The sequence below is a fragment of the Triturus cristatus genome, chromosome 11 (genome assembly GCF_964204655.1).
Source record: "Triturus cristatus chromosome 11, aTriCri1.1, whole genome shotgun sequence".
NCBI lineage: Eukaryota > Metazoa > Chordata > Amphibia > Caudata > Salamandridae > Triturus > Triturus cristatus.
In genome coordinates this window covers 275,671,082-275,815,260 of record NC_140594.1, presented here as the reverse complement: position 1 = coordinate 275,815,260, position 144,179 = coordinate 275,671,082, and the positions used below count along the sequence as shown (strand labels likewise).

The 144,179-nt window shown below is 45.7% G+C and overlaps 1 protein-coding gene across 1 annotated transcript; it reads left to right on the top strand.

The window, feature by feature from the left end:
• The first annotated feature begins 34,216 nt into the window (after positions 1–34,216).
• Positions 34,217–143,850, top strand: LOC146784016 (telomerase protein component 1-like). Its single transcript, XM_085633843.1, has 15 exons — positions 34,217–34,881; positions 35,249–35,422; positions 73,015–73,199; positions 74,336–74,663; positions 75,570–75,697; positions 80,568–81,162; positions 81,305–81,413; positions 81,775–81,908; positions 110,337–110,528; positions 112,067–112,276; positions 113,058–113,258; positions 136,387–136,608; positions 137,583–137,678; positions 138,003–138,091; positions 140,948–143,850. The coding sequence occupies exons 1-15, from the start codon at positions 34,774–34,776 to the stop codon at positions 141,066–141,068; spliced, it is 2,892 nt and encodes a 963-aa protein (XP_085489969.1). The 5' UTR covers positions 34,217–34,773; the 3' UTR covers positions 141,069–143,850.
• Positions 143,851–144,179: the final 329 nt, after the last annotated feature.

The following is a 144,179-nucleotide window of genomic DNA, read 5'->3' as shown; positions in this document are numbered from 1 at the left end:
GCTACTGGGCCTGATGGCCTACTTCATCCTGCTGGTGGTTCATGCCAGGTGGCATATGCGGGCTCTGCAGTGGGACCTGAAGTTCCAGTGGGCGAAACATCAGGGGAATCTGTCCGATTGCATCCAGATCTCGGAGGGCACTGTACACCAATTGCAGTGGTGGCTCACAAATCAGAATTGGGTCAACGGCAGATCCCTCTCCCTTCCTCAGCCAGAGTTCACAGTGGTGACAGATGCATCACTGCTAGGTTGGGGCGGTCACATGGGGGAGGCGGAGATCAGAGGCCCTTGGTCTCCGACAGAGTCCGGGCTCCACATCAACCTTCTGGAGCTATGGGCGATCCGTCTTGCACTAAAAGCATTCCTTCCCTGTGTCCGGGGAAGAGTAGTGCAGGTGTTCACGGACAACACCACCGCCATGTGGTACTGCAGCAAACAAGGTGGGGTGGGGTCGTGGACCCAATGTCAAGAGGCCCTCCGCCTCTGGACATGGCTGGAACATCAGGGCATATCCCTGGTGGCTCAACACCTGGCAGGTTCTCTGAACGCCAGGAGTGGACGAACTCAGCCGCAGGTGCACGATGGATCATGAATAGCGTCTTCACTTGGAGGTGGTGCAAGGTCTCTTTCAGCAGTCGGGAGAGCCTTTGTTAGATCTATTCACCTCCGAAGAGAACACACAATGTCAGTAATTCTGCGCTTAGGAATTTCCAAGGCGGCACTCGATCGGCGACACTTTTCATTGCGAGTGGAGTTGCGGTCTGTTGTATGCCTTTCCGCCTATACCACTTCTGCCCAGAGTGCTGAAGATGATGATGAAGCGCGACCTGGCCCAAGTCATCATTGTGGCTCCGGATTGGGCACGAAGAGTCTGGTATCCCAAGCTACTGCATCTAGCCATTGATCCTCCGATCCTTCTTCGTCTTCGGGAGGATCTTCTGTCGCAGCAGCAGGGGACTGTCCTCCAGCCGAACCTGTCCAGCCTCCACCTCCTTGCGTGGAGATTGAGCGGCGGCAGTTGACGTCATTCGACTTGCCTCCCGAAGTCTGTGATGTAATCTTGGCAGCCAGGGGTCCCTCCACTAAGACGGTATACGCCTGCCGATGGAACAAATTTGTGGCTTGGTGCGCAGCAAAGGTTGTGGATCCCCTTTCTGCCTCTCTTTCTGAGGTTCTCCTGTTCCTCCTTTCTTTGGCCCAGCAGGGCTCTGCTCTTGGCACTATCATGGGCTATCTCTAGGCCATTTCTGCCTTTCTTAGGTTTCCTGATCAGCCTTCTCTCTTTAAGTCCCCGGTTGTAAATCGTTTCTTGAAAGGCATTACTCATCTCTTTCCTCCTATCCCCTTTGTAATGTCTCAGAGGGACTTGAATTAACCTATTTGATGTGCGCTCCCTTTGAGCCGCTTCACAACTGTCCTCTTAGACTCTTAACTCTTAAGACTTCATTATTGGTGGCCATCACATCTGCCAGAAGAGTGAGTGAGCTCCATGCTCTTTCATCCAAGCCTCCTTTTCTTGCTGTACATCCGGACAGGGTTGTCCTAAGAAGTCATCCATCCTTCCTTCCCAAGGTGCCACCTCCTTTCATATTGGGCAAACCATCACTGTGGCCGCCTTCTTTCTGCCTCCAAATCCTTCTAAAGAGGAAGAGAAGCTCCACCGTCTGGACCCAAAAAGTGCGCTTTGCTTCTATCTGGATCGTACCAAACAGTTCCGGGTGGATGACCAGCTCTTTGTTGGCTACGTAGGTGCCAAGAAAGGTTGGTCCGTACACAAGTGGACCATTTCCAGATGGGTCATTTTCTGTATTAAAGCCTGCTATTCTCTAGCAAAAAAGGAGCCTCCAGTGGGGCTATGTGCCCATTCCACCAGGGCGAGGGCAGCCACTACTGCTTTGGGATGAGGAGTTACTCTGAATGACATTTGCCAGGTAGCTACGTGGGCATCATTGCACACGTTCACTAAACACTACTGCCTGGAAAGCTAAGTACTGAGAGACTGCTTCTTTGGCCGTTCTGTTCTCCAGGACTTCCTGGTTTGAACTTGGTTCGCAGACCCACCTCCGGAGTTGGTATTGCTGGGGAATCTATAAATAACTGTTTCTTTCAGATGAACAAGTTACTTACCTTCCGTAACGATATATCTGTAAGACACATACGTTCGTTATAGATTCCTTACCTGCCCGCCCATCTTCCCCGTTCTGCGAACTGCCTTCTAGGGTTAAGGACATCCTTTCAGGCCCCTAGTTTTGTGCACCAATGGTCAGTGTCTTGCATGGCTCTGCGTTTTTGGCGTGGAAAGTCGTGTACAGAACTGACGTCAGCATGTAAGGGTGGCATCTAAGTAGCTACTGCGACGTCATCCCGGCGACCACAATGCCAATGACGGAGGCGGAGCAGACTGACAACACCTTTCGATGCGCAGAGGTACTGCTGACTAAAAACTTTCCGGATCCAGTCTGACGCCTGGGGGTAATTCTAAGGTAAGGAATCTATAACTAAGCTATGTTTCGTACAGATATATTGTTACCGAAGGTAAGTTACTTGTTCTTTATGTCCTGTTTTGTGACAATTGACGAGTGACAGACCCAACACCACTGACTAAATAGTGACATTTACATGCAATAGGAAACTAGGATTAACAATCAGCCCTGATGAAAACCTGGGGCCCTGTAGGGGCCATGAGGAAGGGCTGATACGTGTTGACATAGTATGAGGTTATCCAAAAGTAACCCTCCCCTTAATTTACCCGAGCAATTTATTCATATTTTAACCATACCAGTAGCACCCAAAATAAAGGAAATCAGGGGAAACCACTAGGTATTTTTAATATTTATATTACCCCTGAAGATTACGAGATCAAAGTGCTCCCTGGACCATGGTTGACCCCTCCCTAGTTTTTAGGGACCAGTGTTCAACCTGATGATGAACCATAACACCAAGAAGGGGTGAGGGTCCAAAATGAAGAAAAAATTACATATTTTTTCGGGGGCAGGAGGACAAAGTTACAATAAACTATTATAAGTAGGATACCTGTTCTCAAGTGAATTCTACATAGGGAGATAGTATCCTGCATTTTCCCTCATGGAAATTTATTTTTCCACTTCCCTCATGGCTGTGTGAAGTTTGGTTGCACGTACAAGAAGAAACATAAGTCCAAGCAGGACTTGGCCACTTCCTGCCACTGTTCAGAGAAGGTGCAAGGGCATCATCATGTCTCAATTTCACTGAGGGGCTAATTCCGTCCTTGTTCTTATGCATCCAGAGTTTCAAGGGACATTGCAGCAGGTCAAATCTTTTAAAATGCCAACCGACTCATCCTTGGCATGCTTCTTGCTCTCACTGGTGCACCTGCGGGCAGTAAGGATTTGCAGGGGCCTTCAATCGGTTTACTGCTGGCAGATCCATCCTCGCAACCATCTGTGCCCCTTAAACATGCTTTGGGTTTTGCACTGGCATCAGTGCTGACTTTGGGTCGAGCAAGCCAGTCCCTCAAACACAGACACCTGCATTAACACCCGCTGGTGGCACAGGTAGAGCCTCAACCCGTTGTGGTCTCTGATTATGTCTCAACCACAGCCACACCCGGATCCTGATGTGGCACAGCTAATACTCAGTTAATCAGATCTCAGATACTATTCCACTGCTTCGTAGCTGCGCAGAGTCAGCCATATGGTGGGGGTGTGGAAAAGTTTGCCCCACCTTATGATGAGGACAGTCAGTACATGGACCTACAAGATGCCAACAGGTTGGACATCTCGCCTGATACTCGGTTGGTCCCCCCTGGACCAGCAATGGAGGAAAGTATGCCTTTGACTACTGTGATACGGAGTTCTGGTGAGGTCCTTGATCCCTACCTTCCTTCTAGGGAGGTAAAAAAAAATGTGCTTATGGAGGTTCTTCACCTCAGTCAACCAAACCTCTCCTGCTCTTCAACAAGGCCCTCACGCACTTGGGCTAAACCATGCTTTGGACCCCTGTCAATTGACAAGTCTCCCGCTGCCATAGACCAGACCCAGATGTCCTGGATTTCTTAACCCAGCATCCAACTCCTCAGAGTTTAACTGTGCAGGCATCCACAAGTAGAGTGAACCGTAACACCTTCCCAACTACTCATCCTGATAGGGAGACCAAACGCATGGAAACGTTAACAAATGTTCTTCTTGTAAGCCTTGACTTGAGGTTGGTCAACACCAATTGCCTCCTGGGATCTTACACCCACATACTATGGGACATGATTGGTGTCAGGCCCAGTTCCTCTGAAGAAATGATCTCACGATGCCCTCCCGGCAGCACTGACTTTGAGCTTTTTATGTTACCATAGCACTTTTGTGGCCAGATTTGGGAGAGGGGGGGCAATTTGGGTGGGTACTGCAGGGAAGGAGACCTGGAAAGAAAAGGGTTAGTCAATAATTTTTAGTTCTACTTTCACAAAGAATTGTTTTTGTTTTACACTACAAAAAGAGGGTTGTTTCCACTAAGAGTGCAAAGCCCAGAATTACAATAAATAATACAAAGTTCTTGATATTCCTGAATCAAAAGCTGTAACAGTTCTGTTCAAGGTTCATTGCGAGTTCCCGAAACAAGTCTGTATATCCAAAAACAAATCTCTTAGGAGTTAGGAATTAGGAGCTAGTTCCTAATGTGTCTCTCATGCTATGGTTGGTTGACATCCCTTCACCAACCCCTAGTGCAGGCCTAAACATGCCTCTCAACTTGCCATTTTACAGGAGTGTTGTTTTTCCCCAATTGCCAAGAAAAATTCCTGAAGAAGATGAGCAGGGACTGAAAGCTCATTTCAAAACCGAACACGAATAGCAAGCACAGCTGAAAGTTAACACAATCTTTAGAAAGAGGTGCCATCACAGAAGGCACTACCCTCAAGCATGTTACAAAAAGTGTATGTGCTGGAAACTGAAAACAACTAATGAGTCGTTGGAGTCAGCGCAAATAAATGAGTTGTCAGGGTCAGCAGGTCATTTGAGCATGTTTCAGAACTGACACGTGCTGCCAAAGGAAAACCGCAAATTATCTGTTGGAGTCAGCACAAACAAATGAGTCTCATACTGAAGCCCATTACTGGCATGAGCGTTAAATCAAACAAAACAATAAAGATATTGGAGTAATACAAGATATCTCCTTGTTTAAGTATTAAAGCATTATTGGTACATACATGATGATGAGATGGACTTTTAATACTTGCGGCAGGGAGTTTGTGACAATCGGTGAGATCTTACCGACAGTCTAAATAGACTTTCAAGCTTTCTGGGCCAAAACTGTTCAAGGAAGCCAGAATGCAACCTGGATGCAACCAAAATAGTCATCTGCTCAGGTCTAGATCCTAAAGATATGGAACTAGCATAGTGCTCTGGTGCCACGTCTGAATTAGATCCGCAGGCTTTTCACTTATCAGGGGACATCCAGGCATCCTTAATGGGCATGCCTATCAATTTTGTTGAAAAGGCAAACTCAGCCCAGAAGCGTTTTAAGGAAATCTGAGTCAAAGCACACCCTGTGGGCCTTTAGGCTCTAGTCTGGCAGTTCCCCTAAAAGTTTTGCCATTTTACAGTTATGCCAGGAGCTTGGTGTATTGACAGCATCAGGCCCCACCTCCTGCACAATAGGCCTTGCAGCCGTTTCGTTGTTGTACCATTGGCCCAACAAACAATGACCTGGCTATCAGGGGCAGCCTATGTCTCAGTCCCCTTCCCCTTTGGCCACAACCTCGAAACCTCTTTAGTGCATTCTTAATGGTGCACAGCCACCTGGTAGGAGGCAGGATAAGCCACTTCATTCAAAGATGCCAAATCATTGCGTCTGAGAAGTGAATGCGTCAAATTGTCCAATGGAGCTATGCCCTGCCATTCCTTTTCGAACCACTGCACCTGCCAACTGCATTTGAGCAGTTGTAAGAGAACCATCTGTCCATCGCACACCAAAGAAGCCATAGACCGTGTACTGGCTTCAGAATGGGCGCTATTCCCTTTGTTTCCTTGTGCTGAAGAAGTATGGAGGCCATTGTCCTTTTCTAGACCTTCACCCCCTCAACATCTTTCCTGCACAAGGACAAATTCGAGATGGTTATGCTGGCCCAGGTTTTATCAACCCTTGATCTCGGAGACTGGATGGTGACATTAGACCAGCAGAACTCCTATTTTTACACATCTGTCCTGCAGGCCTAGAGACACTGCCTGTGGTTCAAGGCAGGCCACAGGCACAATCATTTTGTTGTGCTAGCTATTCAGCTAATCAGTGTCCTTTATGTGTTCCCAAAGGTGATGGCAGTAGTCGCTGATCATCTTTGGAGGTCAGGGTACTAGATTTCCCTTACCTTGACAACTGTTTGCTGAAGGTGGGCTTGCCACATTAAGTCGTGTACTATGTCTAGATGATGGCAAACTTCTTGACATTACAGGGGTTCCCAAACAACATGCCAAAGTTGTATGTTTCCTAAGTAGCCCATTGTCATTTTCCCTATGTTAGCATAATTGTGCACACTGTAGGCCACTTTTGCTTTGCACACGTTACCAATTATCATGTTTCTTTTTGCAGCGTTTTCTTTTTGCATATAGCCAGCACATGTTTTTGTATTTTTTTCTTTCGCTGGGATTTAGTCGTAACAGCTAAGGCAAGGTTAAACAACATCGCTCATTGTTATTCTCTATGGCCAGACACTAGCACCTAGAAATAACAGAGAAATCCATCTGTTTCTTGAGCATGCAGGTTTTGCTATGTAACACAGGGCGTGGGGTTAAAAACACAGACAAGAGCAAAGGTCCAGAGATGAGAGACTGCGCCGCCTGGGATATAGAACAACCGTCTATGTATGCTACGTTATGGGGTCTGCCACTGGGCCCTTAGGTCTATAATTTATAATCACTTAGCTTTTGTAGTGAGGGTGGGTTTAGGAAAATCTGTCAGATAATATGGCATGGCTTTTCAATGTATATGGTCTGCCAATCATGCTAATGCTATTTCTGTCTTGAGTTTCATAGTTGTGGTGGACTTATTGCATATTAGAGCACAACAGTTTCAATAAACATTGTAAACTTCATTTGTGTCTCTTTCCTATTTTATTGTGCACAGGTACGAGTGTGAGAATGAAAGGGGGTGACTTGCTACCGCAATCCCCAAGAGTTCGGGAGTGTTGTATTCTGGGGTGCGTAATCACTTGTCTCTCTGGAAAAGTTGGAAGAGCAAGTGAGGTACTATAAGCTAGTTGGATTCAAGCCCATAGATACTGATGTGGTGTGATGATCCAGTCCATACCTGCTGATGTTCTGTGGTCCCAAGCATAGTTCTGTTCCTGAGCAGAATCCCTGCAACAAAGTCACACGCCCCTTCAGCTGAGCCATCCTGGATAGGGTGCGCTTTCCAGCCTTTCCTCCGGGCAAATGAGTTCTGGACATTCGGGCTATGATTTAGAGTTTCAGTGGCTGTCCAAGTGTCGGTGAGGATCACTCTGAGGCTTCTTGGCCTGCTAGCCATCTGCATACTACTTGCCAACAGTGCTAGATGACAAGTGCGAGCTCTGCAGTGGAATCTGTAGTTTAAGTGGGCCAAGCACCAGGGAAATCTATCAGACTCCATCAAGGTATTGGAGGAGTCTGCAAAGGATCAGCAGTGGTGGTAGCTTGACCACAATTGGACTGGCACCAGACCCCACCCATCTCACTACTCCACCCAGAGCTGATGGTGGTGACAGATGCATCACTACTGGGTTGTGGAGGTCAACTGGGAGAGGAGTTCAGAGGTTTCAATGCTCTGCCAGAGATCTCCCCCCCTCATGAATTTGCTAGAGTTGAGGGTGATTCAGTTGGCAATGGTGACCTTCCTGTCTACCATCAATGGGAGGCCCGTGCTGGTTCTCAGTGGCAATACCACTGCCATGCGGTTCTGCAACAAGGAGGGTGGAGTCCTGGGTCCTGTGCCAGGAGGCCCTATGCCTCAGGAACTGGCTGAATTGTCGGGGTTTTCCCCTGGTGGTACACCACCTTGTAGGATCTTTACACACCAGGGCAGATGAACTCAGCTCCCGATGCCTAGCAGACCATTAATGACAAATGCACCTAGAAGTAGAGGAGGGTGTCTTCCTGCAGTAGGGTGAACCATGACACCGCCGGAAATGCACAATGTCCACCCCTTTGTGAACTGGATTTCCCAGCATGGCCTTCCCTTGGAGACGCATTCCACCTGAAGTAGAGCTCTGGCTCCTTTATGCCTTTTGCCACTACCTCTCCTGCCCTGAGTTCTGAAGAAGAGCAAGAACTACCGGGCCCACGCCATCCTAGTGATTCCGGATTGGGCCAGGATAGTGTGGTACTTTTAACTTCTGAACTTCAGCCTCTGTTCTCCGATCAGGCTGCCACTTTAGGAGGATCTACTTTCACAGCAGCAGGGCAGGATCTTACACTTGGACCTCCTAAACTAAACCTTCATGCATGGAGATGGAGCAGTGACAGTTAATCTCCTTTGGTCTCCCTCCCAAGCTCACTCATTTTGTCCTAGCAGCCTGGTTCGCTCCCACAAAATCTGTGTATGCTGGGCACTGACATAACTTTGTGGCTGGGTCAGTACCTGCCAGTTGGAACCCTTGCATGCCAACCTGTTGGACGTCTTGTCTTTACCCAGTATTAAAGACAAGTAGTAGTTGTCACAGTGGGACTTTAATTGATCCTCACTTTTTCGGGTGTGGCCCTCTTTGAACACATGCACAGTTGTCCATTGCACCTCCTCACCTTAAAAATTGTCTTTTGGTTCCAATTGCATCAGCACGCCATCTTAGTGGTCGTTAAACCCCCTCAGTCCAGCCTCCATATACCTCCTTTTTTCCAAATGCACTGCAGTGTCTCTTGGTTCTTCCGAAACGTCTCCGTTTACCGAGTATAGTCTACGACTAAAATTCTCTTTATTTTCTTGTTCAACAGGTCTGTCTCATTTTCGAAGAAATACAATCTGCAAGTCTACCTGTCGGAGGCCTTGAGGAAGTTCAACTTGTCTATTTTGGGAAGAATTAATCTGATCAAGATGACAGTACTCCCAAAGATCACATTTCTTTTTAAGTGTATCCCCCTTTATTTTGAAAAATCCACGATTGATAAGCTTCAGAGTGAAATTAATTCATTTGTCTAGGCATCTAAATCATCTAGGATTGCATGGAAAAAGCGGAGGCGGAGAAGAGAAAAGGGGGGCCTGGCGCTGCCGGACCTCCAGTTGTATGCCTGGGCCTTCCAACTCTCACACTCAGGCATGTTACTGAGAATGCCCGTGAATACTGGTGCCGGAGGGATGTTCTTGGCTATGCTCAGGGGTGCTAAACTGTCAGAGGAGGGCTTTTTGTTTAAATTCGGAGATCCGAAGTTTAAAAAAAAAGTCAAGCTGAAGGTTCTTCAGGAGGTAGCCAAAACTTGGGCCAAGGTGAGAGGGGCAGTGGGGCTTGATTATTTTTCCAGCTTTGCTCCCCATTGGGATTCCCCTGGTATCCCAGAGTGCCTAAAGGATAGACTGGCAAAACCTTTGAGGGACGTGGGGTTGTCAGTTTAGGGAGACCTCCTCCTTGGAGGCACCCTTATTTCTTGGGAACATCTCCAGGATAGGGTTGGGGGAGGACTCTCCCGGTTTAAACATTATCAACTGGCAAGCTGGGTTCAATCTCGCCCACGAAAAAATGCTGTGGGTAGCGGTAGCATTTTAGAACACCAGCTTGTGACCAAGCCCCCAGGGAGGAAAGAAGTCTCCTTCTGGTATCAAACCTTGTTGGAAGAAGTGGATGGCGAATTCAAGCTAGCCGAGGAACTGTGGGGGGGCCTCTTACCCACACAGGACTGTGCCAAATTATGGCAGAAATCATATAAGATTTTACATGAAGTTGTGAAACCAGCTTGGTTAAAAAGAAACCTCCTGTTTACCATCCATAGGGCCTACTTTACTCCTTACAAATTGACAATAATTTCCAATGGGCCACCGGTTAGTTGTAAAAAATGTGGCCAGGTTTCTGCCTCAGATATACATATGTTCATGGCATGTCCTTCTCTTGCCACTTTCTGGGGGGAGGTCGGTGATTTCCTGACAAGTGTTTTGGGCTACACTATCAATATGGACCTACCCCTAATAATATTTGGCCTTGCAGAAAAAGTTACTGGCCTCGCTGGATTGCTGCTTTTCTACTCTATTCTACTAGCTAGGACGCACATTTGTATAAAATGGAAGGAATCAAGCTCTCCCACCTTTGCAGATTGGCAGTCTTCAGTCTTGGCAGTCTCTAAATTGGACCTGGCCAGACAAGGAAGTGACAAGAAGAAGGCATTTTGGAAGCCTTTGCAACTTAGATGGGTGGCTCAGATGACGAAGTAAAATCGTGGAAATCTCAAGTGGTGTTTTTTTGTTTGTTTGTTTGTTTGTTTTTTCCTCTCTCTGAGTCCTATGATTATACCATTAAACTCTTCGGGCTAAGTCGTGTATTGCCAGGTATCATGGCGGTCTATCGGCGAAAGTCATCTTGCTCTTAGAGCTTGGCAGAAGAGGTATCTCAGTGGTTTCTTTATTGATCCCTAAGGTGTTTCTGGTACCAGTAGTCGGGGCCCTACTTCCAACAGCCTATATTCCTCAGTTCTTGAGAGAGAGTACAGACACCTAGAGAGCGATTTGAAGTAAGATTGATGGTGAATGAGGACAAAAAAAAAAAATCTGCAAGTCTAAACAACTGCATACAGAAGAAGGACTATCTGCCTACGTGAAACGAGGAGACAGGGAGGCCTACCCCTTTAGACTGGAAAGGTGTGAGTTTTTTTTTTTCCCCCTATTTTATTCAAACAAATCAAACAAAAATACAAAACAATCTACCGACTGATAAATAAGACATAATAGGGAACCAAAAATACAATTCTCTCTGAAAATAATCTTCAGGATTATGAGCGAACTGCAAAGAAAAAAGAAACAATAACACAAAAAAGAAGTACATACATTGATATCCAAATATATTCAACAACACCTGTAGCAAGGAGCACAGTGGTGTGGAGACTGCAGCACACCTCGACCGACATGTAGGCCGGCAGCATATTTCCCAATTCCCATAAACCCTATCATGACTGTTGTGACCCTACTGTGGGGGGGGGGGGACTATGCAGCATGCTCTCGAGACTGTGTCTCAATGTAAGTTGTGTATAAGCTCCAGAAGTTCTTTGGGCGATTGTGGGGTGGGAGCAATTCACTATACGCTTCTGTTTGCGTATTGCAATACAACATGTCCCTAGCCCATTGAGACAGGGAGGTAAGGGTGCCGCGGGACCAGTGCATTGCCAGAACACGCTTATCAACCAGGAGGGCCATATCCACCAAGCGTCTGATGGGTTTCAACACTTTTTTGGAATATTGGAGGAGAGCCAGTAGTGGGTCAGGGTGAAGAGCCACCTACATGATAGTGCTCAGTTCTGTAAACATGTGTTGCCAAAAGTTGGCGATCGCAGGGCACAGCCACGCTAGGTGTAAAAAGTCGGCCTCACCTTCCACGCATGTCACAATTGGACGTATCACGTAGACCAAATCTGTGCAAACGCACCGGAGTATGATAGATTCGATTAAGGAATTTGAACTGTATTAGACTGTGCCTACCGTTAAGTGAAATGCGTCTGGTGGCTTCGCCGCAATATTTCCACATGTCGTCATCTATCAAGTTCTAGGTCCGCTTGTCCCTCATGTCTAGCTTTGACATAGTGGTTACGGCGCAACTCTTGCGTTTGTGAGTATATACATGAGACTATCCTCCTAGGGGAGTCAGCACGCAATAAAGAGGTGAAGGACAGGACCTCCGGGGGTTCCAGTAGCTCGTCCCCAAGTAAATCCCGCAGTACACTTCTGGCCCTATAATAGTGGAATGTGGTGAGGGGAGGAGGCGGTGGTTCGCATCAATAAAAGGGCAGCCCAAGGTTTACCTAGTCTCTCATTAAAGAAGTCTCCTATTGTGTCTATCCCCAGAGAGTGTAAAGCCACTACCATGTCAGGTGTGGTGAGGGTTGGGAGCCACTAAAGGGGTGAGTTATTTATAATAACAGAATAGTGGCTCAAGTGGCAAGTCTTAAGTGTGTGTCGTGGACATGATGATGAGCACAGCTAAACCTTTTCTTTTTTGGGTGATCCATCATAAAGGATACTTGCAGCTCACTGTGTAGGATCAATGGTACTAGAGTGGCCTTTAGTTAATTGAACTCTGACTTCTTGTGCACCATGTTTACCTTGACTTTCCAATACTGTTCTTTTTGTTCTCATTCTGCGGACCTTCTCTTCTGGGGAAAAAGTGAAACCTCCATGGTGCTCCTGCTCTGAGGTTCACCCTTGCTCCCAAGGTAGACAATGCCGTAAGAACCCAGTTGCACCATTTGTATCTATTTTCATTTTTTATTAACTTACATTAGAAGAATGTTTGCACTGTGTGTAAGGATTGTTGAGTGTGATGTTTATCTCTCTAAAGTTTTCACTAATGTTTCCTAACCAACCAATGATCAGTCCTCTAACCCTCTTTACCTAATTTATGGGATCTATTGCACTGTTATATCTTTCCACCAATCAACAGATCTCACGTGTGGAGGTATGGGTGTAGTGTGAGGTTACGAAAAATTGCTGATTTGTCCCCACCATCCCAGTTATTTAGGCCAGAAAGGGACATCGTACTGCAGAGAATACATTATAACAATGGTTGGCCAAAGATAGTTTCACATTTCCCCACTATCTATGGAGAATCATTGTATCTGAGGATTCTTCTGTTCAGAAGTAACCTCTGCCATAGACATGATTGCACATGTACTTTATGACTTGTTAAATTGTTGACTTGATTGATGCTGGCCTTTCACTTTCAATTTGATTTTTATTTGTTTTTTTCTTGTAGTTTCATATTGCAGAAGCAGAATCCTTATCTACTGGTCCACTTGCACTAGTCTGAGCAAGAAGAACCTTATTTTATCTGTGATGTCTTCCCAGTTTGGGCTGTTAGGGCCACTAGCAGTTAATCTCTTACGAAAAACCACTGAAACACCAAAATCTACAACATCAAGTATTGAGTAGATGCCAGACAATACCATTATACTTAGATAAGAAGAGGAACTGGAATGGAAGCGGGGGGAGTGGTTGGGTTTGAGGTTGGATAGGGCTTCGAACTATGCATAATACAAATACGTTTTCTGTATTCCATGGGTTTTTATAATCAGTATTACTCCTTAGTGGTGAATGATGACTAGATGCAGAATGTAGGGCAGTACACATATTATTACTACTGCTGACTGATGGGAAGGTGGTTGCTGTGAGGAGAGGTGAAGGTAATCAATTGTTGGTGTTTTGCAACTGTTTGCAGGAAGGTAAACTGGAGGGCAAGCATTGGGGTTGGCTTGGTAAGAGAACTCAGGTCAAGTAGAGAGTAGACTAGAGAGAGGATGATGAGCGTGGAAAATTGGTCAATTTCTTTGTGATAGGCCTGGTTTCCAGCTCAGAGTCTGCTCTGATGGTAGTTTGATGGAGCATCCTGGTTTATGGATGTTATGGTAAAATGTACAACTAACTATACAACTAATAACCATAATAATAGGGAAAAAAAGTTATTTTTACAAAAACTTACTCCACCCATAACATACCCAGTCCTAAACCCTCAAACCCTTTTCTACATCTTAATCTACCCCTTCCTAAACTGTTCCCTCTCGCACTACGTGCAGCAGGCCAACTCCTATCCCTAAATCCCTCAAAACTAAGCTACACTAATCTACTCCTTTCCCAATTGTTCCCATCTACACCACCAGCAACATGTCCACATTTCTCCTTAAATGTACAAAGTATTAAAAAAAAAAATCTTTACTAAACTAAGCTACCCCTTTCCCAACTATTACCACCCACAGTTCCAATAACAGGCGCACCAATCTACTTACTGAAAATGCTCCTCAAAAAATGTCAATGTCTGCTTAATGTCCCCCTGCCCCGCCTTTAAGTCATGTACTATTCTGAGGACCACTATGGTCAGGGGGGAGTAATGGCTGTGTGAGACAAATATGATCCACTCAGCCATCTGTGGTGGCTGGGGCAATGGTGCCTTGCCGTTGGCCCTCCCAGCTGGGTAAAGGAAGAAGGAACCACTGTTGCCTCTTCCTCCACTAACACCACCCAGTTTCAGGCCACCGCAAACACCTCCATTTTACTGGAGGTCCAGCCGAGCTGCTACCTCCCACTAGTACCCGCCCTTCTTGGTGGTACTGGATCTCGTGAATGGGCCTCCGACAGTCTGCAGGGTTTTGTTGTCAAGAAAGAAGAAAAAAAAGAACATGAATTGTTAAACCCAATGCAAGCACATTTGTATAGTAAGTCAAGGACATGTATTGCTGGTTCTTTAGGGCCAGTGGATTTGCTTATGTGATTCTGTCCCTTTGACTTACACATTATTCAAATAATTACTATTGGCAGTTCTTTGCATTAATTTACCACAAGCACCTACATAATTTTAAAAACAGTTTGCTCAAATGGCAGAAAAAGAAACATAGACACATTTAAATAAATTATTTCAGAGGGTGACAAAGTGTTTAAAAAAATGACTGAACCGCAAAGTTATCTACATTGCCAATGAAAACTTTGGTCCTTTAAATTTATGCTGCATAATTTATTTTTCTGATGGATACTTTTGTTATAACCCCTTTCAGAAATGTGATTTAGGGTCTGGGTCTTTGAAGTTTTATGTTGGGGTTCTGCATCTTTTGAAGTACATAGTTCTCCTCACTCTCTTCTTGAAAGGCCATCTGTCATGGCAAAATAGACTACGCAACTGATAGTCTCACAACAAAGGCCAATGGAATTACTAGATTTCACACCCGAATGTCAGCCACAGTCCTATATGCATCAAAAAGTTAATCTCAGGCTCCCAGCCCTACTCTTTACGTTTCCCCCTATAAGCTCAATCTCCCTCCTGAGATGTGTACAGGCCCCTTGTGATATCTGACTGAATCACAGTACAGGAGAAGCCTCGCTCTCCCTCCTCCAGTGTCTCCCACCCAGCTCACAGAAATGCAGCAATAGACATATACGTCTGGTGGGGATTTCTCTACCTCCTCATGTCTTCACCAGGCCGTCCTGGGCTTCCCAAAATGGAAGTCTGGGTTCTCCATGTAATGTACCATTACAGGCTCACTTGCATTCTGTACATGTACACAGCACACATACTATCCAGTACTGTTACCTCCATGTATTGTTCCATCACAGATGCACATGCATTCAGCACACACATTCATTCTGCACACACTGCTTAGTACTGTAGCCTTTCTGTGTTGTTACTTGCAGGCAAACATGCAACCCGCACACACATTCAACAGGCTTGTGCTGCACAACACTACACCATTCATGTACTGTACTTCTAGCAGGTACACATACTCCCTGTACCTGCACTTACCAGGCACACACTGTCTAGCACTACACCGATCATGTACTATACTCCTCACAGGTACACATACACCCAGCACATGCATTCACCATACACGCACTGTACAGTACTGCTCTAACCCTGTACTGTACCCTTTCCAGACAACCATACGACAGGTGCAGAGTAACCACTCTGCACTGCACAGCACTTCACATCTAACTGGTGTAGGTCAAGGAAGAGTTAAGAACACAGCAGTCTAACTTTAAAAAGGTGAGTGAGCATGCAAGCCTCACTCTAGTGACACCGCTTAACAATGGTGGCAGCCACAATGAAGAGGTGGTGAGCGGGTGAAGAGGATGCGGGGGAACACGGGGTGGGGGAGCCAGCGGGGGGAGGTTAATAATAATAAACACTTACCTGGAGCTGCAGCCTGCGTCACGACTTGCCCTTCCTGGTCCCAGCAAACACTGGAGAAGTGTCACGGACTCCCTGTGCAATCCCCGCGCTGCTCTTATACTATGAGAGCAGCACAGGGATTGGCCTGAGCCGGCTGGAAAGACCCTCCACTCAGACCAGGGAGCCTGTGGGGGTTTCTCAAGCCCAGCTGTTCAATGTAGCCAGGCTGGAGAAACCTAAGTGCTCATGTGTGTTTTAGTCAGCCTGAGACGGCCGGCCAAACACGTATGCACACTTAGAGAGTGCACATAGTACTCCTCCTCTTCATGCCCTGCCCCTCCCTGCTCAAGCTGGCTCAGAGCTAGCAAATGAAAAATAAAACAATGCTAGAACATAGTTTTATTTTCCATTTGCTGGCTCTGAGACAGGCAGTGGGGTGACGCTTCTCTGCTGCCGCTTAAAAAGGACCTGTTCACTTCTACTGATCACTACACGGTATCCTGCCACCACCGTGCTTTTGTGGCTTAACTCCTGGTGAAGGCAGTAGCCTCCCAACACTATGAGGGTAGCTCTTTTGGCACCCCTCCGAGTCCAACAAGACAGCAATCTGTGAGACAGGGCTATGAAATGGCGCACATGCATAATCCGTGTTTGCCTAAGACAACAAAAACCAGCATTAGCAATCCGGAGATCAGTACAGTTGGGCACTCAGGGCAGGGGTACTTGTTAATTACCATACAGAGGACTTTCTGTCCCAACAACTCGTAACTGCAGATTCTTCACCTTGTGAATACCCCAGGTGCCAGACTGGGTCTGGAGATTTTTCTCAGCAGTTCCTTTGCTCGCCAGCAGCTGGCATCGTGCGGCTCTCTCCCACCTCCAAAATGACAGACAGAGCTCAGCTTCAGTCAACTGAAGGAGTTTTGCACTCAGTTCGTATATACATCATCAAGAGGAGTTTAACAATCAAATCTTGTATACAATTTATCAATGCATAAATGTATAATGCTGTAAATACAATCTAAAATCCACACATGTTATAACAACAAAAGCTATCACAAATCAAGATAAACAAAAGTACATCAAATTGGAGTTTAGGAGAATTGATTCACTAGTTGGAGACACCCAGTGTTCTTAGTCATGATAAACCCAGAAATGCCCCAAAAATTAGGAAGCGAGTTACTACACAGGATCACAAAAGACAAACATACAAGAGAAAAGGAAAGTATCATTAACAGAACACATTTCTTTTTTAAAGATCCATAAACACACCAAAGAGTTTCATATTGATGCTACTGCCCGTGGAAACCTAGGAGGAGACACTAGGAGAGATTGGTGGTCTCTTATCAAAAGAGATATATCGAACGAATGCAGTAAGAATTGTGTATTTTATACCACTCATAATTTCTCAAGTACCAATATGGACGGCTGCAAATTGTTGGACATCGTTGCTCATAAATTTACCATTATATTTTTTGTGCAATTCAAGTGTCTTATGAGCTGGGGTTTGAGATACATTTTCTAATATGGTCTAGCCAGTGTGGCCAATGATTTGGGTTTGGAGAGGGCTGTCAACCACATTGGTAGACAATATTGTTTATGCACAATGTATATCGCATTCTGGCTTAACATGATTGAAATGACCTAACTGTACATCAATTAAAATTTCTCTTCCTGATGCCTCTGCCTCCTTACTAATGTTCTACATGGACTTACTAATACATCAACTTTATCAAAACTCCTTCAGCTGACCCAAGCTGAGCTCTGTCTGTCAATGTTTGAGAATTTGAGCAATGTTATGGTTGTGGTTTCTGTCTTTTCTCTTATTTGATGGTGTTGCAGCATGCCTTGTGGTATGTTTTAATTTATAAAAATACATCTACATGTGTTGTCTTTTTTCAATACTTGCAGCCCTGATGAAGCCTTGTTAGGTGAAACGTGTTGGCTGCGCTCCTTTTCAAAAGTACAGAATGAAGCTCAAGATTGAATTGGACTAATGAAGAACAACGATTATTAATTTAATGCGATAAACTCATCAATGAACGTGATGTACTAATAATATGTGTTGCCTCTCAAAAATCTTTTGAATGTTTGTAATGTAATTTATGGTCCATGGTCAGCTGACCATTGAGGTGGGCAGCACTTTTCTTCTCATTTATTGTGGTGACTATATCCAGCAGTGCAGCTTTCATTTCTATTCTAAAGCGGAGATTAAGGAGGTAATTCTTGGTTTCAGTGTGCTCTGGTGCAAATTATGTGGCTGCCGGTCCTGTAGCCAAACACTGAGGTATTTGTATGACGTGCCTCGGAGAATTGGTTTCCCCCCCCCCCAACGGCCAGCTGCCCTTCTTAGTTCTTTTCCTGCCAAAAATTACTACCTGTGTTCTTGTAAGATTAATAGCAAAACACACAAGATGATGGACGGAATGTTGCACATTGGCAAAACATTCACCCCCAGTCACAGATCTTGGTTTAATCCATCGTTATTTTGCTCACCATGCCACCCAAGTTCAGACATGGCCATATGCAAATCAGTCGTGACCCTGTGCCTCATGGGAACAGTCCAGCCCGAACTGCCAAGCCATGTCTTCCCTGGACCAGAATCAAGCATCCTATTACCGGTTTTGGGGTTTCACCCCTCTTCAGCCAGGATAGCTTGACTCCAGTGGCGTAGTGAGCACGGGACCCACGTCTGGGCATACCCTTCCCACATAGGGCGAACAGCAAAACCCACAAGATGATGGACGGAATGTTGCACATTGGCAAAACATTCACCCCCAGTCACAGATCTGGGTTTAATCCATCGTTATTTTGCTCACCACGCCACCCCAGTTCAGACATGGCCATATGCAAATCAGTCTTGACCCTGTGCCTCATGGGAACAGTCCAGCCCGAACTGTCAAGCCATGTATTCCCTGGACCGGAATCAAGCATCCTAGGACCGGTTTGTAAGATTAATACCCATTTCATTCTCGATGCAGTAGATGTTTAATTGGTTGAGTAGCCTTTGTAGGCCCATCTTGGTTTGATTCATCAGGACAAATTCCCCCGCACTCGACTCCACCATTCTTACCTGTAAGGGTCGCGGCTGCCGTCAGGTTGCCTGTGAGGAGGCTTAATGCTATGGATCAAGACCTCTTTAGCATGTAAGATAAAAAGGTTAAATATGCTGATATTCTAGGCCCTGATATTAACTTCAGGAAGGGGCCATTTGCTCTAAGACTGTTGAACATCTATAATTGTCTCTCTAGTCTGAATTATGAGTCAGAATCACTATTGCCCTCTGTAAACTTTTTGAAGTTTTGGAGAATTCCAATACTGGAAGTCATCTTGCTATAGTTGGGGACTTTCACGCAATATTTGAACCACAGGATTTTATTCTAAATCTTATGCAAGAGAAAGATGAGGAAGGGGTATTCCAAGGTTGCCGAACACCCCTCTAAAGAGAAGTTCCAGGGTAGGGCTACAGATAGCATCTATGTTGTTATCATATGGATTATGTGTGTGTAACGGGTGCACAATCTCAGATACAGGTGCCAACTATACATTTAAAAGGACAAGTTCTATATGCAGGGCAATCCGTTACCATCAAGGAGGAAACAAGTTTCTACATCGATCGCACCAAGAATCACCAGGTGGACAATCAGCTCTTTGTGGGTGTCTCTCGAGCAAATAAGGAAAGAGCAGTTCAGAAACGGACCATCTCCCAGTGGATTGTTCTTTGCATAAAGATCAATAATGGTCTGACCAATAGACAGCATCCAGAAGGCCAGCAGACTCATTTCACTTGAGACAAAGCTACCGCCATCCTAATGGCACATGGGGGGCCTGTTTTAAATATCTGCCAGGCTGCAACATGGGCATCAGTCCATTTGTTCCTCAAGCACTTTTGCTTGCGTAGCTAGGTCTGGCAGGAAGGGCATTTTGCCTGTTCGGTCCTATAGGATGTCCTAGTCTGAGTCATTCTACAGGTCAACCACGACCTGGGGAGGTACTGCTTTGATATATTTTCCGTAGTTGAGGCATCTGCAGTTATAAGTATCCATCAGAAGAACAAGTTACTGACCTTCAGTAATGCTCTTTCTGATAGAGACTTCTAGCCTCGCTGAACTATTTGATCTGTTAGTGGTGGACAGCCCGAGGAACTCGAGTTGTGCCGGGACAAGTTGTGGGATTGGCTTGAAGTCAATTGACTTTGAGAGCGGAATTGAAAAGTAGATGCTGCCCCTGACCCTTTTCAGGAGAATGTGAGAGGAGGGCCGAGTCTAGCTTAGATTTCTTGTGCTTTTATTTCCACTAACCTGACAACTTTGATATTGACGAAGACCGACCTCTGGAAGGAATTCTGCGACTTCGGAGCTCGAATGAGACCGGGACCAAACTTACAACTTGGACTGTTCTTGTTGCAGAGTCTTCCTGAACTTGGGGATGTAGAATTTCACATTGTGGTCTTGTGTGGCTTTCAAGGTCATCGACGCCCAATCACCGCAGGCCTTAGAGTTGTGACTCAACTCCAGGCAACAAAGGCAAATCTGATGATAATTTATTTACAACTGTCCTTATAGGGTTTGAAGCCTGTCCTTTTGGGAGGTGACATTTCACTTGCACATTGAAAACTTTGGAGTGGTAAGGAACTCAAAGAAAATTTGCGTAGGTTGGTGTAGAAAGAAAGGAACTGACATTGCACGGGAGTGGCACCTACATAGGCCCCACATGCACCTACAAGTTCACAGAGGTACTGATGAAAAGTTTCTGGATTGAGTCTGCCACCTGAAGAATATTCAAAAGGTGAGGAATCTGCAGCTAGATAGAGTCTTACTTATTGCTGTCTATATAGCCTGGCCACTCTGGACTTACCAGAAAGCTTAGCGGTGCAAGCCTCATCTTGCACTAAAGCATAATATGATGCATTTCCTATGGCTTCCCCAGACAGTGGAGGGGGTAAGAAAGTGTTCTCTGCCTGCAGTATGGCTCTTAGGTATACGAATGCTACCTGCCTGCTAACTAGATATAACAATGCCCTATGGGACATGGCAAATATGTTGGTGCTGAGTTTACTGGGCCACCTAAAGGACCACATTGCTGAACTAGTGAGGGATGGACATAATGCCTCAAGCGAAATCATCAAGGTATGCCTGGGCACAGTAGATTTTGTGGGCAATGTCATTGGCTCCTCCGTAGCCCAGAGGAGACCGACATAGCTACGGTCTACAGGATTCTTCAGCAATGTACCGGCAAGTCTCATGGCATGCTTTTGATGGGACTCACCTGTTCACAGACAAGGCTTGCTCGACCTTGGAAACGCTCTAGGATGGAACAGCAAGCACCTGATCTTTGGGACTGCAATCCCTGGTCCGAAGCTACAGCCAATTTTGCACATTTTGTGACTTTTCCAAAGGTTTGCCTCTCACCAGTGTCGGCCTTCCCAGCCTGCCCAGCAGTCAAACCAACTTCTTCAACAGTATGGGGCAGAGGGAATGAAAAGGGCCAACAAACTCAGCAATCCTGTCCCTCCTACTTGTCCTCCTCTGAAGCACCTGGAAAACTGCTTAAGCTTCCCCTCACAGGAGCGTATGCAGCCAGTTGGAGGGAGCTTTCCTTCTTGATGCCTGGAAGGACATACAGTATGACTAATAGTTCTTGCAGATCACAGAAATACCCTGCTCTTGCGACAGGCACCACCCCAGATCCCTCCAAAACTGTTTCTTCAGTTGCAGGATCACATGAGGGTTCTGTAAAAGGACGTGGCGGCCCTGTCGCAGAAATAAATGCCAGAATTTATGCCACAGCAGGAATTTGAATAGGGTACCATTCTTGGTATTTTCTGGTCCCCAAGAAGGATGGGGTCTTTGTCTGATTCTGGACATCAGAATCTTAAACATTTTCCTCTTCAAAGAAACGTTCAAGATGCTGTTTCTGGCTTAGGTTCTTCTGGCACTGGATGTGGAAGACTGGATTGTGTCTGTCAATGTGCAGGACACGTTTTCACATACCAACCCTGCAGTCTCACAGGAGGTACCTGTGGTTCATAGAAGGGTCTCCACACGGCCAGTTTGCAGTCCATTCAAATTGACAGCATCATCTACAGTCTTCACAAAGGTGATGGCGGCAGTAGCGGCTCATTTCAGGAGGTTGGGAAGTCGTGCCACCACAGACAGTGTTTTGCTCCCACCGATCAACAGCATCCCTGCTGTTCAACTTGGGCTTTTCTATCAATGTGCCCAAATCTCACCTAGAGCCCTCTTAGCATCTCCTGATTCAGGGAGCAGTTCTGGATACAACTTCTCTTCTAGCGTTCCCTCATTCAGGTTATGCTTCCAATGTTTCAGGAGGGAGCTTGGATTCCAGTCTTGCTGATCCCATGCCTGCTAGGTCTACTTGCGTCTTGCATGCTCCTAGACAGACAGATATACTCTCACTCTCTCTCTCTCTCTCTCTCTCTCTCTCTCTCTCTCTCTCTCTCTCTCTCTCTCTCTCTCTCTCTCTCTCTCTCTCTCTCTCTCTCTCTCTCTCTCTCTCTCTCTCTCTCTCTCTCCCTCTTCCCCCCCCTCTTCCCCTCCCCCCCATCGCCCCCTCCCCCCATCGCTGCCTCAGTAGGCAGTGGTTCCACCACCAGGGAGATTTTTCAGACACCCTGTCTGTCTTGCAGGTCACTGGAGCAGCTCTGGAATGGTGGTCAGTGTAGGAGAACCTACTACAGGAGATATCTTTTTACCCTCTACCAATCATGGCCACGGTTGTGATGGATACCTCCACTCGAGGGCGTGGGCTCACCTGGAGGAGCTGAAGATCAGAGGTTTTAGTTGCCATAAGAAAGGGTCCTTTACATCAGCCTGCTCAAAGTGAGGGTGATTTGGCTGCACTTTAAGCCTTGCGCCCTTCCATTTGCAGTCAGTCGGTCCAGATCATGACAGACAATATGGCTATGATGTAGTATGTCAACAAATGGGGAGGAGTGGGGTCTCATCTTCTCTTTCGGGAAGCACAGGTCCCTGTATGTCAGCGTCAACAGCCTGAGTCGGTGCTATCTTGCCGATTTCAAGCAGCTTCTGCATCCGGACGTGGAGCAAGACCTCTTTGCCCTTTGGGCATGCCTCAGTTGGACCTGTTTGTCATTCTTGCCAATGCTTATTGCTCACAGTACAGATCTGTGTCCTCCAGGGAGCCTTGGGGGATGTACTTCAGTTGAACTTTCCACTTCACTCTGAGGAGCATATTTAGAACAGAATGGAGAAGCGTGGCATTAAGCAAACATTGCTAATGCCACGCTTCTCCATTTTTAAATCACAGGGATGTGCCGTATTCACAAAAATGCGGCGCACCCCTGCGTTTCCCCTAGCGTTGGTGCTGAGTTCCACTGCCTAGCGCCAAAGCAGGCACCATAGTGCAAGAGTGTCTGTGTTGGGGAAAATTATTGTTTGTGTGCAATAAGATCTCCCTTCCTTCACATAAACAATCATTCATGGCGTTTTGCAACTTCTATGTGTGTTGCTTAATTGAGAAGTTGCAAAACGTCATTTTTTGAGGGGATTGTTTATGTGCAGGAATGGTCACAAGGCAGCACACATGGAAACACCAAAAACGAGGAGAAATAAAGCATTTCTCCTCGTTTCACCTGTTTAAGACCAGATTTTCCCTGGTCTTAATTTTGGCCCTGCCTCCTATTTACGCCACCCTTGTAAATAGGGTGTAGCGTCAAAATGAATGGGTGTTGCGGTGGAACGCCCACCCCAACACCCATTGCCCTCCCCTTTCACGCTAAGTACAGCATGAAAGGGTGCCTCATTTACAAGGCAGCGTTAAGCCACGCTTAAGTGGCTTAACGCTGCCTTGTAAATAAGGCGAAGCCCCTATCGCCACCACAACATCACCAAAAGTGACATTGTGGTGAAGATAGGCACATATAAATATGCCCCTGAGTTTTCTCCCATACCCTTGATTCTTTGGTTCTAAGGAAGATTCGCCAAGACCATGCCCAAGCCATCTTCATTGCCCCACATTGGCCAAGAATGATGTTGTATGCAGACCTTCTGCACCTCTTCCTATGTCGTCTGGTTTGTCTACCTCTCAGGGCGTACCCCCTTTCCCAGTCTGCGGGTCAGTACCTGCACCCTAACCTCCAGGGAATCCATCTTCCTACCTGGAGGCTGAGCAGGGGCAATACAAAAGCTCCTTTTGTCTGTCGGTGGTGGATATCATTCTGTCTGCACACCAGGTCTCCACTAAGACAATGTTTTTTAGAAAGTGGAACACATTTGTTACTTACAGTGCTGATAACAAAGTTGATCCTTTGAAGCCTATCCCTCTAAAATGCTTCAATTTGTACTCTTCTTGGCTCAGAAGAGTTATGTGGTGGGTACTGTTAAGGGATACATAGCAGCGTTGTTGGCATTTCTTTGCCTTCCAGACCAGACTTTCCCGTTTAAATCACCCATTGTCATGAGGTTCCTAAAAGGTCTGAGTAATTTGTTCCCACCTGTACAATCTGTCATGATACAAGGGGATAGGAACTAAGCATTTATGTTTTTAATGGGCTCTTCTTTTGAGCTTGTTCACAGGTGTCAGCTACAGTTATTGATGATAACTGCTTTTCTGGTGGCTATTTCTTCAGCAAGGGGTGTCTGTGAATTACAGGCACTGAGTGTCTGTCCCTCATTCACATGTGTTTTCCTCAACAAGTGGGTTCTTTGAACCAGAGCTACTTTCCTGTCAAAGGAGGTGACCGCTTTCCATTTGGATCAATCCATCACTCTTCCTTCCTTTTATACACCACCACATCTGTCAAAGGAAGAGGAGACGTGTCACAAACTGGAGCTGTTAGAAGGTGGTTCTGACACTATGGGCCGCCCGGATTTTTTGCTTTTTGAGCACCTAATTGTTGAGCTTTTACTGTGGGGGAGCCTCATACGTTGGGACTCACCCACAGTGAACTCAGGATGTAAGACTGCATGGGGATTTTACTGGTGTTCCCCTGGCTTGACCAGGCCACTGCGCTGCAGCTGGAGTAAGGGACACCGGGCTGGTTACATGCAGACACATGTGTACATGCGTGTGCACACGTGTACGAGCTGCGCAGGGGAGATTCCTAGCGTGCGCAGTCCAGGAGCAGCTACAAAGTGAATGGTGTGGCAGGACTTATGCAGTATTGGGTGGTGATATGGAATAGGCTTTATACGCTGGAAAGAAACATGCCAGGGAAAGTCAGTGTGTTTACTGTGTTTTCACTTCATTATTTCCCTAAGGGAATGTGGGGCCCATGGCTAAATTAACTTCCACAAGGCCTACAGTTTCCAGACATGCACTAAAGTCCATTGTATTGGAGGTGAAAAGAAGTATTCTGCAGAGTCCAAAGTCATATTTGTACTGCTTTTGGGTCATCCAGAACTGTCATATTTCTGTGAGCCAGCCAGGACCAGACCCAGGCTGAGGGCTGACCTCAGCTGGATGGATTGATAACCTTTCTTCTACAAGCTAGGGCCTCCTCTCCATGAAGAGAAGATGGGAGGGGATACAGGTTCATCAATTAGCAGCTGTCACTGGGTGCCAGGCACCAGGCTGCACCAAGGAGGGAAGGCAGCGTGGGGGATGAGGCTTCAGACATGTGGCCAGAAACCCTGGAGGACACCATTTTGAGCAAGCTCAGAGGCTGGACAAGAAGGAGGGAGCAGGGGCAGGGACGTGATGTGTCGCTGTTTGATAGGACCAACAGAGACTTCCTGCCAGCCCCCTACTCAACTTTTAAAAAGTGCTTGCACAGGAAGAGAAGGTCTCTCTGGGGTGTGTGCTCGGCTGAGGCTGAAGGTGCTGGAGCCTGGCGCAATGGGCAGTTGGAAGGAGAGACCCCCTGACTGCCCCCAGGTCCCTATCAGCACCAGAAGAAGAGCCCAGGACTGGTGCACAGAAGCAGGGGTCTCTGCACAGGGAGAAGAAAGGACCAGGAGAGCCTGCCAAAAGGCTGGCGCAGGGAGCCAGTGAAGACAGCACACTGCTGAATCTACGCTCTCAGAGTCCCAGAGGGCAGAGGAGAGTGTTCCCTGTGGCGGGGGCAAGTAAAGAGGAGCATGAAGCGCCCCATAATGCGTCGCCAGGCATTTGGAAATCTGCAGTTTTGGTGCTTTGTGGCCCCCAGAGGAGGGGGGTCACCCTCAGTTGTGAAAAGGTGCTGGGGGAGCTGCTGGAGAGGCCCAGTCTCCCCCCCCCCCCCCCTCCAGCACGAGGAAATCTGCCATTTTGGTGCCTGGTGGCCCCCAGAGGAGGGGGTCACCCTCACGTGTGAAAAGGGGTGCAGGGGGGCTGCAGGAGCACCGCAGTCTCCCCCAGCATAAAGAAGAACAGTCCACCCCTAAGTTTCACGGGGCATCTGAAAGAATAACCTCTCAAGGGCTCAGCCAGCCTTTAACACCTTCTAGGCTGGAACTTATGTTCTACAGCTGAGGGTGTACTATGAAGTGCATCACGGAGTGAAGGGCTGAGTTGGGGGATGTCTGGAGAAGGGCATCCCCTGGAGGTGAAGTGGTGTAATTGCACCGAAATGCATTTACTATTGGTTATTTCTTTTTAGGTGGACTGAAAGTCACATGTGTAAAGTGAAGTACCTGTGTAAGGCGATGTTAAGCTAAATGGAGTTATGTTGCTGGACCTTCCTGCTAGGGGGTCTGGCTGTATTTACGTAATCCCATGCTTTTACCTGTGATTCCTTTTAAAGTGAAGAGGCTAACTGCAGGAGAAGTGTAGTTGCCAGGAGTACTTCTTTTGAAGGGACTGTAAGGCACATGTGTAAGGAGATGTCATAAGCCAAGTGGGGTTATGTTGCCAGACAGTCCTGCTAGGGTGTCTGGCTGTAGATGCGTAATCCTGTGATTTCATCTGTGATGCCTTTAGGGGCTGTAATTGCCATGCATTCAAATGATCAACCAAGGTGATGAGTACTGTCATTCTAAAGTGTGCGTAAACATGGATTCTTGCTGCTGCCCTTAGGTGAAGACCCCAGACTGCTAGCCCTTAAGATATAGAGGTGCATACTGTATGGTCAGTAGGAGATGCTCAGTCAGGGTCATGTGTCACCAAGGCAGGTTTACCCCTTTTTAGGTCTCGCCTGAGACAGTGCTTTAGCGCTGCTCTCGCGAGAGCTTTTGTAAATGGGGGATCTGGAAGTTCAAACGAGTGCTTTCAGGCCTCCAAATACAGTGCATGTGCGCCGTGCGCGCGCACCATTTGGCAGCCTGCACACCGTTTGCTTTCACTTTCGCGGCCGCACGGCCGCTTTGATGTGTGATCGCGATCGCGATCACTTTCACACAGTGCATGTGCGCCGGGCGCGCGCACCATTTGGCAGCCTGCGTGTACATTTCGCGGGCGCTTTGATGTTCTCAGTGAGCCGCGCGGCCACTGCGAACATCAAAGCGCCCGCGAAATGTACACGCCATTTGCCACCCCCTCCCTTATACCACTTCCTGCTTGTTCTTCAACGAGCCCGTGTACGTCTAACGCTGCCATGGCTCTGGCAAAAGGCAAGAGGGTGTTCGTCGTGGGAGTTGGAATGACAAAGGTACCTTTTCATCCACGCATAGCTACCAAGTTTTCACTTTGCTAACGTGTGACGTTTACATGTTTTCAGTGTACTAATGTGTGGCACTTAAATGCATAACACGAGACGCTTTGAGTGAGAATCTCACGTAATGATATAAATATCGGAAATTACCCCCTTTACCAATTTTTCGGAGGCAACTTGGATACGATTGTAATGTTCCTGAAGTGTTTATGGCAGGCCTTTTACATGCATTTTTTTTATCATGCTTTTGGCAGTTTCGGTACTAAAATGTACTTCCAGCTGTGTATTCTAGCACTGACCGAGTTAATGATTTCGGAGCAGTAATGTGAGTGACATATCCTGTCCAAAATAAACATGCACACACTCAGCAAATGACTGCCCATCATAATGGGCCCTGACATTTGCACATGTACAGCATTCCCCATGGAACTTTCAATTGCTCAGAGTATCTTAGGTTCCACAGGTTTACAAAAAACGTTAAGGAAGTAAAGGAGTCTTGTTTTGTCTCTGGATGTGGCAGGCCTAGGATTTGATTTAGAACTGAAACAAGCATTTGCAATGCAATAGGTCTCGCAGTTACACGAGTTAAAGCTATTGGCATTGTAAATGACAATGCCAATAGGGTTTGTTATTTGCAATGTCAATAGCTCAAACTCACGTAAATGCGAGACCTAATGCATTGCAAATGCTTGTTAATGCTTGTTGAGGTAATGGGGTGGGTCGCCACTGGGATGGTGCCAGTGCGCAGGGCCCTCGCTCCAGGTTATGTTCAACTATCTGCATTGGGGGCAAGTTGATGTGCATACATGGGAGTGGTGGTACTAGACCCCACCCCCCCTTTGCGGGAGGGGTGGAGATGTTATGCAAAGTCACAAAGTAATTCCAACAGCTTATGTATATTTGTACATTGGTGCATAGTATTGAGTAGTGTGTGTGTTTAATAAATGTACTCTTACTTTTATAAAGCAAAGTACAGACTGGACAATCAATTATTGAGTGTTATTTTTGTGCACCCGCAAATGGCGATTACTAGCCCACACCACCTCCTTTGAGTAAGCCTCAGACTGCTCTGCAACGCTACCCTCTGAGAGTCAGGCGCTACAATTGGGTGTTTGGTTCCCAGTGAAGGACAAATGTAGTCATGTTATTTGTGCAGGCCTCACAGATACTGCCTCGTTTTCCAACAGGAGCTTAATGGAATGGCCAGCTATTACATAGGAAAAACAACAGTTGATGGACAGAATGCAGAACAATGTCACACATTCACCCCAGTACAGAGATCTGGGCCTAAATCCATTGTTTTGCTCACCATGCCGTTCCAGTTTGAACCCAGCCATATGCAAATCAGGCTTGACCCTGTGCCTCGTGGGAACTGTCCAGCCCGAACTGCCAAGCCAGGTCCTCCCTGGACTGGAACCAAGCATCCTAGGACCGGTTTCGGGGTTTCACCCCTCTTCAGCCAGGATAGCTTGATTCCAGTGGCATGGAGAGCATGGGACTCGCGTCTGAGCATACCCGTCCCACTCGGGGTGGCAAATGCAAAAACAACAGTTGATGGACAGAATGCAGAACAATGTCATACATTCACCCCAGTACAGAGATCTGGGCCTAAATCCATCGTTTTTTTGCTCACCATGCCATTCCAGTTTGGACCCAGCCATATGCAAATCAGTCTTGACCCTGTGCCTCATGGGAACAGTCCAGCCCGAACTGCCAAGCCAGGTCCTCCCTGAACTGGAAACAAGCATCCTAGGACCGGTTTCGGGGTTTCACCCCTCTTCAGCCAGGATAGCTTGATTCCAGTGGCATGGAGAGCATGGGACTCGCGTCTGAGCATACCCGTCCCACTCGGGGTGGCAAATGCAAAAACAACAGTTGATGGACAGAATGCAGTACAATGTCATACATTCACCTCAGTATAGAGATCTGGGCCTAAATCCATCGTTTTTTTACTCACCATGCCATTGCAGTTTGAACCCAGCCATATTGGCAAGAGGTGTGGCGCAGCGACCAGGGTGACTGATGCCAGACGCTGGGGACCACGGTTCGATCACCGGCGGCAGGTCAGCCCAGCACCATGTGACTCTGGGCAATAGCTCGCTTAATCTTTCCGACGGCCCCCAGCGCCGGGATGCCGACAGGTAGCTGTGCTCTTTACAAATACTGGATTTTTATTTACATATGCAAATCAGTCTTGACCCTGTGCCTCATGGGAACAGTCCAGCCCGAACTGCCAAGCCAAGTCCTCCCTGGACTGGCAGTATTACATAGCCCATTCTAAGGAGATTAGGTATAAAGTCCAGCTCCTCATAGATTACAAATGTAGCATGAGAGGCAGAGCATTCGAGGAGATTACTGTGTCTTGAAGCATCGTCTAGTGCATCAAGATGTGCTACACTCTTGTGCATAAAGAATCAATGAAGGGTATAAAAGCTCACTCCACCATGTCAAAATCTTCAACCTCAGCCTTGGCAAAGGAAGTCCCTGTGGCTGAGATTTTTAGAACACCAGCTTGGGCATCCCTCCACTCCTTTACTAAGCATTATTGCTTAGACACAGAGGTGGGAAGGGACGGCCATTTTAAACGCTCAGTTCCCCAAGATTCCTTCAGATCCACGACCTGTTTGGGTACTACTTATGAATCTAGTCCATAGTCAGCAGACAGAGGGTGCCCTGCTTGTTGTAGTAGCACATGGTGGCACAATCAAGGAATGCATCAATGCAGAAATGTGTTTGACCTCATGGCCACAGGTTCAAATCCCTGTGGGTCTACTCAGCTTTTTGTCCTCCCAAGGTTGGCACAATGTGTACCATTGAGTTGGGTAACAATAAGCATCTGTTCTTTCAGTGCCAAGATACCCTTTAGGGTGTACATGTGCTTTGCAAATACACATTGTTATGGTTGTGTTGTCAATCATCATCTGGACTGACCTGTTCTTGATGGAAGGCAGAAAACCCCAGAGAGCCAGACGAATGAAGTGCAGCTCAAAAAAAAGATGTGATGGTACTGCTCCGCCAGACACCAAAGGTCTTCGATATCCAGATGACATCCCCATCCTTGAGTAGATTTATCCATCACCACCGTGCCCTCTGAAAGAGAAAGTGTGAACATTGTGCAGCACGTCAGATTGGCTTCCATCATCCAACACTGACGGTCACAGGCCGCTTAGTCAGGGATGCCTCTCTTATCAGTGAAGATGCATGAATGGTGGAGAGATGCACACCTGTGTATTCAATGTTTATACTTAAGAACAACATGTTCAAAACTATAAAGGCATGCTCGCTTGCTTCGCGCTCCGCCCAATTGCACCACAATGTAGAAACAACACACGGGAACCACATCCGGTCCCCAAACAAACTGCACAGCCTTGACCATTACCAAATTAATCCAATAAATCAAGTTTCTTTGTAATCTTCAAATTTTTCAAATGTTCTCATTGCTTTTCGCTTCTTTTTATCCATGTTTTTGTCGATTTATTTTACTCATTTCCAAGCTTATACGATGTTATTCATAAAAACACAGGAGAATTACGCGTTTCCTCATGTCACAACTTTATTAAAAACCCAATGCATTTATCAGTGAGGCATCTCCAGTGTTGAGGCCACTGCAAACACAGGCTTCATTTAAACACCTTCTTGTGCGGAAGAGTGTGAGGGACTAAGAAAATGAATGATGCCAGTCGACCAAGAAGCTGGGGCAATGGCTCTTTTCTAAAACTGAAATTTTACAGACTCCCTGCACTGGGGTAAAAGCCTTCAGATCAAGCACATCTAGGATTGGCCCAATAAAAGGTAGCCTCTGAGATGGAAGAAGATGGTTCTCAGTGTTGAAGGAAAATCCCCGGGTGGACAACAAGGAGACAGTTGTCTGCCGGTGGTCCTAAACTAGCTGAGGTGAGCCAGTCTTCAAGAGCTGGTTGTTGAAGTCCAGTAATAAGTATATCCAATCTATGAATATGTGCAGAAACCACAGACAAGAGGTTCATGAATATCAGAGGGGCAGACATCAGGCCAAGGGCAGGATGGTGAATTAGCATAAGAAGATACCATCCAGTCTTTGGAGTGTAAGGCCAGCAGAACTTGTGCAAGGGTCATTATCCTGAACCTTTCTTTTTTGATGAGCAAATTCAGTACCCTGAAATCCAAGATTGCTTTCAGGCCTTCATCGTTTTTGAGGACAAAGAAGTCCTAGGAACAGCATCCCAAACCTTTCTCTGCCTTGAGCTTGGCTTTGACCATACACTTGGCAAGTAACGATACTTCTCTGGAAAGAATAGCGGAATGTTTCTACCGACATCTCTCCAAAAACTAGAGCATTGTGGGAGGGTTCACTCGTGAAGGGAAAAATATGACCTTGCTGAATATGAAGGACTCATCACATGAGCACCAGCGGGACATTCAATCCTGAGTACTGCCCCAGTGGCCTTCAGTGGTTGTTTGAGGAAGCATTAAAGAGGTTTGGCGGCAGTGGTGGGATAAGAGGAGGACTGTAGATGTTCCTCTTTTTTCTGAGCACTTAGAGGCAGGGATGAGGGCGTCATGAGAATGCACTGCAACAAAACTATATTGAAATTGTATTAATTTCAGAGGTCTATGATGACCCTTCTGAATGGGGAGTCGGTGGGATCGATGAAGAATCTGCAGGTAAATCGAGTATACAGCAGAAAGATTGTTACCGAGGGGAAGTAACGTTTTCTTCTGATGGATACTTACACCTGCAGATTTATTACATTTCAACTGACGTGGCATGGTGCGCGAAAAGGGATGGATTGTGATGTGGCCTGAGCGATTGCCAGAGGCTGAGACTCACATGGATGGAATCCGAGGTTAGAGCATCGATTAGAAAGAGAGTTACTGAAGACAAGTAGCATCTGTCTCGGTTTTCTTGTGGTGTTGCAGATTTCATATGCAGTGGAGACAGTGGTGGGCTCAGCTGGGCGCAGTTACAAATCACATGAAACCTCAAACTGGTCTCATCTGTGAACCCTGGCTCCAGTGAAAGCGAAGGCTGGACAAGAACGCTTGGAAGAGTGATTAAAATATTTGAATAAACAAAGACGATGCTCACATTGGCTCTGGTGGCCTAACGTTGCCACCAGAGGAGCGTAAGTAATGCCCCCTCCCACCACCACCAGGTTGTTGATTCTCAACATAGGACTTTTTTGGGGTCACACTTTATTTTCATCTTCATTATTAGACATGCAGCAGCTACAGGCATCAGTCCACTGAGCTATCCAGTGTAGTGCCCAAGGTTGGACAAATACTAGATTTAGCCCTAAGTCCCTGCCTCTGTATCCCTTGCACAAACACGAATCGCTTGTAGGAGAAGAGCTCTTGCAATAGATTGGAGAACTGCATCTTTCAAACGTCGCCTGAAGGGGCACATCAGCCAGTGTTACAGAAAACCTAGTGCGTAATGGAGCTACAATAACATTTGGGGTTGTATCACGGTCTAGTAAGGCGCAAGCACATTTTGGTTTTATTGTTTCCATTTTGCTTTACTTATATCTACTGGTTAATAAATATCTTTCTCTTCTCTCTGAAGTTATTGAGTGTTATTATTTACTATGCAATATTCTACCTGTATTTCTAACCCTTTTACCTCCCGGAATAATTTCTCCCTTTCACTACCGTGAGCGCCTGGACGCCCCTGTGTACGCCTGTGGTTTATAAATCTTTCTCGTCCATTTATTTGTTCATTGATGAAGTAACTTGGTTATCCAGTTGTTGTTCGATAGGATTGTGGTCCTGGGACATCAGTAGTGAAATACAGCACCCCCACAAGATACCGCCCAGTAGCCTCTGACTACCCAAAGACACCAAATCAATGCCTCATAAGAGTGTGCTCGTGTGCAAGCTGGAAAGAGGGGGTGTGATTAGAACTAAAGGGTGGGTAGTGTGGTAGCTAGGAAGGTTGTCAGTGGTGGGGCTGTCAATACAGGGTCTTGTATTGATGGGAAGTAATGGGGTGACTGCTGGTGAGCCATATGGCAAAATATTCCAATGGGCCAAATGGGAGTGTCTGCTGATAAGCACTATCAAATTTGGTGGGGCAGTAGGGATGATATTGGCAACATGATGTAGTGCACACTAGCAGGCAGAACAGGCCCGTATTACTGGCCAATGGCTGCTGGTAGGTTGTGTGGACAGTAGCGTAAATGCGAAAGTGAAATAATAGGGCCCCCCCTGAAGGGTTGCCTCCCCCCCCCCCCCCACCCCCCGCCAAAGAAGTTGCAGAGGACGGTGTTACGCCACTGAAGGTGGATGATGCTGGTTGGACACTGGAGGTGTGCTGCACACTTTGCACTGAATGTGTATGTGTGCAGATGCGGAGTGTGGGCTCTACGCGCGTTGCTTGGCTTAATTATTGGTTTGTAAGAATGTCTACTGGTGGACAGTAATGTATGCCTACAACTAGATAGTTCGATGGCCGCCAGCCCTGCCCAGTGTTTGCAGTGGGTAGAACCAGAAAGTGCTTATAGCAGTATACTGACTGCTGGTGGGCATTGGGGCGAGCGTGTATTTGTGTATTACCGCAGACAAAGGAAGAATTGTTACTTTGTCCATTGACTGGTGTTGTAGTAATGGATATTATTGGAGGAAGGTGGTAAAAATGTGATTAACATAAATGTGTTTGGTTGAATAATCTTATCTCCTGGTGGGCTTTTCTTTGGAATGTTAGAGTACGTAGTCGCGTGCTGGTGGGCCCCGTGATGAGGACATTGCTGAGATTGCCTGAGGGCTGCTGGCTCTCCTGACGCGGACACACCTGGTCTCAAATTTCTCTTCCGGGTTTGCCGTTATCGGCATCGCGCCGTCTCTATGGGAACCTGTAGCTGCCCTCCCCGTGCTGCTGGCCGAACTCTTCCCTTCACTGCAGACCGTTCCCCCTCGCAGCAGACAGTCTATCCCGACTGAGGGCAGCTTCTTTTCACATGCGTCCTCTCTCTGGCACCTCCACGCAGCCTGTGCTCACTGCGCATGTGTTCAACGGCTATTTCCCCTCATACTCCCGTGGTTTTGTCAGAACACTTCGAGGAACATAGTAACTGTATAAGCCCTTATCGCCTGCCTTTCCTCGGTTCAGACGGAGAAGCCCTCACTGTCCTTCCTCACTTTCCCACTAAGGAACATGTAGTCAGTCTTTCCTCAGAACAGTCTACACAGTTCACAGTCTCTTCTCAGTTACTGCCCGCCTGGAAGGGTTTGACTCCTGCAATGCATTGCAGGCTGTTCACTTCTGGCGTCCCACTTCCATGCACTTCCTCACCTATTGGACCACTGTCGGTCCATCCCCACAGTCACATTTTACCTTGTCACATAGAACGCATTGCTTCCCACACAGTCTTACTATATTTCCACTAGTCTTATCTCTAATTGGAGTTTAAACTCACAGAACTGCTATTGGCCATTTTCTTTGCCTGTTTAATCCCCCCTCTCTTCCATGGGGTTCATGACTTCTCGGCCTGTCAGAGCTGCCCAGGTGAGCGGCCTGGCCCAGCCAGTAAACGAAAGTACCAGAAAAGATGGAAAATCAGGCTGCAGTGGACAGGTAAGTAACCTAGGAGTGGGTACTAAGGCTGGTGTTTTGGGGCAGGGAACCCTATGACATAAAACCATATGGCCTATACTAAACAGTGTAGAGACTAGGGCTTGCATCTCAGCTCTTTCTAGAAACAAAGTTTGATGGGCCACACTGATGGGCATACAGCAAATGGGTTAGGCAAGGCATAACCATAAGCTTCGCATAGACTTCATTTTTCTCTGTCCCACGCTGTTCCTTCACTGTCCATTCCGCTCTCACACTGTAATGGTACTGTATTTTTCAGGTATATTTCTGCCCTAAAAGCACATTTGGATGTATCTGGAATGTTTACTCAGAGCTTACTACTGATGGTACCCAATGATTTGTGTGTCAGGGTTTCACTCCAGATGTGGATCACATGTGGAAGATGGTGGACACCTTTCCCCTAGATCATCCATCACCCCAACATCCCGATACATCACTCCCTGGAGAATGGAAGACTGTCCGAGTCTTTGTGTCTTCCACCTTTGATGACTTCTACTCGGAACGAGAAGTTTTGGTGAAAAAGGTAAGGGGGTTTGAGGGCAATATGTCTTCCCTCACAGACTACTAATCCCAAATGTTGACTGTGTTAAAGAATGTATATTAATGGTGTGTCTCCATCTCTTGTTAAGGTCTAACTATTGCGCAGCAAGGTGTGATGCACCCATGGTTGTCTACAGGTTTCTGTTTTAACTGTGACCATGCCTTGGCCATCACACCATCAGTGATGTGTTGTGAAGCTCTGAGATCTTCTCTTTGTCACTCTGTGGCCATTATTTGATTGAGTGCTGTGAAGCTCCTAGATAATTCTCATTGATCAGTGACAACTGAATTCCATCTTGGCCAGTACTGCATCATTGTATTTTAGTGACGCTCTCAGCTTCTTATTGTCACTCAGTGAGGTGTAATACTATCTTTTCCATCACTAAGGTATTCCGTAGCCCCAGTACTTTCTCACCCTTATTCGAGTGGTCTAATGCTCCCTTGGTCATCACTTCATCACAAAGGTGTTCTGAAGGTCTTTTAGCGTCACTCAGTGAGGCATAGCAGTCTTTTGGCCATCAACTGAAGTGTTATTGAAGCTCTAAGAGACAGATTTGCTAGCTTTTGTGGCGGATCCATGAAGCAAAATACTAGTAGATATTTACAAAGACACGAAGCTGGCCCTTCTTGCACACAAGCAATTCTCCTTGTAATGCAGGCACCCTTGCACCATGATGCGAGGGAGCATGTGTTGGCGCTAGGCTGCCTGAAGTGCATCAGAACTCTGAGAGATCAGAAGTGCGCCATATCTTAATAGATATGGCGAATTTCTGCTCTATCCTTTTCACGCAACGCAGCACAGCAAGTTGCCTCGCTACACTGCATTGCGTGGAAGGGTAGTAAATCTGGCCCTTTGGTTCTCGTCCTCAACAACTTGTACTTTTTCTTTGGCCATCACTTCATTGTTGAGATGTTGTTAAGTTCTCAGCTTCTTGTCACTCCGATGTGCAATGCTTTCTTGTCCATCACTCATGTATCAAAGCTATTTGACACTCCTAGATTCTCGTTGGCACTCATCGATGAGAAGCTTGGCCCTGGCTATAGCTCATTCATTGAGATTACATGAAACTCCGTTTCTCCACATTTCTCAAAATGGTCTAATGCTCCTTTGGCCATCGCTACATTGTTGGTGAAGCTCTTTTAAAATCAAATTGCCATTCTACGAGGAATCACTTCATTGTTGAGGTCTTGGAGAGCTCTCTTTGCCAGTCAGTGTAAGTGCAGCTTTAATATTTTTGTAGTGTAAAGCCATAATGTCATTATGGTTCACTCTGAAGTTCGTTAACTCTGGTGTATTTACATTTCTCTGATAAATAATGTAATGTGTGGCTTGCTTCTCTGAACATGTGCAGGTAGTAAAGAAGGAACAAAACACTGCTTCTCACCTCCCTATAAGCTGGGACATACTGGCACATCTTGGTTAGACCAGGAAAAGTAAGTACAAAAATATAGGGGTTTATCTTTTTCCCATATGCCAAGGTTACTGAAGGTCTCTTTTCAGAACTGACCTAGAGTCAGACACCAGAAAGCCCAAACTGTTCCTTGCAAGTGTAATGACCCAAGGGGCCTACTCTGCTGTCCTCAGCAAGGATCAGGCGGTAGGGGAAGAAATAGAAGCTTATTTAGAAAGTAGAAAGAGTCCAAGCTGAATTGGAGATTCACAGCTCAAGAGTGGACCGAGGGCCTGTGCAGGCTTCTCCAGAGATTTAAGTGGGATGAAAAAAACTGGAGGGTCTATGAAAGGGGCGTGACCGATGTAATTAAGGGCATGGCTTAAAAGTACCTAAACTGAAAATCTATGCTTAGCTTAGTGTGCCGCCCCACTAGTATTTTGCTACTTCTGTCATTGCGTCCAGATATATAATACAACAAGAAACATTAGACTTACAACAAGCCAGTACTACTGGCTTTGTCACTGGTTGTTAGTTGCATAAGATAAATAAGCAACAATCGTAGTATAGCATACTGAAAATGCTTCAGTTCTGAAATGCTGAGACTGTGAAAGAACTATAACGAGTATCTTTGAAGCTACATCAAAGGCAGCGGAGTGGTACTGCTGCAGAGATAAGATTTATTTTTTTCATGGTGAGGGCAAAAAAGGGAGAGCCCGATAGGGACCCGTTTCGGCACCTGCTTTTAAGAACTGCCGGTGCTCAGCACCGGCAATACCCGGCCCACTTAAAGCCTTGGGATTCTCATTTGAAAGAGAAAAAAGATGAGAAGTTTTATATCCCCTGTATAAGCTTGGGTTCTTTTTTCGTATTTTTTTTTCTATAGTGGAAACTCGACCTGAAGGTATTGGCACTGCACATATGCCAGAACTAAACAAGGCCTTTCAAAGACACAATTGTCTTTTATTGGGCCAAGAGGCAGCCAACGTCATCACTCTAGCAGGGTAAGCAAAGAGATCGACTCTGCAGCAGGACTTGTGGCAGAACCGAAATCATGTGTGCCTCCGTGTCCTTCTCAGGTCTGTTGTGGGTCATCACACACCCAGAGCTGCCGTTGAGTGTGCACATCTGTTCTAGGTGGAGCATCACGACTAGTTAGACAAACACAATTGTGTGCCCTCAGATCATAGAGACCACACTTAATTTCTGACACACCAATCGTGTCTCCCAATTTTGAGGATCGAGGCCCTGCCAGGGATTGGAGACGTTTCCACTAATGGCTCAACCTATTCATATTCGAAGAGGGAGTGGGGTTGGAGGGGCGGGGTGGTTGCTTTTTGTGTGTTCTAATGGTTAGGACATACCAACATAACCTCTCCCAGGTGGGCGAGCCCCTCGAGCTCCCCGCTCAATACACGCACCCCACTTTCCCTTGTGCTCACAGATGACGCAATTCGGTGATGCTGCACAAAGGCTGCCGCTTTTATTTACATCTTACCATACACAAAAGGTAGTCTATTTGAAACCAGTCACCTGTATTCTCATCTCCTTGCTTGGAGTTCAAGTCCAGTTCTTCAACCTTAACAGCACAACCCTTGTGACAGTGCCCTAAGCGAATGCCCCATCTCAGCAGGTCTAGCACTTCTCTTGCAGCCTCTAGGCTACACCTTGCTGCCAAATGCTGTGGGTGGCCCTTCTGCCTGACCCGGGCTGTAAGTGCCATGTCCGCCCTCTGCTGACACCATGCTGACCTGAAGCCTGCTCCCTGTGCCCCTCCGTAAGGCATCCCAAGGGCACAGGTTTGAGCGGCTCCCCTTTGGCTATTGCGCTCTGTCTGCTGTCCCTCTGTGCTGTCCCCGCCTTGCCTGAGCCCCCTCTGCTGTCTGTGGCTGTGACGCCTGCATTACAGGTGTGGGTGGGTGGGTCAACTGTGAAGGCACATGTTCTGGGGGGGGAGGAGCTCACACCCTTAAATCCTGGTGCACACCCAGGGGGTTCCTGCCTATTGGGCACTTTAAAACACGCCGCCCAATCCGTGCCCAGTGATTTCCCGGGCTTGGCTGTTTCCCGCTCTTTCTCCTGTCCCCCGGTAGGGGTTTATCGCAGGCCCCACATCGGCAGTGTTGCCAGATTGGGCTAGATCACGCACAATTGGGCTATATTTTGCCAGTTGTGTGGTAAAATTTTGGTTTGTGCTAGTTGCCAGATTATAAATGTATATACAGCGCTCCAACAATGTAGTATGTTAAAGCGCTTTATTAGACAAATATTTACTTGGCATCCTGCTGCAACATCAATTCCAATGCATTCACCGCCTGCTTGACGCTGTCCCTGCCCCTACTTCCCCAAAGTAGCAATATTGGGCTACTTTGGGCTACTTTTTGGTTGGCTTTGGGCTATAGAAAGCTTAAAACAAATCTGACAACACTGCTCACCGGTCCGGCTTCGCCTTTCCGGCCGGTGTGCTAAATGGTTCCCAGTTCGTAGACAACAGAAGTCGGCATTACTGTCTAGGGTTGCGCAGATTTATGTATAACTATGTATTAAAAAAAAAAACAGTCCTGGCAGCAGCTCTGTGAGTGAGCATGTTCAGGATGTGTCCGGTTAGAGCAGTGAGACTGGACATCTGTAGAGTGTTGTCCCCTGGTTGTCCCCTGCCTCAGCCAGCTGCCTGAACCCACAATCGCCAGGTTTGTGTCAAGTTCCAGACGGGTTCTGGCCATACAAATGGCTGCTGCATCCAAGTGTATGGGGGTCAAAGGCAGACTCTGGGTTCTCTTGAGATGAAACCTAGATGTAATAAAGATACCGTAGCTATGTATATCACGCCTCACCTACCAATGTGCCTCCCTTCCACGTTCACCTCTATCACTCTGGATCTAACCGCAGGGAAGATTGGACTGAAATACACTGCCTGAAAACAACTCATGTCCAGAGAGCAGGTCGTGCATTTGTTCTTAACGGTAGACTGAGATGTGTATAAAGTGAGTTACTGCTGCAATCCGTCGTGGTGTGAAGATCAAGTGTCACGGTGGCAGCCACTGGGATCTGCATGCTCCACAATCTATGAGAATCAAGCAACAGAGGAGCAAGTATAAACAACATCAATCCGGGGTCACCTTTGCGTGAGACTGACGTGGAGTGCATAACTTTATTTTAAGGCATGGCACAGGGCACGAGAATGTTACTCAGATGTCTGACCTTGGGCCTTCGGTAGGTGGCACTGACGAGATCAGCCTCAGTTGTTACATAGTGAAACGTTTCACAATGTAAAACAAGCATTGGCAAAGGCAATAGGTTTCGCCTGTGCCAGAGCTATTGGTTTTGTCAATGTATTTTAGCCATGTTGAACCCCAGCGTGGCCACTATTCAGCATGCCTAATAGTTAGTGGTTTTGGGGAAAGTGGCATGGGGTGTCATAGAGTGGAGTGGCATAGAGTGGAGTTGCATAGAGTGGAGTGGCGAATAATGGAGTAGATTGGTGTAGAGTTGAGGAGAGTGTGATAGGGCCTGATTCACAAAGGTAAACTTACAGTCTTGTGTCAATTTATGAATTCTTGCAATTCACAAAGGAATTTTATGAGTAGTACCTTTACAACTGCACAGTCTCCGCACTTGTGGTGGAGACTCCGCACATAAAAAGATAGCCAGTTATAAAGATACTGTTCGTAAAAGTGCTTTATGAATTACAAAAAGTCATAAACTTACTAAAAGGTGTAAGTTTACTTTTGTAAATCAGGACCATAGAGTGGTGTGGAGTGGCATAGAGTGGATTAGACTGTCATAGACTGGAATGGAGTAGAGTATCATATAGTGAAGTGGCATCGAGTGGAGTGTTGAATAGTGTTGTAAACTGATGTAGAGTGTTGTATAGTGTTGTGAAGTAAAGTGGAGTGGCACAAAGTGTAGTACAGTGAAGTGGTGTAGATTGTTGTCGAGTGGTGTAGAGTGAAGAGCCGTATAGTCGAGTAGTGACATGGAGTGGTGTAAAGAGGAGTGGCTCGGAGTAGAGAGGGGTAGAGTGGAGTGGAATAATCTGTGCCGTAAAGTGGCATGGAGTGAAGTAAAGTGGCGTAGTAGAGTGGAGTGGATTGTCGTGCAGTGGATTGTCGTGCAGTGGAGTGGCGTGTCATGGAGTGGCGTGTCATGGAGTGGCGTGTCATGGAGTGGCGTGTCATAGAGCGGCATGCCATAGAGTGGGGTGTTGTAGTGAGGCGTGTCCTAGATTGACATGTCGTAGAGTGGCGTGGTGTCGTAGAGTGGAGTAAAGTGTTATGGAGTGGCATGAAGTGGAATAGCTTAGAGTGGAGTAGAGTGGTGTAGAGTGAAGTGTGTAGTAGCGCACTGCCACTACAAATAACACATTTTCAGTTGAAATTACCATTACATTTGTACGGACATACAGTTTTATAGTTTACTTTTTTACTAATAAAACTATACAGCACACAAACGATAATGCATAGATATCGGCATCACCTATTGTATTGATTTGTTTTGATCGTATTCAAATATTTGTTTCCACCACACATCAAATTACAAAAAAAGCTTCATTTGTGCTTTCTTAATTCCAGGGGCGGCTGCCCAACTGCTTTCTCGCAGTGCGAGAAGCAGAAACATACAATTGTAATAACTTTTAGTTATTACAATTCTATTTTTGCGTTGCGGTCGGGCAGGCGGGGCTGCTCTGCTCTCCGAGCAGGGCATGGGAGGAGTGTTGAACCCACTCCTGAGTGCACAAAGACTGTTTGGTCGGCCCTTTCAGGCCGCCCAAACAAGTCATGCGCACTATGCCCTTCTCCATGCAGGTTGCAATGCAGCATGCATGGAGAACATGCCCACCCCATAAGTCCCTGGCTGGGCGCTGTCCCGACCAATCACAACGCTGCATGCATCGTTGTGATTAGCTTAGGGGAGGGAGCCTGGCTGCCTGCTTCCTGTTCCTGTCGGAGGCAGGAGAGCAGGAGCCGAGAAGATGTGGGACCCAGCCTCAAGGTAAGTTTAATGTAATGTAATGTAATGTAATGGGGTTTTTATAAAGCGCAGGTTACACTCCAGGGAGCATCTTTGCGCTGTAGAGAAGAATCAGCTCCTGATGATGATCCATGCGGAGGGTAATTAAACTAGATTCCTGCACTCCCATTCAGGGAGAGCAAAAATCCAAGTCTTGAGGGCCTTTCTGAAGGTCGCTTCTGTAGAGATTTGACGGAGGGAGGAGGGAAGAAGGTTCCAGGCCTTGGACCCAAGTACTGCCAGAGATTTTCCTCCTTTAGTCTTGAGTCTGAACTTAGGGATGATAAGAAGATTGGCCGTTTGGGACCTAAGGCATCGCGTGGGGTTGTAATGTTTGAACAGTTTTAGTATGTAGTTGGGTCCCTTTGCATTGAAAGCCCTAAAGGTGATCAATAGAATTTTAAAGAGCACCCTTTTGTTAATGGGCAGCCAGTGTAGGAGGTTCATTGCTGCCGTAGCTGAGGTCCTCTTTTTCCACCCTAGTACTAGTCTGGCAGCCGCATGCTGTACCATTTGTAATTTATGGCGGACTTCTTTGTTAGTCCCTGCATATAGGCTATTACAATAGTCGATGCGGGAGGTGATGAGGGCTACTGCGACCGTTTTCCTTGCGGAAAGGGGAATTAGGTCGTAGAATTTCCTGAGTCCTTTAATGATTCCGAAGCAGGTCCCTGCTACGGTTGTGGCTTGCTGTTTAAAACTCAGGGCGGGGTCAAATTTGATCCCTAGGTTACGGACTGAGGAGGCAGTGCTAGGGGGAGCAATGGCATCATCAGGCCACCATACTGAGGGATTGAAGAAATTATCCTTGCCAAAGGGAAGGATTTCTGTTTTCCCAGTATTGCACTTGAGATGATTCAAGTTCATCCATCTGAACGTGGCGGTAAGGCAGCTTTGGAGCCTTCTTTCGGCTTCTTGGGTATCATTTTCCAGTATCAGAATGAGCTGAGTATCATCTGCATATGCAATGGTGTCTATGCCAAAGGATGAGATAAGATGGATTAGCGGGGCCATGTATATATTGAAAAGTGTAGGACTTAAGCAGGATCCTTGAGGGACTCCAGATCCTACTAACTTTTCCTCTGATCTGTACTGTCCTAAGACCACAACTTGTCTCCTATTTGCGAGAAAGCTCTTTATCCAGTTCAATGCGGTTCCAACAATTCCTGCCGCGGCTAGACGGTCTAATAGAATGGCATGGGACACCGTATCAAACGCCGCGGACAGGTCTAATAGAACCAGGACTGCTTTCTTTCCCTGATCCAATGCTCCACGGAGGGTTTCGGAGGAAAAGATCAGGGCTGATTCTGTGGAGTGTTGGGCTCTAAAACCTGCTTGGTTGGGATGCCAGATGTTATTGTTTTCCATGAAGGCAGTAAGTTGTTTGTTAACAGCTTTCTCTGTAAGTTTACATAAAGCTGGGAGTAGGGAGATCGGACGGAGGTTTGTAAGGGTAGCAGGGTCCGGTAGTGCTTTTTTTTGCAGGGGTTTGACTGCTGTGAGTTTCCATTCCTCAGGGACCAGACCTTGGGTGAGTGAAGAGTTTATGATGCTATTGATGAATGGATTAACAACCACTATTAGTGAATGAAGCACTAGCGGAGGGCAGGGATCAAAGGGAGATCCGGATGTAAGTTTAAGGATTTCTGTCTGTGTTTCTTCTTTGCTTACCGGTTGAAAGGAAGCAAAGGTATTGATTTTTAGTCCGGAGTTGATGACCTTGTTCTCCTCATTACAGTGGGGTTGTGGGAAATCTTTGGTCAAGGTTAAGATTTTTCCCTCAAAGTAGTCTGCAATAGTGTTGCAGAGACTCTGTGAGGGGGGGATGTCTTTCTGCGTAGTCTTAGGGTTAATGAAAGCGTTAACAATATTGAAAATTTCTTTTTGTTTGTTCTTGCTATTATTAATGGCATCCTTGTAGTATTCCCTTTTGGCCGTTTTAATCGACCTGTGGTATTGCCCCCGTGTAGCCCCCCACCCTCCCAGCCCAACCCCCCTCTCAGTCCCCCTCCCACGAGCCATGCCGGCTGCGACTGCCTAATTCTGATTTATATATTCTGAAATATTTGTACAATTCATTTACTGGTATTTTTGTGTGCTAGAAAAAAATAACATCCTACAGTCTTCCTCACTGCCAGTACCCAGCAAGATTGTCACATAAATCCTCTGAATTTGCAGTCAGAGAAAGAAAAGTAAACACCAACATCCCTCAGAAGACAAAGCCTAACATTTGAACTTGTAGTAAGGAATCCCTTAAATACATACATACATTGTTAAGTTAGCATAACCACGTTAGATGTTAGAAAGCCATCTTGCTGCTTTTGCGCACGACACTGCATCTACATGTTATTGTTTAAACAAACTGCTGGCTCGCGCTTTGCCTCACACGAGAGCAATCTGTTGTTACCATCCCGAGCTCTGCGCAGCGACCTTGGTCTGTACATGGTGTAACAAGAACTGCCTGGGTCGTCAGACAATGCATGTTTTCCACTCTAGGTTGATCGACTCACTATTTAGACATAACATACAGGCAGCTGCGAATACCTGAAAGTTGGTGCTTTTAATATTGCAGACATCATGTTTAATATACAGACCGAAGACGAGCCTTCCTGCGAGAAGACTTCTGATGCTCCTGTGATGTGATTTCACTAAGCTGATCTTTGAGGTATGGGGTCCCCCATTCAAGCCTAAGAGACCTTTTATTAGCATAATAATAATATTAGCTTCTTATTAAAGGGAAGGTGGTAGTATCCACTGTCATTTATAACATGATCACTCCCTTTATATTCTATGGTATTGTAACGATGCTGATGGTTTTAATTATAATCAGTTGTCTGCTTGTATTAGCCAAAGTACTGCATCTTAGGACACGTGGTCTATAAAATAAACTCTTTTTATTTTCACCGTGTCTTTGTTCATTCTTGTTGTGGACTGATGTGAGAATAATATACGAACAGGTATTTCCGATTCCCACCATTCCTGAGAGTACACTGAGTCGCTTGTTCTGGGTTGTCTTTTCATTGGGACCGCCGAGCTAAATCTCGGATAACGAATGGGACACTTATGCTAGCCGGATACTGGGTTCTGGGTTCTGAGGTGAGTTTCTGGTACACCACAATTCACTGAGGTCCTGGGGTTCCACGCATAGTTCTGTGTATAAGCAGAATCCCTGCAACATGGCGCACCTAACGTTTGGTCTATGAGTTGAAACGCCTTAGTAGTGCTTATATTAGTCCACAGCACCCTCATTCTTGTTTCCGGATAACAAGTCTGACGGATTTAAACCTACCTATTTCTGTTGATATAGGTTTCTTCAAGCTTGATCATTAAAAAGGTTATTGAACCCTTGTGCTACTAATTACTTCGAGTGTAGCTTGTCCTTATGGCGGTCGATATAGCGGCGCACAGTCGGGCACCTCTGAGACGTCATTTGACGCAGTATGGGGTGCCGGACACTGGTATGAACGTAATCTTTGTGGTAGGAGCCGATGCGGCTCATCCTTATGAGTTGTTTTACTCTTGGGTGACGTTTCCGGCGGTGAGTGAGGACGATAACTCGTTTCATACTTACACTGCCACTGCCGTGCCAGCGAACTATACGCCGTATAGGACACAAGAAATACCAATATCTGCTTGGTAGCATCTTATTTGGTTTAATGGCGCCCTCCCCCATGCGGTTATACCGCCGAGAATGGGCCCTTTGTCAATTGCAGGGGCCACTTGGCCGGTACTAGCCGGATATACTCCTCATCCCCGTTACCTAACGGTGCCGGTGGCTGATTTGCGTGTACTGCACACTGCCCTTATTACAGTACATAGGGCTTTGGTACAGTACGTGTCACGCAATGTGCAGGTGGGGTCACCTGCGGTTGCGGGGCAGCCTACTGACCACCACGCAGTGGTCATTAGTCCTGTTATGGTTAATTCTGTTATGGGCAAGCGCCCCCCAAATAGGGATGATTTCCCTTTTTGGCTTGCTGAAAAATGTGACCAAATAGAAGCTGTTTACCCGAATACATCTCCTGTGGAGAAACACAGGATCCTTACCATTAGTTTGCCTAAAGACTTGGTCCCCGACATTGATGATTGTGTAAACTGGGGCAAGGTCTTTGCAGCGACGTACTCGCAGTGCTTTGGCACTCCGTCTATGTCGGTACTGCCCTCCGTTATTAAACGTGTTCAAGATAACCACGGTGCGGAGTCTGCGATAGAATTAGGCATGCGGCTCCTCGGACAGTTTGACCTGGTGGCTACCATGATAATGTGTAACCTTAAGGGTGATGCTATGCAATTCCAAGTTCGTAATGAACTGAAGAAAGTTGCTGAAGAGGATAAGCCGCGGGAGTTCGCGAAAATAATCCCGACGGCTTACAAAGATTTGGGTCGTAGCTCTTTGGGAGTTAGACCAGTTGTAAAAACTCCCGAAATTAAGCAGCAAGGTAAGGCAGACGCCTCTGGTAAGGATGACCGTCCAAACTTTCCGAAACAGAGTTGGCGGTCAAAACAACAGGGAAAGCAGCAGCAGAAACAGGGGTCTCGGCCTGCCTCTCCCGTTCAGTCAGGTAGTGAGCGCACTTATGATCTGCGTGATCGTGCTACTATTAAGTCTCCTGATAGATTTCAGGTTTCTGAACAACGTTCTCCTCGTTCTTCACAGGAAACATCGGCTTCACAGTCCGGTGGCAAGGGTCGGGGTGCTCCACAAACACGTGACCAACCCCGACAGACTGTAGGTAAAGGCAAGCAAGAAGAATTCGCGAGACAAAGACCCCCGTTTCAGAAGAAGAAAGTGGCTGCCCTGACAGCAAGATATGCCTCAGATAGTGCGGACACAGCTTCGGAACCGGACATGGGCGCTGACGCTACTGGACAGCGCAGCGGAAATTACCATAGTCCGTCAAGCTCTGCGTCCATTTCTGGCGGCGACAGCAACTGATACATTGGTTACTGTTGAGACAGCTGACACCAGAGTGGCTCCCCCTGACAGACTCTATGAAATAGTCTTACTAATTGAGGGTGACATACAACGTACTATAAAAGGGATTTTTTGGGATAATCTGACTACCACCTATGATAACCTCCTAGCGGAGGCAGATTGGCCCCCAGCTTTCATTTTAGAAGCTCCTAGAGGGGAGGAGGTAATCCTCCCATCCTTTGCGCACACAGTGCCTAAACACCAGGTTGAAGTGTACGCTGAGGAGTGGGCACTGGCGCCGGCAGTGTATCGTACTCAGGTGGGATGGGACCGGTTGTCCCCCTGCCATGAGATTCCTTTGCGGTCTATGCCCCAGACACAGCCCCAATATCCTATGCGTCGTGAAGCTAGACCGCATGTTGCTGCAATCCTTGACAAATTGGAATATCAGGGTGTTATTGAAACTTGTGTGTCCCCTATGAATAACCCTTTATTCACTGTGACGAAGCCTGACGGGTCGTACCGTTTAGTTTTGGATTACCGGCACTTAAATTCGCATTGCCGGACCTGCGCAGTACAAAATACTCACAGCTCGGCTCTTGTCGACAGTCTCGTGCGTAAGAGATTTAAAACGACACTTGACATCTCCAATGGCTTTTTTAGCCATAACCTGTCCACACTGAGTAGCCAGTGGACGGCGTTTACTTCAGGCGGCAAACAAAAACAGTTCACAAGATTAGCCATGGGCTATAAAAACAGCCCTGGCGTCTTTGCCGCTCGCGTGGTCTCTCTCTTAGAAAGATTAGACCCCGACGCATACTCCTATGTTGACGATATCTACCTCACGGATGATGGGCTGATGCCACATCTGTCTCGAGTCGACAATATTATTGCGAGTTTTGCGGATTATGGCTACAAATTAAATTTTTTACGAAGTCTCACATCGCGGAATATACAGTGTTGTTTTTGGGCTACGAGCTCAACAATGAAGGTAAGGGTTCTGATGGGTTGTCAAGGCAAGATTAGTGTATTCTGATTCTTGGAGGAAAAAATTCCAATTCAAAGCAAGTTGATTTAAACGTGAGCTAGTCCTTTATTTGCACTCATACATAGGGGTGGGTATGAGAAAAAAAACCAAGGGGTGGCACAGCCAACACGTGTTTCGCCCCCTACATGGCCTATAGGCCTGGGGCTTCTTCAGGGCTGTTCATTTTAAGGGTAGGTAAAAAACATTTGGGATATGCGAATGCATATGACATGTTAAGCACAAGAGTTAAAGAGAAAACAGGCCAGTGAGTCAAAATGTAAGAACGTTAATGGGAGAAGAAAACAGAAAGAACAATAAGATACACATTTAGGAGTAATGTTTAACAGCGGAGAATTAGTAGGGAAAAGGATAGTGCGTTTTATAGAAGAAAGCCAAAGGAAAAAAGAAGGGGGGTTTGTTTTAATTATTTGGAGAGGTCACGTGAGGGTTAGTGTGGACGGTACAGTAGGTATCAAGAATAAGTAAGTTAAAGGTACAGTGTGTGACATATTATAGGATACAATACAATATTGTGCATGTCCATATTAGAGAAAGAAGAATCACAGGACGTAATGGAGGTCATCAAGACCAAAGAAGTCAAAGGTTCCATATGCCACAGATCATTCGAGTGTATAAACAGAAACATTGTCATATATCGAGAAAAATACGTTATTTGTATCAATTTACAGGGTAAATGTAATGTGATCCACATACGCGTAACGGTATGAAATTTTCGACAAGTCATAGAGTATGGAACACGAGAGTGAATAAATAACAGTGCCAAAAAAGTATACATTGGTGAAGAACGGCAATGACGAAACGTATATATGACACATTGTGGGCCAACAAAACATTAAAGTTTGGTGTGTAAATAAGTAAAAGTTATATATTTACAGGTTTGTACCGGGTCATGGGCATCAGGGTGATGAGTTGATATTGCGTCGGTAGGGTTTGTCACGAGAGAGAGGATTTAAATTAGTCTTTATAATGGAACTGGTCGTAGCGCATGCAAGGCGAGTATGGTGATATCTCAATTATAGACGAGAAAAGTGAGAAGGCTTAAAGCCAAGTGGTCGTGATTCAGTGATCAGGTAAAATCAGGTGGCGTGGTTGTTGTGTAATAAAATGCTCGAGGTGAGTATCTTGGTTGGTTGTACGCGAGATCGTGAATAGGGTAATCAAGGAGGGAATTTACAGGCGTCTGAATCATTCGAAAGAGTTCATTAACGTGCACTAGGTATTACATGCGTGAACTTATAAATCGGCCGTCAAAAAGTCGAGGTCGGCAGCACGGCAAATTGTGGTCCCAAACGGGATAGACGTATTTATATTTACGTGGCGCGGTATTGTGAGGGCATATGTAAAAGGTTTAGCGTGCTCTTGAATAATGAAGTTAAGTAGAAACTGATAATACAGTGGTGACAAGACTTGACGTGATTACAGCAAGACGTGATCAGAGAGGCGTTTTCACTGTGCGTGTTTAATTTTAAATTTAAAAGTATAACAAAATACGAGTATTGTGGTCGTGCAGATTTATATTTTACAGTGATGGTATTCGTGACGAGTGAGGTATTTAAGCGTTAGAGGCAAGGAAGGGCAGAGTAGAGCTTACCGGGTATTACTGAAAATGGACGTTTCCACGATGTGCTAGAAAGATATAGTCGGATTCTAAGGGGAGGGGATCAAAAAGGAGAAAAGAAATCCTTAGTTCAAAGAAGGAGGTAAAGCCGACGGGAGTAACTGCTTCGTTGCAATGCTTACCTCAAATCTTGGCTAATGCCCGGTACGAGTGTTCTGTTTCATTCAGTTCTGTTTGTGCGCTTAGCGGAGGCAGCGTAAATAGCGGGGCTCATGGAAGGACATCCGGGTCGGGACCCGGAAGTGGCCTGGTTCGTGCGGGAGCGCCATTTTGGATAGGGAAGGGGACGGGGGAGGTAGATTGGCCGTTTAGATGTCATGTTAGGTGTCAAGGACAAATAAAGTTTCTAGTAAGAAAAATTATAAGGATTTAGTTGAGTTGAAAGGGGCCAATGGATCATTGGCCATTCAAGAAGGTGCGTAGAAATATAAAGCGAATTCTAGGGGATACCAAGGGTCGGACTGTGGAATGGTTCTGGATATATAGTGTAGATTTTGTACAAAATACTATTCAGACACATTTCCAGGGGAATGAGAGGAAATTCTAGGTTTTAAGATAGGGATGTTAATCATAATGGTTTCACACCCTAGGGAGAAAAAACAATCAGAAAAGGTGGACATTCAGTTAATACAATTAGTCATCTCCCAGCCATACATGCATTTCTGCATCTTTGTTGAGTCCTAGTTCAGTTGTTTTGAAGTTCATGATCAGCTCGCTTTCGCGTCTGCGAAGTCTCAGTTCTCGGTTTCCTCCTCTTTTGGTCTGGTGTACAATTTCCAGTCCATAGAAGATGAAATCCTTTTTGTGTTGATGTTTGTCTGCAAAATGTTCCGTCAGGGGGTGACCGGATGTGTGTTTGTGGATATTACGGTAATGTTCTTGTATCCGGATACGTAGGGGTCGGATTGTACTCCCGATGTATGGTAGGTTGCATGGACAAAGGATCACATAAATGCAAAATTTGCTATTGCAATCAATCCATTCTTTTATTGTGAATTCTTTTCCTTGTGTCATTGGTATCTTTTTGGTTTTGTCGCGGCTCAGTTTACAGACACTACAGTTCTTGCAGGTATGGTATCCTGGCGGTCTGTCTAGAAAGGTGGTAACTTGTTTGCGTTTATCCTCAAATTCTGATTTGCACAGTATGTCTTTTAGGTTCGGGGCACGTCTGAAGGTTATCTCCGGATAGGTTTTGATTTCATCAGCTAGATTTGGAGTGTGTTGTAGCAGGTGCCAGTGTCTTTTCAGGCTTTGCCTGATTTGGTGATGACCAATGCTGTAGTCTGTAATAAATCTTATTGCTGAGTCATTCTTATTTTTTCTTTTACCATCAGTTGTAAACATCTGTTTGCGATCTAACTTTGATACTGTTGTCATGGTGTTTTTAAGTGTGGACTTCTCATATCCTCTTTCGGATAGTCTTGATATGATCTCATTCCCTTTGGTTTCGAAGACTTCATCCTCGCTACAGTTTCTGCGGGTCCTCAGAAGTTCTCCTTTAGGGATATTTTTGATGTTGTGACGTGGGTGGAAGCTGTCAGCTCGCAGGATGGAATTAGCTGCAGTGTCCTTTCTGTAAAGTTTGCTTTGTAACGTATTGTCTTTGACATAAAGAGTAACGTCCAGGAAATTGACCTCCTTTTTGGAGAAAGTGTGAGTCGTTTTGATTCCCCAGGGGTTTTGGTCGAGTTTTTCCAGAAATCTTTTTAGAAGTGTTTCATCTCCTTGCCAGATGCATAAAATGTCATCGATGTATCGTCGCCAGAGTATTATGTGTGAGGTAAAATCGGCGAAGTTATGGTCCCACAGCCAGAATTTTTCCACGTGGCTCATGAAGATACATGCGTACGGCGGCGCGAATTTGGCTCCCATAGCTGTCCCGCGTCTCTGTCTGTATATCTTCCCATTGAAGCTGAAGACATTGTTTTCCAAGCAGAAGTTCAGCATTTCAAGAGTCATTTTGTTGCATTCCAGTAAGTTGGCTGATTGTGTCCATAATGAGAGTTGTGCTGCAGTTAGTCCATCGCGGTGTTCGATGGATGTGTACAGGCTGACAATGTCAATAGAGACTAGTATGAAATCTGGTTCCCACGTTATATCTTGGAGTTTGTTCAGAATGTCTTTTGTGTCTTGGATGAAAGACGGTATTTCTTTCATTAGTCCCTGTAGTTTTCTGTCCACGTACTCTCCTATTCGTGAGCAGGGCGAATTAATTCCTGCTATGATGGGTCTTCCTGGTGGAGGGTAGGTGCCTTTATGTATTTTGGGAAGGAGGTAGAGGGTTGGCATGGTGGGGTACGGTATGTACAGGAATGATTTTTCTGATTGGGATATAAGTCCCAAGGTATACCATTTGTCAAGTCTGGTTTTAATGGATTTGAGGATGTCTGCGGTTGGATCATTCGTGAGAAGTTCGTAACAGGTGTTATCCCCAAGTTGTCGATTTGCTTCTAGTATGTAGTCATCAATGTGTATTGTGACCGGGTTTCCTCCTTTGTCAGCCTCTTTCACAATCAGGTCTTTCCTGTCTTTTAGTTGTTTTATCGCTCTCCTCTCTTCTGGAGTGATGTTATGTGGGAGGTATTTTAATTTTTGTTGGTGTTTAGTGTATTCTTTTTCCAGATCACGTGTAACTGCTAAGTGAAAGGCATCTATGTTGTTCCCTGCCTGTAGTTGTGGTAGGAAGGTAGATTTCTTGGTTAATTTGCTGTCTATGGAAATGTTGGTTTCAATTCCTAGTTCCAGCGCAGTTGTGGTCAGTGTATCTGAGTCATTTTCTTCCTCGCTCAGGTGAGTTAGTAAATCCACATACTCCTATGTTGACGATATCTACCTCACGGATGATGGGCTGATGCCACATCTGTCTCGAGTCGACAATATTATTGCGAGTTTTGCGGATTATGGCTACAAATTAAATTTTTTACGAAGTCTCACATCGCGGAATATACAGTGTTGTTTTTGGGCTACGAGCTCAACAATGAAGGTAAGGGATTGGCTCCTCACTTTCTGGAGAAGTGCGCATTCCTGCGTGCTCCTACAACACTGAAAAAATTACAATCTTTGCTGGGCTTTCTGAATTTCGGACGTACGTATATTCCTGATTATGCCCAGCGTATCAAGCCGCTTTACGCCTTGGTACAACCTTCTTTTTCGAAGTCTAGCTGGCAGCTAGAACATTCTGCTATTCTACAGTCTTTACAGGCTGATCTTCTTGCTTCACAATACTTATTGACGCGTGATAACTGCACTAACCTGGTAATAAGAATAGTACCAGGCGCAGTGGGTTTCACGTACTTGACGTTCAATGAGGGCGATACAGTCCCCATTGCGTATAAATCACACTTGTACACCTCTGCTGAGTTGCGTTTTTCCACTGTCGAGAAAGTTCTGACGGCAGTACAGATGGCGATCCTTAAAGAACGCGCACTGTCACATGGAAAACACATACTGGTTGTAACACCGTATCCTGCCCTAGAGGCAGTGACAAAAGCAAGTGTACCAAATTCTAAAGCTTTGCATCCACGGTGGATACAATGGGCCACGACTCTGACATCACCAGATGTCACTTATATCTTTGACGCCTCTTTACAGACTCAGGAGTACTTACAGTATGAATTTGTTCATCCGGCTCCTCTGTCTTTGCGCCCGCTCGAAGAATACCATTGTGTCATATACACTGACGGCTCGGCACAGCCGGCGATTGGATCGAAGCATGCTTATTCTGCGGCTTGCGCAATTGTCGTGGGTACATTCTAAATGGTGAATTCCAATCTGATGCCGTGCATACGCAGTCATTGGGTGATTGTACCGCGCAATTGGCGGAGCTCTGGGCTCTGGTGCTTGCACTGGAGTTTGCTGATCCCCGAGTCACTACTCTTATAGTAAGTGACTCCTTTTATTGTGTCCAGTCCTACAATGACAATTTACACTTCTGGTCTCAAAACGAATATCGTGATACCAAAGGTAGCACAATTAAGCATAAATTGCTTTGGGTTCGATTGGCGGACTTTAAAGAACGTCTCCCTCTCGTGAATGTTATTCACACTCTTGGTCTCCAACACCTTGGTGTCCATGCTGTCGGTAACAGCTTGGCTGACGAGGCAGCAAAAACCGCAGTGGCTACATACTTAGTGGCAGCAGTTACAAGATCTAAAAGTAAGATTGATGATGACATATTGGCAGCTATTGCTGCTACAGAGAAGGGAAGTGATTACCCGAAGGGTTTTCCTTCTCGTTATTTATATCACTTAAGTCCTGATAACGTCCCGTTAGTGAGGATTAACGACGTTGGTGACAGAATTATTCCCAACGCAGACTGCAGACCATCTCTGATACTAGCAGCGCACGAGGGGTTGGCATCAGCCCACGCCGGCATGTCCGCTACTATATCTCTGTTACAACAACGTTATAGGTGGTTCGGTTTATACAAACAAACGCGCGCTTATGTTCTTGATTGTGACATTTGCCAACAGATTAAACCTTCCACTGTTGCGCGCCCACCACAAACACAGTTGTACATATCTAATAAACTATTTGGTTGTGTTTATCTAGATCACTGCAGTCTTTTTTCTTCTGATACTGCGTACAAGTATATCTTGGTTGCAGTGGATTCGTGCACACGTTTTCTTTGGGTATGGCCACAAAGGAGTGCTGATTCACGGACTGTCATCAGGGATTTGCGTGTCTTTGTGGGAACTTTTGCGTGTGGTACCTTCCATTCTGATCAGGGCCCTGCGTTCGCCTCTAAGGCTTACAAGGAGGCTATGAGAAATTTGGGGGTCCAAGTCAAATTTTCGTCCCCCTACCGACCTGAGGGTAATAGTGTGGTGGAGCGAATGAACCGTGACTTAAAGCAATCTTTGACAGCACGAGTTTTAGGCACAGGCCGGAATTGGCTAGCCCACTTGTATAACGTCCAACGTGCACTTAATAATATCCCTAGAAGGTCTCTGGGTGGGCGGACCCCATACATGATGCTCTTCGGAATCAGAATGTTTGTCCCAGACCTTGATGGTCTAGACATGGCGGCGTCGACCGCACCCTTTGACGTAGATGATCACTGTGCTGTTTTGCAGACCCTACAAGAAGCCAGAGACACTCTATCGAAGGAACACTTGCCCTCCACGTCTGATGCTGAGCTTCAGATTCCGGTAGTCGGCTGGCTACCCCGAGTTGGAGACCTGGTCCGTGAGAAGGTGGAGAACAAGAAGGAGTTCGGCCCCTCTTATCGTGCACCGGTTCCAGTGCTTGGAGTGCAGGGTACAAGAACAGTCATTTTACCTCCACTTCCTGGTCGCAAGGATAACAGGTACATCTCTATTGACAATGTCAAACTTCAGCGAGTGGCCGATACTTCTTAGTATGACTCCAGCAGTTTCATGCCAGACGATGCAAAGAAATTCAGTGTTGGTTCCTGCTTCTACCACCTTGTCTGATGTTGCCATCGAGATGCAGTCAGTTACTAATCCCTTGTTAATGTCGCCGGCTGGTGGTCTGCCCGAAGAGACTGAGTTTGCTTATCCTACAAATGGTCACTCGCCTGTTTTACAATCTACGGCGGTTAACCAGTCACGTTTCTCCTTTGACACTAACTCATTGCCTTCCACTTCCCCTTCGAACATTGCTATTTTTGTTAGTTGGTTCAAAAGACATTTTTTTATTCCCCCTTGGACATACATTTGGCTGGTGCTTATAAGTATTTTTTTGTTTATGTCCATTGGATTTGTAATAGTATTTTTCCGTCTGGTGAATGGCCACTATCTCAAAGAGAGATCTACAATTAGACTTATCAATGGTACTTTGCCCCCCCACTCCTCATCCCACATCATGAAAAGGGACCAGACTTTTGTGAATATTACTGCCTGGCCCGTTTTGGATGGAATTGTGTGGGATGCTGTTAAATTCCAAATTCATGGTCCTACTGAGGTCATCAATGTACCTACTGTATTTCGTGTTTCTATGGGTGATGTGGTTAAGCAGAACATTCGTTCTGATGATTGGGATGTTCATGCCATTGAAGCACTGTTTTCTGATTTGAAATATTATGCCGCTTTTGATGCAGAAGATTTATATGAAAATGCGGCTAACTATGCAGAACAGTATTGTTTTCAACTTTATGGCAATCACTTCCTGCATAAAGCAAATACGTTTCGAAATTTTGTGAATTTTACCCAATGGGAACACTGTCCTACCCCAGCTTTAGGCAGTTCACCTACATTGGTTGATAAATATACTTATTTTACTGATTTCAGTGTTTCCAGCCCAGCATCCTTTTATTTTAAAGTGATGGCTGAGTCTGCCTCGAAGGTTAGACTTACACACACCAAATTACTATATTCTAAGTCCTTCATGGATGAGTTGTCAATCAAAGGTTATGATCTGTGGAAGGCTACTATTGATCTTAAATCGGTTTGGGGTTCCAAACCGTGGCAGGTTCAGGGAACTGAAGCTTTACATCGTGCCTGTCTTATACCAAATCATATGTTGTTTTTAAATTCAACCATCTTCCAGACCACCTGTTTCGGATTGGCCACTTCTAAAAAACTAAATTTCCCCTCTGTTCCAGATCTGGGCGCTTACCCAAATTGGGATAACCAAACGGATCTGTCCCTTCAGGCTTTGCAGTCATTAGTCTCTAATACATCTTTCAATATTTCGAAATTTAGTCGTGAAGGATGGTTGATTTGGCAAAGCAGTTCAGATGCCTGTCAACGTCGTTTTCTAGGTCTGAAACCGGGGTATACGCAGCAACGCGCGGACCCTCGGTTTGAGTCCTCTCATACAGTAACTACCTACTCTGTAGGGAAATTATGTCACTCCTGGCTGCGACATTCCACCTTGGCATCTGTCAAAGTTCATTTATCAAAGTTACATGACAAAATAGATTTGAATGATTTTGTTAAAGGTCCTGTGGGTGGCAGATCCAAGAGGTGGGCGTATGCTATTTACAACGAAGTTTGGAAATTGTCGCAAATTGAAGCAGCTTCAAGATTGAGAGCTATTGATCAAGCAAATATGGAAAAGGTCTTGGCCGTTATAGATAACAGCATTAACACACTTTCTTCCAGAATGTATACATTAGACAATATTGTTTCTTCAATTGTTGATATTGTACATGATGATATGTCTGTATTGTATCATGGTCAAAACCAGTTGCGTTCTGTTATGCAGTTTGCATGGACATTACAAACGTTAAAGGCAGGAAAGGTCCCCTGGGACTATCTGAATACGACATCATTATTCCTTCCCTTTAACCTTACTGTAAAGCAGCAGTTCATGTCCATGAAAGATGCTACATATTCATTGTTGCACATTGAAAAATTGGAGCCGTTACCTTTCTCTGTGGCGGAATTGAATTCAGCCGTGTGGTTAGTACATGGGTTGATCACGCTCCCCTTCGCGCTTTTTAAGTTTACGTCATGCATGAAACACTATGCTCTGGGTAGATATGAACAGTTGGGTACCACGTTCCTACATGAGGTTTGGTCTCTCCCTTTTACGTATAGATGTACAAGAGACGGTAAAGAGGTTTACCTGAAAGGTGAGGAGTGCACCTCGACACCTGATCATTCTGTAGTGTGTAGGCACATTCAGTTACACGGTGCATGTAATGTACACGCCCCAAATTTGGCCTGCGTCCTCAAAGGTATCCCAGTGCCAGTGATTACACCATCTTTCACGCTGCTTGCAAACGGTAGTTATTTAATTTTGAATAATGAAGCTTGCTGCGGGATGTTAGTGGGAATCCCATATATAGTAACTGTATCGCAGAGAGTAGTCTGCTGCAATAATGTTCTATTTCCTCCCCCGCATGGGCGGCTGGATGTTTCCATCTGGCCTTCGATTCCGACCTTGAAAGCAGAGTTCAACAAGATGAGCAGAATAAGAGCTCTATTGTCCCAAAAGGAGGTGCCATTGACTTCTTCCCGAGAAACATTTGTCCTTCACGTGGCAAATACGCGCACTGAGGTACAGGCGCTTTTGAATACTGACCTCCCCCTGCATTTTGGAGCTTTGATCCAAACAATCTTCAATGCCTCGTCAACAACAGGCCTGGCTCATTTTTTTAAACTTGTAGGCTCAGGCCTCGTGACCTCCTTCCAAACTATTTTTGGTGTGATTCCGGCATTTTTTCATTCTATTGTTTCGAGTGTCTTTGGCGGTGTCCCGCTGATTCTGGCGCTGGTGGCAGGTGTGCTACTTTTACTTTTCATACTACGAAATGGCTGCACTTTCTGTGCCTCACGACAACCTGTCCCGTCTGCATCTTCTTCGTGACATTATGCGTGAATAATATGGTACGCTGCCATTGGCAACTTTGAGCCTGGCGTATGGATTATCCTTCCGGTATTCCTACTTTACCTGCGTGCAACCTGTCTTTCACTGCCTAGATTGTCCCTTTGAATGGCCTCTGGATTTGTGCTTAACCAACACGGTGTCTCCGGTCCCGGATTATGATCGACTGATGAGTCCCTTAGTGTCTCACGAGTTTGCCTGTTCTGGTGTTTGGATTATGGCCTGTGGTGCGGCGCATGGAATCCTGGGTAATTGGGACATCGCAAGGGCTGCCTATGACTTCTTGGATATGAGTTATCTGGAAGAACACGTCGGTTGCCCTCTGATGGTGCTAGAGGCTCCGCTTATTGAAGAACATGTATGTTCCTTTTCTTTGATTAACTGGATGGCTGAAACTTTTAGTGGCCGTACCAACCATTTTCTGTTGGAAGCTGTTGCTACGTATGCTGCATACACGTTCATGGATTGAGTGAACTGTCATCCACTATATTTTTTCTACCATGTCTTAAACATTACCTGTGACTTTGGATTGCTGGTTAAAGCAGCATTTTTCCTTTTTTTTTCCTTTTTGAGGTTTTTTGTTTTTCTTTTTTCTTCCGAACTTTCTTTGCACCGATACTTGATTTCAATTTGAGTACACCTTGTTCTGCTCTGTCAAATTTGAACTCTGCGTTCTCTCATTTCTTCCCTACTGGTTAGTGCTTCGATCAAGGGGGCATGTAGTAAGGAATCCCTTAAATACGTACATACATTGTTAAGTTAGCATAACCACGTTAGATGTTAGAAAGCCATCTTGCTGCTTTTGCGCACGACACTGCATCTACATGTTATTGTTTAAACAAACTGCTGGCTCGCGCTTTGCCTCACACGAGAGCAATCTGTTGTTCCCATCCCGAGCTCTGCGCAGCGACCTTGGTCTGTACATGGTGTAACAAGAACTGTCTGGGTCGTTAGACAATGCATGTTTTCCACTCTAGGTTGATCGACTCACTATTTAGCCATAACATACAGGCAGCTGCGAATACCTGAAAGTTGGTGCTTTTAATATTGCAGACATCATGTTTAATATTCAGACCGAAGACGAGCCTTCCTGCGAGAAGACTTCTGATGCTCCTGTGATGTGATTTCACTAAGCTGATCTTTGAGGTATGGGGTCCCCCATTCAAGCCTAAGAGACCTTTTATTAGCATAACAATAATATTAGCTTCTTATTAAAGGGAAGGTGGTAGTATCCACTGTCATTTATAACATGATCACTCCCTTTATATTCTATGGTATTGTAACGATGCTGATGGTTTTAATAATAATCATTTGTCTGCTTGTATTAGCCAAAGTACTGCATCTTAGGACACGTGGTCTATAAAATAAACTCTTTTTATTTTCACCGTGTCTTTGTTCATTCTTGTTGTGGACTGATGTGAGAATAATATACGAACAGGTATTCCCACCATTCCTGAGAGTACACTGAGTCGCTTGTTCTGGGTTGTCTTTTTATTGGGACCGCCGAGCTAAATCTCGGATAACGAATGGGACACTTATGCTAGCCGGATACTGGGTTCTGGGTTCTGACGTGAGTTTCTGGTACACCACAATTCACTGAGGTCCTGGGGTTCTACGCATAGTTCTGTGTATAACCAGAATCCCTGCAACAAACTCTGTCTTTAAAAACACAGCAAATGTGGCAAGCTAAACTAAAAATTTATGGGCCTGTGATTTGCTCATTCACTTCTGAAATCCAGCATGGTTATTTTGGGGGTGCTTCAGAACCCCCCAATCTCCTACTTCTAGCGCCTGTGTCATGGATGTGTGAAAATAAAGAGGAGGATTGTCTACATTATGCTATCAGTAAAGAGCACTGACCAGAATAATCAAGCTCATAGACAGAACATAGTTCCTCGTAGGCATGAAAGATTGATGTACAGGCACAGACAAGCAGAATCAGTCAAACAGCAAGATAGGAGGCAGGAAACCTATTCAAATAAATAAAGCACACATACTGCTTCTTGAACTAGCATATAAGGTACTCTCTTGGAGTGCTTAAAAAAAGAAAAAAAGAGTGAGCACTCGTGAAAGAATACAAATAGCCAGTCAGAAGGGGTGGTAAACAAGCTAGGTTCTACAGGAGGGACAAAGACGTGCTGGACACCCTAAAACAAATAAAGGCAGCAAATAGATGGTAAGCAAATGTGAGTTTCAAAACACACAGCCAATGTTAAGCAACAGGTGGAATGCATTCCTAGGGAAGCATGACCCCAATATGTGTTTGCAACCAGACAGCTGCTCTTTCAGGTAGGCTTCGACCTAAAAATCCTCTTTTCAGCCATCCTCAGTGGATGGGCTTCTACTTAGGCCCACACATTCTCTATATACACCATATTGGCTAGGGGTAATAAAGTCTCTAACAACCTGCTCAGCACCACTAGAGGTTTCAGTGCCTCTTGTTTGTTCAGGACATGCATTTGGTTTTAATTGTTTTAAATAATGTAATTTCTAAAGAAGGATTTTTAGTATTGGCTTTAGCAGTGTTTTTTCCGTTCACGTCAAATGATTTAGAAGTATAATAACAATGGATTCTGGGGCTGGACCAAACCCCAGAAGCGTAGACTGTGATTAGTGCTTAGTTTGAGAGGCATGCAAGATTGTAACAGGGCAATTTTGAGAAAATAAAATAAGTTGCTGCGCTCTCACAGTGACCACAAGGGGACAGGCACGTAATGTAATTGCTTACAAACATTTTACAGCATGCCCGACTGACTGAAAGAAGGGAGGGGCGTGTTCCTGTTCCGAAAGCACAGCAAATGTTTCCTGAAAAGGGGGTTCGTTGCAGCACAATTAAATCATTGCCTTTTAAACCTGTCTGTTATCGATCCTCTCCTATGCCAATGATTAGTATATTTTTTGCTACTACCATTTCTCACTATAGAAGAGAGATTGAGAAACAAACGAAAATATTTACCTGTAGTTCGTAGTGTTATTAAAATACAAACTAACTAAATGTAAGACTGATTAACACATTAAATCTATTAAATGCAGCTAAAGAAAAATAGGGCAAATTGTAAACATCATAAGCACCTAATGTAGGATTTTCAGGCGTCCGTTCATCTGTCGGCCTCAGTCAGTCTCTATGCATGCATGCATGTGGATTGGTCATCACGGTCGGTGTAGCTTTTTGTACACTGATTGTTAGTTGATCAGTGTGTACACATACACATGTATCTGTGTTGCTGTGTGTGCATGGATATCTGCATGTGTGACGGTGTGTGCGCAGGGTTTTCTCTCTGTCTGTATGCATGTTGTGTCCTAAGTTGGGTTCCGGTGTGTGCATACTCTATGCTAAGAATGCCGCTGCCCGCGTCCCAAGCAGTGGGACATCAGCAGGGCAGCACTCTAGTGGCCGCCCGTCGGAGCCTTCCCCCTTGCTGCCTCGCGTGCGAGGCTACGCCCACTAGGGTTATGACCCCCAATAGTGTGGAGCTGGAGGCGGGCCGTTGGGGGCGGGGGGGGCGCGGCTTGCCCCCTCTACTTAGGAGGCCCTCTCGCCCAGTTCCTCCTCTGATCCCTGCGCGCCGCTCCAGCCTGGACACGCGTTATCGCCGTTAGCCTTCCACCGAGCAGGTCGCTGCCCGATCGTCTCGCCGTCGCAAGTTGTCCGTCGTGCGCCCAGCTTTCAGCACTCCTGATCGGTGAGTTTGCCGGTGACCTTCCTCTCGCCCCGGCCCTGTCCCTGGGCATTTCCAGGCGACGGGGCCCTGTGGTCGGAGTACCACGGGCGGGGGGGGGGGACCGTGCTCGGAGCTAGGCTCAAGGCGTCGGCCTTACTGTTTCGTGTGTGGTGGGGGGCGCAAGTGTTTCGCCTCGGAGCGTGGGATCAGGGTGCGAGAGTCGGCTTGTTTGCTGTGGGGCTGAGGCCCCGGGGTTCGATTCCGTCAGTATCTTCGCCTCGGAGCGGGGGACTAGGGTGCGAGAGTCGGCATTGTTTGGGGGACCAGGGTGCGAGAGTCGGCTTGGTTTGCTGTGGGGCTGAGGCCCCGGGGTTCTATTCCGTCAGTATCCTTGGAGCGGGGGACCAGGGTGCGAGAGACGATATTGTTGTAGCTAGCGTAGCCTCCTGGGAATGCTGACCGCCAACCCCACCCCCCGTTCCCGGCAGCTGGTGCCTCCGCGGTTTTAGCATCGACTCCTTACCTCTCACGATGCTGGTGATACTATCAGGTGGGGGGGGGGGGGGGGGCGATTAGGTCACCGCTCTCCCTGCGTGCACCTGGTCTGCTAGTTCCGGCATGGCGACCTCGATGGGGGTGGGGCGAAGTGCGGCACAGAGTCCGAATCATGTGGAAGGCCCCACACGATGGCGGGTGCCCGCCTCCCCGCGTGGCGCTGTCGTGTGAGTTAGTTTCTCCCGCTGCGCCCTCGGGCTATCGCCAGCGCTGCTCGGACCGTTCGCTCTGCGCTCCGGTGGTCCATCGGCTGCGCTGCAGCCTTAGTGGCAGGATCCAGGGGTCGAGCTCTGTGGTCGCGTCCACATCCTGGGAACCGGGGCACATCCGCTCACCCCCTCCGCGCGGAACCCTCCATACTGGGCGCTACTAAGAGGCGGATATTGCCTTGGGGGACGGGCACCGTTCGTATGTTACTGTGTCCGCTGCCCCAGGTACAGAGTCTCAGATACAGGGTGCCACGGGTCGCCTTTCGATTGTAGTGGCCGCACCTCGTCCCAGGTCCGGAGGCTGTTCCAGCCAGGGGTCGCTTAGGACACCCCGGTGCGCGACTGCCGGGCGCTGCTTACCAACTATACCAACTAGGCTAGATGTTTCCGTACGACACATGACGCTTCCAGCCCAGTCCTCAGCACCGACCGTCAAAGCCTGTGGTCCTGGACAAATCACTTAATCTCCCCGGGCATAAAAAAGAAAGAATGTACGCGTGCAATTGTAACGAAACTCATGGTATGTAAAGCGCTCTGATACCTTCTGGTCCAGTGCGTGCCATATAAAACTTCTGACAAAACAATGCGTGGGGCCTGTGGCGGAGCTGGCAGCACTGCCCTCTCCCTTCCCTCCCTTGAGGGTGTCGGGAGTATAATTTTCAGGCAGAGTGGGGGGCTGCGTCCACCGCGTGATGGTCTGCTTTGGAAGTGGCTGGGACATGGGGAACTGCGCATGCAAAGAGCCCGCGGCGTGGTGAGCCCGGGCCCCGACGGTGGTGAGAACAGCGATTGTGGAAAGCAACAAAGCTATGGGCTCAGCGCTCCTTGCTGGTGTACCCTTGCTTGCCGTGCTCCCCAGGCAGGAACTTGTCCCTGTGGCCCTCCTTCACACTGTGCAATTGTTAGTGCGTGGACAGTGGCAGGGTGGCCCGGATGGACCTGGGAGGCGGACATATATGTTGAGTGAAGAATGGTATGAGCCTGCTGGGTGCCGCAGCACGGGGTGTTTCCGAGCGCATGACCAAGGCACCTTAAATGTAGAGAGGCCTCACGGAGGTATAGCGGTCAGAAGCTATTGTCTACCAGTACATGGAGGGAAGGACTGTGTGTGAAAGCCTAGTGGCTAGATATCAGGAACCAAGGCATTGCGCTACTACATTATGCCCCTGGAGGTAACGCAAAAAGATGCTTCACCCAACTTCTTCCGAGAATGGAATATGATTAAACGTGCATTAAAGCTGGGTTTTAAAAAGAAAAAAAAATAAAAAAAATAAAAAAAAAATAGTTCCTGTGGTGTAGATCCACCTTCCTATGCACAGTGTAAACAAACCCCGATCGCTCACAGGAACTTCTTCAGCCTGCATGTGTGTAGGGCAGCATGGAAAGGGTCACTCGAGGGAGATCTTGCCGGCACGCTCGAGTCATCGCATTCCTTACCTCTCACATCTTGTTTGGTGCGGCCTGGGTGTCATCTCGTCACCCTGCACCTCGCCTGCTCCTGGCAGGTGACGGCACTCCGTAGAATCTGCAGATTAAGTGGTTATTTTGACGAGCGCAGCACAGCGCCTGGCACCTGCAAAATGGTGGTGTATGTATAAGTAGATAACTAGAAAAGCAGAACTTGTCTAACTGTCAATCAGATGTGGACCTGTCTGCCCCCTGCCCCACCTTCCCCTTGACCAGTAATCTAGCATAGTGCGACAGCAGTGATTCTGTCTAGTGCCTGCTGTGGGTTAAAAATAATAAATAAATTGAGGGAGCATTCATGATGTAGGCTTTTGGCAGGTTTTGCGACGTCTTTCTACAGGCCGCGCTGTGCCATGTACACATCTCTCGAACAGCCTGCGGAGAACCGTGAGTAAATAAACCACGGGAACAGACTTAGTTGGCCAGGCACGAGTATCGCCTTCTCTTATTAAGCTGCTTTTAGGGAAAGGAAGCGGGTCATACGAGTTTTGGACAGCTGTTCTTCAGGCCAGTAAAAGGTATTTCTCTTATTGCGCTTTCAAAATGTCCTTTTTCTTGTGGGGTCCTCAGTATGGATGCTGGATCTTCGGAGTAAGGCTATCGCAATTTAACATGCCATTAAAAAACATGCCATCCTGCGTTGGGAGGCGGGGTTTGGTGGTATTACATCATGACGTCGCCGAAGCCTGAAGCCTATTTTTCTTTCCTGTTACATTAGTGTTTAATTAAAGAAAACAACTAGTTGCAGGCAGTTACTTTCTGTGAGATGTAATGAAGATTTATTTCGTAGTGACCTTCACTGTATTAGCTGAAACAGTAATCAGCAGAATTAATAGAATAATCAAATTACACACACACTCATAAATCATCAAGAATAGTGCTGACAAAAGTTCAACTATTAATGGGTCCTATTGTTTTGCAGCTGTGACAAAAAAAAAAAAAAAAAAAAACTGAGGCTGCTGATTCCTGTCCTGATAGGAACTGAAATGGCATTTAAAGGCTATGCAGGATGGGGCTACCAGGCCAGCGTTTTTCACAACGGTTAATTTAGCAGTAATATGATTTGATGCCACAGGGGCAGAGTTGAAGTGGAGTACAGTGCCAGTGCTGTCTTTCAGCAGAACGCGCATCATATAATGAAAGAATGAAACACGTGCTTTCAAACAACGAGGTTATTTTCTAAAGGCGGTTCCCCTATATACACATCAAGGCATGAATACAAATTAAAAAGCCCTGAACGATTTCTTTCCTGGGTTAATGTACTATGAACGTGCTTGGAGCTTCTCAACGGTTGTGCGCCACTACGTTTTGTTCTTGCAAATGGAAATGTTGCCAAACTATAGATAATAATGTAATTATTATTATGATCTGAATTATATATACGTATAGTGTTTGGGTTTGACCTACTGGTGGTTTATTGACCACATACTGAATTGAAGTGACCAATACATATCTTCAATTGAGTTCACTCTTTTTTAAGTAGGATTTACGTTTGACTTACGTCGGGCAATTATCTCTAGTAGGGACAAACAGCCCCTACCAATGAGCATCAGCCCCCCCCCCCTCCCAGACATTACTTCGCAGCAGCCACTGTTATAAACGATACAACCTTGTTCTTTGAGTTCACTGTACGTTTTAGGAAGTTGTGCCCAGCCTCTCACTGTATACAGTTTCCCCAGACTAAGAATGATTTGTTGGGAAATACAGCTGTTGCTGGTTGCCTTGGTTTCGCCTGTCAGTCGTTCAAGAAAGATACATCTGTTGGAGAGGGGTAATTTCTGGAGCACTTTGCGAGCAAATGTGCGCACAACACTCATCCTGCACCCTTCCGCTCCAAACAGGTCCAGCACGCTCTGCTGCTAATCTTGGCAGGAGCTGCACCAGTTCATTTTTTCTCCAGTTCCCTGGGAAAGGTTTGGGGGGCCAGGGTGATCTATGATGAGTCTGTACTCATCACGGTCTATGGTAAGCGTTTTGAGAAACATATGGTATAGTTTTTACTAGTTTAGCTTTTGGCCAATGGTAGTTTTCGTCAGCCAGATTCGGGATAGCTGGTATTGCAGGACACTAGAGGCGGTTGTGTGTATGTCCAAGTTGGGGAGTGGCATGCTTTGCCGATTAATTGATTAAAGGAATAAAGTCGCATGTTCTAGCTCGAACAGAGCAACTGTTACTAATCGCAATGACATGGGTTCACACGCACTCGAGAGCCCCCCCTTGCATTTATTCCCTGGTATCTTTGTCCCAAAATGCAGCATTTATAAGGATTATCTGGTACTAGGGGGGAATCTCGTTGGCATTAGTTCCATGCCGGTGGGTACGACGGGACGACGTTGTGTCCCAAGTGGTGCAACAGGATAAGGGCAGGTCTATAGGTAGATATATGTACCCTGGCAGCAGGTGTACAAATATGTCAAGGTTCAGCCTAAATCCCAGTCTCAACCATGATGCAATGGTCAGCTTGTGGAAAGGTGTAACACAGAAATTGAGCAACCAATGTTATTGATGTCAGTCAACGCTTGAGTCAGGAGATGCTGCTGTCTCTCATCTTCGCCTTGCTATTTTAAAAAACAGCTGGGGTAAGGTTTCTCAAATTAGTCATAGTGACGGCTTAGCGTATATAGAAAAGTCAGCAGCCTGTGCTGTGTTGAGGCAAGTTGTGAGCTTGGGTTTGTGTATCATACTTAACATCTTGAAGGTATTGCGTAGTTCCACGCTTAAGTCAAGAGATGCGGCGGGCTTTCATCCTTAGCCTTGCTTTAGGAAACAGCTGGTGTGATATTTTTCTGCAACTCAGTCATAGTGGCAGCTTAGTCTATACAAGAAGGCAGCAGCAAGAGCGGTTTTGAGACAGGCGGAAGGCCTGGGTTTGTCTATCATACTTAACATCTTTGCGGTTATTCTCCCTGTTCCACAGGGAGGCCAGGGAAAGCACGGAGCGACATGGTTGACCGAGACTTAGCCTGGCTTGCCGCTTCTGCGACCTTGTGAGGTTTGTTTATGTATTGTATGAGGGTGACACAGGCTGTCACTGTGGTTTGATAGGCGCCAGGGCCAGATGAAGGTTCAGTGCAAGGCCACATTTGGGGGGGCAATTCCAGGCAAAAGCATTATACCAGACAGCCTTGGGAATTAGGCAGGCGTAGGATTAGCTACGATTTTGGTCAAACTGAGGAAGAGCATATCGACCACAAATAATTGGGAACCGGATATCGCTTACAAAGCAATGCTGTAGATTTCCGGGAGAATGCTGTATGGATAGGCTTCAGGGATAAGGCCGTGACCTTGCTGGAAGGGGCATTCTTCTTCGACCTGTGTCGAACTGGGAAAGGAAATAAGGAGGGCAGGATAACTCTTTCTTCTACCTGCGTTGGCACATCCGGCCAGGAGTGATGGTCAAAGTTTTGCCCTCAGCCAGCCTAGGCAACACCCATCCACTCCAAGCTAATTGTTCATGGTGGTTTTGGGCCGCATTTGCACAGCCCAGCATTTGGCCCCTGGGGTTGTCAGTGTCGTGAAGTACTAAATTTCACTGAACTGGAGGTGGGCCGGGTTTTACACGAGCAGAAGTTTGGGAGTGCAAGCCTCCACCTAGGGGGTGGCTGGCTGGCCAGATGTAATGTCGGCATGAAGGCGGACGTGCCCCAGGTATTGGCAAGATAGAGACATTGTCAACTATGCTGATATGAACGATATCATAACTGGGGTTCACAGCAAATCATGTGATAAAATATGACGTTTCATTTTCAAGCCACTATGGCGGCACCACGAATTACCTATAGCACAGCAACACCGGTATAACAAGGACTGTAGGCACACCTCCTGATCCTTTCCAGCAGCAATAAAGTCCGAAAGCTAGCTTCTATTCATCAAGCGAGGCAATTGTATACGCTGTCCCACGGGAGAGCAAGAAATGATTGGGTTGGACAGCGGGACTAGTATAAGACTCTGTCGTCAAATTTAATGTAACTTAATTTGCAAGTAGAAAGGCGAAAACGAAAAACGAGGAGATGTGTCTAAGATATGGGTCAGTTTGCAGTAAGCAATAGGATAAACACCTTGTGAAAGGAAGCAAATGTATATACCCGTGATGTCAGCTTGTGTTTATATACGTAGGTAAGCGGCTGAATCACACGCTACCTTACCCTGCTTGTTGTGCTGTTGGGAACACAATTACAAGCCAGGTAGGCACCTAAGCTGGCCAATTGGAAAATCTCAATAGGATGGCAGGTCCATAAGTGCCAATTCACCTAAGCCTTGGTACCAATGCCATATTTCCCAGCCTGAGAAACAGATTTAGGTGTTGCTCTTCCCGCTCAGCCTTTCTTGGAGCCAGGGAGTTGGGAAACATTCACATATTTGGGTCCCCGAGCTGAGAGATGTATCCTTCGGCAGCTCAGTCAGTCATATTGGCTTGCGTTATCAATGTTTTGCCCAGCCGAGAAATCATGCAACCCCCGCAGTAGCAGCAGCAACTCAGGAACCATGACGCTATCAATACATCACCTTTGTAGATAGAGTGGAAATTAAAAACTTCGTGCTAGGATATGAAGGGAATCGATGGATTGAGGAATTCAGCTATGGTTCAGTTCTGGCTCCATATGCAGGTGCTAGATCTTCCCATAATTACGTTAGGATGATCTGCTGTGGCTTCGCTTAGAAGGTTAGGAACACCAGTCACGTCTAAGCTTACGGCAGTGGGGCCAACAGACATCCTTTGTTCGTCTGCCCTGGGGCTTCTTTGAATGTTGCAAATTAATGCCGTCTTTTACGGGTTACAGAACAGGACCCCTAATTTAGCCCATTAAGCTGGCTTGCAGGGGCAGGGCACATATAACAGCAAAGGGAGGAAGGGGGGGCTCTGGCAGCGACGGTAGCCTCCCCAGAGCTGTGGCGGAGTTACAGGGCGATCTGGATGCAGACGGGTACAGTAAGGGTACCTCTGCGACAGGCGGTACAGTAAGGGTACCCCTGTCCGGCACAGTAAGGGTGCCCGAGCCAAGGTCCAGGAGCCGAAGGGGGTTCTGGGAAGACCGCGACGGCGCCCCGTTAGTCCTTCGGGCGGTTGGGGGGCCTGACCAACCGGGGGTGTGCCACAACACGCTCCGCCCCTGTCGGAAGGGGCGGGAGTAGGAGACAGATCACGTGACCCAGTGGATGATCTGTAAATAATTATGTGCCACACTGCCGGGCATCGACCCACCATGTGTGCTGGCTCACCAGGCGGGCGGAGCAGCAAGGGGCTGCCTGCCCTGGATCGCCCGTAAGATAACCCAATTTTATTATCATACTGTGTTTTATGAAATAAACCTGCAGCAGTTCTTCACCCACAAATAAAGTGTCAGTGTAATCTTTGGGTGACGTCTGTGTATGCGTGTTGACTGAAGCGGATGACGGTGTGGTCACTATGCCGCTGCCCGCGTTCCAAGCAGTGGGACATCAGCAGGGCAGCACTCTAGTGGCCGCCCGTCGGAGCCTTCCCCCTTGCTGCCTCGCGTGCGAGGCTACGCCCACTAGGGTTATGACCCCCAATAGTGTGGAGCTGGAGGCGGGCCGTTGGGGGCGGGGGGGGCGCGGCTTGCCCCCTCTACTTAGGAGGCCCTCTCGCCCAGTTCCTCCTCTGATCCCTGCGCGCCGCTCCAGCCTGGACACGCGTTATCCCACCCTTTCCACTTACCCCACGTGTCAGGCACAGCGCGTTATTGGAATGTTTTAATGTTTTCTTTTTTGCGTTGCAGGCGGAGTTACAGGGTGATCTGGATGCAGACGGGTACAGTAAGGGTACCTCTGCGACAGGCGGTACAGTAAGGGTACCCCTGTCCGGCACAGTAAGGGTGCCCGAGCCAAGGTCCAGGAGCCGAAGGGGGTTCTGGGAAGACCGCGACGGCGCCCCGTTAGTCCTTCGGGCGGTTGGGGGGCCTGACCAACCGGGGGTGTGCCACAACACGCTCCGCCCCTGTCGGAAGGGGCGGGAGTAGGAGACAGATCACGTGACCCAGTGGATGATCTGTAAATAATTATGTGCCACACTGCCGGGCATCGACCCACCGTGTGTGCTGGCTCACCAGGCGGGCGGAGCAGCAAGGGGCTGCCTGCCCTGGATCGCCCGTAAGATAACCCAATTTTATTATCATACTGTGTTGTATGAAATAAACCTGCAGCAGTTCTTCACCCACAAATAAAGTGTCAGTGTAATCTTTGGGTGACGTCTGTGTATGCGTGTTGACTGAAGCGGATGACGGTGTGGTCACTATGAACCCCTCTGGACTTTGTCAATGCGTGCTCATATATCGGACTCGCAGTTTTACACACTATTCTAAAAGGGGCCTTGGGGGTTTACCCTCCATTGTAAGATCCCGCTAAAGCTCTCTGTGAAGCATCGCCTGTATGTAATACATTATGCACAGTCAGATGCGAGCTAAATGCATTATACTGAGGTGGTAAGCTGACGTGTTTTTATGCAAATCATCTTATCTGCCCTCAAACATATAACAGGGTTCCAGCATTCACTTTAAGTGAACTAAATAACATTCTGGTCTTTTTCAGAAAAGACTTTTAAAACGTATGCCTAGAAAAAGCGGTGTATGCACGCGCACCGTAGGGGGCCAACGGTCCTATAGTGAGAACCGTCATATACTGTGAGCTTGTAAAAAATATATGTACATAATGCGTGGGACATAGGGGCACCTTAGGCATATAATCATTTTAATTTAAGTTACACACATAGGCAGATATAGAAAGTTATCTAAGGGATGACCTAGGAGAGGTAGTGCCACCTGCAAAGTATCGGCGTTTTTGGCATTCTCATACTTTTACAAATGCGTTACTTGCACTTATCTTGGCATCTACATTTTCAAACAAGTGTTAAGAAAGAATAGCAAAAGTCCTTAATTTGTCCAGTTTTACAGGATTTATGCTGGAAGGGGGGCTACGAGTATAAACAAATCATTTCTTTGAAAAAACAGTGCATAAAAACTAAAATATTTCAAAAATTTTAACAATCATACACGTGTGAATTGCAAGCTCTGTATGCATTACCCCAGAGCAGGGTTATCAGAGCACTGGTATGCCATCAATTCGTATACATTTCGTACAAATATATGTAACATGAATATTTCGGCATGAGTTGCATAGGATGCCGTAGAATACCAAAAGTAGTAAACTACAAGTATGTGTAAACTAAAGAGTTTCAAGTTTATAACTGGAGACCATGTCAAACTGGCCCTTTGTTCGCAACTTTTGCATTAGTTTCCCACCCTTGCTTGATAGTATGCATACATACTTTACCAATGGTTGAAAGTCTTCCAGCCCCTCGAAGCCTTCTTTAGGTGTACTGGGGGCATATGGTTCAATTGATGTGTTAGTTCGTGGTTATCAGAACTCACAGGTCATGTGTTCGTCTAAAGTTTGAGTACAAGTAATGTCGACCAAGCCATGGCTCCATTTAAGTTTAATTCTCATTGGAGAACTTTTAGCCCGAAGACGGTATCTAGTGGGATCTTACTCTGATTGTGTAGGCAATGTACAATATTTCCTGTTCGTCATCTGGTGGATTTACTGGTAGCGGAGGAAACAGAGAGTGAAATTGTTGGTGGAACAGTGGGGATTGGTAAGGGTTGGTTGAAAAGTTTCTGCAGTTCGACTTCACCCCATTACGCATTATTCGATTGACAAAGCACTTGTTACCCATTCAATAGATGTCTAATTAAAAAAAAACTATTTTTCTTTCTTTTTCTGGTGACGAGTAAGTTAGGCTGCGCTCTCACGGCAAGGTTGGGGTAATTTCAGAGCATCCGGACCTAGGGACATCCCCCCCATGTTTGTCTTTTTAACGCCCATTGGCAATGGCCTACGAGATGGTTGAGCCCAGTGCCTTGGCCGGAGCGTAGGTACTGCCCTTACCTCGGAAATTCCATCTACAGTTTATTGCTTTAGATAAAAAGCCAAACTATATAAGCACATTCAATTAAAACACGAGTAAACATAAAAACATCCCTAACTAGTGACATTATGTTAAAACAGTTATCACCTGCGCGGGTTATAAACATTCCTAGACCTTATTCAGACATTAAGGATTAATAGAAAAGAGTGACTCATGACTGCATTTTCCTTCTTAGTTGTCATGTTGACCAAATATATGTTACTACAGGACTATATGCCGATGGAAGATCAGTCCTGAAGGACAATGACAAGGCATCCTTGAAACCTGTAATACCAAAGACCTTAAACCGGGGCAGAAACCACCTCCCAAGAAGTCTACTCGTGTTTGTGCAAAGGAGCAAAAAATGCATCCCAGTTTAAGTTCCAACCATCTCATATATGCATATCAGTTAAGGATATCTATCACAGTTCATACAGTGCACTGGCAGCCTTCATGATAGTAACCTCGACCCCCCTTCCTACTGTATACAATCTGGAGCTGTACCTTGATCTCATACCAGATGTTCACGCTCTCTCTCTCTCTCTCTCTCTCTCTCTCTCTCTCTCTCTCTCTCTCTCTCTCTCTCTCTCTCCCTCCCTCCCCCTCTCCCTCCCCTCCCTCTCTCTCTCTCTCTCTCTCTCTCCCTCTCTCCCTCTTTCTCTCCCTCCCTCCCCGCGTTGAGAAGCTCGCCGGGAGGTTTATTTTCCATGCTCGCGATCGGCAACTTGATGTTGCTCATCGCAAACGAGGCAAAAGTCTCGCCGGGATGTCATTTCGCTTGCTCGCGGTCGCCAACTTGACGTTGAGGACCGCGATCAAGCAAAAAATTACCGTTGCGCTACGCTACATGTGTTTGACCTGTGTTAAGTGCAATTCTCGTAGTGCGAAATAGCGCAAACTACGCTAGCGTAGTGCTTTGTCCAGGCTTACACAGAATCAAGATGGCGGCTCATTGATTTGTGTCTCAATGACCTTGTCATGTCTGCATGAGCTGGATTTAAATTTTCATGGTACTGTTGTTTCACGCCACCCACTTCATTCTATCTCCCACCTGAGTGAAATACTGCTGGGACATTGCTAGCTAGGAGGTTAGGGGCAAGAGGGTCGTTTATTGACTATCACACTTGAGTGGAAAAAAAAGAAATCACAGTCTCCATGGAACTTTAATTCATAAACAGAATTCTCGCCATCCATTCTTCCAAGGCAGCAGTGTTCAAACTGCTGACAGTCCCAAGCATAAATGTGACTGTTGGTCTGCAATGGGACTTGAAGTTGTGGCGAATTCATCAGATTGGACAAGTAGAGCTCAATAATTTGTTTTGTTAACCAAGAACTTTGACATCTTAACCTGGAAGTAGAAAAAGCTCCTGTGTGAGTTGAAGATGACAAATACAAGGGACGTACAGTGACCCGGAAGTCCTTGGTGTGCTTGATACTTTTGCCAGGTCAATGGTGGTCGAGTTTAACTGTTATCTCCTCTTTAGGTGTTTCCAAAGCTGAGGGAGTGGTGTGAGGCACGGGGGCTGTCTCTCGTGGAATGTGACCTCCGCTGGGGCGTGCCCAAGGATTCCTCTTCCACCACCATCATCGCAACATGTCTGGAAGAACTGGACCGTTGTCAGCAGGACACACATGGAAACCCACTAATGCTGGTCTTGGTTGGAAGCCGGTATGTCACCATTGGAACTGAAAGATACAAAAGGCACTAAGCTCTTTGAGTCTGCCCCCTCATCTTATTTCTTAAGTCGTCTCTTAAGCAGTTTGTCGCTTCTCAAGGCTGAGAGACAACAGACTACAAGACCCTCACTCCCTTTGAGATATATGATGTCCACTCTTAGTGCTCAGACCCTGCCCTCCAGGCCACTCACTCCCAGGATTAAATGATGGTGGCCTGCAAGGGTGAGGAGAGACCCTGCAGCCCAGAACGCAGACCCCCCTTCTAGGGAGTTCACTCTGAGGGCCAGAGGGCATCCTGCGCTCCTGGTCGTTCTGTCCCTCCATTGGGCAGGATGTCATGTTTTAGTGACTACCAGAATACCCAGTAGTGGTGCTACGCAACAACACAAACGTATGTGTGTGCCAATGAGCCTGTCCCCTGGGCTGCTTTCAGGCCTGGTCGGCTGCTTGTGAGTAGACCGTGGCAATAAATCAAGTTGCTTGGCTGTGAGTTGCCTTGTACTTTACACTTTGGGATGGGGGGGAGGGGCGTGAGTAGAGTCTGCCAGGACAGCATGTTGTAGGGCCTTAGGACTTCTGGGTTCCTATCACCAGGGTGTTTGTGAACGTGATATTGCATGGAAGGTCATTGGGATGAGAAGCATTGTGTTTTTGTGTGCCTCATAAAGGAAAGGAGCCAGTGAGTGGGGTGTGGCCAGGAGATTGTATATGGTACCTGGAGATTCCTTGTATCTTACCCCTGGTATGATTGTGACTACAGTCTTACGTAGCACAAGTCGGAGATTTCATGGGTCTCAGCTCTAGGGTGCCTGTAAGTGAAGTGTGGCAGGACATTGTGTAAGGTGTTTATGTGTCCCACCTGTAGCAAGCCTGGTGGAAAGGCAGTCACATGGCATCAGAATGAGAAGCATTGCCATTTCAAGTACCTCAGCCACAGGGTGCCTATTGGAGGGCAGCCTGGCCTCAGTGTAAGTTGTTTTGAGGTTATATAGGTCTCCTCTCTACAGTACCTGTGAGCGGCAGAGAGTCCTTTTCACATGTCTCATGTCTAGGGTGCCTACCAGTGAGCTATGTCCATGTATCACGATATAGCATGAACCTAAATTCCTCTTCTCATTGACCCTTTAGGGTGGGCTGGGTCCCAACAACTGAGGATGTTTCGGTGGAGATCCGGGAACAGTACCAGTGGGTGCCAGGGATGTCTGTCACTGGCATGGAGATCGTGCATGGAGCCTACCGCAGCTGCAACCCCAATGCGCTCTTCTGCTTCCGTGACCCCTCGTTTATCAAGAAGCTTCCAGCAGACATGCTGACGCGCTTTCAAGATGGCAGCACCAGGAGTCAGGAATTCCTGCATGCTCTGAAGGAAAAGGTGTGCTGCCGGTTCCCCAAGGAACAAACACTACTTTATCATTGCCAAGTGAAAGGCACTGACGTAAGCTCAGGAATGCAAAAGGTGAGTAAGGAGTTAGATTGAAACCTGTTATTTAACAAAACATATTAGCATGACTAGTTACCATGATTTAGGAACATTGTCTCAAGCAATCTACACATTCTAGGAAGCATGTGTAGAAGGAGGCATTCCCGGCACTGCTAGGAGGAAGCTAATATTGATGGAGAATACACAAGGTCCTAGGGATGTGGAGGGGGGAGGTGAAGTAGGACTGACCTTACTGGTGTCCTTTAGCATAAGAAGAGCATCAATTGGGAACGTCCCGCATTGTTGAAGTCCTACAGACAGAGTGGGCACTGGTGGAGGAGACCATCACATGTGGAGTGCCTACAGTACAATGGCTATTGTTAGGGGGAGGTCACACCACAGCAATCCCGGGGAGCAGCCTTTACACTGCCAGAGGAAGCCCTTGTTGTCAATCTACAGGGCACACAGGCCAATGTTAGGGGTAAAGACATGCAGAGGTCCTACAGAGTAGGGTGGACATTGCTTAAGGAAGCCCTCACTGATGGAGTTCTACAGAGGACACAGGCCAATGTTTGTGGAAAGTCACACTGCAGAAATCCTAAAGTGTAGAGTGGACACTGCCAGAGGAAGCCCTCATTGCTGGAGTGCTAAAGAGTATCCAGGCCAATTGTAGGGGTAAACACACAACAGAAGCCCTGCTAAGTAGGGCAGACACTCCTGGAAGGAGTCTTGACAACAGAGTCCCCATCCTCTCCCAATCCAGTGATGTAGAGATCTACATACATTTCCTGGAACCTCCTAAGTATCTCAAAAGGGATTGATCTGCCCCACAGTAAAAAGTGCTGCATATTCATGGTACTCACATGCTTGCACAATCATGTCTTAGGTAAGCTGTTTCCTCTGGATTCTCTTGCCCTTACTTACACATACTCTCTCCTGCAGGTACAGCTCGAAGGTTTGGAACATTTTTCTTCCTCAGTGCTCCAGTTCTTGGAGAAAAGAATTTCCGAGACCTTCCCAGACTATCAGCAAGTTCTGGCTCAACGAGCTGGCCAATCCCAGCCCTCTTGGTAAGATCCAGCATTGGAAGAGTGTGAGAAGCTGGCCTGGTATATGATGTCCACTTATGTAAGTAGGCACCTTGCACCAGTCCAGACAACCCTTATAATGATTTCAGAGGTCTTAGACAACCTTAGAAAGCTCTCTAAGTGGTAGCAGTGGAGAACAGCCTTCAGGCGTAGTTCAGGAGTGTAACGCAGCTTGTTTTACCAGAATGCAATCTTATAGTATAGATTAAGTGAAAAAGAACCTCACATGGTATTTATAAAAATATGTATTTATTATATAATACTTTCGAACACGTTTAGATATCTCCTACATGGAGATAAACACAATGCACACAATACTTTGCATAGAAATACAGTAAATAGCACGAAATACACAGTAGACCCCAGGGGGGGACTAAACCATATACTGAGAAAGTGGTATAAGAACCACGACTTGGGTCAAGACAATGTCGAGAGGACATAGAAGTGTTGGAGACCCAAGGAACCACCCAAGGTGAGTGACTAAGAACCCCACGGAGAGTGTGTGCAATGTGGGAACACAACCCCGTGCTCTGTACAACTCTACGGGTAAGTCACAGTTGGATTTTTTGAGATTAAGGACCCTTCCCAGTGGACCCAGAAGAAACATTGTGGAAGACAGAAGGTTGGAGAGCCACCCCACCTGTGGATATCCTAGTACCCACATTACCTACACCAGGGAAGCCAGGTGCATACGTGAGAAATGGTGTCGGAAACCGCAGTCAACCCCAAAGGAGGACTTCAGGGAAGTGCCGCTGCTGGAGAAGGAGAAAGTGTCCCGTGGAATCCGAAGGTGGATACTAGTTGAGAGGTACCTGAAAGCAGATGGGACAGAGTCTATGTCACTCATGAGTGACCAGGAGATCTGGGAGACGAATGCCCACCAATGTCGGGAGCTGCAGGAGAGTTGACGGTGACCTTGACTCTGTAGCTATGAGGACCAGGCGATACTGAGGAAGACCAGGAGCCATGCACAAGCTGTCCCACACAGGATGTCAAGTGCTGAAGGGTTGATGTCCGACGGGAACACCAACAAGTCTTGGCAAATGCAACCAATGCAGGAGTTGAAGAAGGAGCAACATTGGGACCAGCAAGGTCCAGGGGACTCACCACAAGCAGGGGAGTCAGAGTAGGCCCCAAGCAATTTGTGGAGCCCAAAAGAAATAAGTGTGACCCTCAAATGGACCCAAAGGCACAGGAGGTGCGAGAGGACCTCGAGCAGCGCACCAAAAGATGCAGGCCACGGTGCACACAATGCAATGTGGACAAAGACTTTGGTCACTTGAGGTGCTTGAGGTTGGGGCTACTTGGAGACCGAAGATCTTCTTGGAAGGAAGCCAACAAGCTTTTGCAACTGCAAGTTAACGTTGTGCACAAGGGTTTGGTTATTGCAACCCCCACAAGGGATACTGGCCTCAAACTTGGTGAGAGGGCAGGGCAGGCCTTGGGAGTCCTGGAGAACCACCACCTGTGTGGCAGAACCATACGGAGTCTGAAGGAGCTCAGGATCAGCAGACCGGTCGACTTAGTTGCGGTGCCTGCGAATGCAGGGGAGTGACTCCTTCACTCCAAGAGAGATTCCTTCAGGTGTCTTTGATGCCCAAAGTACTTGGAAGGTTCCTGTATGGTGCACAGGCACAGATGATGCAGCAGACTGAAAGGGAGACGAAGTCGAGCCCGAACGAAGTCCAGCGAAATCCAGAGTTCCCAGATGGTAGAAGAAGAAGTGGTGTCTGCTCTGAATCATGTCCCACTATGAATCTAGGGACCTACACCCAGGTAAGCCCTTAAGTACCCTAAGGAAAGGGTTGGGACGATTCAGGGGACCCTCCCAGGGGAGGCTCTGGACAGCGGGGAGGTTACTCCCCTGCCCTTTGTCCAGTTTTGCACCAGAGCAAGAGCCAACGGCTCCCAGTACTGGTTTGAACTGGACTATGCATGGGGACACCAAATGTGCCCCTCATGCAGACTGAGTGGCGCTGGCCAGCGCGCACACCCTACCCCAATACACTAAATCCTGTCTGAGAGGTGCTCACACCTCCCTGTGGCAGGATGCCTATTGTTGTACCTTCCCCTGCACGAGCTTGGCTGAGCATCAGGAGGGCAGAATCATGACTCTGGTCGGCAGCAACCATTTTGTGCTGTCCGGGTCAAGAAGGCTGGTACCGGGAAAACTGAGAGCCTAACGGAGGGCTCCTCCAGTGCTTGGAATCATGCCTCCCACAAACTTGATAGGATTCGTTGCAGCTAGTTTCGAGATGGTCCTCGCGTAATTTTTCGGTGCCCCTCTGTATACGGCTGCTTCACTGACAACCCAGGAGAATGGACTCCGTAGGCTGTAGGGGTGTCCTGCTCATGCAGGGGCTCCTTCTCACTTAGAACCAAGCACCCTGCCTTCAGAATTGCAAAGGCCTGCTAGAGGGCTGACTTATAGGTTTTAAGTGCAGTGACCCTAGATATAGGAAACCTATATCTTTAGTAAGTGGTGCAAGCACCAACTTACACAGGCTGCAATGGCAGGCCTGTAGTTCCATTTTGAATGGTCTCTCATGGGTGGCATAGTACATGCTTCAGCCCATGGGAGACCTTTTGGGTACCTATGCCCTGGGTACATGGGTACCATATATAAGGGACTTATAAGGGTACCCCAGTATCCAGTCTGGGTTTTACCTAAGTACTGAACATAATAATTTATGGAGAAAGCAGATAGACTGGGGTCCTGATTAATAGGATCCCAGTCAGACTAGTCAAATGCAGCGTAGCACCAGGCAAAAAGTGGGGGTAACCATAGAAGCAGATCCTACTTTCCTACAAATACATACTATCGCTCTGAGTAACCTATTCCCAATCCGCCAAGTAAGATGCAGCGCTAGAGGCTCTGATGCAACGCCCCGCCCTTCTTGCAACTTTTGACAAGCTACCTGCCACCTTACCTCACTCTCAGGGTCCCAGAGAGTTATTGGTTTTGTGGATTGTGGAGATGCTAAGGGGCTTATCAGCCATGCCATTGTACAATGTCACACTGTATTTCAAGTTGGTTTTAAATGTAATATGTTTTTATTGATTTCTATATGATAGACAATACAAAAATACACAAATAACATTAAACAAAATTGCATGAACTTTCCTCTTATGTGTGGCAATTCACATCCATGTCAAAATCTAAGTTGTAACTTAAAATGACGTTACTTTACATCTTAAAACTGCGAGTGTGGTGGGCCCGGATGTCTTCTTACAAGGACATCAGGATTCAACATACTCATGACAATGACTGGCCGGCGATGTGCTGTCTGGCTCTTTACTCCTTTCACTTGAGCTGCATCTTTTCTAATCCATCACGTCTGCTCCTGGCATCCGCACTGGTATTGGCAGCTTCCTTCCAGATTAGCACTATTGACTGAAAATGAAAACCTTATTTCCCAACAGTGAAAATTAAATAAATAACTCCGGCCTGGGGCAGTGCGGGGCCTCAGGGTTAGCAGTGCACGCAGGGAACAGAGGCCACTGATGCTTCCGTCACTCCCATACCTCTAACCTAAGGGTGTAGGTCTGATGCGGGTCAGTATTATCAAGCAGGGAATACCGTGCTAATGTAATATCGCGCCAAATATCGAGAAAGCATACACGGGCCGGTAAGTCTGCATGAACCAGTGAACCAGAGGCAGGGGTCTGAGTCTTGTACCTCAATCAATTAGAGGTGACAAATCAGTATTCAGGCCTAGGTAATTAAAAAAGACGGAATAGGGCGCTGTAACTGTAGTGTCTGATAGGTCACCCAAACTGTTCTTTGTCACACACTGTTATGGTTGATTAGAAGCTGGTAGACCTTGGATGTGCTTCCGATTAGGGCAGATGATCATGGGCTGGTCGTGTGACACTATATTGTTTACACTTGAAGCAAGGATTTAAACATTCCCATCATGCCCTGCTGCGTGACGCAGTCTCTTGTAAGGCACAGACAGTGCACGTGCAGCTGCTCAAGGCTGCTTCCTTTGGACATGAAGTAAGGATAAAGCACCAGAGAGCTGACCAGCGTCTGTGCTGATGCACAATTCTGCCCCTTTAGCAGAGTTCAATGACTCAAAAGGGGATTTCAAGATAAGCAGAAGTCATTGTAATCCCTCCATCTCTATTGGCATCACCCACATCACTGAAATGACCCACCGCCCAGAAGGCAGTGAGCGGGGTGAGAAAGACCAAGGAAATAAGGGAGAGGACGACGAGGATGCTAGCACAAAGAAGTGGCTGCTTTTTAGGCCATCTACATTATTAAATGATTAATATCTAGTAGAAGTATAGACAGCGTTGGGTGTCTCAGTGTTATATTTGACATAAAAGGCCTCCTTTGGCCAGAGCTTGGGTTAGAGAAGTGGGTTACTGGCCCATAATCTAATGCAGCTGAAGCGCCAAGTAGGATCCTGCGCTGTGATGCTCAGTGAAGGTGGAAAGGGCTCTGTCATATCATAGTAGCCCTTCTCAGCCTCATATACCCAGATCCTGTACCGAGCTGCAGGGTGTCACCGTCACCCTTACTACCCATTCAGAGCCCACCCGGCAGTGCCTTGCAACCACGGAGTTCGAAGTGGTAATGTCCTTTTTAAGAGGCAGGTGATACACCTATTGCTTCTGCATCCTTATACGGAGGTATTTTCTGCTCTAATGGTGACCATCGTACTGGGTTTAAAGTTGAAAAGTCCTGGCTCTGACCCCTGGCTCTGATCCCTGGCTGTCTACTGACACCGTGATCTATGAAAGGGAGACTGTCACTGAGTTTGCTTCAGATCAGCTGTTCTCTTCCTGTTTCATGATGCTGCATATTTGCCTTGTACATTGTGTATCCACCTTCGTTCCACAGGCAGCAGGTGGAAGAGGCTCAGCACAGACTGTATCTTCAACAGAAGTGCCAGCTGGTCCTCGGGCGGCAGCGAGAGGTAGATGCCGTGCTGGCGTTCCTACAGGCACCCACGGAAGAGCTGCAGGACAGGCAGGAAAGCTGGAGAGACTCCATCAGAGGCAAGCAGGAACATGAACAAGACGACAGAACAGCACCCCTACATTCTGAGGGCATTGAGACGCAGAAGGAAACTTACACCACAGAACCACCAGACCCAGACAGCAACAAGGAACAGGTGAAAGACGAAACCAGGAAACATCAACCAGGCATCAACAAGACACCAGTGCAAGATGGTATTGGGGAAGTTCCCAGGTCATCTAGCGGTGATGCGCAAGTGGAAGATCACACCAGTGAACAAGTAGGTTCAAGGTACAGCGAGGCAGGGAGACCAGAGGGATCTGAGATAACCCAGGACTGTCTGAGCAGCAGCATGCAGAAAGAAAATGGCTGGGCTGAGCACCCCGCAGTGCAGCACATCTTTCCATTTGTGGTCACTGCGCAGCCAGGGATGGGGAAGTCTGCACTGATGGCGATGTGCATCACAGAAGCGCTAAAGGTGAGTGAAAACAGGCCTAGTTTGGGTTTTTGGAATTTATTGTAGGGACGGTGTGGTAGTGCTGGCTGCAATCTGGGGTCTCAATGCCAGGGTGTGCCTCCTCCATCACATTCTGTCTGTAACTTCCTGTTCTCTATTTCAGCTGCCGAACGTCTCTGTGTTCTTCCATTTTGTTGGGTGCAGTCCTTCATCCGTGGAGCTGCTAAACCTGGCGCAGAGGCTCTGCTGTCATCTGATCCTGGACAAGCAAGGTAATGGCCCCCGATGACACCGTGACCTCAAGGGGAGGGACCGACATTAGCCAGAGAAGGTTCTTCACACGGTCTCCCTATGCTGAGGGAATTGAACCATTAGCCTGCTGGAACTGCTCTGCATTTAGCTATTACTCAAGATGGCCGCCCTCAGTGTAATGTACGGTTATCCATCTTTCTTTTTAAATATTGCTGACCCCCTTCTCATAAGTATTCCTATGAATGAAGTTCTCAGTCTGGCTGTGTTGATCTCAGTGACCGCTCACCCACATACAACGATCCCCCATTCTCTTGGCTTCAGTTTAACAAATTAACTCCTTGTTAGTTACTTCTATATCCCTTGAACTTTCTTCATTGTTAGCCAGAGAAGATGTCCTCGAAAAGTTGAAAGAGGCTGCGAGCAAAGAACTCCTGCGGGAGATCCTAAGTGAACAACTGAAAGATGTCCAGAGCCGAAGCACCTTCCCGGTGATATTCATTGATGCCATAAACCAGGTAAGAGCATTTTGTCAGGGAGAGTGAGACGGAAAGCCATGTGCAACAAAAAACAGGGTAGGAGAGGAAGAGATGCTTGTTACAGAAGTATGCAAAAGACACACAAATGATGGACGGAATACGGAACAAATCAAACATTCACCCCCAGTCACATCGATCTTTTGCTCACCATGTAACCCAAGTTTACACCAAGCCATATGCAAATCAGTCTTGACCCTGCTACTCATGGGAACAGTCCAGCCCGAACTGCCAAGCCAGGTCCTCCCTGGACCGGAAACAAGCAACCTGGGACCGGTTTCGGGCAAAGAGCCCTCATCAGCCAGGCTAGCTTGAATGCAGTGGCACAATAAGCTGGGACCCACGTCTGGGCATACCCGGTGCGCTTGGGGCAAGAAAGCAAAAGACACACAAATGATGGAGGGAATTCAGAACAAATCAAACATTCACCCCTAGTCAAGAGGTCTTGGAAAAATCCAATGTTCTTGTGCTCACTATGCCACTACAGTTTAGACCCAGCCATATGCAAATCAGTCTTGACCCTGATAAGGGGTGTTACCCCAAAAGCAGTCCCAGGATTCTTGTTTCCGGTTCAGGGAGGACCCGGCTTGGCAGTTTGGGCTGGACTGTTCCCATGAGGAGCAAGGTCAAGACTGATTTGCATATGGTTGGGTCCAAACTGGGGTGGTGCAGTGAGCAAAAGAACAATGGGTTTAACCCAGATCTCTTGACTGGGGGTTAATGTTTGATTCAATCAGCATTCCGGCTCTCATTTGTTGCAGCAGCACGTTACAGATGTTTAACACTGGTAATGGGAGACATAAAAATAACGAGGCCTTTGCAAATGTCCCATTACCTGAGCAGCATGCGGGTATTTGAAGAGCAAGCCACCATGCTAATGATGATGATGGCTGGGTACCAGGGGCGGCTGGTAACATTTGAAAGTGGTGGGTGTAAAACAATTGTTGTACTTTATTGCGGCCAGCGAGAGTAGCGAGCGAGCCTGGACCACCTACGGAGGGCTCGGGGTGGGGGGGGGAGAGGGGGTTTCCCCCGTGAAAACTTTGAAAAAATAGTGGGCAAATGGTGCATTTTCAAGCAAATTTGAGAAAGCAGGAATGTGTCAACCACTTTGAGGTCTGATGACAGACAAGGCACCAGAGCCAGACAGCAGGCAAAGCACTGCAAGTTCAACAAACAGTACGTGTCCTTGACCAAACCAACTTAAACAGGCAGCTCGAACATGATGTCACCCACTTTGTGGCACAGTACTGCACCACTGCTAGAGAGACTCGGCAAGAGATGCCGTGGGGAAAGTACCTGAAAGGGCCGGAAATGGACAACTGACCACCCAGCTAAGCAACAACAACACAGTCCTGTGGAGCGCTCATCCTTACACACAGCAAAAAACAAAGATGTTTATCTGGGACGACCTTCTCTTCCCAGGAAGCCATCTTAAAATAAAAGTGTGACATTTCTTTTGATAGTCAGAAGAAACGCACCTCTCTGACGTTAATCCAATAGTTTTTATTTACATTATTTGAAGTGTTGCTCTGCGCCAGGACATTACACAAATTACTTTGGAATGATAAATTCGTTATTACAAATGTATGCTTAGCGCGCTCTACTGTAGTGTGTACATCTTATTTTACAGCGTGAACTCACTGCCTAAGGGAATCTAAATGGCCTGGAGAAGAAGCAGAGAGCGAATAATGCCACGCAAACAATCCACTCGTCCAGCTAAAACGAAAGTCTCCCGAATGCATCCATACAGGGATGACCGCGCACGCACACTTTATACCGCCGGGTCTTGTGCAGCAAAAGAGAGCCTCGCCTCACCTCGCCTCGCCTCACTCTCTCAAGAGACGCAACAAATGTGTTTAGAAGCAATAAAAAACATTGAAGTCACCAGCCGCACATTTTTGGTAAAATGAGGAGCAGAGACATGATAACAAAGCAAAGGTCTCTGTTTATTGGCCCTGCTGCAAGCTAATCCGACATTGAACCCAAAGATAAAATAATAGCAGCACCATACATGTCAAATAAATATGTAACTACTAGTTAAATTAACAACAGGACACTTCTCTGCCCCCTCTCGGAGCAGGCCTGATAGTTCCCTCGCGAAGCCTTTCCAACTGATGGCTACATTCATTCATTCCTGAGATTCTACAGTGTGTCTCTCACCGCCCATTTTATGGTTTATAAGTTTGGAGACACTAAAGTCACAACAAGACACAATAGGCCTGGTGATTAATGTGTCATCTCGATTTCCATGTGAATAATGTGTCCCTCTAACAAAAACAATCCAAACGTGTCAGCTTCCACTGCAAGCGTCCATATTGTTGTGGTAGCGTCCATAATATAACGAACAGAAACATGTCAGTGCAGATAGGAGGCGGACATGATGCTAACACTCCTGCGGGTGTCTAAACCTTCACACTTCCTAGTAGAAAGATATAAAAGAGTCTGCGGGCGAGCACATGATAAAAAGAGCAGACGTTCGAACGGGCTCTGACACAGTGTTAACAACAAGGCGAACTTTAAAGAAAACCTGCGAGAAATAAAGGGGGGAAGCCACTGTGGGCACGTACATAGCGTGCACGAGACAGGAAGGGGTGTGCAGCATGGCTACTCAATAGAGAATAATATGGGGGCCTGATGAGCAAAGCTTTCTTCTGTGAATCTGCCTTGTTCATGTGAATTCTAAAGTAAGTCCGACCGAAGTCAGGAGTTAGACACCACTACCTGCTGAGAGCTTTCGATGGCCAGGCTACCCTGCTGCTGGGGTTACTGTACACATTCACACAATCCGTACCTGCTGTGGGCTCAGCCTGTGCTGCCTTCTGAGCTCCTCTGGAGTCTGGGAGGTGCAGAGTTGCATATGTGACCTGCTCCTGGGCACCAGCCGAGGGTTGAAATTGCACTTCAGCGTATGTGACATCCCCCTCCATGGTAGCATCACTGGGTTCTGCCTCCAATGGCGCTAAAGCTCAGCTGTTCGCGGCTGTTTTTGGGACACGTAGAGACTAACTGCGGGTCACATGTTTACGTCAGGAAAAATCTATTAGGCCTTTTATCCCTTTAAATAAAATCCCTGTGTTCATTTGGAGATCATATAATCCCGTTTTCAATAATTGAAAAAGTTTATTGAAACTGGGACACTTGCCAAATTAAGCACTATATTACCTATCTAATCCATTATTATTCTTAAACGTATCTTGCCAGGCGACTCCAAACTGATCACAATTAACAGGAGGTTTATCCTGAGGTAGAAACGTCCATTTAGTTTGAGCACTGTTCTCAAATTATCCGAAAAGACCAACAACGTGAGTCACGCGCCCGCCACACTTTTATTTATTCGTCACATTTATATAATGCAAGCCGCACAGAAGGTATTGGCTGAGGGCACAGCTTACGCTACGCCCGCCGCCTGCCCATTAGGAGACCGAGGGGCTCCTAATGGGCATGCGCTAGGCAGTAAAAACACAAGTACGCATGACTGGGCACGGAGTAAAAATTAATCTCCATGCCCACTCATGCGCACTTGTGCTGCCTTTCCCTGGCTTGTGACCATGCATGTCAGTCAACATGACGCCGGACCGCCCACGGTCCGACGTCATGCTGACTGACATGCATTGTCAGTTAGTTCTCCCCATCCTCGGTGTCTCTGAACTTAAGTAAACTAAGTTCAGAGACACCGACGGAGCTGCGGGCGCGGGCGGGGGGGCTACGCCCCAACGGACGATCCGCGCCTGCTGGGTACCACCCATGCATTGAAGGAGCAGTGATGTTTTTAATGGGAGTGTGGGAGTGTGCAAGGGCTGGCCCTTGTAACCTGAAAGAGATTTGTTTTTTATTGATATTGGGACTGAGAGAGCAATAGTGCTTTGAAAATAAGACATATTTGTGTACGTAAAGAGAGAACCTACAGTATAATGGCAACCTCTGTGCATATCAGGATATCTTCCCATTCACAATGAGAAGTGGGGGGACTCTAAAGAGAGGATAATATCTGGAGCCCTCGTAAATACCACCTCTCTCCTCGGGTGTCGTACCACCTTGTCAGGGCCTGCTTGGGGCTAACCTGTACAGGACCAGGCTCACGTGCTGCTCTGGTGTGCCCTTGTAGCATAGGGAAATAAGGCATTATCATATAAGGCTATCTACATGCTATTTTCCATAACATGGTTATTTTGTCTCCGTCCTTCAAACCCTTGATAAGGGTCTCTCTGGTAACACAATCACACATACACAGCTGTATGGACTGTCTGCCGTCTTCTGGGTGTTTATTCACACAGTGTCGTGGCGCAGTAGGGCAAAGAGAACTATTCACCACCATTGCGTTTCAGAAAGCCCAGTACATCCCCACTCACTCCGGGAAGTATTGTTTCGTAGATCACACGCTCAAAGCTTTGTTGATTACAAACACTCTGTGAGGGAGCATCCACTTCTTTCAAGCTAGGGGGCAGAGCCATGGTACAAGGGCATGACTTGAGTGCCCTGCACCTGGTGACTGAAGAGTCCTGCACCTAGTGACTGAAGAGTCCTGCACCTGGTGACTGAAGTGCCCTGTGCCTGGTGACTAAAGTGCCCTGCGCCTGGTAACTGAAGTGCCCCGCGCCTGGTGACTGCAGTGCCCTGCGCCTGGTGACTGCAGTGCCCTGCGCCTGGTGACTGAAGTGCCCTGCGCCTGGTGACTGAAGTGCCCGGCACATGGTGACTGAAGTGCCTGGCACATGGTGACTGAAGTGCCCGGCACCTGGTGAATGAAGTGCCCGCCACCTGGTGACTGTAAAGTGTCCTGCTCCTGCTCTGGGGTGTTAGCATAGTAACTGGGGAGCTGGATACACATACACAGGCAGTTGTGACGCAACGTCCCCTAAATCCCTCACGGGCATGGCTCACTGTTAAGGTGCCCCTGACTGGATAGGAAGCCGCTCGTAGCAGCAACTGGTGACTCTGGGACCACATACTTCCAAGGATCGACCTGCACACGAGGAAGGTGTTTCTTCTTTGGACTACAGCCACGCTCCAGCGGGACTGCGAGGACCAGCATTCTGAGAGCTTGACACAGCTGGTGCCTCTTCCCGCATTACTCCTGCCCTCCTACGCCTTTAAAACTGCTTGCGGCCCCCGCTTCGCGGGAGCCGCTCGTAGCAGCAACTGGTGACTCTGGGACCACATACTTCCAAGGATCGATCTGCACACGAGGAAGGTGTTTCTTCTTTGGACTACAGCCACGCTCCAGCGGGACTGCGAGGACCAGCATTCTGAGAGCTTGACACAGCTGGTGCCTCTTCTCGCATTACTCCCGCCCTCCTACGCCTTTAAAACTACGCCCTCTGGACGCAACACGGGAAGCGCGCGGGCGGGTGCCGGGCGAAGCCCGGGCCAAGGGTGGGCCCGTCTGAGGCCGTCCGAGGTCGATCGAGGCCGGGCTGGGCAACCTCTCGTAGGTTTGGTATTGGGGTGAGAACTTCAGTAGTTAGCTTTTGTACTGTAAGCTATTTATTCCCAACTAATCACTTGTGTATTCAGTTTGCATTTTATTTCGTGGCTGACAGGGTCGTTAGTTAGTTAGTAAATCTTCTTAATGGCATCTCGATCCGGGAAGGGCAGAAAGGTGACTCTTTCTACCAATGGGGGGGCGGCTACTGGTACTATCGATCAGTTTATTAAAAGAGCAACGATGGTATTGGAAAAGGAAATAGCCCTTACGGAGAAACGTTTGTCTTTAGATCTTTTAACGGGGAGGCGTTCATCGTTAGGCCCCATAGGATCAGCGTTAAGCCCTGGAAGACAACAAGTACGGAAAGATTCATTGGAGGTTTGGAGCCCAAGTTCAGGTCTTCTGTTGCTGGGGTCTGAAAATCCTGTGGTTTGTCCTCTACCGAGCTTAACAGGAGGGAGTACTGCGCCTAGTAGCACACGACCAGGGGTCTCTGAATCTCTATTGTCACATAATTCCGTACCCAAAACACAAGACGTGGAATTTCCCGGAAGCAATAATACCAAGGTTAACATAGCCCTGGGAAAAAGGAAAAGAGGGGATGGTCCCCAGAAGGGAGGTTCTGCTAAAATATTTTTAAAAAATGGGCTTAATCGGGCCTTACTCCATCCATTGCAGCCACCTAGCCTTATTACACCAACCCCCGACAATAATCAATCGTCCAACTCTGGTAGGGCAAACGAGGGGTTATTAGAAAATATAGAGAAACTGGTTAGATTATTGGTGCTACCTCTCCTAGAAAGAACAAAGATGATTAATATTAAACTCGATCAACTTGAGAAGTTAGTTTTAGCTAACTCAAACATGCTGGTATCCATTGAGAAAGGTATGACGAACCCGAGCACTGATGTCCCTGTTACCCCTGTATCAGGGCTCGTTAGTAGTGGTAAGGCACCTCAGCGAGTTATCTACGACCAAGTGCACAAAAAAGCCAAGTCTAGGAGAAAGAGAGAATAAACACAAGAAAAGAAAACCTAAATCAAACCTCCAAGTGCTTTTTCTACTTATTAACCTAGTGCCCAATTATTCCGATGAATGTAAACATGCATCCAACACCAGGCGCCATATACACACGCCTTAAATGGGAGTGCTGCTGCACAATTTATAAATGCACTAAGCAATAACAATGTTCACAGGGAACTTATTTTAATTAAACAATTAGTCAATAAAGAGTACAAATTTATATACTCATAACTGATTCAATCCGAAAGCAGGGAGAAAAACATTTCAAATCAATTGAAAAATTACTTCAGTAACCTTGAGAATTATTTACTTCAGCCGAAGTAAATATAATTTATTTCATGAATAGCAATTTACTCACAAGAATTGTTTCATCACAAATTTTTGATGCTACAGGCACACAGATAGGAAGTGAAAGAAAGAGCCCAGTGAAGTGATCATAGCCTTTAAGGTGAAGAATAAGTGAATAGGGAAAAGGTCTTAAAAACAATGAGAGGCATTCAACAATAACATAATTCTTTGTTGCTCTCTCTTGGTTTGTGTCAAAACCAAGAGAGAGCAACAAAGAATTATGTTATTGTTGAATGCCTCTCATTCACTTATTCTTCACCTTAAAGGCTATGATCACTTCACTGGGCTCTTTCTTTCACTTCCTATCTGTGTGCCTGTAGCATAAAAAATTTGTGATGAAACAATTCTTGTGAGTAAATTGCTATTCATGAAATAAATTATATTTACTTCGGCTGAAGTAAATAATTCTCAAGGTTACTGAAGTAATTTTTCAATTGATTTGAAATGTTTTTCTCCCTGCTTTCGGATTGAATCAGTTATGAGTATATAAATTTGTACTCTTTATTGACTAATTGTTTAATTAAAATAAGTTCCCTGTGAACATTGTTATTGCTTAGTGCAAATTACCCAGTTCAGAGGGACATATGGGTTGCTCTTGTGTTGTTTAAACAATTTATAAATGCGGCAGAGTCCTAGATGCCCCGGTGCTCTAGGAAATGCACCTAAAGAAATATAATAACAGGAACCCTTCTGGTGAATGCACCTAAAGAAATATAATAACAGGAACACTTCTGGTGAAATCAACTATCGGGGTAACGAAACTCTAAAGTTTCTAAAATTACAGGATTCACAAATACATAAGGGCTTACCTTCCTTGCCCGATAACCGGGCCTTCCTTATTGAAACACGCCCAAGTCAGGATAGTTTTCCTTCTTCCACTTGGTCACGAAAATAAACGATCTGAAGTGGACAAATGACAGAAATTTATCTATCTCGCCCCTTCTATCTAAATGCCCCAGAAAAAGCTCGCGGTGCTCTCGCATAGAGAGCGGGTGCACTTACTTCAAAAATTTTGAAAATCTCGGGTCCTGCTAATTACTCGGTACTCCGATAGGCGCCAACCATCGCTGAGATGACTATGGCGGTAGCACTACTTTCTATACACCCAGCAGTCAACGAGACATCGTGGGCGCATAGAGGTAAAGATAGAACTAGAAATCATCTGTATTAGAAATATGGGAAACGGGGCGGCCATCTTAGCAGAATGGATCAACCCTGATCTGGGCCAAACGGCACCTCTGTAAACGGGCACCATCGAGGAGGGGCAGAAGCGCGATACCCCATAAAGTTTGAAAAAGAAATTATTATGAAAATAAGAGAATTGTAGAATAAATACACTGTGTAAAAAAAAGAAAACATAAATAAAAGGAGTTATAAATACAGTGGACGAATCCACAGAAACCCCACAACCATCTTAACACATGGCAGCCACCACCGACCTCATCCCTCGCAGGCCACAAGGAGGACCGAGCACTACCATCACGCCTTAATTCACCAATCTATACAAAATATACAAAATTACATTCATTATAAGTGCAAAACAACCACTCGTGATAGAGAAACGTCAATATAATAGTTGCCATGGTTTTCCATGACATCACAGTTTGCAAGTCCTGAGTCAAACATCACCTCTCCCCTCTTGACCTACTTTCAAAATGTCAACAATGCTAAAGTACTCAAATCAAGGCCCAGATCGCATCACGATCATTCAATCCCTGTGTGGATGTATGATACCGTTCTATCATGCGTGCCTCAAGGCGGTTCAGATTACTTTGCAGTGTGATTTTGTTAGGCGCTTTCACTACTGCTAGCACTGTCCAATAAAGTTCGTCTTCGCTATGATTCATTTCAATGAAGTGTTGGACCATAGGAGCCCCTACGGTCCCGCAGCGTATGCGAGATTTGTGCTGCAAAATCCTCAACTTAATGGCTTGAATTGTCTGGCCAATGTATGTTTTCCCACATGGGCATGTAACAGAATACACTACGTTTTTAGTGTTACAGTTAGAAAAACTCAATTGCAGATGTACCACTTTGTTTATTTCCACGGACTTAGAATCTTTAGTTTGCGGGCATACCCCACACCCATTGCACCTGAAATGTCCAATGAGTGCTGGTAGTCCCATCATTCCTCGTAGATCATTAGGTACCGATGACGGGCGAGTGGCTTTCACCAAATAATTTCTCAAATTCTTTCCTCTGCGGAAAACGAACAATGGCTTGGGAATATTCAAATGTTCAACTAATCTAAGGTTTCTTAAAATTATCTGTTTAACCTTATGTGCCTTAAGATTAAATGTCAAAACACAAACCAATTGTTCTGTTTCTTGTTTGATTTTTGCAGTAAGGTGCACTTCCCTAGGGGTGTACCAGGCTCTCTTTAAGGCTCCCCTGACCAGTTTCCTCGGGTATCCTCTTATAGTGAGTTTCTTTTGCAGAATTTTTGCATTCCTGAAATAATCATTTTTATCAGTGCAGTTGCGCCGTACTCTCAGAAACTGCCCGTAGGGCAAGTTATCCCTGAGGTTACGCGGGTGTCCAGATATATATTCCAATAATGTATTCCGGTCGGTGGGCTTGGTAAACAAGTCCACCTCCAACTTGCCTTCCTTATCAACAATCCATACATCTAAAAAGTTGATACATTTATTACTCGATGCCATCGTGAATTTTAAATCTGATGTCCGGGCATTAAGCCACGAATGAAATTGTACCAATTGGTCCTGGGACCCCCTCCATATCATGAACACGTCGTCGATGAAACGGACCCCTCCCAGGGTATGCTCCCTGAAAGGAGACGCATCATGGAAGATGTATTTCATTTCAAACTGATCCATTACCAAATTGGCAATTTCGGGCGCAAAGCAACAGCCCATCCCAACACCTTTAATCTGTAGAAATAAATCTGTTTTAAAAATAAAGAAATTATTTTTCAAACAAATCTGGGCTAGGGAAAGCAAGAAGTCTGTTGGCACGTAATGAGGTCTTGGTCTCCGATTGAATACTAGCCTCATGACCATCAGGGCTTCATCCTGAGGTATATTGGTACATAGACTCTCAATGTCGAAGGAAACCAGCAACTGCTGGGTTCCATCGAACATTGAGAGTTCTATCTTAGAGATAAGATCCATTGTATCTCTAATGTAAGCTTTTGTCAAAGGTACAAATGGTTTTAAAAATACGTCAATATATTTGGCCAGTGGCTCCAAAATGGACCCACAGGAAGCAATAATCGGTCTCCCAGGAGGTTGGGTGCTGTTTTTATGTATTTTGGGCAATACATATATATTGGGTACTTTCTGCTCAGTAAAATTCAAATATTCATGTTCTTTCTTGCAGAGATATCCTAACTCCATTGCCTCAGTAGTGAGATGTAATATTTGGGCTTTTAATCTGGCTGTAGGATTCTCTGTAATAAGTCGATAGTGTTCCCTATTACTCAATTGTCGCATAATTTCCGCATCATACTGTTCAGTATCCCATAGAACTATCCCCCTCCCTTATCGGCTGGTTTAATAACCGTTAGAGGGTTATGGGAAAGTTCTTTTAAGGCCAACTGTTCTGTTTTGAAAAATTAGATTTAAATACAATTTGTTTAGTGTTAAGTTGATCTACTTCGCGCAGAATCTGATCTTCAAACATCAAGACCTCCTCAGGCATGGCCATACGCTGGGGGCAAAAAGTAGATTTTTTCTTTAGACCGCCGATATTAATCTCATTGGTGTCATTGTAATCAGAGAAAAAAAACCTTAAGTCTGATTTTCCTTAAAAATTGTAACACTTCAGTTTTAGTGTCAACTGGATCCTGCAATACCGTGGGGACAAAGGATAAGCTTTTTGACGTATTTTTATTTCCATATCTGTTAGCGGGTGTTTTAGGGTGACCTTCTAATATTATATTTTTTGTAGTGCGTGTACAGTTATGTATTAACCCTGTCCTGAGGAGGCCGAAGAGGGTGTAAGGCCGAAACGCGATTGCGTAGACATTTTCAGAAGGAGCAGTCGCTGAAATAGAGTAATGATTGGACATTCCACGACAGTACTCTGAGATGGTTTACAATAACTAAAAGACTCTCAGTGTACTATTTGGACTACCTCTAAGTGGTTATTCCGGAATTATAAGGAGGACAGTAGTGTAAATTATTTGTGATTTTTGCTGGGGTTAGTGTATTTGTACGAGTTGTTTTATGTTAGTATATGTTATATGTACAATTTTTGTGTATATTTGTAGTGTTGCCCTCTTCTTGATTAGATGCCATTATTTATGTAGATAGCAAAAAATGTTTTGATATAATCTATCTAGAGTGATAACTAGAGAGAGAGTAATTAAATGTACTCTACTCAAAAATAATGTGTGTATTAATTCCTTTATACCATTTTTTCTGATTGTATATAACTACGTCCCATACCCAGGTATTTAAAGGGTTAATTGGGTATACCCCTGTTGTTTACTTGCTCAGGAATCAGAAGGGGTAGGTCTATCAACTTCTCTCCACTATCTACACCTCTCTATCGTGCCAGGATGGTGGTCATAGTGAGCATCTGAGTCGAGTCTGCCCTCTGGTGGCTGGCCGGTGCCTAGTCCCCGGCCGCCCAGCTTTTCATTTTTTTGTGTTTTTTATTGCAGATTTACATAGCACGAACTCGACCCGAAGGTATTGGAGCGCTTTACATGAGCACCGGTTACATAACACAAGGACACATTCATTTTTAGGTCGAGCCTAGCGCAGCGCGCATGCGTTGCTCTATGGGAGGCTTCTTGTGAGCACTCCAAACTTCTCCGTGTGGCTAGGACTTCCCCCCATGCATTAGGTTGGTTGTTGCCTGTGTCATTTATTTTTTGTAGCCTGCAAATGGCTAAAGGCGGGCGCATGTCCCACCTCTTTAGCAAATGTTCACTCCCACAGCTTTTTGCTTGCGGGAGCGAGCAGGGGTGCGCAGGGTGGCAGCTGCATTCCTGACATTCCTTACAGTGTGCACGCACCACTCGCGGTCTTCTTGTTTAGGCATTGCGTTGTGGTAATATGACCCGCTGCCCCCTGCGTCCAAAGTGAGCGCTGTGCTCGCTGCCTCCAAGTCACATAAATGAGGCTGGCTGGTTTAAATCTAAATACATGCACAGAACAGAGGTCGCCGCGCGCTCCCGCAATCAAAGTGAGGGATGTGCTCTCTGCCTCCAAGTCACATGAATGAGGTCGGCTGGTTTAAATCTACATGCATGCACAGAACAGAGGTCGCCGCGCGCTCCCGCAATCAGATGCCATCTGCCCACCGCCGAGTACAAAACCCATTGAGAAGTGGCCTCATCAAACCCCCTGGCTCACAGGTTCTCATAGGTGACCCTATTTCTAAACGGCGAGTGCTCTCTTTGCTAAAAACAACAAGCATTGAAAATGCAATAGGTCTCGCCTTTGATTAAGTTAAAGCCATTTGCTTTGCCAATGGTATTGTATAGCAAAGCAAATGGCTTTAACTTAATGAAAGATGAGACCTATTGCATTTTTAATGCTTGTTTTGTTTTGTTGCCTGCATTCCACGTATTGCACAATAGCACATGCTGTGGCACACGTAAGATTTTATTGTATTGTAATTGCATTTATATAGCGCTTACTACCCCTAACAGACACTGTCAGAGTTGAAAAGACAGACATTAACAATTGTAAGTAGTAAATGCGAGACCTATTGCATTGAAAATGCTTGTTGTACTTGTCACCCTAAGTGGGATGGGTATAACCAGACCTTGGTCCAGTGCTCACCATGCCACTGGAGTCAAGCTATCCACGTTAATGAGGTGTGAGACCTCAAAACCGGTCTTAGGACGCTTGTTTGCAGTCCGGGAAGTACCCGACCTGGCAGTTCGGTCTGGACCGTTCTCAAAGGGAGCAGGGTCAAGAATGAGTTGCATATGTCTGCGTCCAAAATAGAATGGCATGGTGAGCAAAAAATCCTATAGATTTAGGGTGTACTAAGGGTGAATGTTTGCATTGTTCAGCAGTCCGTCAATCATTTGTTCTTTTTACTATCTGTAATAGGTCATTATTTCCTTCATCCGCGTTCCATTCATTAGTAGTACTGGCATCAGGCACATCAGCCACACAACAGTCATGCAAAACCCCAATATTAACCTTTGTAGAATCCAACAGAGCTCTGCTCAAATAATCTGCTACCCGGTTCTTCACACCAGGAAGACATTCCACTACATATGCATAATCCAATAGACGCAGTGACATTCTAGCGATGCATGGCGTCACTCTTGCCTTTCTTCTACCGGTAAGTTTAACAAAAGGCTTATGGTCAGTTCTTAAGGTAAACGCAGTCTCCCAGACAAACTGCCTGAAGTAATTCACACACACGTTATTACCTTTTCTCAATCACCAAAACACACTTCTGAATGTGTGAGGGATCTCAAACCAAATGCGATAGTAATTTCTGTTCCATTAGTTTCAATCTCAGAAAGCACCGCACCCACTCCTTTATGGCTTACATCGGTGGCGATAACGGGTTAAACCCATTCAAATGCATGGCGTTAATAATCAGCCTTGATGGTGTCAGCAATAGGTCTCGCCTTTGATTAAGTTAAAGCCCTTTGCTTTGCTAATGGTATTGTATAGCAAAGCAAATGGCTTTAACTTAATGAAAGACGAGACCTATTGCATTTTTAATGCTTGTTTTGTTTTGTTGCCTGCATTCCACGTATTACACAATAGCACATGCTGTGGCACACGTAAGATTTTATTGTATTGTAATTGCATTTATATAGCGCTTACTACCCCTAACAGACACTGTCGGAGTTGCAAAGACAGACATTAACAATTGTAAGTAGTAAATGCGAGACCTATTGCATTGCAAATGCTTGTTGTACTTGTCACCCTAAGTGGGATGGGTATAACCAGACCTTGGTCCAGTGCTCACCATGCCACTGGAGTCAAGCTATCCACGTTAATGAGGTGTGATACCTCAAAACCGGTCTTAGGGCGCTTGTTTGCAGTCCGGGAAGTACCTGACCTGGCAGTTCGGGCTGGACCGTTCTCAAAGGGAGCAGGGTCAAGAATGAGTTGAATATGGCTGCGTCCAAAATAGAATGGCATGGTGAGCAAAAAAACCTATAGATTTAGGGTGTACTAAGGGTGAATGTTTGCATTGTTCAGCAGTCCGTCAATCATTTGTTCTTTTTACTATCTGTAATAGGTCATTATTTCCTTCATCCGCGTTCCATTCATTAGTAGTACTGGCATCAGGCACATCAGCCACACAACAGTCATGCAAAACCCCAATATTAACCTTCGTAGAATCCAACAGAGCACTGCTCAAATAATCTGCCACCCGGTTTTTCACACCAGGAAGACATTCCACTACATATGCATAATCCAATAGGCGCAGTGACATTCTAGCGATGCATGGCGTCACTCTTGCCTTTCTTCTACCGGTAAGTTTAACAAAAGGCTTATGGTCAGTTCTTAAGGTAAACGCAGTCTCCCAGACAAACTGCCTGAAGTAATTCACACACACGTTATTACCTTTTCTCAATCACCAAAAAACACTTCTGAATGTGTGAGGGATCTCAAACCAAATGCGATAGTAATTTCTGTTCCATTAGTTTCAATCTAAGAAAGCACCACACCCACTCCTTTATGGCTCGCATCGGTGGCGATAATGGGTCAAACCCATTCAAATGCATGGCATTGCTAATCAGCCTTGATGGTGTCAGCATCCAATTGTAATTTGCTGGTCCATTCAAAGCAAACATCCTTTCTTAAAAGCTTTGTGAAATCTTAACTTTTTTCTTCAAAATTAACTACAAACTTCCCATAATATTCTGCAAAGCCTACAAAAACCTCACATCCTCCTTGTTCTTGGGAGGCTGCGAGTTGGTTATAACCTCTACGAACTCAGGCTTGGGCAATATACCCTTATTGCACACTATATGTCCTAAATAAGTAACAGACTCAGACTAAATAGAAAGATGCAGCAGGTCAACACTATGTCAAACAGTCAGAGCTGTGTAAGGTAACAGTCGCACGGTACAAGATGGGACCTCTAAGGTGAGACACCTACCAGGGTTGCATTCCCAGATTTGAGTCCCTCGGCGGTTCAGGTCAGCAAGCTCCAGACAGCGCAACAACTCCCGCGTCAACTCAGGGTCTGCGATGAAGCGGCGGAACCTTTTACTGGCCTGTGCCCGCTCCTGCAGGTACGCCAGGTCAGGGACTTACCGATTCCACCTCGCCCCGGCCGCTGACGCAGAGGAGACCCCGGGGAGGGGTAGGGTCACTATCTACAGAAGGTGGCACAAGAGCAGCATAGGCAAGAGCATTCGTCTGCTCTGGAGCGTGCACATGGCGACAGAGGCGGCACTCGTGCACAACCCTGCAGGGTGTATGTTTCCACCTGTGCCGACACAGGTCAGCACCCCACACAACACTCTGGTGCCATTGCACATGTGTGACCTTCTACATGGTGCAGGAATGCTGGAGGTGGCGCAGGCCGTCAAACCAAAGCGTACACAGGTGTTTACTTCTGCTTCCGGAGCACACATGAATGTAAACAGAACGATCTGACAAAGCACTAGTGCGCCAATCCACAGTTTACGTTGTGCAAGCATTAAGTGAAAGGTGCTGGATAAACCACATTTATAATGATTTCCCTTCTCTATGAGACTGTCTGAATTTGTAAATGGCTCGGATTTTACATGTCCTAGTGAGCTGCAGCTGCATTGGAGGCTGTAGAAACAGAATACACTCCACAAAACGCCACTATTTTTCAGACAGTAAACGCGCTTGAACCGTTTGGTGTTTTCACTGTATTTTAATCTGCAGACGCTCTTAGTATAAAGAACCCAAATCAAGCACATTTTGAATTTTCCACTGACAGTCCGTTATTGGTGCTTTCGCGATGGACTTTCCCTGCAAGTACAGAAATTACGGCATCCGAAAAAAACATTGATCTCTTGTCTTTATGGGGCCTTATGTTTCTAATTCGATACACATGGCCCCATAAAGATAAGAAATTGATTTGCGACAGCAGCAAAGCAGGCGACCGGAGGTGAAAGGGCGTCAACAAAGAACCCTCACCTCCAATGGCAGGCCACCGTTTAGCATAAACGGTGACGGCAGCCAATGGAAATGAGGTTCGGGGCTTCAAGCCCTCTTCTCAAACTCCTTGTTGACAATAAATCTCGCCGAGCGAGCAGCGCATGCTAGGCAAGACCTAAAAAGGGTTACAGAGTGATGGAGGGCAGCAGGCGGCTGCACAGCGAGATGTGGAAGGGCATGGCCCGGGGGAAGCATTGGGGCTAGTGAGCTGAGAGCACGACACTCCCATCCTGCTATTGCTGGCCACCTATATCTGCCCAGCCGGGGCAACACACGAGCAGGCTAGCCCAGCAGGTGGCTGGATGCATTTTGTCCTACATGGATCCGGTAGCAGCAGGGGTATCCCACTGCAGAACCCCAATACCGGGCTGTCCAAGGTAAGGCTCCATCCCCAACGGAGGCCTCTGTAAACGCGCTCAAAAGCACACCTCACACATATGCATGTTAAGGCATGTTTGAATTGCACAAAAAACGTAGTTTCTTAGTATCATTTTGGAGGCCGCGCAGCTTTTATTTCATCAGGACGGTGCTACTTCAGGGACGCTGTGCTATAGGTCGTAGTCTTTTCTCACCTGCGTGTCTATGTGCATGCCTTTAACTTGTTTGTCTTGTGTCAAAGCAAGATCATTGGCTACAGGGCCACCTCAGCTGCCAATATTTTACTAAAATATTTTATGGCCGCAAAGGTCTTTTTTTTGTTTTATATGCTGGATGTGTTTTTGTTGGTTATTTTTGTTACGCCGTTACTTAAAGGATAGCAATCCAAAAAACGCACGCCAAAGGCAAACAGGCTAGCAGGCTGCATTTCAGATTTTAATACAGAAAAGTAGCATAGGTGAGCCCACACGCATGCTAGCCGAACAAAGTTTTGTTTTTTAGTCAGCGTGAAAAGCAGACACCATCATGACCCCTGCATTGCAGTGTGCAGCGGGAGTAATTCACCAACTGTGGCTGCTTAATTCAGATTGCCCTCCCCCACAGGCTCCTCTTTCCAGTTCTCCAGTGGCCTACAGTGCAGACATGTCTGGAGTCTGCCTCAAAGCTGCATCTGCCCTATAGTCACACAGAGCTAAATTTAGAACTAAACAAACATCGAGGATCACATGTTGCCTCTGTCTGCGAGAGGTTTCTGGGATTCAAAACATCCGACAAGTATAGTTAGAACCCTTTAAGCAGCATGTTGTCACCATATACAGCCAGGCATGGAGTAAATTGGACTCCAGAAACCTATTTCACTTTTAACCTCCCATCTGGCTACACCCTGTCTGCCCACTCCACCCCCCCACCCGCCCCCAACGTTTTTGTGAATAGCGGTTACTACAGTTTGTAAGGTTCCGTAGCTCTCTTGGAATCTGTGTGTAACTATTGGATCTGGCTATTGGTTCACCGATCTAAAACGGTCTGCTGATATCTGGAGTTGGTTACATTTCAGGTAATTTGAGATTTGTCACTGTGGGTGGTGATCGGCGACGTAAGCTTAGGCGGGAGTCTGGACAGTGGTTGTGATGCTGTGGTAAATAAAATAAATATTACCTGACTGAATTTCGTACGGAGTCTTAAAATAAAGTAAAATAGCTCAAAATAACAAGAGGCAGAATCCGTGGTATAAGAGGTTTTCTAATGGGCTTTATTCCATTCAAAATGGCCGACTCGAGTGGCGGCCTTCAGGTTCCGTCACCACGAAGGTTCAGGAAGTGAAGTACAATATTTTGTTGATAGACATACATTTTTATAATAAGTGCATTACAATGAAACGAATGTAGAAGGCGTAACATTTGATAAGAAAAGTGACGTAACAGTGACATAATCGAAACTAGGCGTAATAAGGAATAAAAGAAACATGATTGGCTTGCATTATCAGACATAGGTGGATCTATAAGATAATACTTGGCATAGATGCGCGCGCAGCAGCATGACGTGTAATTGACGTGTAACTAGGGGGTGAAGGGGACTTGACATTTAGCTCTACATGTGGAGACGAGAAGTCTGGGGTCAAGTCAACCTAATCCCAAATCATATCTAATATCCTATGTTTAGAGAACTATGTTATCCATAAGGAAGGACTCTCGGACAGAATCTATTCTATACTGACTGTGTGCGCGTACAAGCGTCTAAGTGTCTATATGAGATGCGAGGGGCAGAAAACTTTCCATGGCAGCAGGGCTATGAATCACTTGCAGGAGGACAGAGAAACCGGGCCTTTTGCTTGGTAACTGGAGGAATGTTTACTTAAACTACTAGGCAAGAATGCATCGGCTGAAGAGCAAAATAGATAATTCGAAGGTGAAATACAACTTCTTGGCAGACAGGCGAAAACTGTCCGAGGCAGGCACCGTTAGCTGCACAGGGAGTAGGACAAAGTTCATGGATACAGATGCGAGCTCAAACTGAAGCTGTCAGAGGCTGGGAGCAGGGAAAGGCTTTGAGGACAGAATCGGGCCTACTCGCCTGAACTGTAAAAATGAAGTAACTTAGCCATATAAAGTCGGTGGCCTTTTATACTTAGGAATCGAATATCCAGCCCATTGATGGCGGATCTGACAGAGAACATGTTGACGGTAGACACACATATGTTTGCGTCTTAGAAACTGGAACTGGAGGGAACATACATGTACTTGTAACATGCGTATAGAACCGTTGGGGTCCAAGATAGGGGACATAACTGACCAGGAAAATCCACATTTCCACATTCCCTCCTTGTCCCCTTCTTGCCCTTCACGAGACATCAATCTTCATCATTCCATCGATTTGCTCATGGAGCATCATTTCTTCTTCCTTCTTCTTCCGGGATCTTGAGCGAAAACCTTGATGTGGAATACACGATGTGGCACACAGACCACAAATCGCTGGTCCACATTGCAGACACATGCAACAACTGAAAAGCATAAGAAGGCCAATACCTAGGAAGGATAGAACTCTCCATCCCCAGGCTGATATCACACTCCAAAACCACCCGGACCACGTCCAAGTGCCTGGATTCTCGTGTATCTGGCTTACAATCTTATGAAGGCGTGTTATAGCTTTATATACAGATGGCGAATTTTCTGGTATGAAAATGCAGCAGCTGGATCCGATGACCCTGCAAGCTCCGCCCCTATCGGCCAGGATGACGTCAAGGACAAGACGATTCTGGAGAACAACAATTCTCATCACTGATTGTTCCTCTGTCAGATTGCCTAGGGCGGCTATAGTCTCGTTTACTACAGCTTCAAGAGTCTTGGTGAGTCTGCGTATCAGCTTACTATTTGATATTGTACCTATATAGGGAAAGATACCTTTATTGAAATCTACATACTTGTCCCATGCCGTCTCAGTATAATCGACAACTGGGAGATCTCTTCGCTCTCTATTGTGTACTAAATGAACATTTCGATAATAATCAGGGGGAGCTAGGAAAACAGGTGGCAGAAGGAATGCTATGTAACAGGTACCATCCCAATCTAGAGGCAGACGCATATATGCCGTCTGACCACATATAAAGTAAGAATGGCGAGAAGCTCTAAATGAAGATTTGCCTTGATCACTATATTCTACTGTAGTAACACATTGGCTATGGCCCATATGTATGGAACCAACTTTTCTTACACATAATTCACCCTTTACTGGAAATACTGACATAGTGGGCAGAATTAGTTCAACTTCGGATTTGACATTCAAAATCATAAGATTAGGCGTAAAATTACCTAATTTATACACTTCATTTTCTAAATCAGTTCCTGTTCTACTGGGGTGACCCTCCTTATTAGGGTGACAGACTTTGAATAAAACTAGATTTAGATTTCCCCATATCCAATGTTGTTGATAAACTGCTGTGTCTGGGTCTATGGAATTTAATAAACTAAACCATGCTCCACAGGAGCCATTGTGTGTGAACGGATGTGGAAAGAATGGCAGAACTCCTTTGTTATTCTGATAGGGAGGAAGTCTGCCACACACCCAACAATTGGTCGCATTACTAGTCTGATGGGAATGATGTAACATACTAATGAATGTGTTATTGCGCAGCGCAAGTCTATAGGACAACTCATGTGGCGGTAGGTCACTAAAAGAATGTTCATCAGTTATATTGAGAACACGTTTAGAAACAGGATAATACATATGCAACAATATACTTGCAATAACTATTAAAAAACTCAAGGAAAACAAAATTAATAAAGTCACAATACAGTGGTTACGCAGTAATTTACAATAAGCATGTCGTTTCATTATGATTCTGGACTCTACATCATTCAGACCTAAGGGATACATGTCGGGACAGATTCAACCGCTTCACCTTGGAGAGGACTTAAACAATCAAATCGTCCGACAGTTTAGATCTGGACCTGAGTTTCTGTTTATAGCACTGAGAGTCATTTTGTAAAATAGCTCAAAATAACAAGAGGCAGAATCCGTGGTATAAGAGGTTTTCTAATGGGCTTTATTCCATTCAAAATGGCCGACTCGAGTGGCGGCCTTCAGGTTCCGTCACCACGAAGGTTCAGGAAGTGAAGTACAATATTTTGTTGATAGACATACATTTTTATAATAAGTGCATTACAATGAAACGAATGTAGAAGGCGTAACATTTGATAAGAAAAGTGACGTAACAGTGACATAATCGAAACTAGGCGTAATAAGGAATAAAAGAAACATGATTGGCTTGCATTATCAGACATAGGTGGATCTATAAGATAATACTTGGCATAGATGCGCGCGCAGCAGCATGACGTGTAATTGACGTGTAACTAGGGGGTGAAGGGGACTTGACATTTAGCTCTACATGTGGAGACGAGAAGTCTGGGGTCAAGTCAACCTAATCCCAAATCATATCTAATATCCTATGTTTAGAGAACTATGTTATCCATAAGGAAGGACTCTCGGACAGAATCTATTCTATACTGACTGTGTGCGCGTACAAGCGTCTAAGTGTCTATATGAGATGCGAGGGGCAGAAAACTTTCCATGGCAGCAGGGCTATGAATCACTTGCAGGAGGACAGAGAAACCGGGCCTTTTGCTTGGTAACTGTAGGAATGTTTACTTAAACTACTAGGCAAGAATGCATCGGCTGAAGAGCAAAATAGATAATTCGAAGGTGAAATACAACTTCTTGGCAGACAGGCGAAAACTGTCCGAGGCAGGCACCGTTAGCTGCACAGGGAGTAGGACAAAGTTCATGGATACAGATGCGAGCTCAAACTGAAGCTGTCAGAGGCTGGGAGCAGGGAAAGGCTTTGAGGACAGAATCGGGCCTACTCGCCTGAACTGTAAAAATGAAGTAACTTAGCCATATAAAGTCGGTGGCCTTTTATACTTAGGAATCGAATATCCAGCCCATTGATGGCGGATCTGACAGAGAACATGTTGACGGTAGACACACATATGTTTGCGTCTTAGAAACTGGAACTGGAGGGAACATACATGTACTTGTAACATGCGTATAGAACCGTTGGGGTCCAAGATAGGGGACATAACTGACCAGGAAAATCCACATTTCCACAATGCAACGGAGTTTACCAGCTCTAGTCACACACAGACACACAACTCTCATTTGGGCCCATATACATTCATTCATTCAATGAGCTAGCAAATATCCGCTGGTCATCAATTTTGATTTACCTTAGAGACCTGATACACCAGTATCATTACCATTCCCTGTCTCCTCAAGTAAATGTACTTTGTCAATAGATCTAGTAGTAGATTAGAATAGGGAGGAAATAATAACACATTTAACCTTTATTTTAAGGAACCACAGACTCAAAGGAGTTTTAAAGATTTATCTAAATTAATAGTTTTGTGAGTCAAGTCAGAATACACGTAGATACCCCAAAATTCTCCATCAAAAATAGTACAGTTAGCTTAGAATCAATTCACAGTAGTAAATTCTCGTGATGACAGTACCTGAGGAGAGAAAATAGAGAGCAAATACAGAGCATTACCCCACAGAACCTGGACATCAGAGTATCAAAGATTCAGGACAGGTTCAGGACCGGGAAGGTGGCCTCTTCTAATGCAACATCAGCGTTGCGCCCCTCTCTGGTGCTAATCTCTCCGGCTCGGGCTCGTCCGGACCCCTTCCTAGATGTGCCTCCTCAGTTGTTCCATGATTCTACCCTACTGTTGGATTCTTTAATAAGCTTGCAGCGTTTCAGGCAGCATCTCAGCATAGCATCAGCATGTGCGGCATCAAGTGTGTCTGACTAACTAAACTTACCTCTGTTATATCAATTTGAGTGTATGATCCACCCCGCAAATGTTTCAATTCTATGTACACCCCTCAATTTGATTGGGCCAGGCAGTGGGGTGAGGACATCACACCATACTAAGTGCAATAACTTTCTTTAGTTCTATTGTCTAATACCCCGCCCCTTAAACTTAATACCCACAAGCTTTATTCCCACAAGCATTTCATATGTGGATCGATAATTTTGAAGTACAATGTTTCGGCTTCTTCCTTTTACAGGTTCAAGGGTTTAGCTTCCCATGTCCTTGCTGGGCACATGTTCTTGGCAGAAGTTCAATTACATCACTAGTCTCAGGACAAGGATTCAGTGCGCATGTGTAGTTGTCGCAAAGGAATAGGGACGTCAGTCACCCTCCAAGGCCCAAATGCGAACTATTAATAAAGTCAAAGAAAACATGTTAGAATACGAAATTAAATGAATTCACTGTATACCACTTACATCTACTCTAACCCCATTTACTTAATATATCTTCTGCGTTAATAGCTTAGTAAAACTTGCACAGGTTAGTTTCAGCATGGCATGTGCGTTAATGTGGGAGTTTCGGGCAGCCACGTTAAAAGCTATTGTGCAGCTGCAAAGATTTCCCACCAAGCGATAGAAGCGTCATTACTACGTAGATGCAGTAGACGCATGCGCAGAAGAGATCCCGCGTTTTTGGCGGCCATTTTAAGGACACTCTGGTTACTGGTTAGTACTGCACATAGAAAAGCTTCCCCTAGATACAGTATGTAAATTGTGGTGCAACAATAGTACCCACGAACATGTTGGTTACATTATTACTTGTTATTCGAGAGGATTGCATACGAGCAAGTCTCTTTTATACGAAACCTTGCTCCATCAGTTGGCCAGATTCTGATGTGGGTCAGTGTGGCTTATTATGTGTACGGACGCGTGTACTAAAAGGCCACTGTCACTTGTTAAGTGGCTGTGATTTGCTCCAAAGACAGTTATTTTATAGTGGCTTGGAACTAAACATGCAGTGCCAGTGTGTCTGTACTATCCTCTGCTTAACAATGCAAACATTAAAATGAATCCTACCGCCGACTGCAGCACTGACCTTTGTGATCAAGAAGCCCCTTTCCAGCACGGTGTTCCCTTCGGATGCTATAAACCTGCATAGTGAATGCTGTATGGCTCAGTGAGTTTCTCAATTCATTATTCACAAAAAGTTGCAGCAACAAGAGCGCTAGAACGACACAACTAGCCGCAAGCACTTGTTATTTTACTGACCGCGGATCTTCTCTGAAGCATCACCTACTGAGGCATGGGCAGGCGCGCAACACCCATTGGACTCAAAGGGCTTCAGCCCCCCCCCCCCCGTCGTGTGTGGCAGCCCGGGATGAGACAGCTTTCTTTGGCACACACACAGCCGCACCCGAGCACTTCACAGGTCTTTGAAAGACCATTTGCATGTTAATGAGGCCTTGCTGTTGTTTCACCCCTTCTAAGAGCTCCTGCAGCTCCACTCTGCCTGTTGCTTAAAGATCCAGCACCCCCCCCGCCGAAATCATTCCACTCTGTCTATTGCTTAAAGATTCAGCCCCCCCGGAAATTTTTTCTTAGCCCCCCCCCCCCCCCCCCGACATTTGGCTCTAGTTGCGCCTCTGGGCATGGGTATGGTATCCCTTTAAAACCATTAATTCATACTTTGAAATTATGCAATGTACTTTTTTAAAAGAATGTTACCCAACCTCATAGTTTATTTATTATGCATGCAAACAGCATTACTCAAACGATGCATACCATCATTTTTTCACATCGACCTTTCATTGTGTGGCAAACATACTTCCTATACTTTCTAAGAAACATCTAGCTTCAAACACAATAAACTGGATTTGCATCTATTTATTGTGCTTCACGCAACCAGTCCTGCAGGGACCCCGGTATGTAAAACCTCGGGCCCCAGAGCCTACGTGCAATGCACCGCTTGTGTTTTTTTCCATCCCCTGTCATCAGTGTCTTTGATGTTTCCTGTCCTCAGCTTACTTCATCCCGCAGCCCTGCCCAGCACTGCTCTATCAGGCTAAAAGGTCACATAACATCACAGATGTTTGTGTTTAGAAATATCCATGGTTAAAGAGCTGCTGTCTGAGTTGGAAAGTTAATGGGTTGAAATAACACACTGACCGAATTCTAAAAACGGCATAGGTGCAGGTATTGATGAAAAACGTTCTGAAACTTGCCTAAGCATTTTACTTTGCATTTTTAATTTGAGGCAGAGGTCCTAAAACGAAAAGTAAGATACTCTGGAAAAGACATGTCCATGTATACTTACAATTATAAGGTCCCAAAGGCGAGACCTATTGGCTATGCCAATGCTTGTTTTGGTAGGAACAGGGAGATTAAGTGATTTGCCCAGAATCACAGGATGTAGACGCAACGTAGAGGCTCGAACCTTGGTTTCCCAGCTCCAAAGTCGGCAATCTAGCCGTCAGACCACATCCTCTCCACATCCTCGGTTCTAAAAAGTCCAGTCCTTACTCCAGATGGAGGTGCAGGACATGTCAGAGTCTCACCTGCCACACACTGCCGAGCTTGGAAGGGCCGGTGCTCCTCAGGGTTGCTCAGTTAGCAGTGTCCATGAGCTGCTACTCAGAGCTCATTAGCTGGAGAATAATAGCAGAATTATTTAAAAAGTTCAACTTACTCACACATTCTAGCACATGCACTGGCAATCGGACAGACTGCAGGAGGGCTACTTCAATCACCTGGGGTAGGTTAAATTCCCATCCCTATGCATCACTATCTATCCCTTGTTAAATAAAATACAGTGTCCATCTTCCTGCAGGGCCTCTATACACCAGGATCACTCTGTGCTATGCTGAACACTACACTTGCTGCTGTCGCACTCACACAGCTCCCTGCACACACTCTCACATACTCACTTGAGGCAGAGGCGCAACTAGAGACAAATTTCGGCGGGGATTTTTCTTGCTAAGAACAAATTTCAGGGGGGGGGGGGCTAATTCTTCCAGCAATAGGCAGAGTGGGGATGCAGGGGCTCTAAGAAGGGGTGAAAACACAACAAATGGTCTTTTAAGACCTGTGAAGTACTCAGGTGCGTCTGTGTGTGTGCCCGGGAAGCTGTCTCAGCCCGGACTGCCACACACGACGGTGGGCGGGAGGTCGGAAGCCCTTTGAGCCCAATGGGCGTTGAATGCCTGACTTGAGGCAAGGTGCCCTAGATTCTCCCTCCTTGAACCTTTGCCAGGCCTTCTGGAAAGGGCGGGGGGTTGGCATTCACACTTGCAGACTGCAATTGACGTGCCTAACGTGCACCCGTATTTGCACGTGTCTCAAGAACCCCCTGTTTCATATGTAACATATACACCTGACTTGAGCAGATTAAGATCAGAGTGCTGCTGCTCTTGCCCAATCAAGCCCAAAACGACTCGAATCAAAATGGAGTCTGTGTATCCAATTCTGTATCATCGTCACCCATGGAATGTGCCAAAGAAAGTGGGGCCTGAGGGAAGAGTTGAAGAACCGCCGAAGTTAATCACTACCTTTTGGAGGTTTGCCTGTGGTGCTTTTCCTCCCCTGTAGTGAATGTCCCCTGGCCTCTGTGGACATGTTGCCTGCAGGCGTACCTGCCTTTTCCCACCTGCTGGCCACGGCCGCCATTTTGTTAGCAATGGTCACATCTGTGGTGTTTCGGGCCTCAGACCCGCATGTTGGACGAATGACCACAGACACCGTAGTTGGGTACTAAAACTGGCCCAGGGCACGTGCGCCCAGGCCCTTTTATTTCCAGAGTCACCTGACCGGTTACACCTGTGGTGGGTGTAAAGTGTGGGGCACAACAGGGAGAACACTAGAACGTGTCCAGCCGTACACTACAACATCTCTCCTCGAGACCTTTCTTGTGAAAGCTGCATCCCCTGTGTGTGATCTGGTTCTGGACGGTGTCACAAGCAGTCCATGCATACAGGAAGCCGCTTTTGCAGAAGGCGAACCTGAAATCAGCGCACACCCTACTCCATCTCCTTAATCTGCGCTCTGACCACGAGTGACATCAGCTGACTTTTCAGCCTCCGAGTCTCTAGCGCTGATGTGCGCCTGACTAAAACAAGACCAAGAGATGTGCTCACAGGCCATTCTGAACTTCCTGCGCAAGCAAGAAATGGAGATGTTTGCATGCCGTTTTCTAGGCGATTGTGCCAAAACTGAGCTGCAGCTATTGAGATCAATCAGATTTTAATTTCTAGGTAGAAATTTGACTGTGATGCATTTTACTTTACTATTGATCTTAAAGGAGTAAAAGCCTTGTTCTTTCATGGAGATAGATATAACACTGACTGGTCAATCCCTTTGTCTGTTATTTAAATGTTCCCGGTGTCTAAGCTGCTAAATTACATCACTGAGTAAACCTTGATTGCTCCCCCTTTCCAAACCTTGACAGTGAAAGGTCGAGGATGAAGTCAGTGACCATTCACTGAGCTCACAGTAGAACCTAGCCCATGTGATTGCAGAGACAATAGGCAATCCTTGTTACAAGGATGGTGTTAGAAATGGGGATCTCTAGTTGGCAATGGCTGGCGCCAATGTTCAAATAGGGACTCTTCTTCCTAAGTCAGGGCAAGTGGGCTATGCCCTTTGACAACCCCTGCTCAACCCTGTGGTAACGTAGCACGAGCAGTTAGGCCTATCTCAGAGGCAGTGTGTGAAGCATTTATGACCATGCACAATAAGGCAGTAACAACACCACAAAAGGATACAACTCATGTAGGTATAGAAAAATAATATCTTTATATAATGTGTAACTCTAGACTCTCAAAGCGTTTTAACAAGCTACAATGCACGTAAACCAGTAGGGACTCAAAAAGGCAATAACGAATTTACCAGACGTGACACTCACTGAGTTCAAGGCCGGGGCCTACGCGACCCGTTGCGCACCAGATACCTGCCGTTGAAAGGGGACACAGCACGCAGCTCCTCGAAGAAGCGGAGACGGTGACAGGCGGACTCCCAGCAACCACAAGTCTTGGCTTCAGGGGTCCGCAGTGTGCAGCCACAATGATTCGGGCACTCGGGGACAGGCGGGCTCTCAGCGGCAGCAGGATGCGGCCGTGGTGGCCCGGGCTGGTGGTGGCGATGACTCTCGTCTTGCAGCTCCGTGGTGGGCTCACAGCGGTAGCAGCTCTTTCTTAGCTACGGTGGCCCACGAGACGATAGCGACAATCCTCGACAATGGTGAACAAGATGCAGGCACACAGCGGCAGTAGCTCTCCCTTAGCTGCGACGGCCCACAGGACAATTCACGATGAGGCAACGTTGGCAAAGGTGCGGGCGCTCAGCGGCAGCAGCTCTCTCTTAGCTGCGGCGGCCCACAGGACGAAGGATGGTCTTGACCAGACTGGCACAACGGTGGGCACTCAGCGGCTACAGCTCTCTCATAGCTGCAGCAGCCCACACAGATTCAGCGAAGGTTCCGAAGGTTCAAATTCAGGCAGGCTCTCAGCGGTGACAGCTCTCTCTTAGCTGCAGCGGTCCACACAGATTCAGCGAAGGTTCCGGAGGTTCAAATTGAGGCGGGCTCTCAGCGGTGGCAGCTCTCTCTTAGCAGCAGCGGCCCACACAGATTCAGCGAAGGTTCCAGAAGTTCAAATTCAGGACAATAGGAGTTACATTGAACACTACACATTTGAGTCCAGGGAGTGATCATGGTGCACTTGTATCATGTGATGTTGACCCAGGGACTAATGAGGTCGAAGAAACTCCTTGAGATGTTAGAGGTGGTTTATGAAGGTCTTGTAGAGGATGGACCTCCAGTTGAATCGAAGAGTGTTCGAGAGGAAACGACTCAGAAGAAAAATAACAGACTGCTGAGGACCAGCAGGTAAATTCAGGGCGGTGAAGCAGGGTTGGATTTGTGATCTAACAGTGGAGAGACTGAATACAGAGAGAGATGGTCAGTAAAGGTAGGGAACGATACAATGGGCTGATTTAAACTCCAGAATGAGAAGCCTGTATAGGGGACCTGCTGTGTACAGTGAACAAGTCTGCCTAAATGTGCCTTGTGATGGGCCCAACATGAGGTAGCATTGGCATCTCAGATTTACGTCTGTGCAAAGACAGCACCAAGTTCCTGTTGCAATGCCTGGCAGAAGAATAGACAGTGGTATGCAATGGTGATGTGTGTTTGACTTGTGTGTAGTAGAAATGTTGTCTCTTTTGTTGGAAGGGTGGGTTGACGTCTAGAGGGGCCGGTTTAGGATACCAGGATTCAGCCCTGCACCCTCTTTGGTGAAATGTAACTACAGCTGTACATTTATTTATGATGGTTCTTTCTACAGCTCTCAATGCCTTCAGATGCAACAGAGGTTTTGGACTGGCTTTCGGATGAGGACTTTCTTCCACCCACCTGTAGGTGTATTGTTAGCACAACTGATCTCACTGTGGTGTCGCCCTTCATCCAGCGGTTGGAGCCTCTTTCTGCAGAGTCTGCTCAAAACCTGGCCACCACTTACCTTGCACGCTTCAACAAGGTAAACATGTCGTGCACAACTTCTAACTTCCTATTACTTGATTTCTATCAAGTGTTGTTTCTTCATTCACTTATAAACAGCAAGACAGGGCTCCCAGTTCTGATAGAAAGGCCTACCTAAGGATACGTTTTATCATGGGAATAGCATAGACCATGTATAGTCTAGCAAAAAGGTGGTAGACACAGACTTTGCTGGTGATATGTGACCACCACACTCTATGTCATCAGCAGCGCTTGAAATGGAAAAATAGAAGTGCAGGTACTCTCTACCAGAGTACCTGCTTGATTCGGTGAAGTGCCGGTACTCTCTAATTAATAGTATTACGTCTCTCTAGAGACATGCCGGTACTCTCCCTCTCAAAATAAAAAAACGCCGGTACTCCGTACCGGACAGTACCGGCCCATTTAAAGCACTAGTCATCAGGTACAGCGTTAAGGGTTTCGATTCCGGAACTTTTACCTACAAATTATTCTATCAGGTGTGTGGTCTAGTTAGTTCAGTGGAAGCAAACTCAGATTACCATGCCAGATGGCATTGCAGTGGTGTGCAAATTCTCATAATTCGTTTTCTCATAATTACGCAAAAATTCTGGAAAATGAAGCACTATTATGTGTAACTATGCAAAACATGAATTAGACATTTAGTGCTCTGTTGTAGAGTGAATTGTGAAATACATTCTCGTGTCTATTATGGACTTCTATCTTACTCCTGAATTCCAGGAGTACGCATAACTTACTCATGGAATTCGAGAATAAGCTTGAACAAATATACACTACAAGAGCAGGTCACAGCAAAATATTGGTGACTCGGGCCAAAGAAATGTATTGCAAGGGTAACATGGACATTTGTGGCTCTGTGAATCAAAAATATCTTTTAACCAAAGGGAAGTTAGACTTTAGGTTTAATTAGAAAGACCTCCCACCCCGCAGGTATTTAAATCATGAGAAACGAGAAGCCACGTAAGGTGCCTTGATGTAGAATGTGTTGCATGTTGCATATAGATATTGCATTAAAATGTGTGAATTATTTTGTGATGTGTTGACAGTGTACTGTGATTTATTTGGTGTCCATTGGTATGAGATGGAGCGAAGCAAGTGTATTTTGATGTCGGGCATTAGTAGTGGTGGAGGAACAAACAGTGTCTTGTAGGGATCTACAATAATGGAGCAACTGTCCGATGCACAGAGTCTGTAGACATGTAGTTCACATAGGAAATGTGCTACAGTGCCACAACAGTGGTGGTTGGCGCTACCCAGACAGAGAATGAGTTCCGAAGCCAAGAGAATTAATTTTGGCACCATACAAATGCAATTAACTTAGCATTTAACAGAACTACTGTGACCTGTGGGTAGTGTGTTGTGATGCGCAGTGTGCAATGAAGGAGGGACTGTGTGATGTGATGTTTAAGCATGAGGATGAAGGGAGAGACACTGTCGAGTGATGCAGAAGGTGCAAGGGCAGAAGCCCCGTGTGCCATACGTCAAGGGGTTTAAGTTGACAGTTGGCTTCTGTCTGTCTATACCACGTCCCTCTATCAGCGTCTGAGTCCCGACCAGCTGCAGCTTTTGATGCTGAAAAGCTCCTCCCAGAATCCTCTGTGGCTGACGCTGGCGTGCGAGGAGCTGAGGGTCTTTGGAGTGTTCGAGAGGGTGACTCAGCTCATCGAGGGATTTCCTGACAGCCTGCAAGGAATGCTGAGTAATATCGTGAACAGACTGGTGAGAGAGAACACGCCGCTGGTGAAAGAGGTAAAGGCCATTTTGTTAAAAGTAAAACAGAACTGTGATGCAGTTTAATAGCCGAGGCAGAAGAGTAGACGTTCTTTACGTATTTCCAGGCAGTAGAGCCATACAACTGATCATCTACAGCCACGGATGGCTAGCTTGCTCTGTCAGGGTCTGGCACCTTCCTTTCTACTCATGGTCCTATGGGCCACGAAGCCAGAAGCTGGAGGAGAAAGCAAAGGTATATCTTGTAGCACTGTTTAACTTTCAGCAGTTTCCTAGCTTGGCCCGATCCCAAGCCCCTAACAGCATAAGGGGGCCATTGAGAGTCTAAGGGTGGAATAAAGGGTTCAGCCCACGTCGTCAGCCGTGGCCAAAAGAACATGTTCTAATTTGTTGCTGTCCGTGCATGGATGTTGAGTCACCCTACAGAGGGCCAGTGCTAGGCTCCCGGTGAAAACTTGGACTGCAAAAGCTCTGTTTACATAAACATAAACTCCAAAATACACACAACCAAAATCTTCACCTTGCATAAATACCTCATTTTCCTAATTTGAATTCCGTCATCCATTTCCTGACTTTTTAACAACAATTCATATTTCTGGGCCTTCCTTTGTGTGCTTCCACCGTCTTTGTCATTTCCTGACTCTCCGAATAGGTGTCTCGTTTCTCTACTATTATTATTATTTATTTTTTTTACACTCCCACGCTGCCAAATAATCTGTTTGTACAAACTATCCCAGTTAATACGAATGTAAAGGTCAAAGTAAGTCAAGGTGTAACATTGTACTCTCCTTTGTTCCAGCTTCTTTGTCTTCTCTGCTTTTGCATCAGTGGAGTTCTTGAGAAGGATGTTCAGCAAGTAATGGCCCAAAGGAGTGGTTCCGAACACTTACCCATGATGCACTGGGCCGAGGTGCGCAGGGCTGTAAAATCTCTCCTGCGATTCGGCCGCAATGCCAGAGGAATGGACACTCTTGCATTCTTCCATTCCTGCGTCACAGAGGTAATTCCATCCTGGCTTGGACCTTTCTCAGACACATGTGAAGAGGCTCTTCAGCAAGATAGCAAGAATATTGGAACTCAAGTGTTGGGGACGAGAAGTCAGTTTAAATATCAGATAATTTCCAGTGAGGAGCTGGCAAAACAAATATTACTAAATCATGAAGAGCATAGACAAATAGAATACGAGATCAGTAAATAGAGAGAGCGACCAGGAGAGCTATCCGTCATATATGCAGTCTTGAGGGAAGAATTCACAGGTGAGCAAGGAGAAGGCAGAGTGATCAAACACCAATGGAGATATTGCCTTTACCTTAATATTTACTTCCTCATACCTTTCTTCTCGGTCTTTTCCTCAACCTACCTTTATTTCTCCCACCTATCCTTAAGATTGAAATTATTTTTGCTTCCCCGCTTATTTTCTTCTACCATCACTTCGATCCCTATTCCTAACGTTAAATCTTCCAGTAAAGCTAACCAATTCCATAATCCTATTCTTGATTTAATTACATGAAATGTTATCAAAAATAACCTCTAATCTAACCTTAAACTGGTCTAAATTAAATTTTTTATTTAAAGTAATGTTGACCTATTATAATGCTAAGTTCCTATTCTAATGCTAAGTTTTCATTCTAAACCTAAATTACCTGCAATATAAATTACTTTATATTTTAAAAAAATTAGGACCAATTCTAATCCTAACTCTCTTTTAAAATCATTAAATTAAAATAAACAGATTTGACCTTTATTGTAATCAAAACACTAACTCTAATCCTCTAATTAAATCCATGTAAATAATTTAAATCCGTTTAAATTAACGTTCATTGTAATAAATTAATTCTTACACTAACCTCAATTTAAACTAATATATTTTGTTAAATACCTTTAATTTTAATATAATTTAATTATTTTAATACTAACTTTAACCATACATTTGAATATGTTATTCTTTTATTTTAAAATAAATAATATTAACTAATTAATTGCAGCAATTCTGACTCTACTCCCAAATAAATCAAACTTTACTAATAAAAACGAAGCAGTAATATTTGCTGTGATTTAGTTTTTTAACCCTATTATTAAATTATGCTTACCTTAGAAGACATTTTCCTGATACGTTGGCTACATTGGTTTTGTAACTCAGTAAACACAGACTAATGAAAGCTGCTGTCAGAGTAATTGCAGACCAATTAAAGGGGCAGAAGAAAAGGCTAAACATGGATGGAGAAAACCAGGGAAAAGGGAATTACCAAGCAACATGCATAGTTAGAATAGGCACTTTAGTCCAAATAATGCAGTTGGGATATTGTGTACTGAGTATCAAGTGAACGCCGGAGAGAAATCTGTACTGCAGACACATGCAGAGCAGATGGAAGAAGATGCAGAGGGGAGGAATAGTGCATGCGTGTGAACAGTAGTGCAGTGGGACTCAAGTCATCAATTACAGAGAGAAATGTAATTGCTAAGTTCAATAAAGAATAGTAGAGAGGAGAGGAGTTGGCCTAACGGCTAGGGTGCTCGACCGGGGAACTGGGTTTGAGTCTTGGTAATGACGCTGAACTTCCTGTGATTCTGGGCAAATCACTTAATCTCCCCGTGCCTAACAAAAAAAAAAAATGAATGTGTGTCCTCATGTAACGTAACTGGTGCTATGTAAAGCGCTCTGATATACCTGATTGGATTCGGGTCAAGTTTGCGCTATATAAAACCCTGCAAAAAAAAAAAATAGTAGGATTTGGCAAGCGGCTTGGAGTGGTTGGTAATAGAAAAGGTGCACCTCACAGTCCTTGTTGTAGGGAGTGGTGGAAGACCAGACATTTAACCCAACCATCTCACTTTATTGCAAATTTATAAAAATCTGTCGAATTGTGCATTTTCACCCTGTTGTCTCACCTAACTGCTCATGGTGCCTCTGTTCACTGGACCAGAGAGAGAATGGAAGGCTACAGCATGAGTGAATATCATGCAATGGGGGTGACAAGGGTAGATCAAAAGCAAAGAATGGTAGGAGTTGCTAATACTAGATAGAATCAGTTTATAGTCCAAGATTTATTGCTCGGCATTGACACAGTTAGGCCCCACTCAGAGGGAAGCAAGTAGTTTGCGCCTTAAGCTATTTTTCAAAACATCAACCTATTAGGCTACTATGACTAAGTTTGTTTCCCAGTTGTGTTTTTCAAATGCTACCTCTGCCAGTACCCTAGTGACTATGGAATTAGGAGTTTCTGCTTGACCATTGGTCTTCAGAGTTGTTTTATTTATGCGCCTTATGTAGTGCATCCACTGTAAACGCCTCTGCTTAGTCTTTACAATTAACCAGATACAGGATAGATGTTCATCTCTTTACCGGCCATGCCTAGCAGGATGTGGTTGCTTACCATTCACGGATACAATTTGTTTGTGATCAGTTCTTGTTTGCCATTATCGTTCCTGAGCTATGTCTGGCATCCCCATTTCCCTAAAATGTTCTTTGATTTCACATGTCCTTCACTAGACATCTTCCAGCTCCATTGGGTATGAGCATTTGAGCTATCTGCTGATATTCTGTAGTTTTCTTGTTGCTACTGTTATTCCTCAGCTAGCTCTGCCAGCTCCCAGGGGGTGTGGTGCATTTGAGCCATGCACTTCCTTCCCTAACTTTTATAGTGTCAATCTGGAACTAGATCTGCCAGCTACCCAAAGTGTGATGCATTTGAGCTCGGCACAGCATTTCTATAGTTGTTTTCTGTTTTGCTGTGTTCTTCCAAAGCCGTATCTACCAGCTTCCTGGAAAGCTCTGTGCATCTTTTTCGTAGTTGTGTTCTTTGTTGTCAATGCCTTTCCAGAGGTAGATCTGTCAGCTCCCTAGGGTATGATGCATTTGAACTCTTTGTTACCTTTCCTTGTTGTTTGATAGTGTTTTTGAGATGGATCAACTCTTTTTCTACTTTTAGAATATGTACTTTACAGCATTTTGCTGTGATGGAGATTTTGTATTGATATTCATTTGTGTACCAGCGCTAGATGTATTCACTTGGGTTAGCACTGTTTTTAGTTATTTTCCCCTTTGAACACATTGGTGATGGTGTTTAAGTACAACTACAAGGAGGATTTATCTTGCCATGGAGGGTATTAAAAGAGTTGGAGTTAGAGATGAAGATTTTTCCAAGCTTATAGGCCAAGTGACCATAGGAGATAAACCCATAGTAATGTCTAAAGTACAAAATGAAGAATGGGCCAAATTATTCAATCACATGATAATTTCATGTTAGACTATTTGGAAGCGGGTATTATTCCGATGGTTTTGAGGGTGAGAAATGTTTCAGGATTGTTTGTGATAATGCTGAGGTTCTTAGAAAAAAGGTCCCTGATTTCAAATGGCTCTTCACCCGACTGGATGATTCTCATTATCAAGACAGCCAGGGAGGTGGTGGTAATCCTCAATAAGGAGATTGAGGAATTGGAGGAGAAACTTAAGAGAATCAACATGATAGATAAAGCAAGGAAGAAACCTGAAAAGATCAATACAGGCCTAGATTCCTTCAGTAATTATTTCAGGAAGAAGACAGATAACTGAAAGAAGGGTATTAAATATTGTTCTCAGGGACGGGTTAACCCCAACCTCTTGGATAAATATTACAATATGTCCGATGACCAAATCAGGTGATCAGGGAATCAAGGTTGGAATAACAGGAAAGTAATAACGTTTTCAGATACATCTGAATGAGAGGACGAGGAGAGTTCAAACCCGTTTGATAAATATGGAGATAGACATACACATTATGATAGGTAAAATCCCAATATCGCTTTTTTAGAACCCAGAAGAGGGAACTTCAGGGGACGAGTTCAAAATCAAACAAGACAAACACAAGGAGATGATGGACGGAGCGCTGAAACTTTTCAGACACACCCCCAGTCACAGATCTGGGTTGAATACATCATCATTCTTTAGCTCACTTCGCCCTCTCAGTTCAGACCCAGCTATATGCAAATCAGCCTTGACCCTGTGCCTCATGGAAACAGTTGAGCCCGAACTGCCAAGCCATGTATTCCCTGAACCAGAAACAAGCATCCTGGGACCGGTTTCGTGGTAACACCCCTCATCAGCTAGGCTAACTTGAATCCAGTGGCAAAGTGAAAAAAGGACCCACATCTGGGTATACCCTGCCAATTTAGGGCAAACAAAGCAAACACAAGGAGATAATGGACGGAGCGCTGAAACTTTTCAGACACTCACCCCCAGTCACGGATCTGGGTTGAATCCATCATCATTCTTATGCTCACTTCGCCACCTCAGTTCAGACCCAGCTATATGCAAATCATTCTTGACCCTTTGCCTCGTGGGAACAGTCCAGCCCAAACTGCCAAGGCAGATCTTCCCTGAACTGGAAACAAGCATCCTAGGACTGGTTACAGGGTAATACCCCTCAAAAGCCAGGCTAGCTTGAATCCAGTGGCAAAGTGAACAAGGGACCCACGTCTGGGCATACCCTGCCAACTTAGTGCAAACAAAAGGATATAATGGGCGGAGTGCTGAAACTTTTCAGACACTCGCCCACAGTCACAGATCTGGGTTGAATCCATCATCATCAATCAAACAAGAGACAGATACCAGAAGGCAGACTTGAATCACCACTGTTTACAAACACGGAGCCAACAGTATTGGTGGAATTTGATAACATCCCCGTATTCCTGCTCTCTACTATGGAAATGGATGAAACTACTGAGAGTTTACTTTCTAAGGGACTGACATTTGTAGCAAGCAAACGTGCAGACAAGTTTGAACTGGCCCGGCATCTTTATGCTTTCTTTCACAGGATAATGCTAAAAAAGCTTTTATGAGTAAAGATATTATTGTGGAGAACAACAGGTATGAAATTACTATCTACCTTTATTCCCAAACTGGACCAATTAGGGCCAGAAGTTGATATTTTTGGAAAATCTGTTCTATCAAAAATATTCTGAAACCTTTACAAAACCTTCCTTATGAAGAGAATCTGGCCTTGAAGAAACTCCAACAGAATAAGCAGATCACTGTTAAACATTGTGGTAAGGGTGGGGGGATTGTCCTTTTTGACATTGACCAATACAAACAAAAGATGAAGACCATGTTGGCTATGTAGAACATTATCAAAAAATCAAAGGTGATCCGCAAAAGAGAGTGATTAGTAAAATCAGAAAAATAAGTACAGAGGTTCTGGAAGTTGGTACCTTGTGTAAACAAGAGTTTGAGTATTTGAATCAGTCCAATACTCGTATACCAGTTATGTATGAAGTACCCAAGACACACAAGGACATCATAAATCCCCCCTTTTGTACTATTGTATCCACTATTGAAGCAGCTATAGAGCCGCTATCAACATGTATTGATACATTTTTAAAGACCTTTGTTTACGGTTTAGCCTCGTATGTTAAAAATACTGGGCACACGATTTGTAGAATTGAAGGTGTTGAGTTTCATCGGGATTGATAAATATTGGTCATGATAGATATCGAGGCCCTATATACAGATGTACCCGCAAAAGGAGGCTTTTGAAGCAGTCAGTAGTATATCGGAACATCTTACAATGTCTTCAAATTGTATTGGGAAATGATTTTTTAAAATTTGTTAATGAATTGTACAAACAAGTAAAAGGAGTCCGTATGGGAGAAACATGTGCCTCCAGTGTAGCCAACACCTATATGGTTAAAAAAATATAGAACACTTGTCATGATACATTGATGGCATCTTTTACGTCTGGCATGACAAAGAAGAACAGCTCCTAGAGTTCTGTTCTTGGATTAATATTTTTGATGATAATTTTAAATTCTCACCTAATGCCAGCAGGGATAAGGTGGAGTTCCTTGAAAATTTGGATACAGCATCACAAACAGAAGGTTGTGGTTTCATTGTAAACGAAGCCCCCGGCTAGCAACACCCTACTGCATTTTCAAGTTTTCATCTTTTGTGCCAAAAACAAGGAATACCTTTTAGCCAATCCCTTTGCATCAGATGGAACTGTTCCAACATTCAGGATTTTGTAAGAAATGTGGAGGTATTAAGGGAAAAGTTGATGAGGAGAGGATATCGTAAACGAGTGATCTGTGATTCATTTACAAGAGTTAAATATTATAATAGAGTTGCCATGTTCCAAGAAAGACCTAACAAACTGAATGATCATTTAGTATGTGCTATACAGCATTCTAATTTGGACCAAAAGTTTAGACACATTTCTCAATGGCACATAGTGAATATCAATGAGAATGAAATCAAATTACATAAACCTGTATTCACCTAGCGTAGGAATTGTAATTTTAGAAGTAATGGGTAAAATTGAGAATTGAGAGTGGAGGTAATTATTGTCAAAAGTCTATCGCTGGCCAAAATACAGTGTTTGGCAATCATAAATGTGGTCACTGCCATGCCTGTTACTGAGCCATAGTATCCCCGAGATTGATTATAAAGGAATACGGGTTATCTTAAAGCAAATGACAAACTGCTGCACATCTAATGTGATCTACTTGATTGTTTGTCCATGTGGCTTAGGATATGTAGGCGAGACGAGGCATGAAATTGATGTAAGATGTAGTGTGTATAAATCAGCTATTCATAATAATAAAACTTTGGCTCCCCTATTACAACCTTGGACACAATTTGGACATTCTGAAAGCAGCCTTAACTTGGTTAACTTGGAGAGGATCTATCCAGTCGGAGGGAGTGATGATAGCAGCTATCGTGGGAAAAGGGAAGTATTTTGGATGTTTACCTTGGAACATATAGAGAAGGCCTTCATGAAGTAATTACTTGGGAAAATACCATCCATAAGTACTGGAATAATAAAAAAAATATTTTGCTCTTAAGGGTATTTTAAGGGAATTTTGGGTATATTGGGGGTAGTTTGCCTCGGGCTAGGATTTTGCTATTCTCTGCATTGATTATGGTTGTTCATTTGTTCCAGTGTAGGTGGCAACAGAGTCCCTTTAATAGTGTAATATATTCCTCTATTGTTCTATATATTGTGAGAAGCTATTATGTTTGGTTGGGAGTATATCTCTTTGAGATTCTTGTGCGCAATTTGATATGATTGGAACCCGGAGCATGCCACTGTGATGAATCAATATTGAAGACATTCTTTTTATGATGGCGTTCCAGGGCTACAGGTAGGTTGAAATATTTTTGGGGGTTTATCTAGAGCTATTGTAAAAGAGCACAGCCCAATCCATATTCTGGTTTTGTGGTGAATTAATATTAGGAAGCCATTTCAAGATGATGTTCTAGATGAACAGGTGGTTTGCAATACCAGTGTAGTGCACGCATTAAGACGAAGAGTATCACATGACCAGCATCGAGTTAAATATATTCGAGAACGTCGGCTCTTCCCATGTCTATAGTTGGAGTTAAATATATTGGAGGACATTGGTGCTCCCCGTTCCTTCATTCGAACAATATGGAGCTATTGGATGGATCATAGCCTGTTTTATGGTATGCAACTGTGGGGAATTAACACTAGGGAGCCACTCTAAGATTGTGATCCAGGTGAACAGGTGATTTAGGAGACTAGCATAGTGTATGCGTGATGACCCATAACATCATGTGGCTGGCATTGAGACCAAGGCGGCTGCTGCCAAAATAAACTGGTTGGGAAGCATGCAGGGGGGACAAATAATAATAATAAAACACTTACCTCACGCTGCCGCCGCTAGCCGCCTTGGTGATGAAGTATGAGGAAATCGATGGTCCACTCCCACCCAATCCAGACACTGTTTTCAGCATGAGAGAAGCGCCAGGATTGGTCTGAGCGGCCTGACTAGCCGCTCAGTAAGTGACTAGCCACCTTAACCGTTTCTCCACCCGGCTGTACAATGCAGCTGGGTTGGAGTGCTAGGATTAGTCTGGGCAGCCTGGTTAGGTGTTCAGTAAGTGGCTAGTAGCCTTTACCGTTTCTCCACCCATCTGTACAATACAGCTGGGTTGGAGAATCAAAGTACTCATGATGGTTTGGCCGGCCTAAGACAGCGGGCCAAAACGTCATGCGCACTTCCAGTGCCTAGCAACTCCTCCTCCCCCTGCTGGCTGTCACTCAGGATATCCGAGCCACTTTGCCCTTGACTTGGCAGCATTTGCTGTCAGAGGAAAATAAAACAATAATAAAATTATTTTATTATAGTTTTATTTTTCTTCTGCAGTGAGCGGGGTGACGCTCCTCTGCCATTGTGGAGGAGCCGCTGCTGATCGAGAGGTATAATGGAGAGCAATAGCGTCTCCTGTTCCTTCTCACGAACAGCATGGAAACTGCGGCAAATGGAAATCCCAGGAATTACAGAGAGGTGTAATAGCTTAATAGCTTTGTTTGATCTGTAAAAGGTTCCAGTATTGGTGTCTTTTTGGCGGTGTTGTATTTGATTTCACAACCCTGAAGGTGTCATTCTGTGATTGTTACGTTAGTATGAAATGAGGTTTGAGTTGACTGTAGGAGAGCTCTTTGAGGATCGTTTTTTATTCCCTTTTTGCCTCTGATCTTGGCCACTTCACATGGATTTTTTTGCTAGTGATATCCCTTATAGCTAGACTTGTGATTGATGTAATACTATCCATTTTTGATATAGTCATGGTATTTTTATATGCAGAATCGACGGTTGTAAGGGTATTGGCCAGTCTATATTGGACATGTGACCTGTATAAAACTATACTGATAAAGAATTCATTAGATCTTTCTCATTAAGGCAATATTTTCTGGATTTAGAATCTTTGTTTTGCAAGAAAATAATGTGACGGTGATTAAGGTATAGGTTTTGGTATCTGAGAATATTATCTATACATCAGGCAGTATTTTGTACAGACTTTTGTTTATTTGTTATTTGTTCTTAGTAACTTGCTGAAAGTTAATTCTCCAGCTTTATATTTATATTCGTGGAGTTTGTCCCCTTGCGGATCGCTGTTTGACCTTTAATATATCTGGTTATGGTCATGGTTGCTTGAATGATGGCAATAATGGAATAACCCTTTAAGAGTTAGAAATGTTGGCCTACTTCTTTCGCAATTTTATCAACAATAAGTGGTTTATTTATCATTCAGTGAGGTTGATGATGGGTGGCACTAGGGTGTTATTATGCGTTTTTATGGTGGGGGGTTTTAGTGCACCTTTGGATTTATGTAGGTTGAGTACACACACAATATAAAATGCGGAGAGTTTTTTCTGTATTCATTAAATTCCTATTTTTATATGAACCCTCAATTCTTATTAGAGAAATTATTCATTCATTGTTGTACGTTTTCCCTGCCCTCTCTAAAGTCTTGTTTGTATCTATTAGAATGTGGGAACTGCTTAGAGTGCCCTCAGGAAGGTGTATGACGGGAGATGAATCTCACACCAAAATACGCATCGGCACTATACTGGAAACCTAGCAAAATGTCATCTTTAAAAAATGGAAATGAATAGAAAATGTTTCTTCTAAAGTATTGTGAAGAAGACAATTTGTAGAGTATTTAAATGTTGAAGAAAATGTATGTAGGAACAATTTAAGGTTGAGCATATATCTATTGCGCTATTTGTTAGGCCCAGCAACTTTATCCTCTATTGTAGGTTTTTAGTTTGGTGAGAGGTATTGAGTAATTGTAGTATGAGTGAGAGAGATTGAAGAGTATATTGAGATTTTAATGAATTTTGTGCTAGTGGGCTTGAGGGGATGAAGGTGGGGTAGTTGGTTTGTGAGTCATTGGTGAAGTAGAGACATTTCAGGTTTTTATGTGTATATGTACTAATTAAATTGATAGATAAAAGGCAATAATATCATAAAGAAAAGTATTTTGTATAAATCCAATAAAGTTGGATTAGTATATCCAATCTGTGGCTTAACATTGTTACATTTTTGCTACTATGTACTGCAGACGTACGAGCAATTTTGAAGTAGTGTGGGATAGGCAGAATCAATTTTGTTTGAGTGGACAGATCAACTAGCTCCACCGGGTAAGGTCATTTGAGCTGGGCACTGTTTTTCTTGTTTGGTATTTTCCTTGCAGGCCTAGATCTGCCAGCTCTCTGAGTTACGACACATTTGAGCTCAGTGCTCCCTTTCTTTCGTTTTTTTCTTGTTCATTGGTGCCCTCCTGAGCTCCATCTGCCAACATCCTGCGATATGATGTATTTCAGCTCTGCTCGTTTCATTAGTTGTTTTCTTGCTTGCTAGAGTCAGTTTAGTTAGACCTACCCGATCTCTGGGGTGTGATGCATCTGAGCTCAGTGTTGCTTTTCCTCACTTCTTTTCTTTTTGCTAGTGTCCTTCTTGAGTTAGATCTGCCAGCCCCCAGCAACATGTTACATTTGTTTTCTGTGTTTTTTTCATTAGTGATTTCATTTTTTGCTAGTGTCAATATGGAGTTAGATGCGGCAGTTCTCTGGGGTGTGATGCATTTGAGCTTGCCACTGCTTTTCCTTAGTTGTTTTCTTGGGTGCATTTAATGTCCTTCCAGAGCTAAATCTGTCAACTGTCTGGGTGTCTGGATCTGTTGGCTAGAGACAGAGGTACCCTCAAGAGTGGAGGCAGCTCTCTACCGCCTTAAGTGACGACCGTTCTCAGATATCTCAACCTGTCAGAAATCCTCCCAAGGAATAGGAAAACAGATAGGAGTGAAACCAGACAAGCAGAATGATGAGTAAAACGGCATTCTTGTACAATGTGAGTGTATGTTCTTGGTAATTCATTTCCAACAATCCAGAATGCACTGCTGCATGCATCTCCAACATCAATGTCTGAGAAATGATGATAAATCCCTCTGGAGAATGGTTGTTAGCCGGCACAAGTGTAAGTCAGAGTAACAGTCAAAGGAGAACCCCTAACAATATCTCCAATGATCAGTAGTTAAATTCAACACAATGGGCTGCAGAAGAGGGGCCCATAACAAGGAGAAAAAATAATCAAATCATTTCTCCATAAAGACTAATGAATGAATGAGTTTTTATTGCTGGTTACTTAAAACCATAACATAAAACCTTAGCATATAACAAAGTTGTAAAAAAAGATAACAGCATTTAAAAGAAGGCAATAATTAAAATCCGTGGACGTCAAGCAGACTTGCAATTGACTGGGTCTCTAAGTGGTGGAGCCGTCAGCAATAATCGAGTCTGTTTGATGAATTTGCCAAACGAAGCCATATGTTTTACTGTGTTCAATGTGTACAATTGAGAGATCGCCTCCTTGGCTGTACGGGTGCCCAGTTGTAATAGAATTGGCCGTAGATAGAGACTGCGGGCTGTGCACAAGGCCGGGCAACAAAATAAATGGAGGGCCAAAGACTCGTGTTTGTAATTGCAGAGCCGGCAGCCCTTGATCGCCGTTGTTCTCCGTTTGATATTGTATATTTCTTGAAGTGGCAGAGGATGTAATCTGGATGCCAAGATCCTAAGTAAGGCTGCTCTGCCCACGGCATGCGTGAGATGGTGTTTGGAGTTGAACCCTTTTTGTGGCAGGGTTTGACTTTCATGGAGGCCTTTTTTGTCCAACCGTTCCAGGTCTAGAGCGCGAGAGAGGATGCGAACTTGTTTTTTAAATGTGCATTTGATGGCGGAGTACATGATGATCTTAGGGTTCCAATTCTCCAAGGCTAATTTGAGCTGGACTGCTCCGGCTGCGAGGGCAGTTGACCATGGGTTCCCAGGTTCGCAGAAGATATGTTTTAAAGCTGCCTTCATAGATTTCTCTTGAGCCGCAATAGTAAGAAAGTAGTATTTACACAGAGAGGCCGTCTCTTCCAGCATTTGATGGTTCAAAGAGAATTCTAGGCACACCAATGTGTTTCGGGTGCACGCAGGTAGGTGAAACAACCTTTTGTGGGCACTGCAATGAATTTTTTCTAGTACTTTCGTTAGTTTTCCAGGGAATGCTAATTGAGCGTAAGTGAGAGCGGGCATTAATTTTGCGCGTAGGACTCTTCGGATGGCCGTCGTGGTTGGGCTGTGCAAAGTAGCTTGTAATTTGCAGAGAGCGTAAGTAATGTATTTCCCTTTCATTTGAATTTTGTGCAGTTGAGCACACGGACGCCCGGATTCGGTGAGCCAAACGCCCAGGTAGTTGTATTCTTGTGCGCTTTCCAGAGTCAGCTGGCCAAGGCTCCATCTTGCTAATTTCTTTTTCGGGTGATGGCCAAAGATGACAACCTTAGATTTGGATTGGTTGGCCACCAGTTTGTGGGCCGCGTTGTAGATTGCCAAGGCCGACAGAGCTTTTTGTAGACCTATTTTGGTGTGGTCTAAAAGTACCAGGTCGTCGGCATATTGGATGAGCTGTATCTTGGTGTCCCCGATCCTCGGCGTGGCCAGTGCTGCTCCTGTCAAGGCTTGGCCCATGTCGGCGGTATACAAATTAAACAAGAGCGGAGCTAAGACGCACCCTTGCTTTAAACCCCGGTCTGTTTTTATTTTCTCTGTTGCTGAGGTATTGGAGAGTTTAATTCTGACCCACGTTTTATGGTATAATGATTGTATAGCTTTCAACAGCGCAGGGTTAATGTTCCAAAGTGCCAGCTTCTTCCAAAGGATTGTTCGGTCTACACCATCGAACGCTGCTGAGTAATCAATAAAGCATGCGAAGAGAGGGAGGCCATTGCGAATAACTGCTTGATGGGCCAGGTAAGAAAGGGCTATTATGTTATCAATCGTCGATGCCCCAGATCTAAACCCTGTTTGAAAGAATGGTAAAAGACCTTCGGAACTTGCCCAGTGGGTTAACTCTACCAAGATGGAACTGGCGTAGGCCTTGCCCTTGATGTCCAGAAGAGCGATCATGCGATAATTGTTCGGGTTGGATTTTGGGCCTTTCTTATGGATTGGGTGAAGGAGCGACCCTCTCCAGGAGTCTGGCACATCCCCTAGAAGCCGGCATTCTGCATAGAGAAGCGTCAGAGTCGCGGACCAGAATTCTATGTGTGCCCTAAACAGAGAGCCGGGCAAGCCGTTGGGACCCGGGGCTCCGTTGTGTCTGATTTTTTTTAAAATTCTGGTGACTGAAGCTGTCTCAAGGTCAACTTTAAATTTGGCGGAAGAGTCTGGTTCGCCAGTCCCAGCATGGTCGTTATTTGAGTGGAGACTATGTTGGTCGTCTTGATATAATGTCTGTACGTGACTGATCCAAGAACGTGCATCAAGAGAGTTTTCTCTATGATTATGCCCTTGAGCAAGGGTGTTTAAATAGCTCCAGAACTCTTGGGTTTTACAAGGACTTAACAGATCAAAAATCCGCAGCCATTGAGCATCTAAGTGGTCGCGCTTAGCAGCCCACACCGTTTTTGAGTGGTTTTTTGCGGCTGTTTTTAATCGCCTTTTGTCTTGATCAGAGCCGGTTTTTCTGTGTGTTCTACGTAAGGCGTTTAGTTTTCGGGCGCTTTCTTTAATTGCCGTGTTGGTTCCTGGTTTGTGGGGTACATACATTCGGGCACAACCTGCTGAGTTGTCACGGAGCACAAGGGCTAGATCCGGAGCTAATCTGTCCCCTTCTTTTATAACACCCCCCGGGTTGGGACTTATTGGCCAGCCTTCCCATGCTTGTTTCCAGACCTCGAACTTGGTGGCCGGCACAGGCCCCCATTTAATTCGTCTCGGAAGGTTGTACAGTTCTTCGCCAGTGGAAGTCCCGAGGCAGATCATCTTAGGGCAGGTTTCCATTGTGAGGTTCAAGGTAATTGTTAGGGCAGCGTGGTCGCTTTCATTGCGTGGGTGAACTATGTAGTTTGACAGTAGAGGTTGTACATTTTCGCTTAAAATGATATAGTCAATCGTTGTTTGATTGTTGAAAGTGGGGGCTATGGCGGCCATTGGATGAGTTTTTAAATAGACCACATGAGCAGTGGCCAAGTTATATGATTTAATTAAAGCATTGAAGACATTTGTTGCCCCGGAGGGTTGGCTTTGGATGGCCCCTATGTTGTGAGTGTTAAAGTCCCCAAGGATGATGGAGTCCAGTAGGGGGTATTGCAGAAGTAAGGCTTCTAGCTGGCTTGTCAGCTGTAACCTGGAGTCCGTGGCCCCCTGCCCATGGGGGTTATAATATACGCTGATTAAGAGTATGGGAAGTGGGCCATTGGACGAGTGAAGCCCTTTCAGGATGCCCGCCAGGAACAAATCTGAGGTAAAAGGTGTTTCAGTGAATTCGTTTCGCAACGAGTGCTTGATGCAAATCGTTATCCCTCCTGAGGGTCTTCCGAATATGTTGGCTTTTATAGCTGGTTTGCAAAATTCGGCGGACCCCCTTAAGGATATGGGTTTGACTGCCCAGGTTTCTTGGGTGCAGATTATGTCGGCGCCTTCTAGAAAGTCCACTGCCGCTTGATTTTGAGTTAATTTGCTTATCCCTGCAACGTTCCAGGACATGATGTTTAAACTGCTAATGGTCGGTGGTCGTGAAGAGTGTTTTTTGGGGGGGCGACTATTAGGTGCTGGGGTTTAAAACGTGCGGCAACCAAGACCAGTCTTTGTTGATGTTTCCCGTTACGCAGCAGAAACGTTTGCCTTGACCCAAGTTGGTTGTTATTTTAATTGGGGTTTCGTTGGCTGGGCTGGAGGTCGTCCCCCCTTTGGATCCAAGTAGGACAGAGACTACATGCGGTGTTGGTTCCCGCGCAGCACTCGTGCCCTCCTGCCGCCCTGTGTTCCCCTCTGAAGAAGCCAGACGGGTCTCCAAACCGCAGGTTTTCAGTATCAGTGGATATTTTTCTAAGGGTTGAATCTTTATTTTTATGCCCCAGCTGTTCAGTAGCGTATGGTGATTTTTCATAATCTCTGCCGGAATTTGACTTATAAAGGTTAGCTCAGTGGTTTCGTTGGTCTCATAAGGGCCTCGGGGTAGAAAAGAGACGCTCTCAATGTCTGTTGTTTTTATCATTTCCAGGCCGCGGATATTTGCACAGAGTTTCAGAAGGTTGCTGCGATTGAGGGTGTCCCATTTACCTTGAGAAACATACTCTGGATATAGCAACATTTTCCGTTCCTGTTGTTTTGTGTGGGACTGGGTCTGAGTCCCAGTTACCGGGATTGTGACAGTGGCCAGTGTGGAAGGGATAGTTAGGCTGGCTGCCGTGCCCTCAGTGGCTCGTCTCCGGGGGGGCATGACTGTTGTTGTCCCAGCGGAGAGCCCTGGCATTGACCTACGTGGCACTGAGCTTGTGTCCAAGAAGGTGTCCAGGTCGGTTTTGATTAGCGACTCTTGTGATTGTCTGTTCTTACTTTTGATTAAATAATTTCAGAGCGAAGGATTTTTCAGCTCTGCTAAACGATCTCTAGAGGAGCCCTGTGTTGCTTCATTCACCTGGGTAATATCTAACACAGTCGAAGTCTGTTGGGCACCCGGACCCGAAGGGGCTGCCCAGCGGGGGGCAGAAGAGGCAGCTGGGCCCAGAATGGGGTCGAAAGTAGTCGTGCCAGGAGCATCGTGACATGCTGAGTTTGTTGTTATTATATTGATTGCGGATTGCGACGTGGCCCCCTGGGACTCGTTGGAATGTTCGAGCGGCTCTGAGCAGACGGGCAGTAGCCATTGTCGAATTGAACCATTCGAGACAGACTTGTGTTTGCAATGCTTGTTGAGTTTTTTAAATCTTTTTTTATTTTTTCGGGAGAGATGTCGAGTAACTGAGCTTGCTGGTTTTTCAATATTGTATTCATCGTTGTTTTTCTCTCGGGGGAGATTTGGAAGGCAGGTGATCTCGTCAGATTTGGCGCTGGGCTCCACGCCGAGTCTGTTGTCTACTTCAGCTGGATTAGCTGGATCAGGTTTGCCAGAGTAAGCGTCTGTGATGTTAAATAGCCCGTCTGTTTTTTGGTGGGCGGGTTCATTGTTCCGTATTCTTCGGGCTTCGTCTTGGAGATCGACGATTAGCGTGCTCATTATGTCTGGGAGTTTTTCTAGCTTGAGCAGTATGGGGCTGCAGCCACAGCTCACTGGTTTGATCGAGTAGGAGGTGTTTGTCTGTGCTCTGTGTATTAAGGAGTTCAAATTGTCCAGTTTAGTGTCTATCCCAGAGATCAAGCCAGCCACTGCCTGTAGTATGGTTATTTGAATGTCGAGTTTGTCGGCTTGCATTATGGCTGCATTTGCCATGGAAAGTAGCGCCTCATTAATTAATGTTAGGTGATTAGCAATTATAGGTGACTGCTCCTCCTTGCATGTATATCTGCTCCCTAGACATGGGGACTTAGAATCGTTAGCTTGGACCGGGCTGCCAGACGCTGAAAAGGTGGAAGCCTGGAGATGTGTAAAATCAGAAGTTGAACTGGTTGTGGCTCTCGTGGCAGCGTTGATCTCGTTGCCCCCGTCTGTAGACTGGCTCGGAGTTAAGTCAGCCAGCTGGTGTGTGAGAGAGCAGCTTGGGCTGATAGCTTGGGCTGATATCGTTGCCTATTTGGAAACTCATTTTGGTGGGCTCCGTTAAGGTTGGCCCTTGTAGAATGGTTATTTTGGGGGACAGTGGGGTGTTCGGCCGACTGGATGGGGCTGAGCACAGAGATATTTCTAAAACTGAGGCTTTGACGGTGTTGCTAGGTGCTTCCATCAGAGTCGTGTCCGCTCTGGAGTAGTTGGCTGAGTGCGCTGCCGGGGCCGTGAGGTAAAAGAAGTCTCTTATGTCTCTGTATCCTGTGGACTCAAAAGTGGTCTTTTGGGGCTCGGGACTAAGCCCACTGACCAAGTGGTTGTCTGGGGTGAGGGCCTTTTGTTGGCATGGTTTTGTCGGTGTCCCCAAACCAAATGTGAAGGCACCGTCTTGAAAAGCTTCCCCGTGGCCTGAACCTCGGTCAGAGTTTGTTCTGCTGGATGGGTAAAGCAACTTTCTTTTTTGCCTCCTTGCTGATTTATGAGGGCGAGAGTTCTCAGTGCGCTGGACCAGGGTCGAATTTCTAGTCCTCATGTTAAATATTGTATGTTAGATGTTCAATGGCCGGGGGGGAGTGTCGTGAAGTCTATAGCTCCCAAAGCTTCCTATTCACTTCCTTCCAGTGCAGGGCGGAAATATGCAGGGCGCAAGAGAGCCTGTGTTTTTAAACGCTATGGGTGGGCTGGATATATTTTGCCAGCGGGGCCTCCCTGACACCGGCCCCCCCTCCCCCGCTTCTTGCTATGCTGTTGCTGCCACGGGGGGAGGGGGGCTGGGCTGAGGAGCCCAGTAATTCGCCTATACAATCTCCCTGCTACCACTTGCCTGTTTGCTTGCTCTTTCTCTGCCGTTTTCTGCTCTTATTGCTCTTCTTGCTTCTCTTGCGCCTCTTGCATCTGCACTGAGCTGGTGGGTCTTGAGGCCCCTTCTCCTCTTGTTCCTGGGGCTGGCAAGGGAGACCAAGCAATAGGTTATGCAGTGAGTGATACAGTGAGCCTGCAAGCTGCCTCGAGACTCCTTGGGCTGGCCGTCCGTTGATGCTTTCCTTCTCGCCGCCTTTCAGCTGATTTACCTCGCACTCGCACTCCGGGGCCCCACAAAACTTGCTAGGTTCAGGATGCAGAATAGGTGCAGGCAGGTGGGCGGATAGGTGCGGGCAGGCTGGCTTGTAAGCTGTGCCCGCTTAGGCCTCCCGGTGATAGCTTCCTGGAGCTGTGGCAAACCAAAGCGAACCAAAGCGGCAAGACAAAACCAGGACTGGAACCGGCACCCTTGTATCTCCACTGGCTCCTCTATCCCCTCTGTCTCATTCACGTTGCCGCAGCGTGGGCTCCGAGGCTTAAGCTGGACATGGGGCTTGCGGGGTCCAGAAGGCCGGGGGAGGGAGCCGGGGGTCCGGCGGTGTCTAAATGCACGGAACACACTGCTGCTGCTACTGCTGTTCGGGGCTCACTGCTGCTCACTCTCGTGCTTCTGCGGCTCTCTGCTGCTCTCTGCTGGTCTAAAGTCATAAAGACTATGTTAAGTAAGAGGACAGAACAAGATTTGTGCATAGTCTAAATATCTCTAAATACCTAACCGCTCAAGGAAGGAAAGCAGGAGCAGGAATGGGGTATAGGTGCAGCATAGTCGGTCATCTCTCGTACTGAGTAAGTTGCTGAGACATTGTTCTTCTGTGGATGTGCCGTTTGATACACCTTTCACTGGTGGGCAATTATTTTCTTGTATGATGACTCTGGCTGTATGTGTGTGAGATAGAGACTGGGTGGGCCCCGGGCTCCACCCGTGTGAGCTAGACTATAGAAGCAGAGCGTGCCTGCCGATGGCTTCAAACTCCCTACAATGGTGTTGGTGTAGCCACAGTCTCCATTGTGCTTTTCTCCAGTGCTGCAATCTACAGATGTCCGCCCTCCCCCTGTGACCAGGCGTTCTGGGTGAGTATTAATGTGGAGAATCCCCCACGGGGGACAATTGTAGGACAAGCACAAAATCAATAGTTTAAACATGTTGTTGATTTTCCTCAGTTGGATAGAATACACGTTCTGTGTTTGTTTTCCCTGGTGGGTTTCTTATTTGCCAGACATTCCAGGGGTAGGGTTGCCTGTTTTCTGTGACACAATACATTTGAGCTGTGCACAGCTCTTTCTTAGTTGTGCTCACAGTGGCTGTTTGTGTGGATAATCCACTCTCTTGTGTTCTGATTGTTTCTGCATAGCTCTTTGGAGCTTATTTGAAGAGTCCACCCCTTGTATTCACTCTTTCTTTATTAGGAAATCAGTAGCGTTTGACATCTGGTCCTCTAGAATATTGAAAATATCTTGGCCTAAGAACATTTTCATGTCAAAGGATTCTAATCACAATTTTCCCCTGCTGAGAGAGTTGCTTGTTGTTCTGTGCTCTTTGCAGAATTCTATTAATTTGGTTCCTTACTGTGTAATATATGGAATGAATGTCTGTTTCCTCGTCATAGGTCCTCTATCCGATCATAATTCCTCAAAAGGGAAAAACACTAGAAATATAGGACCACAAAGCATAGTCTCCTACAAATATCCCATAAATATCACATGCACAAAAAATGCTAGTAGTCTATAATTACGAAAGGACTGGGGATGAAGTAATTCTGTGTGCCTCAAACTAGTCTTTCTGACAGATACTTCTAACCACAGATTCCTCACCTTTTGAATTTTCCCCAGGAGTCAGACTACATCCGGAAACTTGTCAAGTAGTGCCATGGGCCGGCAGATAGTGTCATGCGGCTTCACGCCAACATCGTTCCTCTCCGGAAGTGATGTGCGGTGATGCATTACTGATGTCAGTTCCTTTATTTCTGCACCATCAGAGGTGATCCAGAGCTACTCATATGTCTCTGACAAGACAGCTTTCTCTCAAAATTAACAAATGATACCAGTGTGCATAAGGAACAATCTCACCCCCAAAATAATATTTTTCAAACCTTGAAGAGACTATTGTAAACAGATGTCTGTGATGGATCAACAAGAGGTGTACCTTTGGTGCTTGGGGTCACAACATTACTACGGGGCCTAGACGACAGTGCTCAGATGAACGAAGGTTAAAACCATGAGACAACACTATGTCACCAAATATCGAACAGACTCCACACCATGCTCGGTTGAGGTCGAAAGGACATTTCTGTTGACACTCCTGAAGTTGTCCCGTGGCAGATTATCATCACGATCAAAGTAATTGAGCAAGTCAAAAAAGAAACAAAAGTAATCCAAGTGGGACTTGGCCCCTTCCCGCCACTCTTGAAATCGGAGAAAGTGTGATGGCGTCAATGTGCCTCTTGGTCTCACTCGCGATCTCAAACTCCTTCAGAGCCAATTCAAAGTCTGATCCTGATACAACCAGAAATCCGGGGTCCATCAGCAACGCCTTCCGTGAGGCCATGCTGCACCTTTTTGGCACATTATGAGCTCCCTCTTGCGCGTCTTTGGGCCCCTAGGAGCCACGAGGATCTCCACTTGCTCACTGGTCCGCCCTCGGCATCAGCTGGAACCATCGAATCTGTTTCGAGTTACGCACCTGCTTTGGTGCCGACTTCAGACCCGGCTCAACTACCTGCATCAGACCCTCTTGCATCAACATTGATGCTGAAGGAAGAGGCACAGCCTATTGTGCTCTGTGACCTCAAGCCAAACTAGTCTTGACTTTTGCCAAGGCCAAGCTCTGATCCCAATGGACCGCACCTCTCCTACAAACCATAAGACTCGGACACTTTACCCTTTCCCTATGGCAGGGCCCAAGGTAATCATAATTGTTTTGGCACAGATTCTGACGACAACTATCATGAAGGGGATGAGTTTATCCCTCAATATTTTCAGGACAATTGGCATGAGGAATTACAAAATGCCAGTGGTTTGGACACTGCCCCAGACACTGGTCTAGTCTCATCCCTAGTCCTGCTACCGAAGATGATGTCTTCTTTGCTGTTGTCATGCAAAAGGCAGCTGAAGTACTTGATCCCTATTTGCCAACTATTTTTTTTTTTTAAACAGACTTTTATTGAGTTTCACAGGGTAACATATTCAAATCTCCTGCCCACTGACGGGCCACCCAAATGAACCAGGGCATAGTAAATCGACCATCCCGCTTTTCGGAGCCCAACAACACATCTCTCGTCCCACAAGGCATCCGCGCAATAATACAGTCCGTCCACAAGGGTGGTCCACTACCATAATGCAACACCCTCAAAAGACCCCCCACCCCTCCCCCATCTAGTCTCCCCCACCCCACCCACCCTCCCAAGCATGTCGCCAGTATCTAATGCAGTCAAGTGAACCCTGAAGCCTCCCGCGCCGCTTGACAGATTCCCCTCTTCCAGGGCACAGCAGCGAGTATGGCAAGAGGTCAGGAGGTCGCTGCCTATCCCGGGTCCAGAGTCCTTCCCGCGCCCTACATTCCCATGAACATGGAGAGAATCTCAAGGGTTTCCTGCCATATCCCCCTCCTCAGGCCCCCCCTCGCCATCCTCAACCGGCTGTTTGAATAGTTCCAGGAGTGCCACCCATGCACGGGCCATTTCTTGTGACTTCTCACTTCCATTCCGCCGAGCCATGCACAATCTATAGCTCCCCTCGCTTCCCGCCCACTTCACCACCTCCCTATGCCAGCGCGAGAGGTATCCCTATTTGCCAACTATGGTGGTAAAAACCAACATCCTAACAGAAGCTGACATGCACTGTACCATTGCTGCCCTATAATGAGGCCTTAGGAGACGCTCATCTAGGTATGTGGGCAACCAATACCACCAAATCCAGCCCACTCCACCAATATAGCAGTTCTCCCAACCATTTTGTGGCTGTGGATCCCACAGACAATGTCTAGGACAGTAAGGGCAATGTGCAGCTCACTCCCCGCCCCCCCCAGCTGCCGCAGCCCCAAAACCGCTTTAGATTGTCCTTCCGATGCATAGACTCTGTCGGAGACAGGATCCAGCATCTAAGGGTGGCAAGCAATCACTTTGAACAAGTGGGTGCTACAAATTGTCCAGTGCGGCTACGACCATCCATTTATTTCTACTCTACCGCACTTTCCACTGCCTTCATGGCAACTGATGGAGAACATCTGCCCTGTTTGTAGTTGAAAGTGCTGGCCCTTTTGGCCAAAGGTGCTGCAGATACGGTTCCAACTCGGAAGAAGGAGCTTGGTGTTACTTCTGCTACTTCCTGGTCCTATAGAATGACAGAGGCCTTCATTCTGGTTTAGACCTTCGCCCTCTAAAAGCCTTACTACAAAAGAACAAATTCAAAGACAAATTTAAGATGCTCACCGTAGCCCGGGTCTTGTCTGCCCACTGTCCTGGAGAATGGAGGGTAGCATTGAACCTGCAGGATGCTTATTTCGACATCCTAGGGAGAGGATGTGGTCCGTCGGCTAAACTGCCGACTTTGGTGCTGGAAACCAGAGTTCGAGCCTCGAGGTCGCATCCACATCCTGTGATTCTGGGCAAATCACTTAATCTCCCCGTGCCTGAATGTGTAATGTAAATACGGTGCTCATGTAAAGCGCTCCAATACCTTCGGGTCGAGTTCGCGCTATATAAATATGCAACAAAAATAAAATAAAACAAAAACTAAATCCTGCAGGCCCACAACCACTATCTGTGGTGCACAAAAGGGCAGGAGCATTTTCAGTTTGCAGTGCTCCTTTTTGTCCTCTCCAGTGTTTCTTGGGTGCTCATGAAAGTGATGGTGGTAGTTGCAACACATCTTCACAGTTCATGGGTTCCATTCTTCCCCTACCTCGACGGCTGATTGTTGAAGGCGGGCTTCCCGAGGCAGTCATCAGCCACCACCAGGTGGTTGGCAAATCTTCTAACATAACATCATTGGGGTTCAATAAAAACATGCCAAACTCCCTCACCATTCATTGTATTCGGTTTATTACTGTGTAATTGTGCACAGCTGTGGCATACTTTTTTGCCTGCTTGGTATTCTTTTGTTGATACCACACAGGACTACATGCAGTGATTTTTAGTTGTAAGCATAGTTGTACAGCAGAAAATGGCTTTGGGAATTGGGTGTCGCCTGCTACGAGTGCTTTTTTCCTCATACTGTCCTTAAAGGTGCGCTATTCTTTGTATTATGAGAACTATTGTTTATCAATTTTCCTGTGCTAGAAACCAGCAGGCTGCCTTACTAACTTCTCACTGTTTAGGATACTAGTGTTTCTGTTCATTTTGTTGCGTCTCAAGGGTTGACTGCCATTTCCCACTCTCAGGCGCACAGTGAGTTTGCTTATTCGTTTTTGCTAGTATTTTGCGGATGGCCTCTTTTCAAGGCATGGGAGTAATTTATTTTTCCCCCCACAGCTTATTTTCCTTTTTTTCTTTTCTCCAGGTAAGCCTACAGACATTCCCCTTTATGGAATAGTCTTTTTAAAAAAAATGTTTTATACACTTTAGTAGTTTTTCTAATACGGACGTCTGTGCAGCTGCATCTGGTAACATCCTAAGTATTTCGCAATAGCATCATTTTGTTCATGCTTAAAGTTAGTATTCTTTTTTTTTCACTGATATGACTCTGCAAGTGTCTCCCCATTTGTGAAGGGGATTTTTCTGTAGTGTTTTTGGATTTGTTCATAACATTTTAATATGTCGCTTGTTTGTGATCATCACTTTCTTCCTTTGCTGTTCTCTCTGGAGCAAAAACATCTGGTTCCCCTTTCTATGGTACGGTATGAACTTAATTAAAACCAGTGTTGTATTTCATGTGCTGTTCTTCCCAAAGCTGCTCCTTGCACTGACACATTCTAAGACAAAGGGTAACATTTTCTGGTCTCCTTCAACTTTTAGGCTGTGAAACAAAGCTTACTGATGGAGAAGGAAGTTCAGCAGGGATATCTCCTGAGCCTTGCAGATTATTTCGAGTACCGATGTGCTGATGAGGCGACCGTAGTCATGGAGGTACCGAGGTTACTAAAAGAAGGACTCTTCAATGCCAGACTGGTGAACTTCCTGCGAAAAGACCAGAGAGCCAGATTCCTCCCTGCTAATGTCAAATACAAATATCTCAAGGTAAGCACTAATGAAAATCATGTCCCTCCCGATCAAATGCTTTTTGAAGTAATTGAGATTTAATACCCACGCAAAGGTATCTGCAGCTCATTTGAATTCTCAACAACTTGTAGAGACACCCACCTCTGATCAAGCCCTCAAGGCTTTCTTTTCCCAAGCCCCAATTCTCTATACACGCAAATACTGTAGATTGTTGTATCTCTGATTAATGGGTTGTGTTGTGCTTGGTTTGCATGATTTAGTATGGATGAGAATGAAGAAAATGGACCTTGTTGTACACTTGGCTTATTTAGAATTCAACTGCATTGGATCAGAGTGGATGTGAAGAGCACAGACTTGAAACGCATGTGCCCTGTGGAAGAACTAGCCACAAAAAGTGTCTTGTAGAGGTCAAGATTGAGTTAGTTGGACAGAACTAATCTGCCGCAACTAGAAATCCCATTGTAGGAGGTTAAAGTTAGGATGTGTCTGTTGGAAGTGGATCAGATGGTAGTGAAACAGCAGGAATATAATCACATCATAACTCCTTTAGTTTGTAGAGGCACACTGTGTGCTCATGTTGCGTCCATGGAGGCGTGGGATAATTGTCTCTTGTATCAGCCTTATTAGGTGTAACAAAGGTGATATGGAGTGAATCAGTTGGGCTCCAAAGTAGGTGTGGATGGGTTAAATACAGACATTTTGAGAGAAGAACTTTATAAACCATGTGTTGGTGGAAGCACATTTGACTGGTATACACTGGGTCAGATGTGTGTAATTTCAGGTAGTTTTGGTTGAGCAAATTGTTGTTTCTCCCTTCTTAGAAGTGCATGGGAATTTTTGGCCTGTCATGGAGTGGTGTAGGTCGGGTAGTGCTGGCACGGATGGAGTGGGTTAAGTTTAGGTAATGGGTGGAGCTACCATTGGTAAATTGTTGTTGCATCAAGTGGCAATAGATGTCCCAAGCTCAGATAACATTGTGTTCTCCGTTGCAGGATCTTCGCTGTACTCAACCCACTGGGCCAGGGTTTATGAGGCAGCCTGCCCTCATCTGCTCAATGTGTGCGGTTCGGTCAGGAGCATTTGGACAGGTGAGCACGTTATAAGACTGTCAGCCAACATAAATGTTCTGAATATAGAATTAGAATGACCGCTTCTCTTACCTGGCATTTATTTAAAGGCACTCTTTTTTCTTAGATTGCTTGCCATCACTCCATCTAGCCTTCACAGCTTGCCTATTACTTGCTCTGTTGTGGCATGTTAAACAACTTTCTCTTTTATTATTCCCAAGCCATCCCACTCAAACACTTATGTAATCTGCGTCTCTTTCTTTCTGCTCCTAACTTTCTACGGACTTTATTTGCTAAAGTTGGGCACTATGATGACATTTTAACAAGCGGGTCTTACCTTTATAGCTGTTCCTGAATGGCAAGAGCTGTGTGATGTGTGGACAGACGGTCCTAGCGCTTGGAAAGGAGGCCTATGTTTGTCATCTGCACTACAGGTAACCTGCGAAATACAAAGTCTAGAATACAGATCTTGACCTAAAAACTATTCTGATGTCACTTGGCTAACACTGCCGTCCATGACACGATGTAATGTGTTGTCTCTCCAGACGCAGCAGTTTCTTAAAGTTTTATTCCAAGTAAACAGGTTCTGGCACGGTGTGTCACTGGTGTTTGTGTAGCACACGGTCTGCTATGCACCAGGAACAGCTGCTCTGGCACACGTCTACATACAGAGCTGAGGTTTCCATCCATGCCAGAGTCTGAGTGGACTTATGATGATGTTTTGGGTACTGTGTCCTGGTCCATCACTAGCTTGGGTGGCACTTATTCATTAAGTTATGGGTAAATGAGTTTGGAATTAGAAAGATGTGACAGTAGGATTTCACCAATTGCTTAATCATGTCTTGCCTGTACATGTGTCTGTTGTGCATCGTTTAATGGGCACGTTAGGGTTGTGCTGTGAAAATGCCGTATTAATACCACATAGGACATATCAGTTACCAGAGGGTACAGTATTTCTCCAGGAGGCAGAAGATATATATAATTTAAAAAAATATATATATATAGTCTCACAAAAAATACATCCGATAAACCTGACCATGCAATACACTTGACAATGCTTAATAAAAAGATTAGGGTTAGTGTAAATGACATGGGGAAGGTGTAGAAACATGGGTTCGTACGGTAACAAAGCAGAAAGGTAATGTGATCCAGCTCAATGTACTTTGACTCCCAACTATTGCTGGGATGTCAGCACCACAGTGGTGTTCTAACCTGTATTTTCTAAGGATTCCTACAAAAAGGATGCAGGCGTCCCATCAAGCAAAGAGAGTTTGGATAGAAGTGAAGAAACGATTTGAAGAACGTTGGTAGTTCTTTCCTGTTTTGAAAGGGGTTAGTTAGGCCCACCTCTAAAACGGTGCAATGGTTGGCCAAATATTTTTTTTGTTTCCTTTCGAGCTCCAAAACAAAATGACTCTGTGCCATTAGAACCCGGTCAGTGTGTTGCAAGAAATTGAGTCCACATGTTTCTGTCCTAATTTAATGCCTATGTAGGTGAGCAGCATTCAGCAGAACTATTGTGACCCTAAAGTAATTCTGCACTACGTAGGGTCTGAACTCTATATGCCTGATGTCTTTTGAGAAGGGAAAGACATTTTTAACCTACCGGCAGCTCCAGCAGGTCACTGCTCCACCTGCGGTTGTTTTCCAAGTTTGGTGATAATAAACACCTTTGGGTGGGTTCTTCAAGATACATGTATTAAAGACTGGAAGCAACTCAGCAAAATTCCTACACTCATTTTTATACAAAAAGCATAACAACCTGAATGTAAGTCTATGTGCATTACAAAAAACAGGCCATATAGGCAATGCATGTACAATAAAGAACTGTTCTGCCTCACCCAGGATGGAGAGTAGGGCCAGTTACCGTGCCCACTGGGACGAACAAATAGTTCCAGATGTCTCAGGTTACTGAATATCTTCCTGCTGGTCACCCCTAAAGTTCCCAGACTTGCAGGGGGGCTTCTAGGGCAACCAGCAACAAACAACAGTTGGAGACAGGGTCAAACACTCACTCCATCTCAGATTCCTGAGCAAGCTGGTCCTTCTGAAATACCTTGCCTTGCCTTTTCTGTGCATGAGCCTAAAGGAGGCAAGTTGCGCTGATATTTGAGAATCACTTCCAGCCCTTGGGTACAAGTGCAATCAGGCCTGGCCTCAGTCCTGTCCTCAGGTAGACACGGAGAGCAGATCATTTATCTCTGTTCTTCTTTAAATCCAGTTGTGTTCTGAGAAGCGTTTCCTTCTATGGTCATAAAATAGAAATTGGTTTCAACGCATAATATAATCCTTAAAAGGATGTTGCTTCACTCCAGATTGTATTGCTGGAAATCCAAACCCCTCCTGTGTCCGAAAGGGAATGTCAGGCAAGAGCAGACAGCTTCAAATGTACAAATCACTAGCTAGTGTCAACATATTATCATGGGTCTTCCTGCCTGAGCCTTGTGATGCCCCTCTGCAGCTCCTGTTCAACTCCTTCCTGTCGCATTCCAAGATAGGTGGGGTAGATGACCAGTGATTAACTACTCTGTGCATTCCAGCCATACACCCTTTTGGTAGGCACATGTCTATGTTCCGTTCCCCCAGAAAGGTATTTCATGCTTCTTCAAACTCGCTGGGGAAGAGACAGTGTGGCCAAATTGAATTATTTACTGTCTAGGCTCTCAGGCAGAGAGAGCCTTATTTTGCAAACCCGCTCATGCTGTATAGTTATGTGAAACCCATAGTCACCATTAAATTGGACTTTTGATAAATATTCCATTGTTGTGCCAATCATCTCTGTAATCTTTATGTGTTACCACTCAGCATTGCTTTCTTCCGTTAGGGGAATACGGTTTGAAAGAAGGCTGTGGGTGCCTCCCGTATCCAAAGACAAGGTCAAAGGCATTGGAGCATAGATATGATGCCTTGTAAAACCTCTTATCCTAGGTTTAGTCAAGCACCCTTTGTGATGTTTGTTCATCAACTTATGCTGTTTAGATTGGTCTCTGTTCTACGTAAACCTGGACCTTTAGAGTATGTGCAACCCTTCCCTGATATCTGTCACCTAAATCATCTCAGTGATCAGTCTGGGATGCTTAACCAGCTCTACTATGTGTTAAATGTCTTGGCTTGGACAATACGTGCCATGAAATGGATCTGCTGGGTTGTGCAAAGATGCTGAGTTTGAATGTGTTGTCTTCCCTCCTGAAGCAGCAGATGCCTGTGCTCTCAGTATTTCACTCTGTGATACACAGGATGGGAGTGGCATGGTGTACACTTCTAATTGCCTTTTTTATTTTATTTCCTAGGTTTGGGATAACTGAATGCTTCGTCTGCAAATCCCCCATCCATCTTCCTAAATCTGCAGTTCCTGCTCTGCTATGTCACTACTGTGCTATTTTCTCCTGGTGCGCTGTAATAAAGGTGTGAGTTATCTATTCCCAAGCACAGCTCACATTTGTGTCTTCTATCTTTGGGAGTATTTTACCTCACTCTCTGTCCTCTCTTCCTCATCCCTGCCATAGCGTTCTGCCTCTCCTGCCCCATTGTCCGAGCACTCCACGGTCTGACTCCTCACCCATCTCAGTGGTATAGCACTTTATGACCTGCCTCCTCTTCCACACCCTAGTCATAACACTCCATGCTCTGCTTCCTTACCACCTCATTAGCAGCTCACACAGTTCCACCTCTCCCATCTCCCCCATGTGTCACTTTATTCATGGCCTTCTCTCCTGTTTCGTGTTTGTAGTCAATGATCTAACTCTTCTACTACCTCATTTTCATAGCAAACCATGGTCAACACTCTTTGTTCTGCCTCTTCTTCCACCTCCATGACCTGTGTCCTCTCCCACCTTGTTCGTGCATCACTTCGTTGGAGGCTTTCTCTCCTGCCTCACTATCTTAGTAATCAATGCTCTGCCTCTTCTAAGACCTCTTTTTCATAGCACTCTGTGCTCTGCATCCTCTCACATCATTGTCCATGGACTCTATGATAACGTCCACTCTCGGGTGATTGTCAAAGCCCTCCAAGCTCCCTCTTCAGGTCATTGTCAAAGCACTCCTTGGTCCTTCCTCCTTCATAGGCTATGCACCCCCCCACCCCATCCAAGGATAAGGGGAGACTGTCCAACGCAAAATTATTGCAAAGTGTTCCGTATTTCCTTGCTGAGCAGACCGTCTAGAGGCAGGTAGACCCTGGTTATCCTGGACCAATTATTACTCAATGGGAGCTGCTGGGAAGGAGCAGGTGGAAGGATCAACAACTCAAATGGCAATACAGTAAGCACTGAGCCTGTGAGGTCCAAACATGGTTCATAAAAGGGAACTAAATTAGCTAAGTACCAAAAGGATTTCAAAGAAAATTGACAAGGAGGAATACGGGTTTTATCATGTCAACGCAAGGCGATCATGTCAATGCAACACAACTGTTGTCTTTTGATGAACTGTTAATAAAGAAAATGGGCACAAGTTAAATTGACTTGTAAATGATTATGTATGCTGTTCCATTGGGTTGTGAGGCAGGGACCAGTCAACAAAGTTCCTTTATATCTTGATTGTCTTTTTACTTCATGAACCATGCAGAGGAACCTTCCAGTAGTCTCTGTAAAGGCCCATTGGTATATAAACAATGTCTCGCTGTCATGAAGAAAAGGTATTTTGAATGTAGGCATGATTCCTGAAAATTAACCATTCGCCCTTGTTCAATCATATAACTTCAACAACTTGAATACTCACCCTTTCTGAAAAGAAACTGGCAAGTGAATGTGAGAGCTTTTAACAGAAGACATCTCTATAATTCCTTTTGTCAAGGCCTTGAAGAACAGACGCTTGATAAAATTCCCATAAGTCTTTGTGCTACAGTAAGGCAGATACATCAGCCGACCTCAGAACTTGGGATTCTGCATCTGCTGTTTCAAGACCTCTGCATTACCTCCCAGTTACAGAACATAAAGCATTTATAGCATATATATATAGTACAGTGGACAGAAGGCCTTACAGGACTCTTTGTTGGTCTATGGGTTTTTTTCATGAAGGAATTTAAACAAAAAACATTGGAGCAATTATTTTAGGCCAACTAAAACTTTTTTTACATAGTTGCATAAATTCCCTGTTTAAAACTCGGGGCGATGACTGGTCCCTCGCTGGAGAGAACAAAAAACTGCTGAACACTTTAGCTAAATATCCAAACCACCACTAAATATCCAAGCCACCAGCACTCTTCTGCTTTTTAGAGGAAAAATGAGGAACATGTTTTTATACTCAATTGTCTGCTTGGTCTCCCACCTGGCTGTAGATGTTACTGTAATGAATGAATCACAAGCTTATTCCATAGGTGCTCTATTATGAGTTCAATGAAGAACTCCAGAACTGCTGGCTTGGGGGCATATTAGCAAGGGCAATATCGCTGCTTTAGCGGGACCTTTTCCTGCTAAAGCGGCGATATTTCTATCGCCCTATCAGCAAGCTGTGGCTAACAGCAGTTAGCGACAGCTTTCTGACAAAAGCGACCGGTTTGGGTGCCGCTTTGCATGTTAGCGATATTTATCGCTAATGACATGCAAAGTAGGCGTTCCCGACCAACAGACCTGGTAAACAGCCGCTAACAGGCCTATCGCCTATTAGCAAGGAGGCCATGGCCCCGGTTAGCGACGTGAAAAGTCGCGCTAACCGGGGTAATTTTCCTGACATGACCATACCTAACATGGGTGGTGGTTTATGCTGATACGACCACAGGGTCGTATCAGCAAGGTTTTCCCCCTTCTCCATACAACATCGCTGGATTTGTCGCGATGTTGGCCCTTCCCTCCCGCTATCGCTTGAATATTTATCGCCATAGCGCTAATTGTTGCTAATACAGCGTTAGTGTGGCAATATATTCCAGCGATAGCTGGCGATAGAAAATTTCGCGCTAAGCACGCTCTGCGATATTTATTGCAGTTTCTTGCTAATATGGCCCTTGGTTATTATTCCAGCCTCCAGAATACTGTTTGCTGAAATCAAATTTGATCTTCATCTCTCGAATGGCTCCACAACAAAAAAACTCTTCATATACCTCTCTGTATCTTTGGTACTTCGCTAACTTTGTAGTTTTTTCTTGCCCTCATATCTTTAGAGCTCTCCTGTCTTTCTCTCCCAATCTTTTCTTCACAATCAGCCTTGATCTTTTTCCCCCATCTTTCTATCTTTCTATTCTGGTCCTGTTTCCTCAGGCTTCCAAGACAGACGGATAGAAGAGATAACCAAATAAAAGAGAATATCACGCACTTGATGCACTGTGATTAAGAGCGGCATGTAAAATATAAATACATTTTTGTAATTCTGATTTTGAATGGTCTCGTTCTGTGACTTATAGAATTTCCTTCTCATTCTCTGCTATGCGAATCCACTTCTGTGATGAGTTTCACCTTTACAAAATTCAATCAAACATTGTTTTGTTTGTTTTTAACATCAAATAATTCCATGATATTTATACACAATATTCTAGATGTATGTATTGCATGTTCGTAATTTTACATTATGGTTCGAAATATCTACTTCAAG

Bases quoted from the DNA above. Each gene is read 5' to 3' on its own strand.
- LOC146784016 (XM_085633843.1), top strand. From the start codon at position 34,774: ATGGGGTTCATGACTTCTCGGCCTGTCAGAGCTGCCCAGGTGAGCGGC. The intron at 74,664-75,569 runs GTGAGTAAGGAG...TCTCTCCTGCAG, and splicing joins TAAGCTCAGGAATGCAAAAG to GTACAGCTCGAAGGTTTGGA. The intron at 81,163-81,304 runs GTGAGTGAAAAC...TCTCTATTTCAG, and splicing joins GCATCACAGAAGCGCTAAAG to CTGCCGAACGTCTCTGTGTT.